This window comes from Amphiura filiformis, chromosome 15 (genome assembly GCF_039555335.1).
Source record: "Amphiura filiformis chromosome 15, Afil_fr2py, whole genome shotgun sequence".
Classification (NCBI taxonomy): domain Eukaryota; kingdom Metazoa; phylum Echinodermata; class Ophiuroidea; order Amphilepidida; family Amphiuridae; genus Amphiura; species Amphiura filiformis.
This window is the reverse complement of record NC_092642.1, coordinates 3,529,694-3,657,483: the sequence shown is the minus strand read 5'-3', so window position 1 is coordinate 3,657,483 and position 127,790 is coordinate 3,529,694. Positions and strand designations below refer to the sequence as shown.

At 36.0% G+C, this 127,790-nt stretch overlaps 3 protein-coding genes and 1 long non-coding RNA gene across 6 annotated transcripts; 1 reads left to right on the top strand and 3 right to left on the bottom strand.

The window, feature by feature from the left end:
• The first annotated feature begins 40,750 nt into the window (after positions 1–40,750).
• LOC140171156 (galactose-3-O-sulfotransferase 2-like) lies at positions 40,751–49,217 on the top strand. Of its 2 annotated transcripts, XM_072194345.1 has the most exons (5): positions 40,757–40,867; positions 41,228–41,315; positions 43,023–43,176; positions 44,395–44,627; positions 47,867–49,217. In XM_072194345.1, exons 3-5 carry the CDS (start codon positions 43,144–43,146, stop codon positions 48,867–48,869), a joined length of 1,269 nt encoding a protein of 422 aa, XP_072050446.1. In that variant the 5' UTR covers positions 40,757–40,867; positions 41,228–41,315; positions 43,023–43,143; the 3' UTR covers positions 48,870–49,217. The 2 variants fall into 2 exon arrangements, with proteins under 2 accessions (XP_072050447.1, XP_072050446.1); XM_072194346.1 differs by lacking the exon at positions 41,228–41,315 and having other exon boundaries at positions 40,751–40,867.
• A 4,604-nt stretch (positions 49,218–53,821) lies between these two features.
• On the bottom strand, positions 53,822–81,716 carry LOC140171155 (uncharacterized). Of its 2 annotated transcripts, none has more exons than XM_072194344.1 (16): positions 81,590–81,716; positions 79,673–79,812; positions 78,462–78,695; positions 75,868–76,122; positions 66,723–66,867; positions 65,893–66,098; positions 64,212–64,366; positions 63,334–63,496; positions 62,336–62,490; positions 61,820–61,946; positions 60,988–61,185; positions 59,813–60,011; positions 58,473–59,074; positions 58,063–58,209; positions 57,323–57,520; positions 53,822–56,812 (listed from the first exon to the last, which is right to left on the bottom strand). In XM_072194344.1, the coding sequence occupies exons 1-16, from the start codon at positions 81,648–81,650 to the stop codon at positions 56,417–56,419; spliced, it is 3,381 nt and encodes a 1,126-aa protein (XP_072050445.1). In that variant the 5' UTR covers positions 81,651–81,716; the 3' UTR covers positions 53,822–56,416. The 2 variants fall into 2 exon arrangements, with proteins under 2 accessions (XP_072050445.1, XP_072050444.1); XM_072194343.1 differs by having other exon boundaries at positions 60,988–61,188; positions 81,590–81,715.
• Positions 81,717–82,353: 637 nt separating this feature from the next.
• On the bottom strand, positions 82,354–107,137 carry LOC140172077 (uncharacterized). The gene is made up of 8 exons (XM_072195425.1): positions 107,131–107,137; positions 106,229–106,318; positions 99,406–99,548; positions 97,104–97,388; positions 85,984–86,232; positions 83,648–83,795; positions 83,045–83,092; positions 82,354–82,412 (listed from the first exon to the last, which is right to left on the bottom strand). Exons 1-8 carry the CDS (start codon positions 107,135–107,137, stop codon positions 82,354–82,356), a joined length of 1,029 nt encoding a protein of 342 aa, XP_072051526.1.
• Positions 107,138–107,959: 822 nt separating this feature from the next.
• On the bottom strand, positions 107,960–111,659 carry LOC140172109 (uncharacterized). The gene is made up of 3 exons (XR_011861667.1): positions 111,301–111,659; positions 108,839–108,968; positions 107,960–108,037 (listed from the first exon to the last, which is right to left on the bottom strand). It is a non-coding gene; the product is annotated as an uncharacterized lncRNA (long non-coding RNA).
• Positions 111,660–127,790: the final 16,131 nt, after the last annotated feature.

Here is a 127,790-nt window from a genome sequence, read left to right as displayed (position 1 = left end):
AAACAGTTTCTAATGTTGTAAATTATTGGGCATCAAAGTGATGGAAAATCAACATTAGTGTCGGATTTTGCAAGTGATTGGGCATCCAGGTGTTGGAAAATAAACATTACTATCTCATGTTGCAAATTATTGGACATGCAGGTGGTGGAAAATAAACAGTGCATTGTTGATACTACGTATATTGGATCGATTGCGCCCATTATTGGTTGAGCTATGAGTTTTAATATATTGGACGAGGCACGAGACGTAGTCGAGTCGCGAGACCAATAAATATTGGGCTTAAAGCATCCAATTTTATCATTATTATCTTTTGGATCCAATATTTTCACCATTTTGGAGTCATCAAAACATAATTATGTAATTATTCAGGTGATGAAAGTCAACATTGGTGTCTTATGTTGCAAATTATTGGGTATCCAGGTAATGAAAGTCAACATTAATGTCTGATGCTGCAAATGATTGGGTATCCAGGTAATGAAAGTCAACATTAGTGTCTTATGCTGCAAATGATTGGGTATCCGGGTAATGAAAGTCAACATTAATGTCTGATGCTGCAAATGATTGGGTATCCAGGTGATGAAAGTCAACATTAATGTCTGATGCTGCAAATGATTGGGCATCCAGGTAATGAAAGTCAACATTAATGTCTGATGCTGCAAATGATTGGGTATCCAGGTGATGAAAGTCAACATTAATGTCTGATGCTGCAAATGATTGGGCATCCAGGTAATGAAAGTCAACATTAGTGTCTGATGCTGCAAATGATTGGGCATCCAGGTGATGAAAGTCAACATTAATGTCTGATGCTGCAAATGATTGGGTATCCAGGTAATGAAAGTCAACATTAATGTCTGATGCTGCAAATGATTGGGTATCCAGGTAATGAAAGTCAACATTAATGTCTTATACTGCAAATGATTGGGTATCCAGGTAATGAAAGTCAACATTGGTGTCTTATGCTGCAAATGATTGGGTATCCAGGTAATGAAAGTCAGCATTAATGTCTGATGCTGCAAATGATTGGGTATCCGGGTAATGAAAGTCAACATTAGTGTCTGATGCTGCAAATGATTGGGTATCCGGGTAATGAAAGTCAACATTAGTGTCTGATGCTGCAAATGATTGGGTATCCAGGTAATGAAAGTCAACATTAATGTCTTATACTGCAAATGATTGGGCATCCAGGTGATGAAAGTCAACATTGGTGTCTTATGTTGCAAATGATTGGGTATCCAGGTAATGAAAGTCAACATTAATGTCTGATGCTGCAAATGATTGGGTATCCAGGTAATGAAAGTCAACATTAATGTCTTATACTGCAAATGATTGGGTATCCAGGTAATGAAAGTCAACATTGGTGTCTTATGCTGCAAATGATTGGGTATCCAGGTGATGAAAGTCAACATTAATGTCTGATGCTGCAAATGATTGGGTATCCAGGTAATGAAAGTCAACATTAATGTCTGATGCTGCAAATGATTGGGTATCCGGGTAATGAAAGTCAACATTAATGTCTGATGCTGCAAATGATTGGGTATCCAGGTAATGAAAGTCAACATTAGTGTCTGATGCTGCAAATGATTGGGTATCCAGGTAATGAAAGTCAACATTAATGTCTTATACTGCAAATGATTGGGTATCCAGGTGATGAAAGTCAACATTAATGTCTTATACTGCAAATGATTGGGTATCCAGGTGATGAAAGGCAACATTAATGTCTGATGCTGCAAATGATTGGGTATCCAGGTAATGAAAGTCAACATTAATGTCTTATACTGCAAATGATTGGGTATCCAGGTGATGAAAGTCAACATTGGTGTCTTATGCTGCAAATGATTGGGTATCCAGGTAATGAAAGTCAACATTAATGTCTTATGCTGCAAATGATTGGGTATCCGGGTAATGAAAGTCAACATTAATGTCTGATGCTGCAAATGATTGGGTATCCGGGTAATGAAAGTCAACATTGGTGTCTTATGCTGCAAATGATTGGGTATCCAGGTAATGAAAGTCAACATTAATGTCTTATACTGCAAATGATTGGGTATCCAGGTAATGAAAGTCAACATTGGTGTCTTATGCTGCAAATGATTGGGTATCCGGGTAATGAAAGTCAACATTAATGTCTGATGCTGCAAATGATTGGGTATCCGGGTAATGAAAGTCAACATTAATGTCTGATGCTGCAAATGATTGGGTATCCGGGTAATGAAAGTCAACATTAATGTCTGATGCTGCAAATGATTGGGTATCCGGGTAATGAAAGTCAACATTGGTGTCTTATGCTGCAAATGATTGGGTATCCAGGTAATGAAAGTCAACATTAATGTCTTATGCTGCAAATGATTGGGTATCCGGGTAATGAAAGTCAACATTAATGTCTGATGCTGCAAATGATTGGGTATCCGGGTAATGAAAGTCAACATTGGTGTCTTATGCTGCAAATGATTGGGTATCCAGGTAATGAAAGTCAACATTAATGTCTTATACTGCAAATGATTGGGTATCCAGGTAATGAAAGTCAACATTAATGTCTTATACTGCAAATGATTGGGTATCCAGGTGATGAAAGTCAACATTGGTGTCTTATGTTGCAAATGATTGGGTATCCAGGTGATGAAAGTCAACATTAATGTCTGATGCTGCAAATGATTGGGTATCCAGGTAATGAAAGTCAACATTAATGTCTTATACTGCAAATGATTGGGTATCCAGGTGATGAAAGTCAACATTGGTGTCTTATGCTGCAAATGATTGGGTATCCAGGTAATGAAAGTCAACATTAATGTCTTATGCTGCAAATGATTGGGTATCCGGGTAATGAAAGGCAACATTAATGTCTGATGCTGCAAATGATTGGGTATCCAGGTGATGAAAGTCAACATTAATGTCTTATACTGCAAATGATTGGGTATCCAGGTGATGAAAGTCAACATTGGTGTCTTATGCTGCAAATGATTGGGTATCCAGGTAATGAAAGTCAACATTAATGTCTGATGCTGCAAATGATTGGGTATCCAGGTGATGAAAGTCAACATTAATGTCTGATGCTGCAAATGATTGGGTATCCAGGTAATGAAAATCAACATTAATGTCTGATGCTGCAAATGATTGGGTATCCGGGTAATGAAAGTCAACATTAATGTCTGATGCTGCAAATGATTGGGTATCCAGGTAATGAAAGTCAAAATTAATGTCTGATGCTGCAAATGATTGGGTATCCAGGTGATGAAAGTCAACATTAATGTCTTATGCTGCAAATGATTGGGTATCCAGGTAATGAAAGTCAGCATTAATGTCTGATGCTGCAAATGATTGGGTATCCAGGTGATGAAAGTCAACATTAATGTCTGATGCTGCAAATGATTGGGTATCCAGGTGATGAAAGGCAACATTAATGTCTTATGCTGCAAATGATTGGGCATCCAGGTAATGAAAATCAACATTAATGTCTGATGCTGCAAATGATTGGGTATCCGGGTAATGAAAGTCAGCATTAATGTCTGATGCTGCAAATGATTGGGTATCCAGGTGATGAAAGTCAGCATTAATGTCTGATGCTGCAAATGATTGGGTATCCAGGTGATGAAAGTCAACATTAATGTCTGATGCTGCAAATGATTGGGTATCCAGGTGATGAAAGGCAACATTAATGTCTTATGCTGCAAATGATTGGGCATCCAGGTAATGAAAATCAACATTAATGTCTGATGCTGCAAATGATTGGGTATCCGGGTAATGAAAGTCAGCATTAATGTCTGATGCTGCAAATGATTGGGTATCCAGGTGATGAAAGTCAACATTAATGTCTGATGCTGCAAATGATTGGGTATCCAGGTGATGAAAGGCAACATTAATGTCTTATGCTGCAAATGATTGGGCATCCAGGTAATGAAAATCAACATTAATGTCTGATGCTGCAAATGATTGGGTATCCGGGTAATGAAAGTCAACATTAATGTCTGATGCTGCAAATGATTGGGTATCCGGGTAATGAAAGTCAACATTAATGTCTGATGCTGCAAATGATTGGGTATCCGGGTAATGAAAGTCAACATTAATGTCTGATGCTGCAAATGATTGGGTATCCAGGTGATGAAAGTCAACATTAATGTCTGATGCTGCAAATGATTGGGTATCCAGGTGATGAAAGTCAACATTAATGTCTTATGCTGCAAATGATTGGGTATCCAGGTAATGAAAATCAACATTAATGTCTGATGCTGCAAATGATTGGGTATCCGGGTAATGAAAGTCAACATTAATGTCTGATGCTGCAAATGATTGGGTATCCGGGTAATGAAAGTCAACATTAATGTCTGATGCTGCAAATGATTGGGTATCCAGGTGATGAAAGTCAACATTAATGTCTGATGCTGCAAATGATTGGGTATCCAGGTGATGAAAGGCAACATTAATGTCTTATGCTGCAAATGATTGGGTATCCAGGTAATGAAAATCAATATTAATGTCTGATGTTGATATAAAATTGGACGGATTGAGCGTGATACCTGAATTTATCGGTCGAGCTAGAGTTTTCAAATATCATGCGAGACGAAGTCGAGCGTGATATTTGAAAACTCTAGCGAGACTGATAAACTCAGGTATCATGTGAAATTATCCGTCCAATTTTATCATTATTATGTCTTCAGAATCTTTTTTTTGTCAAAAACATGATTTTTAGTAAAATTATGATTTTTGGTCAAAATATGATTTTGGTCAAAAATATGATTTTTGGTCAAAATGTGATTTTTGGTCATGGTTTGTCACATTAACAAAAAAAGTCACACCAAAAGAGACTTTTACACATAAAGTATATGAACTATGCACTCTATGAAGAGGCTACAGATATGAAAAACCCTGTAGCTCCAGGTGACCGATACACACATTTATCAGACAGCTGGGTTATGTACAAAGGTATAGGAGGCAAGATTCTGAAGACATAATAGTGCAAATGATTGGGTATCCGGGTAATGAAAGTCAACATTGGTGTCTGATGCTGCAAATGATTGGGTATCCAGGTAATGAAAGTCAACATTGGTGTCTTATGCTGCAAATGATTGGGTATCCAGGTGATGAAAGTCAACATTAATGTCTGATGCTGCAAATGATTGGGTATCCAGGTAATGAAAATCAACATTAATGTCTGATGCTGCAAATGATTGGGTATCCGGGTAATGAAAGTCAACATTAATGTCTGATGCTGCAAATGATTGGGTATCCAGGTAATGAAAGTCAACATTAATGTCTGATGCTGCAAATGATTGGGTATCCGGGTAATGAAAGTCAGCATTAATGTCTGATGCTGCAAATGATTGGGTATCCAGGTGATGAAAGTCAACATTAATGTCTGATGCTGCAAATGATTGGGTATCCAGGTAATGAAAGTCAACATTAATGTCTGATGCTGCAAATGATTGGGTATCCAGGTAATGAAAGTCAACATTAATGTCTGATGCTGCAAATGATTGGGTATCCGGGTAATGAAAGTCAGCATTAATGTCTGATGCTGCAAATGATTGGGTATCCAGGTGATGAAAGTCAACATTAATGTCTGATGCTGCAAATGATTGGGTATCCAGGTGATGAAAGGCAACATTAATGTCTTATGCTGCAAATGATTGGGCATCCAGGTAATGAAAATCAACATTAATGTCTGATGCTGCAAATGATTGGGTATGATGAAAGGCAACATTAATGTCTTATGCTGCAAATGATTGGGTATCCAGGTAATGAAAATCAATATTAATGTCTGATGCTGATATAAAATTGGACGGATTGAGCGTGATACCTGAATTTATCGGTCGAGCTAGAGTTTTCAAATATCATGCGAGATGAAGTCGAGCGTGATATTTGAAAACTCTAGCGAGACTGATAAATCAGGTATCATGTGAAATTATCCGTCCAATTTTATCATTATTATGTCTTCAGAATCTTTTTTGGTCAAAAACATGATTTTTAGTAAAATTATGATTTTGGTCAAAATATGATTTTGGTCAAAATATGATTTTGGTCAAAATGTGATTTTTGGTCAAAAATGTATTTTTGGTCAAAATATGATTTTTGGTCAAAATGTGTTTTTTGGTCAAAAACGTATTTTTTGGTCAAAAATATGATTTTTGGTCAAAAATATGATTTTTGGTCAAAAAAATGATTTTTGGTCAAAACTGTGTTTTTTGGGTCAAAAATGTGATTTTTGGTCATGGTTTGTCACATTAACAAAAAATGTCACACCAAAAGAGACTTTTACACATAAAGTATATGAACTATGCACTCTATGAAGAGGCTACAGATATGAAAAAACCCTGTAGCTCCAGGTGACCGATACACACATTTATCAGACAGCTGGGTTATGTACAAAGGTATAGGAGGCAAGATTCTGAAGACATAATAGTGCAAATGATTGGGTATCCGGGTAATGAAAGTCAACATTGGTGTCTGATGCTGCAAATGATTGGGTATCCAGGTAATGAAAGTCAACATTGGTGTCTTATGCTGCAAATGATTGGGTATCCAGGTAATGAAAATCAACATTAATGTCTGATGCTGCAAATGATTGGGTATCCAGGTGATGAAAGTCAACATTAATGTCTGATGCTGCAAATGATTGGGTATCCGGGTAATGAAAGTCAACATTAATGTCTGATGCTGCAAATGATTGGGTATCCGGGTAATGAAAGTCAACATTAATGTCTGATGCTGCAAATGATTGGGTATCCAGGTGATGAAAGTCAACATTAATGTCTGATGCTGCAAATGATTGGGTATCCAGGTGATGAAAGTCAACATTAATGTCTTATACTGCAAATGATTGGGTATCCGGGTGATGAAAGTCAACATTAATGTCTGATGCTGCAAATGATTGGGCATCCAGGTAATGAAAGTCAACATTAGTGTCTGATGCTGCAAATGATTGGGTATCCAGGTGATGAAAGTCAACATTAATGTCTGATGCTGCAAATGATTGGGCATCCAGGTAATGAAAGTCAACATTAGTGTCTGATGCTGCAAATGATTGGGCATCCAGGTGATGAAAGTCAACATTAATGTCTGATGCTGCAAATGATTGGGTATCCAGGTAATGAAAGTCAACATTAATGTCTGATGCTGCAAATGATTGGGTATCCAGGTAATGAAAGTCAACATTAATGTCTGATGCTGCAAATGATTGGGTATCCGGGTAATGAAAGTCAACATTAGTGTCTTATGCTGCAAATGATTGGGTATCCAGGTAATGAAAGTCAACATTGGTGTCTTATGTTGCAAATGATTGGGTATCCAGGTAATGAAAGTCAACATTAATGTCTGATGCTGCAAATGATTGGGTATCCAGGTAATGAAAGTCAACATTAATGTCTTATACTGCAAATGATTGGGTATCCAGGTAATGAAAGTCAACATTGGTGTCTTATGCTGCAAATGATTGGGTATCCAGGTGATGAAAGTCAACATTAATGTCTGATGCTGCAAATGATTGGGTATCCAGGTAATGAAAGTCAACATTAATGTCTGATGCTGCAAATGATTGGGTATCCGGGTAATGAAAGTCAACATTAATGTCTGATGCTGCAAATGATTGGGTATCCAGGTAATGAAAGTCAACATTAGTGTCTGATGCTGCAAATGATTGGGTATCCAGGTAATGAAAGTCAACATTAATGTCTTATACTGCAAATGATTGGGTATCCAGGTGATGAAAGTCAACATTAATGTCTTATACTGCAAATGATTGGGTATCCAGGTGATGAAAGGCAACATTAATGTCTGATGCTGCAAATGATTGGGTATCCAGGTAATGAAAGTCAACATTAATGTCTTATACTGCAAATGATTGGGTATCCAGGTGATGAAAGTCAACATTGGTGTCTTATGCTGCAAATGATTGGGTATCCAGGTAATGAAAGTCAACATTAATGTCTTATGCTGCAAATGATTGGGTATCCGGGTAATGAAAGTCAACATTAATGTCTGATGCTGCAAATGATTGGGTATCCGGGTAATGAAAGTCAACATTGGTGTCTTATGCTGCAAATGATTGGGTATGCAGGTGATGAAAGTCAACATTGGTGTCTTATGTTGCAAATGATTGGGTATCCAGGTGATGAAAGTCAACATTAATGTCTGATGCTGCAAATGATTGGGTATCCAGGTAATGAAAGTCAACATTAATGTCTTATACTGCAAATGATTGGGTATCCAGGTGATGAAAGTCAACATTGGTGTCTTATGCTGCAAATGATTGGGTATCCAGGTAATGAAAGTCAACATTAATGTCTTATGCTGCAAATGATTGGGTATCCGGGTAATGAAAGGCAACATTAATGTCTGATGCTGCAAATGATTGGGTATCCAGGTGATGAAAGTCAACATTAATGTCTTATACTGCAAATGATTGGGTATCCAGGTGATGAAAGTCAACATTGGTGTCTTATGCTGCAAATGATTGGGTATCCAGGTAATGAAAGTCAACATTAATGTCTTATGCTGCAAATGATTGGGTATCCGGGTAATGAAAGTCAACATTGGTGTCTTATGCTGCAAATGATTGGGTATGCAGGTGATGAAAGTCAACATTGGTGTCTTATGTTGCAAATGATTGGGTATCCAGGTGATGAAAGTCAACATTAATGTCTGATGCTGCAAATGATTGGGTATCCAGGTAATGAAAATCAACATTAATGTCTGATGCTGCAAATGATTGGGTATCCGGGTAATGAAAGTCAACATTAATGTCTGATGCTGCAAATGATTGGGTATCCAGGTAATGAAAGTCAAAATTAATGTCTGATGCTGCAAATGATTGGGTATCCAGGTGATGAAAGTCAACATTAATGTCTTATGCTGCAAATGATTGGGTATCCAGGTAATGAAAGTCAGCATTAATGTCTGATGCTGCAAATGATTGGGTATCCAGGTGATGAAAGTCAACATTAATGTCTGATGCTGCAAATGATTGGGTATCCAGGTGATGAAAGGCAACATTAATGTCTTATGCTGCAAATGATTGGGCATCCAGGTAATGAAAATCAACATTAATGTCTGATGCTGCAAATGATTGGGTATCCGGGTAATGAAAGTCAGCATTAATGTCTGATGCTGCAAATGATTGGGTATCCAGGTGATGAAAGTCAGCATTAATGTCTGATGCTGCAAATGATTGGGTATCCAGGTGATGAAAGTCAACATTAATGTCTGATGCTGCAAATGATTGGGTATCCAGGTGATGAAAGGCAACATTAATGTCTTATGCTGCAAATGATTGGGCATCCAGGTAATGAAAATCAACATTAATGTCTGATGCTGCAAATGATTGGGTATCCGGGTAATGAAAGTCAGCATTAATGTCTGATGCTGCAAATGATTGGGTATCCAGGTGATGAAAGTCAACATTAATGTCTGATGCTGCAAATGATTGGGTATCCAGGTGATGAAAGGCAACATTAATGTCTTATGCTGCAAATGATTGGGCATCCAGGTAATGAAAATCAACATTAATGTCTGATGCTGCAAATGATTGGGTATCCGGGTAATGAAAGTCAACATTAATGTCTGATGCTGCAAATGATTGGGTATCCGGGTAATGAAAGTCAACATTAATGTCTGATGCTGCAAATGATTGGGTATCCGGGTAATGAAAGTCAACATTAATGTCTGATGCTGCAAATGATTGGGTATCCAGGTGATGAAAGTCAACATTAATGTCTGATGCTGCAAATGATTGGGTATCCAGGTGATGAAAGTCAACATTAATGTCTTATGCTGCAAATGATTGGGTATCCAGGTAATGAAAATCAACATTAATGTCTGATGCTGCAAATGATTGGGTATCCGGGTAATGAAAGTCAACATTAATGTCTGATGCTGCAAATGATTGGGTATCCGGGTAATGAAAGTCAACATTAATGTCTGATGCTGCAAATGATTGGGTATCCAGGTGATGAAAGTCAACATTAATGTCTGATGCTGCAAATGATTGGGTATCCAGGTGATGAAAGGCAACATTAATGTCTTATGCTGCAAATGATTGGGTATCCAGGTAATGAAAATCAATATTAATGTCTGATGTTGATATAAAATTGGACGGATTGAGCGTGATACCTGAATTTTTCGGTCGAGCTAGAGTTTTCAAATATCATGCGAGACGAAGTCGAGCGTGATATTTGAAAACTCTAGCGAGACTGATAAACTCAGGTATCATGTGAAATTATCCGTCCAATTTTATCATTATTATGTCTTCAGAATCTTTTTTTGGTCAAAAACATGATTTTTAGTAAAAATTATGATTTTTGGTCAAAAATATGGTCAAAAATATGATTTTTGGTCAAAAATATGATTTTTGGTCAAAAATGATTTTTGGTCAAAAATGTGATTTTTGGTCATGGTTTGTCACATTAACAAAAAAATTCACACCAAAAGAGACTTTTACACATAAAGTATATGAACTATGCACTCTATGAAGAGGCTACAGATATGAAAAAACCCTGTAGCTCCAGGTGACCGATACACACATTTATCAGACAGCTGGGTTATGTACAAAGGTATAGGAGGCAAGATTCTGAAGACATAATAGTGCAAATGATTGGGTATCCGGGTAATGAAAGTCAACATTGGTGTCTGATGCTGCAAATGATTGGGTATCCAGGTAATGAAAGTCAACATTGGTGTCTTATGCTGCAAATGATTGGGTATCCAGGTGATGAAAGTCAACATTAATGTCTGATGCTGCAAATGATTGGGTATCCAGGTAATGAAAATCAACATTAATGTCTGATGCTGCAAATGATTGGGTATCCGGGTAATGAAAGTCAACATTAATGTCTGATGCTGCAAATGATTGGGTATCCAGGTAATGAAAGTCAACATTAATGTCTGATGCTGCAAATGATTGGGTATCCGGGTAATGAAAGTCAGCATTAATGTCTGATGCTGCAAATGATTGGGTATCCAGGTGATGAAAGTCAACATTAATGTCTGATGCTGCAAATGATTGGGTATCCAGGTAATGAAAGTCAACATTAATGTCTGATGCTGCAAATGATTGGGTATCCAGGTAATGAAAGTCAACATTAATGTCTGATGCTGCAAATGATTGGGTATCCGGGTAATGAAAGTCAGCATTAATGTCTGATGCTGCAAATGATTGGGTATCCAGGTGATGAAAGTCAACATTAATGTCTGATGCTGCAAATGATTGGGTATCCAGGTGATGAAAGGCAACATTAATGTCTTATGCTGCAAATGATTGGGCATCCAGGTAATGAAAATCAACATTAATGTCTGATGCTGCAAATGATTGGGTATCCGGGTAATGAAAGGCAACATTAATGTCTTATGCTGCAAATGATTGGGTATCCAGGTAATGAAAATCAATATTAATGTCTGATGCTGATATAAAATTGGACGGATTGAGCGTGATACCTGAATTTATCGGTCGAGCTAGAGTTTTCAAATATCATGCGAGACGAAGTCGAGCGTGATATTTGAAAACTCTAGCGAGACTGATAAATTCAGGTATCATGTGAAATTATCCGTCCAATTTTATCATTATTATGTCTTCAGAATCTTTTTTGGTCAAAACATGATTTTTAGTAAAAATTATGATTTTGGTCAAAAATATGATTTTGGTCAAAATATGATTTTTGGTCAAAATGTGATTTTTGGTCAAAAATGTATTTTTGGTCAAAAATATGATTTTGGTCAAAATGTGTTTTTGGTCAAAACGTATTTTTGGTCAAAATATGATTTTTGGTCAAAAATATGATTTTTGGTCAAAAAATGATTTTTGGTCAAAACTGTGTTTTTGGGTCAAAATGTGATTTTTGGTCATGGTTTGTCACATTAACAAAAAATCATCACACCAAAAGAGACTTTTACACATAAAGTATATGAACTATGCACTCTATGAAGAGGCTACAGATATGAAAAACCCTGTAGCTCCAGGTGACCGATACACACATTTATCAGACAGCTGGGTTATGTACAAAGGTATAGGAGGCAAGATTCTGAAGACATAATAGTGCAAATGATTGGGTATCCGGGTAATGAAAGTCAACATTGGTGTCTGATGCTGCAAATGATTGGGTATCCAGGTAATGAAAGTCAACATTGGTGTCTTATGCTGCAAATGATTGGGTATCCAGGTAATGAAAATCAACATTAATGTCTGATGCTGCAAATGATTGGGTATCCAGGTGATGAAAGTCAACATTAATGTCTGATGCTGCAAATGATTGGGTATCCGGGTAATGAAAGTCAACATTAATGTCTGATGCTGCAAATGATTGGGTATCCGGGTAATGAAAGTCAACATTAATGTCTGATGCTGCAAATGATTGGGTATCCAGGTGATGAAAGTCAACATTAATGTCTGATGCTGCATATGATTGGGTATCCAGGTGATGAAAGTCAACATTAATGTCTTATACTGCAAATGATTGGGTATCCGGGTGATGAAAGTCAACATTAATGTCTGATGCTGCAAATGATTGGGCATCCAGGTAATGAAAGTCAACATTAGTGTCTGATGCTGCAAATGATTGGGTATCCAGGTGATGAAAGTCAACATTAATGTCTGATGCTGCAAATGATTGGGCATCCAGGTAATGAAAGTCAACATTAGTGTCTGATGCTGCAAATGATTGGGCATCCAGGTGATGAAAGTCAACATTAATGTCTGATGCTGCAAATGATTGGGTATCCAGGTAATGAAAGTCAACATTAATGTCTGATGCTGCAAATGATTGGGTATCCAGGTAATGAAAGTCAACATTAATGTCTTATACTGCAAATGATTGGGTATCCAGGTAATGAAAGTCAACATTGGTGTCTTATGCTGCAAATGATTGGGTATCCAGGTAATGAAAGTCAACATTGGTGTCTTATGTTGCAAATGATTGGGTATCCAGGTAATGAAAGTCAACATTAATGTCTGATGCTGCAAATGATTGGGTATCCAGGTAATGAAAGTCAACATTAATGTCTTATACTGCAAATGATTGGGTATCCAGGTAATGAAAGTCAACATTGGTGTCTTATGCTGCAAATGATTGGGTATCCAGGTGATGAAAGTCAACATTAATGTCTGATGCTGCAAATGATTGGGTATCCAGGTAATGAAAGTCAACATTAATGTCTGATGCTGCAAATGATTGGGTATCCGGGTAATGAAAGTCAACATTAATGTCTGATGCTGCAAATGATTGGGTATCCAGGTAATGAAAGTCAACATTAGTGTCTGATGCTGCAAATGATTGGGTATCCAGGTAATGAAAGTCAACATTAATGTCTTATACTGCAAATGATTGGGTATCCAGGTGATGAAAGTCAACATTAATGTCTTATACTGCAAATGATTGGGTATCCAGGTGATGAAAGGCAACATTAATGTCTGATGCTGCAAATGATTGGGTATCCAGGTAATGAAAGTCAACATTAATGTCTGATGCTGCAAATGATTGGGTATCCGGGTAATGAAAGTCAACATTAATGTCTGATGCTGCAAATGATTGGGTATCCAGGTAATGAAAGTCAACATTAGTGTCTGATGCTGCAAATGATTGGGTATCCAGGTAATGAAAGTCAACATTAATGTCTTATACTGCAAATGATTGGGTATCCAGGTGATGAAAGTCAACATTAATGTCTTATACTGCAAATGATTGGGTATCCAGGTGATGAAAGGCAACATTAATGTCTGATGCTGCAAATGATTGGGTATCCAGGTAATGAAAGTCAACATTAATGTCTTATACTGCAAATGATTGGGTATCCAGGTGATGAAAGTCAACATTGGTGTCTTATGCTGCAAATGATTGGGTATCCAGGTAATGAAAGTCAACATTAATGTCTTATGCTGCAAATGATTGGGTATCCGGGTAATGAAAGTCAACATTAATGTCTGATGCTGCAAATGATTGGGTATCCGGGTAATGAAAGTCAACATTGGTGTCTTATGCTGCAAATGATTGGGTATGCAGGTGATGAAAGTCAACATTGGTGTCTTATGTTGCAAATGATTGGGTATCCAGGTGATGAAAGTCAACATTAATGTCTGATGCTGCAAATGATTGGGTATCCAGGTAATGAAAGTCAACATTAATGTCTTATACTGCAAATGATTGGGTATCCAGGTGATGAAAGTCAACATTGGTGTCTTATGCTGCAAATGATTGGGTATCCAGGTAATGAAAGTCAACATTAATGTCTTATGCTGCAAATGATTGGGTATCCGGGTAATGAAAGGCAACATTAATGTCTGATGCTGCAAATGATTGGGTATCCAGGTGATGAAAGTCAACATTAATGTCTTATACTGCAAATGATTGGGTATCCAGGTGATGAAAGTCAACATTGGTGTCTTATGCTGCAAATGATTGGGTATCCAGGTAATGAAAGTCAACATTAATGTCTTATGCTGCAAATGATTGGGTATCCGGGTAATGAAAGTCAACATTGGTGTCTTATGCTGCAAATGATTGGGTATGCAGGTGATGAAAGTCAACATTAATGTCTGATGCTGCAAATGATTGGGTATCCAGGTAATGAAAGTCAACATTAATGTCTGATGCTGCAAATGATTGGGTATCCAGGTAATGAAAGTCAACATTAATGTCTTATACTGCAAATGATTGGGTATCCAGGTAATGAAAGTCAACATTGGTGTCTTATGCTGCAAATGATTGGGTATCCAGGTAATGAAAGTCAACATTGGTGTCTTATGTTGCAAATGATTGGGTATCCAGGTAATGAAAGTCAACATTAATGTCTGATGCTGCAAATGATTGGGTATCCAGGTAATGAAAGTCAACATTAATGTCTTATACTGCAAATGATTGGGTATCCAGGTAATGAAAGTCAACATTGGTGTCTTATGCTGCAAATGATTGGGTATCCAGGTGATGAAAGTCAACATTAATGTCTGATGCTGCAAATGATTGGGTATCCAGGTAATGAAAATCAACATTAATGTCTGATGCTGCAAATGATTGGGTATCCGGGTAATGAAAGTCAACATTAATGTCTGATGCTGCAAATGATTGGGTATCCAGGTAATGAAAGTCAAAATTAATGTCTGATGCTGCAAATGATTGGGTATCCAGGTGATGAAAGTCAACATTAATGTCTTATGCTGCAAATGATTGGGTATCCAGGTAATGAAAGTCAGCATTAATGTCTGATGCTGCAAATGATTGGGTATCCAGGTGATGAAAGTCAACATTAATGTCTGATGCTGCAAATGATTGGGTATCCAGGTGATGAAAGGCAACATTAATGTCTTATGCTGCAAATGATTGGGCATCCAGGTAATGAAAATCAACATTAATGTCTGATGCTGCAAATGATTGGGTATCCGGGTAATGAAAGTCAGCATTAATGTCTGATGCTGCAAATGATTGGGTATCCAGGTGATGAAAGTCAGCATTAATGTCTGATGCTGCAAATGATTGGGTATCCAGGTGATGAAAGTCAACATTAATGTCTGATGCTGCAAATGATTGGGTATCCAGGTGATGAAAGGCAACATTAATGTCTTATGCTGCAAATGATTGGGCATCCAGGTAATGAAAATCAACATTAATGTCTGATGCTGCAAATGATTGGGTATCCGGGTAATGAAAGTCAGCATTAATGTCTGATGCTGCAAATGATTGGGTATCCAGGTGATGAAAGTCAACATTAATGTCTGATGCTGCAAATGATTGGGTATCCAGGTGATGAAAGGCAACATTAATGTCTTATGCTGCAAATGATTGGGCATCCAGGTAATGAAAATCAACATTAATGTCTGATGCTGCAAATGATTGGGTATCCGGGTAATGAAAGTCAACATTAATGTCTGATGCTGCAAATGATTGGGTATCCGGGTAATGAAAGTCAACATTAATGTCTGATGCTGCAAATGATTGGGTATCCGGGTAATGAAAGTCAACATTAATGTCTGATGCTGCAAATGATTGGGTATCCAGGTGATGAAAGTCAACATTAATGTCTGATGCTGCAAATGATTGGGTATCCAGGTGATGAAAGTCAACATTAATGTCTTATGCTGCAAATGATTGGGTATCCAGGTAATGAAAATCAACATTAATGTCTGATGCTGCAAATGATTGGGTATCCGGGTAATGAAAGTCAACATTAATGTCTGATGCTGCAAATGATTGGGTATCCGGGTAATGAAAGTCAACATTAATGTCTGATGCTGCAAATGATTGGGTATCCAGGTAATGAAAGTCAACATTGGTGTCTTATGCTGCAAATGATTGGGTATGCGGGTAATGAAAGTCAACATTGGTGTCTGATGCTGCAAATGATTGGGTATCCAGGTAATGAAAGTCAACATTAATGTCTTATACTGCAAATGATTGGGTATCCAGGTAATGAAAGTCAACATTGGTGTCTTATGCTGCAAATGATTGGGTATGCGGGTAATGAAAGTCAACATTGGTGTCTTATGCTGCAAATGATTGGGTATGCGGGTAATGAAAGTCAACATTGGTGTCTTATGCTGCAAATGATTGGGCATCCAGGTGATGAAAGGCAACATTAGTGTCTTATGCTGCAAATGATTGGGTATCCAGGTAATGAAAGTCAACATTAGTGTCTTATGCTGCAAATGATTGGGTATCCAGGTAATGAAAGTCAACATTAATGTCTGATGCTGCAAATGATTGGGTATCCGGGTAATGAAAGTCAACATTAGTGTCTTATGCTGCAAATGATTGGGTATCCAGGTAATGAAAGTCAACATTAATGTCTGATGCTGCAAATGATTGGGTATCCAGGTAATGAAAGTCAACATTAATGTCTTATGCTGCAAATGATTGGGTATCCAGGTAATGAAAGTCAACATTAGTGTCTGATGCTGCAAATGATTGGGCATCCAGGTGATGAAAGTCAACATTAATGTCTGATGCTGCAAATGATTGGGTATCCAGGTAATGAAAGTCAACATTAATGTCTGATGCTGCAAATGATTGGGTATCCAGGTAATGAAAGTCAACATTAATGTCTTATACTGCAAATGATTGGGTATCCAGGTAATGAAAGTCAACATTGGTGTCTGATGCTGCAAATGATTGGGTATGCGGGTAATGAAAGTCAACATTGGTGTCTGATGCTGCAAATGATTGGGTATGCAGGTGATGAAAGTCAACATTGGTGTCTTATGCTGCAAATGATTGGGTATCCAGGTAATGAAAGTCAACATTGGTGTCTTATGTTGCAAATGATTGGGTATCCAGGTAATGAAAGTCAACATTAGTGTCTTATGCTGCAAATGATTGGGTATCCGGGTAATGAAAGTCAACATTAATGTCTGATGCTGCAAATGATTGGGTATCCAGGTAATGAAAGTCAACATTAATGTCTGATGCTGCAAATGATTGGGTATCCAGGTAATGAAAGTCATCATTGGTGTCTTATGCTGCAAATGATTGGGTATGCAGGTGATGAAAGTCAACATTGGTGTCTTATGCTGCAAATGATTGGGTATGCAGGTGATGAAAGTCAACATTAGTGTCTTATGCTGCAAATGATTGGGTATCCGGGTAATGAAAGTCAACATTAATGTCTGATGCTGCAAATGATTGGGTATCCAGGTAATGAAAGTCAACATTAATGTCTGATGCTGCAAATGATTGGGTATCCAGGTAATGAAAGTCAACATTAATGTCTGATGCTGCAAATGATTGGGTATCCAGGTGATGAAAGTCAACATTGGTGTCTTATGCTGCAAATGATTGGGTATCCGGGTAATGAAAGTCAACATTAGTGTCTTATGTTGCAAATGATTGGGTATCCAGGTAATGAAAGGCAACATTAATGTCTGATGCTGCAAATTATTGGGTATCCAAGTAATGAAAGTCAACATTAATGTCTTATGATGCAAATGATTGGGTATCCGGGTAATGAAAGTCAACATTAGTGTCTGATGCTGCAAATGATTGGGTATCCAGGTGATGAAAGTCAACATTAATGTCTTATGCTGCAAATGATTGGGTATCCAGGTAATGAAAGTCAACATTAGTGTCTTATGTTGCAAATGATTGGGTATCCAGGTGATGAAAGTCAACATTAATGTCTGATGCTGCAAATGATTGGGTATCCAGGTAATGAAAGTCAACATTAGTGTCTTATGCTGCAAATTATTGGGTATCCAAGTAATGAAAGTCAACATTAATGTCTCATGCTGCAAATGATTGGGTATCCAGGTAATGAAAGTCAACATTAATGTCTGATGCTGCAAATGATTGGGTATCCAGGTAATGAAAGGCAACATTAGTGTCTTATGCTGCAAATGATTGGGCATCCAGGTAATGAAAGTCAACATTAATGTCTGATGCTGCAAATGATTGGGTATCCGGGTAATGAAAGTCAACATTAATGTCTTATGTTGCAAATGATTGGGTATCCGGGTAATGAAAGTCAACATTAATGTCTGATGCTGCAAATGATTGGGCATCCAGGTGATGAAAGTCATCATTGGTGTCTTATGTTGCAAATGATTGGGTATCCGGGTAATGAAAGTCAACATTAATGTCTTATACTGCAAATGATTGGGTATCCAGGTGATGAAAGGCAACATTAATGTCTTATGCTGCAAATGATTGGGTATCCAGGTGATGAAAGTCAACATTAATGTCTGATGCTGCAAATGATTGGGCATCCAGGTGATGAAAGTCATCATTGGTGTCTTATGTTGCAAATTATTGGGTATCCAGGTGATGAAAGTCAACATTAATGTCTGATGCTGCAAATGATTGGGTATCCAGGTAATGAAAGTCAACATTAGTGTCCGATGCTGCAAATGATTGGGCATCCAGGTGATGAAAGTCAACATTAATGTCTGATGCTGCAAATGATTGGGTATCCAGGTAATGAAAGTCAACATTAATGTCTTATACTGCAAATGATTGGGTATCCAGGTAATGAAAGTCAACATTGGTGTCTTATGCTGCAAATGATTGGGTATGCAGGTGATGAAAGTCAACATTAATGTCTGATGCTGCAAATGATTGGGCATCCAGGTGATGAAAGTCAACATTAGTGTCTTATGCTGCAAATGATTGGGTATCCAGGTGATGAAAGTCAACATTGGTGTCTTATGTTGCAAATGATTGGGCATCCAGGTAATGAAAGTCAACATTGGTGTCTTATGCTGCAAATGATTGGGTATCCAAGTAATGAAAGTCAACATTAATGTCTTATGATGCAAATGATTGGGTATCCGGGTAATGAAAGTCAACATTAGTGTCTGATGCTGCAAATGATTGGGTATCCAGGTGATGAAAGTCAACATTAATGTCTGATGCTGCAAATGATTGGGTATCCAGGTGATGAAAGTCAACATTGGTGTCTTATGCTGCAAATGATTGGGTATCCGGGTAATGAAAGTCAACATTAATGTCTTATACTGCAAATGATTGGGTATCCAGGTAATGAAAGTCAACATTGGTGTCTTATGCTGCAAATGATTGGGTATCCAGGTAATGAAAGTCAACATTAATGTCTTATGCTGCAAATGATTGGGTATCCAGGTAATGAAAGTCAACATTAATGTCTGATGCTGCAAATGATTGGGTATCCAGGTAATGAAAGTCAACATTAATGTCTGATGCTGCAAATGATTGGGTATCCGGGTAATGAAAGTCAACATTAATGTCTGATGCTGCAAATGATTGGGTATCCAGGTGATGAAAGTCAACATTGGTGTCTTATGCTGCAAATGATTGGGTATCCAGGTAATGAAAGTCAACATTGGTGTCTTATGCTGCAAATGATTGGGTATCCAGGTAATGAAAGTCAACATTAATGTCTTATGCTGCAAATGATTGGGTATCCAGGTAATGAAAGTCAACATTAATGTCTGATGCTGCAAATGATTGGGTATCCAGGTAATGAAAGTCAACATTAATGTCTGATGCTGCAAATGATTGGGTATCCGGGTAATGAAAGTCAACATTAATGTCTGATGCTGCAAATGATTGGGTATCCAGGTAATGAAAGTCAACATTAATGTCTGATGCTGCAAATGATTGGGTATCCGGGTAATGAAAGTCAACATTAATGTCTGATGCTGCAAATGATTGGGTATCCAGGTAATGAAAGTCAACATTAATGTCTTATGCTGCAAATGATTGGGTATCCAGGTAATGAAAGTCAACATTAATGTCTGATGCTGCAAATGATTGGGTATCCAGGTAATGAAAGTCAACATTAATGTCTGATGCTGCAAATGATTGGGTATCCGGGTAATGAAAGTCAACATTAATGTCTGATGCTGCAAATGATTGGGTATCCAGGTAATGAAAGTCAACATTAGTGTCTGATGTTGCAAATTATTGGGTATCCAGGTAATGAAAGTCAACATTGGTGTCTTATGTTGCAAATGATTGGGTATCCAGGTGATGAAAGTCAACATTAGTGTCTTATGCTGCAAATGATTGGGTATCCAGGTGATGAAAGTCAACATTGGTGTCTGATGCTGCAAATGATTGGGTATCCAGGTGATGAAAGTCAACATTAGTGTCTTATGCTGCAAATGATTGGGTATCCAGGTGATGAAAGTCAACATTAGTGTCTTATGCTGCAAATGATTGGGTATCCAGGTGATGAAAGTCAACATTGGTGTCTGATGCTGCAAATGATTGGGTATCCAGGTGATGAAAGGCAACATTAATGTCTGATGCTGCAAATGATTGGGTATCCGGGTAATGAAAGTCAACATTAATGTCTGATGCTGCAAATGATTGGGTATCCAGGTAATGAAAGTCAACATTAATGTCTTATGCTGCAAATGATTGGGTATCCAGGTAATGAAAGTCAACATTAGTGTCTTATGCTGCAAATGATTGGGTATCCAGGTAATGAAAGTCAACATTAATGTCTTATGCTGCAAATGATTGGGTATCCAGGTAATGAAAGTCAACATTAATGTCTGATGCTGCAAATGATTGGGTATCCAGGTAATGAAAATCAACATTAATGTCTGATGCTGCAAATGATTGGGTATCCAGGTGATGAAAGTCAACATTAATGTCTGATGCTGCAAATGATTGGGTATCCAGGTGATGAAAGTCAACATTAATGTCTGATGCTGCAAATGATTGGGTATCCAGGTGATGAAAGTCATCATTGGTGTCTTATGTTGCAAATTATTGGGTATCCAGGTGATGAAAGTCAACATTAATGTCTGATGCTGCAAATGATTGGGTATCCAGGTGATGAAAGTCAACATTAATGTCTGATGCTGCAAATGATTGGGCATCCAGGTAATGAAAGTCAACATTAATGTCTGATGCTGCAAATGATTGGGTATCCAGGTAATGAAAGTCAACATTGGTGTCTTATGTTGCAAATGATTGGGTATCCAGGTGATGAAAATCAACATTAATGTCTGATGCTGCAAATGATTGGGTATCCAGGTAATGAAAATCAACATTAATGTCTGATGCTGCAAATGATTGGGTATCCGGGTAATGAAAGTCAACATTAATGTCTGATGCTGCAAATGATTGGGTATCCAGGTAATGAAAGTCAACATTAATGTCTGATGCTGCAAATGATTGGGTATCCAGGTGATGAAAGTCAACATTAGTGTCTGATGCTGCAAATGATTGGGTATCCAGGTGATGAAAGTCAACATTGGTGTCTTATGTTGCAAATTATTGGGTATCCAGGTGATGAAAGGCAACATTAATGTCTGATGCTGCAAATGATTGGGTATCCAGGTGATGAAAGTCAACATTAATGTCTGATGCTGCAAATGATTGGTCATCCAGGTGATGAAAGTCAACATTAATGTCTGATGCTGCAAATGATTGGGTATCCAGGTGATGAAAGTCAACATTGGTGTCTTATGTTGCAAATGATTGGGTATCCAGGTGATGAAAGTCAACATTAATGTCTGATGCTGCAAATGATTGGGTATCCAGGTGATGAAAGGCAACATTAATGTCTTATGCTGCAAATGATTGGGCATCCAGGTAATGAAAATCAACATTAATGTCTGATGCTGCAAATGATTGGGTATCCGGGTAATGAAAGTCAACATTAATGTCTGATGCTGCAAATGATTGGGTATCCGGGTAATGAAAGTCAACATTAATGTCTGATGCTGCAAATGATTGGGTATCCGGGTAATGAAAGTCAACATTAATGTCTGATGCTGCAAATGATTGGGTATCCAGGTGATGAAAGTCAACATTAATGTCTGATGCTGCAAATGATTGGGTATCCAGGTGATGAAAGTCAACATTGGTGTCTTATGTTGCAAATTATTGGGTATCCAGGTGATGAAAGGCAACATTAATGTCTGATGCTGCAAATGATTGGGTATCCAGGTAATGAAAGTCAACATTAATGTCTTATACTGCAAATGATTGGGTATCCAGGTAATGAAAGTCAACATTAATGTCTTATACTGCAAATGATTGGGTATCCAGGTAATGAAAGTCAACATTGGTGTCTTATGCTGCAAATGATTGGGTATCCAGGTAATGAAAGTCAACATTAATGTCTGATGCTGCAAATGATTGGGTATCCAGGTGATGAAAGTCAACATTGGTGTCTTATGTTGCAAATTATTGGGTATCCAGGTAATGAAAGTCAACATTAATGTCTGATGCTGCAAATGATTGGGCATCCAGGTAATGAAAGTCAACATTAGTGTCTGATGCTGCAAATGATTGGGTATCCAGGTGATGAAAGTCAACATTGGTGTCTTATGTTGCAAATGATTGGGTATCCAGGTGATGAAAGTCAACATTAATGTCTGATGCTGCAAATGATTGGGTATCCAGGTGATGAAAGGCAACATTAATGTCTTATGCTGCAAATGATTGGGCATCCAGGTAATGAAAATCAACATTAATGTCTGATGCTGCAAATGATTGGGTATCCGGGTAATGAAAGTCAACATTAATGTCTGATGCTGCAAATGATTGGGTATCCGGGTAATGAAAGTCAACATTAATGTCTGATGCTGCAAATGATTGGGTATCCGGGTAATGAAAGTCAACATTAATGTCTGATGCTGCAAATGATTGGGTATCCAGGTGATGAAAGTCAACATTAATGTCTGATGCTGCAAATGATTGGGTATCCAGGTAATGAAAGTCAACATTAGTGTCTGATGCTGCAAATGATTGGGTATCCAGGTGATGAAAGTCAACATTAATGTCTTATGCTGCAAATGATTGGGTATCCAGGTAATGAAAATCAACATTAATGTCTGATGCTGCAAATGATTGGGTATCCAGGTAATGAAAGTCAACATTAATGTCTTATGCTGCAAATGATTGGGTATCCAGGTGATGAAAGTCAACATTGGTGTCTTATGCTGCAAATGATTGGGTATCCAGGTAATGAAAGTCAACATTGGTGTCTTATGTTGCAAATGATTGGGTATCCAGGTGATGAAAGTCAACATTAATGTCTTATGCTGCAAATGATTGGGTATCCAGGTAATGAAAATCAACATTAATGTCTGATGCTGCAAATGATTGGGTATCCAGGTAATGAAAGTCAACATTGGTGTCTTATGTTGCAAATTATTGGGTATCCAGGTGATGAAAGGCAACATTAATGTCTGATGCTGCAAATGATTGGGTATCCAGGTAATGAAAGTCAACATTAGTGTCTGATGCTGCAAATGATTGGGTATCCAGGTGATGAAAGTCAACATTGGTGTCTTATGTTGCAAATGATTGGGTATCCAGGTGATGAAAGTCAACATTAATGTCTTATGCTGCAAATGATTGGGTATCCAGGTAATGAAAGTCAACATTGGTGTCTTATGCTGCAAATGATTGGGTATCCAGGTGATGAAAGTCAACATTAATGTCTGATGCTGCAAATGATTGGGCATCCAGGTAATGAAAATCAACATTAATGTCTGATGCTGCAAATGATTGGGTATCCAGGTAATGAAAGTCAACATTGGTGTCTTATGTTGCAAATGATTGGGTATCCAGGTGATGAAAGGCAACATTAATGTCTTATGCTGCAAATGATTGGGTATCCAGGTGATGAAAGTCAACATTAATGTCTTATGCTGCAAATGATTGGGTATCCAGGTGATGAAAGTCAACATTAATGTCTGATGCTGCAAATGATTGGGCATCCAGGTGATGAAAGTCAACATTAATGTCTTATGCTGCAAATGATTGGGTATCCAGGTAATGAAAGTCAACATTGGTGTCTTATGCTGCAAATGATTGGGCATCCAGGTGATGAAAGGCAACATTAATGTCTTATGCTGCAAATGATTGGGTATCCAGGTAATGAAAGTCAACATTAGTGTCTGATGCTGCAAATGATTGGGTATCCAGGTGATGAAAGTCAACATTAATGTCTTATGTTGCAAATGATTGGGTATCCAGGTAATGAAAGTCAACATTAGTGTCTGATGCTGCAAATTATTGGGTATCCAGGTAATGAAAGTCAACATTAGTGTCTTATGCTGCAAATGATTGGGTATCCAGGTAATGAAAGTCAACATTAATGTCTGATGCTGCAAATGATTGGGTATCCAGGTAATGAAAGTCAACATTAATGTCTGATGCTGCAAATGATTGGGTATCCGGGTAATGAAAGTCAACATTGGTGTCTTATGTTGCAAATGATTGGGTATCCAGGTAATGAAAGTCAACATTAATGTCTGATGCTGCAAATGATTGGGTATCCGGGTAATGAAAGTCAACATTAATGTCTGATGCTGCAAATGATTGGGTATCCAGGTAATGAAAGTCAACATTAATGTCTGATGCTGCAAATGATTGGGTATCCAGGTGATGAAAGTCAACATTAATGTCTGATGCTGCAAATGATTGGGTATCCAGGTGATGAAAGTCAACATTAATGTCTTATGCTGCAAATGATTGGGTATCCAGGTAATGAAAGTCAACATTGGTGTCTTATGTTGCAAATGATTGGGTATCCAGGTAATGAAAGTCAACATTAATGTCTGATGCTGCAAATGATTGGGTATCCAGGTGATGAAAGTCAACATTAATGTCTTATGCTGCAAATGATTGGGTATCCAGGTGATGAAAGTCAACATTAGTGTCTGATGCTGCAAATGATTGGGTATCCAGGTAATGAAAGTCAACATTAATGTCTTATGCTGCAAATGATTGGGTATCCAGGTGATGAAAGTCAACATTGGTGTCTTATGCTGCAAATGATTGGGTATCCAGGTGATGAAAGTCAACATTAATGTCTTATGCTGCAAATGATTGGGTATCCAGGTAATGAAAGTCAACATTGGTGTCTTATGTTGCAAATGATTGGGTATCCAGGTAATGAAAGTCAACATTAATGTCTGATGCTGCAAATGATTGGGTATCCAGGTGATGAAAGTCAACATTAATGTCTGATGCTGCAAATGATTGGGTATCCAGGTGATGAAAGTCAACATTAATGTCTTATGCTGCAAATGATTGGGTATCCAGGTAATGAAAGTCAACATTGGTGTCTTATGTTGCAAATGATTGGGTATCCAGGTAATGAAAGTCAACATTAATGTCTGATGCTGCAAATGATTGGGTATCCGGGTAATGAAAGGCAACATTAATGTCTGATGCTGCAAATGATTGGGTATCCAGGTAATGAAAGTCAACATTAATGTCTGATGCTGCAAATGATTGGGTATCCAGGTAATGAAAGTCAACATTAATGTCTGATGCTGCAAATGATTGGGTATCCAGGTAATGAAAGTCAACATTGGTGTCTTATGTTGCAAATGATTGGGTATCCAGGTGATGAAAGTCAACATTAATGTCTTATGCTGCAAATGATTGGGTATCCAGGTAATGAAAATCAACATTAATGTCTGATGCTGCAAATGATTGGGTATCCGGGTAATGAAAGTCAACATTAATGTCTGATGCTGCAAATGATTGGGTATCCGGGTAATGAAAGTCAACATTAATGTCTGATGCTGCAAATGATTGGGTATCCAGGTGATGAAAGTCAACATTAATGTCTGATGCTGCAAATGATTGGGTATCCAGGTGATGAAAGGCAACATTAATGTCTGATGCTGCAAATGATTGGGTATCCAGGTAATGAAAATCAATATTAATGTCTGATGCTGATATAAAATTGGACGGATTGAGCGTGATACCTGAATTTATCGGTCGAGCTAGAGTTTTCAAATATCATGCGAGACGAAGTCGAGCGTGATATTTGAAAACTCTAGCGAGACTGATAAATTCAGGTATCATGTGAAATTATCCGTCCAATTTTATCATTATTATGTCTTCAGAATCTTTTTTTGGTCAAAACATGATTTTTAGTAAAAATTATGATTTTTGGTCAAAAATATATCATTTTTGGTCAAAAATATGATTTTTGGTCAAAAATATGATTTTTGGTCAAAAAAAATTTTTGGTCAAAAATGATTTTTGGTCAAAAATGTCAATTTTTGGTCAAAAATATGATTTTTGGTCAAAAATATGATTTTTGGTCAAAAAAATGATTTTTGGTCAAAACTGTGTTTTTTGGGTCAAAAATGTGATTTTTGGTCATGGTTTGTCACATTAACAAAAAAAATCACACCAAAAGAGACTTTTACACATAAAGTATATGAACTATGCACTCTATGAAGAGGCTACAGATATGAAAAAACCCTGTAGCTCCAGGTGACCGATACACACATTTATCAGACAGCTGGGTTATGTACAAAGGTATAGGAGGCAAGATTCTGAAGACATAATAGTGATATAAAATTGGACGGATTGAGTGTGATACCTGAATTTATCGGTCGAGCTAGAGTTTTCAAATATCATGCGAGACGAAGTCGAGCGTGATATTTGAAAACTCTAGCGAGACTGATAAATTCAGGTATCATGCGAAATTATCCGTCCAATTTTATCATTATTATGTCTTCAGAATCTTTTTTGGTCAAAACATGATTTTTGGTCAAAATGCGATTATTGGTCAAAAATGATTTTGACGTGATTTTTGGTTAAAATGTGTTTTTCGGTCAAAATGTATTTTTTGTATGATTTTTGGTCAAAAATGTGATTTTTGGTCAAAAATGTGATTTTTTGGTCAATTTTTGGTCAAAATGTGATTTTTGGTCAAAAATGTGATTTTTGGTCAAAAATGTGTTTTTTGTCAAAAATTGTGATTTTTGGTCATGGCTTGTCACATAAACAACAACAAAATCACATCAACAGAGACTTTTACATATAAAGTATATGAACTATGCACTCTATGAAGAGGCTACAGATATGAAAAAACCCTGTAGCTCCAAGTGACCGATACACAAATTTATCAGACAGCCAGGTTATGTACAAAGTATAGGAGCCAAGATTCTGAAGACATAATAATGATAAAATTGGACGGATGAGTGTGATACCTGAATTTATCGGTCGAGCTAGAGTTTTCAAATATCATGCGAGACGAAGTCGAGCGTGATATTTGAAAACTCTAGCGAGACTGATAAATTCAGGTATCATGCGAAATTATCCGTCCAATTTTATCATTATTATGTCTTCAGAATCTTTTTTTGGTCAAAAACATGATTTTGGTCAAAATGCGACCTCTTGGTCAAAAATGATTTTTGACGTGATTTTTGGTCAAAAATGTGTTTTTTGGTCAAAAATGTATTTTTTGGTCAAAATGTGATTTTTGGTCAAAAATGTGATTTTTGGTCAAAAATATGATTTTTGTCAAAAATGTATTTTTAGTCAAAATGTGTTTTTTGGTCAAAATGTGATTTTTGGTCATGGCTTGTCACATAAACAACAAAAAATCACACCAACAGAGACTTTAACATATAAAGTATATGAACTATGCACTCTATGAAGAGGCTACAGATATGAAAAAACCCTGTAGCTCCAAGTGACCGATACACAAATTAATCAGACAGCCAGGTTATGTACAAAGTATAGGAGCCCAGATTCTGAAGACATAATAATGCAAATGATTGGGTATCCAGGTGATGAAAGTCAACATTAATGTCTGATGCTGCAAATGATTGGGTATCCGGGTAATGAAAGTCAACATTAATGTCTGATGCTGCAAATGATTGGGTATCCGGGTAATGAAAGTCAACATTAATGTCTGATGCTGCAAATGATTGGGTATCCAGGTGATGAAAGTCAACATTAATGTCTGATGCTGCAAATGATTGGGTATCCAGGTAATGAAAGTCAACATTAATGTCTTATACTGCAAATGATTGGGTATCCGGGTGATGAAAGTCAACATTAATGTCTGATGCTGCAAATGATTGGGCATCCAGGTAATGAAAGTCAACATTAGTGTCTGATGCTGCAAATGATTGGGTATCCAGGTGATGAAAGTCAACATTAATGTCTGATGCTGCAAATGATTGGGTATCCGGGTAATGAAAGTCAACATTGGTGTCTGATGCTGCAAATGATTGGGTATCCAGGTAATGAAAGTCAACATTGGTGTCTTATGCTGCAAATGATTGGGTATGCAGGTGATGAAAGTCAACATTAGTGTCTGATGCTGCAAATGATTGGGTATGCAGGTAATGAAAGTCAACATTAATGTCTGATGCTGCAAATAATTGGGTATCCAGGTAATGAAAGTCAACATTGGTGTCTTATGCTGCAAATGATTGGGTATGCAGGTGATGAAAGTCAACATTGGTGTCTGATGCTGCAAATGATTGGGTATCCAGGTAATGAAAGTCAACATTAATGTCTGATGCTGCAAATGATTGGGCATCCAGGTAATGAAAGTCAACATTAATGTCTGATGCTGCAAATGATTGGGTATCCAGGTAATGAAAGTCAACATTAATGTCTTATGCTGCAAATGATTGGGCATCCAGGTAATGAAAATCAACATTAATGTCTGATGCTGCAAATGATTGGGTATCCAGGTATTGAAAGTCAACATTAATGTCTGATGCTGCAAATGATTGGGTATCCAGGTAATGAAAGTCAACATTAATGTCTTATGCTGCAAATGATTGGGTATCCAGGTAATGAAAGTCAACATTAATGTCTGATGCTGCAAATGATTGGGTATCCAGGTGATGAAAGTCAACATTAATGTCTGATGCTGCAAATGATTGGGTATCCAGGTAATGAAAGTCAACATTAATGTCTTATGCTGCAAATGATTGGGTATCCAGGTAATGAAAGTCAACATTAGTGTCTTATGTTGCAAATTATTGGGTATCCGGGTAATGAAAGGCAACATTAATGTCTGATGCTGCAAATGATTGGGCATCCAGGTGATGAAAGTCAACATTAATGTCTGATGCTGCAAATGATTGGGTATCCAGGTAATGAAAGTCAACATTAGTGTCTGATGCTGCAAATTATTGGGTATCCAGGTGATGAAAGTCAACATTAATGTCTGATGCTGCAAATGATTGGGTATCCAGGTAATGAAAGTCAACATTAGTGTCCGATGCTGCAAATGATTGGGTATCCAGGTAATGAAAGTCAACATTAGTGTATTATGCTGCAAATGATTGGGTATCCAGGTAATGAAAGTCAACATTAATGTCTGATGCTGCAAATGATTGGGCATCCAGGTGATGAAAGTCAACATTAGTGTCTGATGCTGCAAATGATTGGGTATCCAGGTGATGAAAGTCAACATTAATGTCTGATGCTGCAAATGATTGGGTATCCAGGTAATGAAAGTCAACATTAGTGTCTTATGTTGCAAATTATTGGGTATCCGGGTAATGAAAGGCAACATTAATGTCTGATGCTGCAAATGATTGGATATCCAGGTAATGAAAGTCAACATTAGTGTCTGATGCTGCAAATTATTGGGTATCCAGGTGATGAAAGTCAACATTAATGTCTGATGCTGCAAATGATTGGGTATCCAGGTAATGAAAGTCAACATTAGTGTCTGATGCTGCAAATGATTGGGTATCCAGGTGATGAAAGTCAACATTAGTGTCTTATGCTGCAAATGATTGGGTATCCAGGTAATGAAAGTCAACATTAATGTCTGATGCTGCAAATGATTGGGCATCCAGGTAATGAAAGTCAACATTAGTGTCCTTAAATATTAAACTTTATTCTACATGGTGACCGCAGGCCATTTATTGTTTTATAGGGGCACTGTACATGGTGAAAAGTAATGGGCCAGGTGATGAAAGTCAACATTAATGTCTGATGCTGCAAATGATTGGGTATCCAGGTAATGAAAGTCAACATTAATGTCTGATGCTGCAAATGATTGGGTATCCATGATGGAAAATATCTACATTAAAATGTCTCATGTTGCAATTTTGCAATTTCGTGAGCATAGACTAATTAAGTAAAACAATGGGTACACCTTGACATTGGAACACAAATGTTTTTTTCTTGCCAGTCAGTGTTCATTAATTCATCTTTATTTCATTCAAATATAAAATATAACAGCACAACAATTAAACACATACATTGAATGAGGAGGTTCTCGGAAGGCCTGTTGGCCTGTATTAAGAACCCCCTGTCCTAACAAAAAAGTTTCAAAATAACAACAACAACAAAATATACCGCAAAATGTCAAAAACTCCCTCCCCCCTCATTTACCCTAACAAAAACCAAAAGAGCCTGTTTTGTGATCAAGAATATGCAAGAAATTACAGAGATAAATTCAATACTACATTAACCATATTACAGATAATACGATACAAAATTAAATTACTTTAAGCCGTACAAGAAAATTAGATAAAATACTAAATGTAATTAAGAATAATAAAAATTATCCCAAATCACCCAACTGAAAGACATATTTTCAATAAAAGAAACCACGTGAATAGAGTGCCCTCTCACGGATGTCTACTCTCTGTATAACCTCATTTAAATAAGGGACTTCTCCCGGGGGACTTCTATAATACATATACATCTACCGAAATGACGCATTTCGCCTCATCGAATCGCGCAATAACCAGGTTTTACCAGTTCTAAGTGAAAGTGAGCATAGGCGTAGATCCCGGGGATGGGGGGGGGCAAATCCCAATATTTTGCTAGAGGTGGTCCATACAACCACCCATCCCATGTTGACGCCTGCATGTGGGTTTGTAACCAAATTGACCTCAGATTTGGTCATTTTAGCCCCAAAGTGCTGATTTTTGCACGCTTCATGCGAATCTATTCCACTCTCAGATTCCACTTTTGCATCACAATTCACATTTCATCAGTTTAGTTTCAATATGGCAAATTATACCATAATCTCTGTCGCCGAAAGGTGCTTTGTTCACTTATACTTCCAAGATTTTTTTTTGTCAAAAAAAATCTACGCCACTGAAAGTGAGTGTCAAGTACCGTCTATATTCTCAATTATTATTCTATATACATTTTTATGAAAACAAAATACCCAACAACATTGAAATAGGTAATTAGATTGCTAGTTTGGCTAACCTGTTCCTGGGTAATAACCTTTACTATTGTCATTTTGCTTTGATATTTGTACAAATATTGACACAGCCTTCATGAGCCACAAAAGCCACAAATATTTGACACAAAATCAGTGAACTATGTCCAATATGTGAGAATTAATTCACATAACAACTGACTTGACTATGGCGCGTGTCTAGAGAATTTTATGAGCCATATAGTACAGGAGCAGCAACCTCAAAAAATGACTTCGTTCATCCCCCACTACATACAAGGTTTGACACCATAGGTAGTTAGTATGGACCCTCTAGATCACTGCTAGGTAGGTAGTGGACTCAAATTGTGGTATCACTTTTTTTTTACAGGTCATTTTATGTATGGACGTATAATCGCATAAAATCACAAAAAATAGGACAAAATTAAGGGGTAGGGGAGATATAAACTCCAAGAACTCAACTTTTACGCATTATTTTGAATTCATTTTGGTATCAATATGTAGCTAAATGATTTTCCTAACTTTCTAGTATTATTTTTAAACAAAAACAGGTTTCATTTGAGCATATTTGGAAGTATATAGTCCATAAATGAGTGGTAATCTGATTTTTTAAAACCATATGTGTAAAGTTTGACATTGGCCTCAAATCTCACAACTATAGCACTTTATATTTTCAAAATTGATTCAGTTTCCATTTTTATTTTTTATTTAAATTTTAATGTTTTATTTTGTTTTTAATGTTAAGCATATCAAGGGAAACATTATTGTAACAGTTCCAATCATTATAATATGTATGAGTTCGTTGGGGTGTCTGTGGGACGAGGTGTGTGTGGGGTGCTGGGTGTACATAGGGTATGTTTGGGGGGAGGGGGTGAATGTGTGTGTACATGTCTTAATATGCCACTACACTGCACCAACTTCCATTTACAAAATCCGTTAAGTTTCCATTGATGTAATATTTTGAATATTTATGTGTAGGACGTGAGTAACCACTAGGAAAAAGACAAAAAAATGTTTAAAAAAAACCCAAAAACCCAACAAAAACTGATGTTGATTTCCCTCGTATATCAGCATAACATAGAAAAATATTAAGGGGTAGGGGAAAATAAATCATCAGAACTCAATATTTTACTCATGATATTGACTTCATCTTGGTATTAATTCTATTTAATTCAATTCAATATGTATATCTAATTGATTGTTCTAACTTTTTAGTATTATTTTAAAGCAAAGCGACCATTAGTTGTCAGGTAGATACACAGAAACTGTGAGAAAAGGGTACGTTTTCTATGTCTAACAGCGTAAATATGACAATATTAAGGGGTAGGGGAAATATAAACTGCCATAACTCAACTTTTACTCATGAAAATGAATTCATCTTGGTATCAAAATGTATCTAAGTGATTGTTCTAACTTTCTAGTATCATTTTAAAGCAAAGCAACCATTAGTTGTCAGACAGATATACATAAACTGTGAGGAAAAGGTAACTTTTCTATGTCTAACAGCGTGAAGATGACAATATTACGGGGTAGGGAAATGTAAACTGTCATAACTCAACTTTTACTCATGAAATTGAATTCATCTTGGTATCAAAATATATCCAAGTTATTGGTCTAGCTTTCTAGTATTATTTTAAAGCAAAGCGACCATTATTTGTCAGGCAGATATACAGAAACTGTGAGGAAAAGGTACATTTCCTATGTCTAACAGCGTAAAATGACAACATTAAGGGGTAGGGGAAATATAAACTGCCATAACTCAACTTTTACTCATGAAAATGAATTCATCTTGGTATCAAAATGTATCTAAGTGATTGTTCTAACTTTCTAGTATTATTTTAAAGCAAAGCGACCATTATTTGTCAGGTAGATACACAGTATTTGTGAGGAAAAGGTAACTATTCTATGTCTAACAGCATAAATAAATATGACAATATTAAGGGGTAGGGAAATATAAACTGCCACAACTCAACTTTTACTCATGAAAATGAATTCATCTTGGTATCAAAATGTATTTAGGTGATTGTTCTAACTTTCTAGTATTATTTCAAAGCAAAGCGATCATTAGTTGTCAGGTAGATACACAGTAACTGTGAGGAAAAGGTAAATATTCTATGTCTAACAGCTTAAATGTGACAATATTAAGGGTAGAGGACATATAAACTGCCATAACTCAACATTTACTCATGAGAATGAATTCATCTTGGTATCAAAATGTATCTAATTGGTTGTTCTAACTTTCTAGTATTATTATAAAGCAAAGCGACCATTATTTGTCAGGCAGATATACAGAAACTGTGAGGAAAAGGTCAATTTTCTATGTCTAACAGCGTAAAATGACTATATTAAGGGGTAGGGGAAATTTATAACTGCCATAACTCAACTTTTACTCATGAAAATGAATTCATCTTGGTATCAGAATGTATCTGATTGGCTGTTCTAACTTTCTATAAACAAAGCGATCATTAGTTGTCAGGCAGATATACAGAAACTGTGAGGAAAAGGTAAATTTTCTATGTCTAACAGCGTAAAATGACAATATTAAGGGGTAGGGGAAATTTATAACTGCCATAACTCAACTTTTACTCATGAAAATGAATTCATCTTGGTATCAGAATGTATCTGATTGGCTGTTCTAACTTTAATAATAAATGAGTGGTAATCTGATTTTTTAAAACCATATGTGTAAAGTTTGACATTGGCCTCAAATCTCACAACTATAGCACTTTATATTTTCAAAATTGATTCAGTTTCCATTTTTTATTTTTTATTTAAATTTTAATGTTTTATTTTGTTTTTAATGTTAAGCATATCAAGGGAAACATTATTGTAACAGTTCCAATCATTATAATATGTATGAGTTCGTTGGGGTGTCTGTGGGACGAGGTGTGTGTGGGGTGCTGGGTGTACATAGGGTATGTGTGGGGGAGGGGGTGAATGTGTGTGTACATGTCTTAATATGCCACTACACTGCACCAACTTCCATTTACAAAATCCGTTAAGTTTCCATTGATGTAATATTTTGAATATTTATGTGTAGGACGTGAGTAACCACTAGGAAAAAGACAAAAAATGTTTAAAAAAAACCCAAAAACCCAACAAAAACTGATGTTGATTTCCCTCGTATATCAGCATAACATAGAAAAATATTAAGGGTAGGGGAAAATAAATCATCAGAACTCAATATTTTACTCATGATATTGACTTCATCTTGGTATTAATTCTATTTAATTCAATTCAATATGTATATCTAATTGATTGTTCTAACTTTTAGTATTATTTTAAAGCAAAGCGACCATTAGTTGTCAGGTAGATACACAGAAACTGTGAGAAAAGGTACGTTTTCTATGTCTAACAGCGTAAATATGACAATATTAAGGGGTAGGGGAAATATAAACTGCCATAACTCAACTTTTACTCATGAAAATGAATTCATCTTGGTATCAAAATGTATCTAAGTGATTGTTTCTAACTTTCTAGTATCATTTTAAAGCAAAGCAACCATTAGTTGTCAGACAGATATACATAAACTGTGAGGAAAAGGTAACTTTTCTATGTCTAACAGCGTGAAGATGACAATATTACGGGGTAGGGGAAATGTAAACTGTCATAACTCAACTTTTACTCATGAAATTGAATTCATCTTGGTATCAAAATATATCCAAGTTATTGGTCTAGCTTTCTAGTATTATTTTAAAGCAAAGCGACCATTATTTGTCAGGCAGATATACAGAAACTGTGAGGAAAAGGTACATTTCCTATGTCTAACAGCGTAAAATGACAACATTAAGGGGTAGGGGAAATATAAACTGCCATAACTCAACTTTTACTCATGAAAATGAATTCATCTTGGTATCAAAATGTATCTAAGTGATTGTTCTAACTTTCTAGTATTATTTTAAAGCAAAGCGACCATTATTTGTCAGGTAGATACACAGTATTTGTGAGGAAAAGGTAACTATTCTATGTCTAACAGCATAAATAAATATGACAATATTAAGGGTAGGGGAAATATAAACTGCCACAACTCAACTTTACTCATGAAAATGAATTCATCTTGGTATCAAAATGTATTTAGGTGATTGTTCTAACTTTCTAGTATTATTTCAAAGCAAAGCGATCATTAGTTGTCAGGTAGATACACAGTAACTGTGAGGAAAAGGTAAATATTCTATGTCTAACAGCTTAAATGTGACAATATTAAGGGGTAGAGGACATATAAACTGCCATAACTCAACATTTACTCATGAGAATGAATTCATCTTGGTATCAAAATGTATCTAATTGGTTGTTCTAACTTTCTAGTATTATTATAAAGCAAAGCGACCATTATTTGTCAGGCAGATATACAGAAACTGTGAGGAAAAGGTCAATTTTCTATGTCTAACAGCGTAAAATGACTATATTAAGGGGTAGGGGAAATTTATAACTGCCATAACTCAACTTTTACTCATGAAAATGAATTCATCTTGGTATCAGAATGTATCTGATTGGCTGTTCTAACTTTCTATAAACAAAGCGATCATTAGTTGTCAGGCAGATATACAGAAACTGTGAGGAAAAGGTAAATTTTTTATGTCTAACAGCGTAAAATGACAATATTAAGGGGTAGGGGAAATTTATAACTGCCATAACTCAACTTTTACTCATGAAAATGAATTCATCTTGGTATCAGAATGTATCTGATTGGCTGTTCTAACTTTAATAATAAATGAGTGGTAATCTGATTTTTAAAACCATATGTGTAAAGTTTGACATTGGCCTCAAATCTCACAACTATAGCACTTTATATTTTCAAAATTGATTCAGTTTCTATTTTTTATTTTTTTTATTTAAATTTTAATGTTTTATTTTGTTTTTAATGTTAAGCATATCAAGGGAAACATTATTGTAACAGTTCCAATCATTATAATATGTATGAGTTCGTTGGGGTGTCTGTGGGACGAGGTGTGTGTGGGGTGCTGGGTGTACATAGGGTATGTGTGGGGGGAGGGGGTGAATGTGTGTGTACATGTCTTAATATGCCACTACACTGCACCAACTTCCATTTACAAAATCCGTTAAGTTTCCATTGATGTAATATTTTGAATATTTATGTGTAGGACGTGAGTAACCACTAGGAAAAAGACAAAAAAATGTTTAAAAAAAACCCAAAAACCCAACAAAAACTGATGTTGATTTCCCTCGTATATCAGCATAACATAGAAAAATATTAAGGGGTAGGGAAAATAAATCATCAGAACTCAATATTTTACTCATGATATTGACTTCATCTTGGTATTAATTCTATTTAATTCAATTCAATATGTATATCTAATTGATTGTTCTAACTTTTTAGTATTATTTTAAAGCAAAGCGACCATTAGTTGTCAGGTAGATACACAGAAACTGTGAGAAAAGGGTACGTTTTCTATGTCTAACAGCGTAAATATGACAATATTAAGGGGTAGGGGAAATATAAACTGCCATAACTCAACTTTTTACTCATGAAAATGAATTCATCATCTTGGTATCAAAATGTATCTAAGTGATTGTTCTAACTTTCTAGTATCATTTTAAAGCAAAGCAACCATTAGTTGTCAGACAGATATACATAAACTGTGAGGAAAAGGTAACTTTTCTATGTCTAACAGCGTGAAGATGACAATATTACGGGGTAGGGGAAATGTAAACTGTCATAACTCAACTTTTACTCATGAAATTGAATTCATCTTGGTATCAGAATGTATCTGATTGGCTGTTCTAACTTTCTATAAACAAAGCGATCATTAGTTGTCAGGTAGATACACAGAAACTGTCAGAAGGGACCGTTCACAAACACTTGTAAGGGGAGGGGCCTGATGCAAAAAAATTTCATCGCAAAAATTTTTCGGGGGCCCCCTTTACAGACCTCAAAAATTTTAGGGCCCCCCCTTTTTTGACATGAAAATTATGGGTCAACCCCATAGAAAATCATATAAACTCAATTTTTCCAGGAAAATTGTTGGTCATTTTTTTCAGCCCCCCCCCCTTGGGAGGACCAAGATTTTTCAGGCCCCCCTTTTTGCATCGGTCCCCCCTTACAACGGTCCCTAAATATGACAATATCAAGGGGTAGGGGAAATATAAACTCCCATAACTCAAATTTTACTCGTGATAATGAATTCATCTAACGTTCTAGTATCATTAGTTGTTATGTAGATACAAAGGAAATGTGAGAAAAAATTTCCATGTGTAACAGTGTCAAATATGGTAATATTAAGGGTAGGGGAAATATTACCATAACTCAACTTTGGCTGCATTAACTGTGAAGGGGAACACGGGAATACAAATCGTTGCACCAAAATTTGAATGTAGTATACGATTGAGGTTTCTTACGTTAATTGGTGCAATTGGACCATTTTTAAAATTTGACCTTTATTTATGATATTTTTGATATATTCGACGTTTTAACCCCTGAACTAAGCTTCGTAGAACTATGACAATTGTCTTCTTTTAAATTCTTAGCGATGAGAGGAACAATTTGAGATTACAACATTACAACATGATAGGATCATTTTTTAGTATTGGCCCCATTATGACCTTCAACCCCTCGTGGGAAACTTAATTGCTTTTAAAATAATGCCAGAAAATGAGAACAATCAAATAGCTACATATTGATACCAAAATGGAATTCATTTTCGTCAGTGAAACTTGTGTTTTGGTGATTTGTATGTCCCCTAACCCCTTAATATTGTCATATTTTACGCTGTTAGACATTGAATATTAACATTTCCATACATTTTATGTCTATCTACCGGACAACTAATGGCTTAATTGCTTTTAAAATAATACTAGAAGGTTAGAACTATCAAATAGCTACATATTGATACCAAAATGAATTAATTTTCATCAGTAAAACTTGAGTTTTGGTGATTTGTATGTCCCCTTACCCTTAATATTGTCATATTTTACGCTGTTAGACATGGAATATCAACATTTTTCTCATATTGTATGTTTAACTACCTGACAACTAATGGTTTAATTGCTTTTAAAATAATGCCAGAAAATGAGAACAATCAAATAGCTACATATTGATACCAAAATGAATTCATTTTCATCAGTAAAACTTGAGTTTGGGTGATTTGTATGTCCCTTACCCTTAATATTGTCATATTTTACGCTGTTAGACATGGAATATCAACATTTTTCTCATATTGTATGTTTAACTACCTGACAACTAATGGTTTAATTGCTTTTAAAATAATGCCAGAAAATGAGAACAATCAAATAGCTACATATTGATACCAAAATGAATTAATTTTAATCAGTAAAACTTGAGTTTGGGTGATTTGTATGTCCCCTTACCCCTTAATATTGTCATATTTTACGCTGTTAGACATGGAATATCAACATTTTTCTCATATTGTATGTTTAACTACCTGACAACTAATGGTTTAATTGCTTTTAAAATAATGCCAGAAAATGAGAACAATCAAATAGCTACATATTGATACCAAAATGAATTCATTTTCATCAGTAAAACTTGAGTTTGGGTGGTTTGTATGTCCCCTTACCCTTAATATTGTCATATTTTACGCTGTTAGACATGGAATATCAACATTTTTCTCATATTGTATGTTTAACTACCTGACAACTAATGGTTTAATTGCTTTAAAAATAATGCCTGAAAATGAGAACAATCAAATAGCTACATATTGATATCAAAATGGAATTCATTTTCGTCAGTGAAACCTATGTTTTGGTGATTTGTATGTCCCTTACCCCTTAATATTGTCATATTTTACGCTGTTAGACATGGAATATTAACATGTTCGTACATTTTATGTCTATCTACCTCACAACTAATGGTTTAATTGCTTTTAAATAATACTAGAAAATGAGAACAATCAAATAGCTACATATTGATACCAAAATGAATTCATTTTCATCAGTAAAACTTGAGTTTTGGTGATTTGAATGTCCCCTACACCTTAATATTGTCATATTTTACGGTACTACACATGAAAAATTGACATTTTTTAAACATTTTATGTCTCTCCCGCTAACAATTAATGGTTATTTTGCTTTAAAAGATTACAACAACCAAATAGCTATATATTAATGCCAAAATGAATGAATTATAATGAATAAATGTCGAGTTACGTTGGTTTGTACGTCCCCTAACCTTTAATATTGTCAAATTTTACGCTGTTACACATTTTAAAATTAACATTTTTATCATATTTTATGTCTATCTTATGGTTTTTCTGTTAAAAATAATACTGGAAAGTTAGAGCAATCAATTAGCTACATGTTGATACCAAAATGAATTCATTATTATGAGTAAAGGTTGAGTTATGGTGGTTCTTATTTCCCCTACCCTTAATAATGCCATATTTGACATGGTTATACATAGAAAAGTAACCTTTTCTCACATTTTATGGCTATCTACCTGACAATTAATGTTTGCTTTGCTTTAAAATAATACTAACACGTTTGAACAATCAATTAGCTACATATTAATTCCAAAATGAATTCATTATCATGAGTTGAAGTTGAGTTATGATGGTTTATATTTCCCCTACCCCTTAATATTGTTATATACACACGCTGCTACATGTGGAAAAGTAACTATTTGTTTACATTTTCAGTCTATTTTCCTGACAAACAGCGGGTGATCTCACCCCACACATATAAATATTCAAAATATTACATGAATGGCAACTTACCAAACAAATTTTGTTAATAGAACTTATATAGTTCAGCCGAGTGACGTATTAAGACATGTAAAACACCCCAACCCTGAACCCTATACACACCCCGCACCCACCCCCACATACCCAACCCCACCTACCCCAAACCCACACAACACAAACCAACATGCAAGCAAACATGCACATACATAAATATTTGAACCAGAACATCAAAGTTTGCCTAGATATGCTTGATATTAAAAACAAAATTAAAAAATGGAAACTTAATTAATTTTGAAAATAGAAATTGACACAATAGTAAAATTTGAAGCCAATGTCACAAAAACACCCACCCTACGCATTGTTGTGAAAAATCTGATTTTTCACTAGTGTATGGACTGGCCACTTCAAATCATGATCAAATGAAACCTAGGTTTGCTTTCAAATAATACTAAGCAGTTAGAACAATCAATTAGCTACATATTCATACCAAAATAAATTCATTATTATGAGTAAAGGTTGAGTTCTTGGAGTTTATATTTCCCCTACCCCTTAATTTTGTCCTATTTTTGGTGATTTTATGCGATTATACGTCCATACATAAAATGACCTGTAAAAAAAAAGTGATACCACAATTTCAGTCCACTACCTACCTAGCAGTGATCTAGAGGGTCCATACTAACTACCTATGGTGTCAAACCTTGTATGTAGTGGGGGATGAACCAAGTCCTTATTTAGGCCCCCTGTGGGATCTTGCTCCTGGACTAATATACCGTACAGCCTTGAGCCAAAGTGAGTAGCTGGTGCATTTAGTAATAAAAACGAAGTACAACTTTCCTGCAACTTGTTCGACGACGCGTTGCTTGGCTTGTGTAAGACTTTATGTAAGTTATTATTCCTTTGTTCTTGTTATTTCGTTCGTTTTATGATGAATGTAACGCTTCAATAAAAAGACAGGATAATGGGATACAGAACTTGTAAAACTCCTCAACATATATTGTGATCGTAACGTATAGTGACTCCTTTCGCGATAATTAGTTGGCTCTGAGCGCCTGATCTGCCATTGGGCCAGATGGGCCCGGGCCCAGGGCCCCCAAAATTAGAAGGGAAAAGATTTTTTTTAAAGAGACGGGAAATGAACAGAACCTGCTAAAAGATCCAGGAATTGAGTGTTTTCATACATTTGTGGGGGAGTGTATTGTGTAAAAGGTAGGAATCAAATTTCCCTTATTCTGTGTTGATAGGGGCCTATACCGTATGTTATGATGTTGGGGCGTATTGCAGATTTAGTGCCGACTTTATTCCTTTGGGGAATAAAAATGAACTTTTCCGGTATGTAATTTTCTATTTTATTTTGTTTTAAAATGAATAATGTTCCCTTAGGCCTATGCGCCTATATAAAAGGGAAAAGTTCAATAACTATTTCAATTTCTGAAATGAATAAAGTTCCCATAAAAGGGAAAGGACCATTTTTGGTTTCTCGAAGTTGGACTAGACATAAAAAAAAAAAAAGGCAACTTGGGTGCTGCATGTCTTTTTTCAATATCTCAGGAACAGGACAGTTTATTTTGATATTTTCACTCATTTGGAAAAACAGCTTGCTGTCTACTAAAGAAAGCAGACGAAATATTAAGCATTCATAAATGGTTACTTCCATTTCTTGAATTAAAACTGACAAACTGGTCTTTTGGTGTATAGAGAACTGTGTGGGTGTGCACGGGGGATGTGTGATGCGTGACGTGACCAAAGAGAGTTTATTTTGGTATTTTCATACCTACTTTATTGAAAACCTCTAATAAAGAGGCTTGCTATCTATACTCAAGATAGCAAAAATGAAAATTCAAATTCTCAAATGGGGGATGATCAAGAAAGATTGTTTTAGTATTTACTTACCTTATTTTAAATTTTTTGTGGAAAAAACCTGCATGCTGTCTACTGAAGATAGTAAAAAATAAACATAATCGGTTTCCTTCAATTTCATGAATTAGTACCGAAAAAAATGGTGTGTTGGTGTGAGGGGAAATGTGTGTGTGGTGTGGTTGGGAATGCATGACCAGGAAAAGTTTATTTTGGTATTTTTCATTTTCATACCTTTTATCAAACTTTGAGAAGCTTGGTATCGACTGTAGATAGCTAAAACTAAAACTAAAATACAATATCTTTCAATTTCTCATGGGGATGATCGAGAAAATTAATTTTGGTATTTTCATACCTTCTATCAGGAAAAGCATTTGTAAGGCTGCCTATGATAAGCCTACCTTTTACTTCACCGCCACCCCCCCACCACCACCACCACCACCAAAAAAGGTATGGGAATATGCCAAAAAAAGACCCCTTGGAAAATTAACCAAGCACACATCTTTGTTCACAAAAACCGATCTTTTTTTCTAAAAAAAATGTAAAAATGCTAATTTTTGGTCAAGATACAAATGATTTCGTATTACCCCTTTTTACGGTAGCTGTGCAATAATAATTATTATCTGTTGTGGGTAGAAACAGAGGCCAAGCAATTGTGGCATTTGGCAGGAAAAGAGGGGGAAAGCAATTTGCGGCCGCAGGGGGGGGGGCAAGAGTTTTTAAGCCATTAAAACGCTCTAAAACGGCTGAAAATGCTATACGCTCGCATTATCTGAACCATATCAGGTTTGCAAATTGGATTCTCCAAAATTTGACATAATTATGCAAAGGGGGCCAAAGGGGCGAAGATATTTTTTGCAGGCCGAGGAGGTGGCAAGGATTTGGCACGCCAAGAAGGGGCAAGCGATTTTTTGGCAGGCCATTTTGAAATTTGCCCCCGTGACAGAAAATCATTGCGCAACCCCTAAACAATGTCACAGAGTTAGTCGTACCCGGTATAGGAAATATAACAATATTGCAAATACCCTTGTCAGATTGTCAAATTGCGACAATGCCCGTCACAGTAGATTGGACAGACAGCGATTGTATTTTTTATGGATTTGACCGATCATATTGTGACTGTGACTTCAAGTTCACACAGATTAGATAATCTAAGTTATGTGGGTGAATCTTTGTTTTCAGATTCCCGACCCGTCATATAAATAATGCAGTTGTATAGAAAGCAGTCACTCCGGCTTCAAATGTGTGACGAAGTGACTCCAACATTTCTTTCCCGACAAATCATCACAAAACAATAACAGATATGGCAGCTGCAACTACAAGACATTTTACGAAGGTATGTGTGTCTCAAACTTCGCTTATGTTTTAAAGGTGTGATTAGACTTATTATATTCATTACACGGCGACTTAAGATTAGGAAAAATATAGTAGGCTAAGCCGCCTACTAACATGGTCAAACTAACCCTGTAGAAAATACAAGTAAATTATGATAGCCTAAATGGTGATGTTTGGGCATACATGTTGTGTCCCTTTGTTCTTTTGTGATGGTTTTTTTAAAACAGTTTTTATAGAACTGGTAAGCAAATGTTCTCAACACAGATCCAAATAGTAAATTAGGTACTTACTAGAAATATTTCGATTCCTATCAGGAATCTTGTTCACTCTGGTGTGGTGAGTGGTAGTGTTTCTAGATGTTATCGGCAGACTTTGTGACGGATTTTGATGACGTCACATGGGTTGCTTGCCGATTGATGATCTGATCGTAGATCCGATCAAGTCTGTACGCCCCCTCGTCCTTATTCATGGTGGTGTTGCCTCTACTCCGTCATCAAAATCCGTCACAAAGTCTGCCGATAACATCTAGAAACACTACCACTCACCATACCAGAGTGAACAAGATTCCTGATAGGAATCGAACTATTTCTAGTAAGTACCTAATTTACTATTTGGATCTGTGTTGAGAACATTTGCTTACCAGTGATTTATGAACGATCTTGATGAATCTGTTCAGAGTTTTTATAGAAATTAGTATAATCAGTCATCAAGGCGAAAATAGCGAAAGAAGTGGCAGGAGTCCGAAGTTTAGGCCTACCGTTTTCTAAAAATCCATTTTCCATGTTGTAATCCGTGTTGTAAAATTTGTAAATCCATGTTTTGTGAATAAAGCTTAAAATGTTTAAATAAACAATTATTATGAATGATATTAATGTCACAATAAAGTGTTCACTATCGCGATCAATATGCTCTGATTGGAATATTCTCACGATAATAGGCCGACTGTTACGATGTTTGGATGGATGTTATTGTTCATACCTTGGTAATATACCTTTATTTTGGTATTATTAAACAGTATTTTTTATCATAAAAATTGACACGCACAACTCAAGATTGTTTTTAACATTTATTTCTCTTATCTTTTAACATTTTTTGTCACATAGGCCTATCATACAAAAATGTCATTTTCCGTGTTGTACCTCCGATTCCGTGATTTTTTTCTGTTTTCCGTAAAAGGTAAAACTTCTACAGTGATTTAATTACGTCATTCTTTCTCCAGGTACACATACTTGCATGCGTGTGCTGCATACTAGCATTAACATTATTCATCGCAGTTGACACTGGTTTTCAAGTTTCCACACAATATATCCAAGTTGCGACAGGAACTTCTCACACAACCGTATTTGGATACAGAATCGGGACTCCTGTACAGAATGATGTCGACTCAATTCAGCTTGACACTCCACTGATTCAAAATAAAAACGACATATATTCAGAAGCCCAGAACAAAAGGTATGAAATGCAACAATAGGTCACGGTAATAAATCCTGTCAATCAGGACAATTCAGTAAGTTCAATACCGAACCTTCCATTAGAGGACAAATTACAAGGTTGATAGAATTTCTAAAGAATTTTATTTGATTGATCATGGGGATTTCCAAACAAATCGGCAGTTCCAAAATGACAATATTCATGGTGTTTTATGTAAGGTAATTTCGAGTGTGGTTCTTTTTATCTCTAATACTTGAATGACTAATGTAAATATGTGTGTGCGATGTGGCATTGCTAAAAATATGTTATTGAAAAAAACAATTGCTGGCAATATTAGTTGCTAGCAATATAGCAGTTTTTGTTTTTGTTGCTTTTACAGAATGGTCTGCTGTTTTTATTTTTTGCTGTTGTTTTTGCAGAACTTAGGCCTAAATGTTTCTCAACATAATGTTCTGGGTTTTTACAGAACTTTTAATATTTCCCCCGGGGAGCTCACTTCAATATAAAAGGGCTGACATTTTGACAGAAAGTGACATTCGATGAGATCAAAATATAAACAAAATATTGGATCATTGAGTGAGAGCAAGACTTTTGGCATTGGGTGAGAATAAAATGAACAAAATATTGGGTCATTGAGTGAGAGATTGGCCGTTCGGTTTAGACCTAAATTAGGGTGAATAGGCAAAAGAAGCCTCGAAAATTTAATTTCTAGTTGTAAATGGTTTCAAATGGCTTTTGCTGTATCAAAGTAAGGAACAAAATCAGTCAAAGTTGCTGTTACAATTGTAAAAATAAGGGTCTTTGGGTTACTACAGTTAGAATGGAAAAGTAAGGGGACTTTGGGGTGGCAGAACATATGTCCGAAATGGGGTCTTTTGGTGACAGCTAATGCTAAAAAATGGGTATTAACAGCCCTACGCGTTACCTCTAAAGTGGTAGTGCCCCACCCCGGGATTTTGTCATATAATTTTCTGTTTTGAACCAGAAAAGTAACAGTTAAAAAAAAAACACTGGACATCTGTAAATAACAAAAACGGGAATTTTTTTCTGATTTATTTTTAGCATAAGGCAAAAAACAAAGCAAAAAAACAAAAACAAAAAACAAACAAACAAACAACAAGAAGATTGTTTCCAGTAGCAGATCTAAAAAGTGCAATGCAATTCTTGTCCCCAACATTAAATAGCGCGGTGTAAAGGTTTTCGTATGTGTTGGTGTGTGCCGTGGTGTGGTTGGTGTGTGACGTAAATGTACAGTGTGTGGAGTGTTTGCGTATTGTGCAGTTGAGAAATAGAATAAGTAAAATTTCAATTCTACAATTGCGAAATCTATACATGTAGGCCTATAACTATTAAGTGATAGGGATGAGTGTGTTTTGTGTAGGGACCATGTTATCCGATAGTTTCATGCAAAAGAAAGATTGCAACGCATAAGAAACATTTTGAGAGGTGTTCCAGGAAGTGGAAAGCGTACATGCATTACAAGTCTGTGTGCGGTGAATGGTGGATATGTGTGTAAGTGAACGTAATGGGAGAGTAGGATTTTGTGGGGTGTGTTCATGTAAGTGTGGGGTTTGTAGATGGGTATGTGCGTCATTATACGCGAATGAGGTAATTTCTTATGTTTCGTGTTAAGGGAGAAGTACAGCAATACACCCATTTATTGTCATATTTCATTGTCATTCCTGGTAAAAGAGCAGACTTTTTTCTTTCAAATACTTTTTATTCCACAAAAATCGTCCTTACGGTTCCCAAGAAATTGCAATTTGAAGTGAAGCAGCTTTCGTGATCAAATGTATTATTTATGTATTATTTTTTTTTTATCAAGCAGTGATATTTATTATATATATAATATTTTCCAGTCAAAAATCTGTATCTTAAAAAGCAACTAAGCTTTTATCATGTTTTCTTCACAACAAATTGTAATAAATCACGTGCCTGCTTCTTTTACATGCTGCACGTAATGAATTGCCATCTAATTTGCATAAAAGATGTTACTAGATGTTGTTAGGATTTTTCCCTTTTTTTGCATTTTTGGGCCTTCATATTCGTAAAAAATTGCCGAATTACGTTTTTGGATTAATTTTCCGTTTTGGCACCCTCTTTTGAGCCAAAAATCCCCCTTTTTGGGATTTTTTTTTAATTGTTTGTTATTTAAAAGAAATTGCCAGTGTTATGCAATTTTTCTCCCAAATTCGAAAATTTGGCTACAATCAGGCAAAACTCGGCTACTTTCCGAAAAAAATTGAAATAAATAGGAATAAATGACCTAACCATGGGAAAAATTTCAATATGGTAGAAAATGCGATGTTTGCGTCACATCCCCGTATGATTTGTACCGGGGAAATGACTCCCACCCACGTCATGTTCCTAATGAAGTCTGCACACTTTTACCCATGTGTCACTTCGGGTGTTCCAGGAATGGGAAAAGGCACATTGATAACGAATACGACTAGATTTTAAGAGTCACTATCTATATAAGTTATAATTTATATCAATACTATAAAGTCAGAACAAATAAATTGATCCAAAATTCCAAACTCATTTTGGGGGGTTTCTGCCGTTTACCTGTGTGTTGCTTTTTAGAAAAGTTATATAGCTTGTTTAGTTTGTCTTATCAGGATTTTGTCTTATCCATCACATAATTACATAGGGATTCAGTGCCAGGGACCTGAACATCAAGCTTGTCTTATCATGGTTTTTGTATTATCAGAGCTTGTTACACTGTATATACTTTAGTAGCATCAAAACACCTTATTTTAGCTTCAGAATCAGAAAAGCACGCCGCCCTATGGTAACGATCCCGGATAGTGAAGGTTTGGTACAATCAAAAATAGAGGGCGTTATGGCAAGAAATTTAGGAAACAGAAATCAGCGAAATTAATAAATAGTATGAGGGTGAGGCCTTGGGACTAACAGGTGCGGGTATGTTGTGTGGGAATAGGGTGTAGGGGTGAGTGTGTTTTGTGTAGGGACCATGTTATCCGATAGTTTCATGCAAAAGATTGCAATGCACTAAAATAACAGAAGAAACATTTTGAGAGGTGTTCCAGGAAGTGGAAAACGCACATTGATCACAAGTTTGTGTGCGGTGAATTAGTATGATGGGGACGTGTGTAATTGAACGTAAGGGCGTAGAGTATATGTATGGGATGTGTTCGTGTAAGTATGGGGTTTGTAGGTGGGGTATGTGCGTCCTTATACACGAATGAGGCAATTTCTTATGTTTCGTGTTAATCTATCCTCATTTTCTATCTTACCAGGTTAAAGACAAAAGATTTAGCGCCTCCAGAGAGTCTCGCTTTACCATCAACTGCAAAAACTCCTCTGCAAAAGACTTCCCACCACCAATGCCAATCTCCAACCACCAATGTTGCGTTTATCAAAACTCACAAGACCGGTAGTACCACTTTGGAACACATCATCAATCGCTATGGCTATGCCCGGAATCTTTCCTTCGTCCTGAACACGTATAATCCACAAAATGGCCACCTTTCATACCAACAAATCACGGAAGATTCACCAAAAACTTTATTTCTCCCACCCATTGGTGTCACTCAGCATGATTTTGAACATTTTAAGTATGATATGGTTGCTGTGCATTTACGATACAATCGAACCGCTATGGACACATTTATGAAACCAGGCACAAAATATATTACAATCATCAGGGATCCAGGTTACCAATTTGAATCTGCCTTTTCGCATTTCCAGATGGACGATGCCTACGGGGAGGAGAATAAGGTGTATAATACAACTCAAGAAAGGATAGTTCATTTTTTACAAAATCCGGAATATTATAGAGAAAAATTAAAGGATTTGATGTGGGAATATGATAAGGGCACACGATGGTATTATGCCAGGAATAACCAGATATTTGATTTAGGATTTGAACAGAATTTTGGTGATGATACTACACAAATATTAAGATATTTGGAAAGATTGGACCAAGAATTAGACTTAGTACTGATAACCGAATACTTTGACGAATCAATGTTACTTCTAAAATACAGTCTTTGTTGGAGTATGGACGATATCATTTATGTTGCTAAAAATGTAAGACCAGAACGAGAGGAAATAAGCGAAAGTTTGAGGCAAAATATGAGACGGTGGAATACAGCAGATACAATACTCTATGAACATTTTAATCAAACTCTGTGGAGGAAAATTAAGGAAATAGGACCGAGGTTTCAAAATGATTTGCTTATTTTTAAGAACAGAATGAAAGAAACTTTCGAAACCTGTGGGGGGGGGAAAGAAAAATAGAGAGAGGGACGAAATTATCAGTGGGTGGAGTATGAAGCAAGGCAGGAGTCTGGAGCGTTTTGCAAATTGGTAGTCGAAAATAAATCTACATTATTTGATAAGATATACCGAAGACAAGAACCACCGTCACCGCTTAGACATGAAAGAAGAAAGTTTTAACTTTGACGCGAAATTAAAAATTCTATCTTTGATACGACGGCGTCCTATGAGATTTTTACCAGAGTTTGCCAGAATGCCGTATATCGACACGTCTCTTCATCAGTATTACGAAGGGATTAAATTGAAGAAAGGGGGTCAGCCTGTGAGGCTGACTGCATCGGTGCTGTATGTCCGACTCAGCTGTATGCCTTTTTTTTTAACGAATTAAAAAAATATTTGAAGGCGTTCTCCTCAGCAAATGTATATAAAGTATATTTCAAACCAAGCATGTCAAGTGAGCCCAAACATATTTCTTTTTTTTTTATCTAACATTAATAATTGCCATCAGTACTGCCCTCTGGCTCTCTACCGTGTGATCATGATCTATTTGAAAATAATTCGTCCGCAACATGAATTTAACGACGGTAGATGTCTCATTAGCATCTATTTTAAACTGTTGCGATCCCGGGTTGCGATTTGGTAGTTCACAGCATCTTGTGAGCTTTGGCAAAAATTGCACTGATATCATGATGGTCCATCTTAAGGTTAGCCGAGAGTTTTTCATGCGCTTGATTTCAGAGGGGCGTAAGTTCATAACAGAAACAGCCATGCAGAAAATGAACAAGTGAACAGGCCTACTTACAATAGAATATCGATCCACGGTCAAGACATGAAAAGGCTATGAAACTTGGCTTAGCTCGTGCCCGGAGCTCGGATGCCGGGGGGGTGGCACAAGCCATTTTCGGCAATTTTCACAAGGATTTTATAAATTTTAAAATTGATTGGGGCACTTCGTCAAGCTACGCCCTGGAAAATGTGTTGATTTTGAATTTATAGCCTTGATATCTTTGATGAAATCAATGCTGCTATTCCCCTGATTACAATGTAAGGGTAGGCAACAACAACAATATCAAAAAGCAATTATTTGTAAATCGAATTTGGGATGAAAATCAATAAGACAGACTTAGCAGGCCTACAAAGTGAAAAACAATCAATCACGATTCACTGCACTCAGCGAATCAATCAAATAAAACTAAAAAGAAAGGAGCAAGAAAGAATAAAGAAATAGTGAAAAAGAGAAAGAAAAAGAGAGAAAGAAAATGAACGAAAAAAGAAAGAAAGAAAGAAATGAAAGAAATGAAAAAAAAAGAAATGATAAAAGAAAGGAGAAAGAAAAGAGGAAAGAAAGGAAGTAAAATGAGAAAAGAAAAAAGAAAAAAAATTCAGCCACACGGAGACTCGAACCCACAAAAATAGTTCATATTAGATTCCCAGTCCAACGCTCTATCCACTCGGCCACAGATCAAATTACACAAATTGACTGTACTCAAAGCGGATGATATAACTATAATTGGATGCAATTACATATGATTACAATCGCGTCCGCATTATGGCTCTTAGAATAAACACGCATGTCGGCGCTGAAATTTTGAACGAACTGATGGAGGAAAACCTCGTTTTTGCAAAACTAGCTTCAATTTGGAGTGAAAATCAAATGGAATAGCAATTGGCAGAATGTTGAGAAATAATGTAGGTATTCAGATGTCTAAATTAACGTCTCGTAATCAAGATATCGATAATTTCACAAACCAGCTTTTTCTCAAGCAAATTCTCCAAAATTTTCCCCAAAAACGGGCTTTTAAAATTTAATCGGTACTGTATTTGGTTCTTCCCCATGGCAACATTATTTCTTTGATCGATTTGTAATACAATACGAAAATGAAGAAAACAATCGCTCGGTGTGGATTTATACGGAGCGCACATTAAAAAAAAACCTCATGGAACGTGTTTTTGATCTTGTGAACATGGTGGGTAAAAATGCTTTAAACGAAGGATTTTAAAATTTATTCTAATAATTTGTATATAACACACACAAAATGTTAAGCTACATCCAATGCACCAACATTTCACTCGCTGCGATATTTGATTACTGAGAAAACTCTGTTTTAGAGAACAACTTTATACGTCTTTTATACGTTTTTTATACGTCTCTTTGTGTAACCTTAAATGAGACATTTACCAATTTAACAGGGACTAATCGATATTGGATCATTTCCTAATTTACCTCACATACTGTCTTGTTTTAAAAATTACATAATTGATATTGCCATCAAAATATATTCTTAACAGTATTTTCAACATTTTTTAGAACTGAAATGATCAAATTCAAGCGTCTCTCAGCGCTGACTTGTAAAACTCTGGTGTCGTTCGAGGGAGCATAGTCAGTATACCTGTGTGGTCATTTGTGCTATAAAGTGCCCCTGCCCTCCCCCCTCTCATGTTAATACGCCCATTTTTTACTGGAAAAGAGTATGTGTTTATAATTTTCGTTGGTAGTTGCAAAAATAAAAGCCATGGTATAATAGGCATGCATGCTTGCCTTTTTATTCCTTAGGGGAGGGGGCGCCGAATTGACCAATTCATTGATTCTGCGCCCCCTCCTAGGATGAAAGTCAACATTTTTGTGTGCATTTCAGCACAAAATCATTAAAAGATCAATTTAAGACCAATAGTCAACTTCTTTATAACCAAAATTCCGATTGCCAATTCCTGTCTTTAAAGCGGTGAAATGAAATTAATATATGTGTTGTTGCTGGAGATAAAGGGAAACATGCACGGTCCAATGATGTCAAAACATTTTCCTGTCACGAACAATACCCTTTACAATAAAACAATTAAAACCCTATGTCCAAAATTACTTTCAAACATTTTCCACTTTTCGTTTAAAAGTACTATTACTTTTATGCCATATTTTATTTGGTGTAAAATATTTCATCCTATAATCTTGAGATGTATTAATAGACTAAGTAAATAATAGTTTAGTCTGTTTTTATAGATTTAACAATTTCTCTTAGATATGGTCATTTTCACAGTAAAGGGTGTAACTTTTGATTTTTGGGTCAAAATTTCAAACCACTTAAATATGTTTCTGTTTACTGTAATCATGCATAGAAGCAACTCAAATTCCAGTAAAATAATGTTTCAAGGCTTAAACCTTTTGATTTCTGATTAAAAAATTGACATTTCCATAACATTTTGGTTAAAATCTAAGAAAAATGTATTTTACATAAGCTCAGAAAATTATGACATGAAAGCTGGAATACATGTGAAATCCCATTCCAAAGTAAGTCAACAGATATAAGTTAAATTTTATACCATGTTTTGCTATGTTTGTAATTGCAATTTTGAAAATTTTTAACATCAAGGGTCATTTGCAATGGAAATTTCCCAATCTTAAACATATTTTTTAAGTTTTAATTGGGTTCCTAAAATAATTTGAATGTCTTACTTCATGTACAAATACTACTTGATGAAAGGAACCTCCCAGCCAAGTTTCACAGAAATTGGAGTTATTTTTTAGAATTGGCAATTCAAGCGATTTGTGTTTCGGAGGCTTCAGTTAACAACACAGGTGATCATAAAAGTAAAATATTTGGCTAACTACTACAAGTTGACATGAAAAAATAGGTAAAAAATATCACAATTACCAATTTTCATGCTTTGCTTCTAAGTATTGAATTTCAGTTGTGACAAAAATTAAATTATCACAGCAAGTCATTTTTTTTTTGTTTCGAGGCTTCATGTTAACAATGGTTAAACATTGCAGAAGTATTTTTTTGAAAACAACACTGTTGGGATCATCTAAGCTGTTATTTTCTTGTGTGTATTGAATCAATGATTCTATGTGGCAGATATTGTGGATTTATAGCATGTTAACTTTTTCACCCATTTGTTAAGTATGGTGTTTTTTGCATGTGAAGCCTCCGAAACAGGCTTTTTGGGTATCAGTATATTTTTCAAACATTAACCATAACATCAACATTTTTTTAAATTAATGACATTCTGCACATATCAAGTAACAATTACAATGCAGATATCAGTATGAAACACCAATTTAGATATGCATAGATGATAATTAATCTTATTGTTGTTTCGGAGGCTTCATTTGTTTCGGAGGCTTCAATTGTTAACGGAAAGTTTGTATTGGGTCCCATTTTCAAACGGTGATATATATCTCCACAATTTAAAAAGAAGTGATTTGAAGATCTACTTTGCTACATTTTGATAAATAGATTGGATGAGCTCTTTTATTTATATTTGCCCAAGCTTGCTGAACAGTTTGTTTCGGAGGCTTCAAAAAAGTTAACGGAAAAACGGCTCTTTGAAGTCAAGATTTTATAAAAATTTTGAAAGCTTGCAAATCGACTAATTTTTGTTACTCATTTCAAGTTAAGATATCAACTGTTATGAATCAAGAAGAAGTGAAGAAATAACCAAGAATTACGAACCAAAGCTATACCCACAAAGTTTGTTAACAATTGTTAACGGAAAATGAAGCCTCGAAACGACAAATCTCAAGTCCGGTTCTCAAAAATACAGGGCTGTTCACAATTAAATCTAATGTGGCAGTGTTTACTGAACATATGACCGTACTTTCAGGATAAGAAAAATTATCCATGAACTAACTGAAGAAAACACAGGTTTTTACAAAAATGTTACTGTTTTTATAGTTTTTCAAAATGGCAATATTAGGTACATTTAAGCCTGCTAAAACTGAACGCAGTAACTCCTGAAGATGATTATGCTACCCAAGGTAGCTGCTAACTAGATGACTTATGTGGCCAAAAATTATGGAATTCTGTGGCTTTATTAGAAAACTACGGATCAAAATGTTAAAAATCCAAAGTTACACCCTTTACCGTGAAAATGACCATATATATTATGAGTTCAACTAGCTTAAAACATTTGATTTAATAATTAACTTTTTAGATATCATGATAGACAAGTTAAACAAGTTTTTATAGCAGTCTCTAATATTTTATTAAGTAGATAGAGGTTAATGACTGAAGACTGAATATGATTTTGTTGTAGTACGAGTGACACAAATTAATGGGGAACGATTGCTCGCTAAGAGGAAACTGAATATAATTAATAAGAAAGAAAGAACAATTTACCAACCCAAAGTGTTACAATTAACCATAACAAATTAATGCTCTTGCCCTTTATTTGTTTCCAGTCACAATGTGCCCCCCCCCCCCTTGGGATCTGGAAGGAAAGGGTAAGGTAAGGGCATTGATTTTTGCCACTTGCACTACACAAAATCATATTCAGTCATTAACTTAATTTTGCTCTACACTATTCTAGTCTAAATTTGAAATATCATTGTCTTACATCTGTGTCCACATACTCAAGCAAATGTAAAATGATAAGGCCAAGCAAAATATGTTCACAATCTGACATAATATATAGTTACATAGTTTAATTTTTGAAAAACACTCTACAACATTTAAAAATGTTGTCAAATCTTTATCTAAAATATTTTGGCACATATTTTTGCAAACTATTTTATCAATACTTAAATAACATCATGCCAGAATGTTTTGCACAAATTTGAAAAACAAAAATGTTTTCGAATGTTATTAAAATGTTTTAAAGCTTTATATAACCTTTGTGTAACTGGTTATTGAAACATTTTCTGTAAAATGTTTTGTGCTTGCTGGGTGAAGACCAAACAAACAACAACTCAGAAACTTCTTCATCGATTAGAGAACACACTCATATCCATTGAAGTGAATACTTTTGGCAATAATATTCTAATTTGTTTTGAATACAAATCTGCTATTTTAATAGCCCATTATTTGTGTTTATGGTCTATTTTTTATAGTTCAGAGGTGTGAGAGGCAACAGACCAAAAATGAGGAAAATCACTAAAAAAAGCTGCAAAACAGCATAAAATAAGTTTAAAATGCCAAATATAGGCGCAAAAATTCGAGTACATACATGTATTAATTTACTCACACACTAAGTTGAATATATATTTAAAAAAATCCGGTTGTCAGAGTTTTTTACGTTTTTTTACACTTGTACTCGATATCCCTTGCAAACATAATAATTATTGACAGCCTATATAATAATAATACTAATAATATTAATTTTATAACAGCATACTTAGTACTACATGTATCACACAAATTGGTTAGATCATGAGATCGACAGTCATGCTTGGTCGATTCCTAGTTTTTGTGAAATATCAATTGACATTGTTAATTGTGCAAACAGTCTTTGCACATGATGTATTTACCAATACAATTTTACCATCTGATTCATTAATTGATAATTCATTAATAACAAATATTAATAGCAAGTCGATCCCAAGATCAAACAATTTGGATCCAGTGACTAAAATTCTGTGATTATCTGTGATGCAATTTCAATTCCGTGATTAAAATCACATTTCACAAATCAAATTTAAATATAAACACATGTCTACTCTATGCTACTTACTTACTTGGTATACACATTTTCCGTGTGGAAGTGATAAACAAATCAAAAGCATTTTTTAAGCGAGCAAATACAAAAATTTAAATGTCTGGTTATATAAAGGGGATAACGTTTTAATAACATTTTTGAAAACTTGCTGCAAAGTATTGGACAAAACATTTTACAAAAATGTTTGCCAAAAAATATTTGACATATGACAATAACATTTTGGCAGTATTTTTGAAATGTTGTTTTAGTGTTTTTATTTACATAAAATGTTTTAAAAATGTTTTTGTGACCTTAATATAACCAACCCGACATTCAAATGTTATTAAAACGTTTTGATAAAAACCAAAATGCGTTTATAACATGATTCGATCATAACGTTTTAAAAACATTTGTGTGTTTGCTGAGAATTTCCTAAATCTGGAAAAAATCTAGATATTATACAATAATGTAAGACATTTTGTAACAATATAGAAAAATATAGGAAGAGTTCATTCAAAATACAGGAAATTATTATAAGGCTGCTTAAAATCCTGCATACACTTTTTTTTATCACTTATAAACCAAGTATTTGACTTACTTATTATGCACATGATTGAGAGTAAGTATTTCATTTGTTCTGATATACATTACATAGGTCGATTGTTTGTACACCTTCAACAATTGTGACATCAACAAATACATTATGAGTTTCTTTTTTTTTTTTTTTAGATCTGTTTACAAAATGTATCTTACTAGACAGCAGATTATCCATTTATCCATCCATAAAGTGTTAATGTTACACATAAATTGTGTCTTCATTGTAGAGTTAGTAACATGATATCAAAGCAAAACAAAAATCAAAGACATCCTAAAGAAGATGTGTATCAAAATTTGTTTGGCGGGGCAAACCAAATCTGTGGCATCGGGGGTCGATGCTTTGCCTCACATGCACTGCGTGTTAAAAACTGTGACCATAAAGAGCGTGGTGTGCGGCAAGTAAGAATTACGCAGCAGTTGGTGCACCAAAGAAGCATTTGCACACGCATTGCACCAAAATAATTATTCTCATACCTCCAGTTTCTGAGGTTCATTTACTTTGTACTTCTGAGTTAACGGACTATATAATATGCATGGCTTCTACAATAAAGATACAACTCTCCTCAACATATAATATTGGAGTTACACTGATATTGTTTGATATAATGAAGTGCTTCATGAAGGTGCCTTCCGACAAATAGTTCAATAAGATCCTTAACAGGATTGTTACTACCAAATTCGGCACGACTTCGTTGTAGATAACTACGAAGAGCAAAATTTGCTGGACTATCCTCTCCCGGTGCCTGTCGTAGATGTCTAATATTGCAAATTGTTGTTTCATCGCCTTCGCCCATTTCATCCATAATCCACCTCCAGTCGCCATTCAGGTCATTTTCAATATTTAGCATACCACACAGGTCTAGATAGAGATCCTTGGGCAACCCTGGCAAGTCAGTAGGAAATCGACCATACAGAGTTTCCTTCAATGTAGGCTTGGGTACTGGGTCTTGCGCTCGCTCCTGTTAACAAAAAAAAAATATTTATAGGTTGACACCAACTATATGTATTATGAGCCACATCTATTTACGTTCATCTCTGTGTGAGAGTGTTTATGAGGACAACTTAGATCTATACATGCACAGCTGCGGATGTTATTTGATGTATATGCATGTGTTGAAGGTTGCAATGTCACCAATTTGATATTTAACATACTCAATAGTTGATACAGAGATGAGACAGGAATACAAATCCAAAGATTAAAGTTAAATCAGGATGAAGAGAATGAAAATGAATCACTATCTCACCAAGGTTTATTTGGTTACACGCTTTTTAGGGGAGGTACAATCCCTGGATTTCTATACTAAACAAGTTGCAGTTCTACATGGTGCTAATGGATATGGTGCTACTGGATAGCTATGGGTCTCCTCTATTCAATGATACCAAAAATAACAGTTCTTATATGCCTCTACCACCTCTTGATACCTCTGGAGTGAAAGATATAAAGGGCTAAATAATCATCAAAATATTACCTCACTGGGTGAACTTGTTTCTGGCGATATAGACAGGTGTACCAGGTCTTCGTCAGGGGACTCCATCTGCTTGGCTTTGACACGACAATGGACCCCGTTCGATGCAGTTCCTGATGCGCTGTCCTCTGTCCTGTGCAGATCAATGGTGCATGACGGATTATTGTTTTCCCATACGTCAGAGAACTTCAAATGTTGCTCCTGAAAAACATGACGTTGATAAGGACAGTAAGTTAATATCTACAGATTTATATGACTATGAAACACTCAAGGAATCATGGTCCAAGGAAAGACTCTTTTGGCGTGTGTAGTTCACATTCTTGCATATATTGGGGTCTGGTATGTACCCCTGCTCCTTACCCCAATTGCCACTGGCTGTAGGAATTGTAATGATTTATCTTTCATTAAAATCAAATTTACATCTGCTGTTGTCTTTTTATATATTCAAGTAAAATTTGAGGCAATTTTAGCCTTTTAATGGTGTGTATTTATAATGTTTTTGAATGATGTCTTGAATAAGTGCAATATTTTATTTTCTATCAACAACAGTTGCTGTATTTTTCCTTGTTAATATTGATACTGTATTTTTTAATGTTTAATTGTTTTTATTATTGTAAACCACTTGTAATTTGGCCTGAGGGCCACGATTTGTGTGTGAATAAAATATACTATAATAATATATAAGTATTATTATGCAAGTTAAGATATCGGATAAGCCAGTTAATGTATTAATATATACTTACGCCACAGTCTTGAATACGTAGCTCCCACCCCTTGTTAAAATTACCCACTTGAACAGAAACGTCCTTGTTTGTGTTTCGAACAAGAAGTGGTCGGTCATCGTCTAGTGGTTTGGTCTTAAGGTATTCTATCTCCTTCTTGTGTATAGACTAGGAAAGTAGGTAGATCAAAAACAGAAATTGGAAAATAAAAGAATTTATACATATGTACGCAAAATTTTAAAAAACATTCTGCATAAAATAAGGAATCTCATCAAGCAAATTGAATTACATGTTATTCTAAACTTTAAGTAAATTACACAAGGTCATAGTTCATAATCAGAAATGTTAGAAGAAAAATAAAACAAAAACTTGATAAAAATAGTTACTTTTGTCAGCTTTGGGTCGGGTGGGTGGGTGTGAATAAACATTACCTGGGTAGCATCTTCAGTGTCATCCCATGTTCTCACTCTAAATTGGTAGGACGTCTTTCCATGCTTGTGATCTTTTCCAAAAGCGCCTATGCGCATGTTCTTGTGAACCGGTGCTTCTGGTGTTTTTGGTTCACCAATTGATGTGAACTTTGTGAAATGTGGGGTCTTGATGATTACACGGCCATTCTTGAACAAGCTTTCGACTCCTTCATCTACGCTTTTCCAGTTGGTGATATTAGCTGCATTGCCTTCACATATCAACGTAGAGAACTTCCACTCGGATTCATTGGCAGCACAGTGGGGATAGGAGAGAATGACCTTCTTGTTGAAACTGGTACCGGGCGGACCAACTTCTACAACAGGAGACAGCTTTCCCTTGACGTCATGACTGACAGGATCAAGGTAGATGTAAATCAGCTGCTGTGGTTCTTTCACTGCTCCTGGTGGGATATACAGCCGGACGTTTGCTTTCTCTATCTCCATATACCCTCCTTTGTCATCAAAGTATCTGGCGGTGAAATTTTGCTTTTGATACACTTTGGTGAGGCATTCAATATCGCTCATTTCTTTCAACTGATCATGGAAGTCTTCTAAGCTGGTTTCTGTCAATGAAATTAAAATACTGTTAACATTTGCAGGTTTCTCGTTCTCTTCATTATTTGACCAACTGGCCAAAAAGCCTAAAATCTAAAATATCACAGCAGAGAACTGATCACAGCAACCAGCATCCCACGGAGTAGGGGGATGTTCCACAGGAGCTGGTCATGCCACTGTTCATTGGTGAAGCATGCATTCACACTTGACTGAAGGTTAGCAAATATTTTATTGTTGCGATTTGGTAGTTCACAGCATCTTGCGAATGGTAGTAAGCTTTTGCAAAAGTTGCATTGATCATTTCCTAGCAAGTGTGTAGAAGAATTCAAATATCACAGACATACTTTTGTAGGTCCTGTGGTTCTGGAGTTATGTTGTAATTTGTAACAAGGGCTGAAACAACAACACTTTTGTAAAACGTACATAACTCATTAAGGCATGAAATCAAAACGCTGGTTCCGTCCGGTTGGAGCGGGTTTCTACTGTTCTAAACAGTGGTACACAGTTCAACCGGCGGTCAAGTTTTGACTTTATCCCTAACAACAATAATTCAAACAAGTTTTCAAAGTATATGATTTGTAGAATGAACATTTGCAAAACATCAAAGTCTTATTTTTCAATAATATATTAATTTAGAGAATGAAAATCGATTTTTTTTAACTGGTTCGACTAACAATACCTAGTCTACCCTTAATGAAGATTTGATGAGGTAATAAACATTTAGATGAACTAACTCAAAAACTTACCAATTGTGTTTCGAGCTTCAACTTCCGTCAGAATTTCAGCCTTGATTACCTCATCTGTAATATGATCAAGAGGTGTTTTACCACTTGTGTCCATCACATCAACTTTTGCTCCGTTCAAAACAAGAAGTCGTCCAAAGTAAAGCCATTCCTTCTTTCCTGGTGAGCCACCAATGTCAAGAGGTGCAGCAAGCATATAAAACTGATGAAGAGGGAGAAACTGTATTCATAATCTATGTAATGGAAAATATCCAGCTCGCACATGCTACCAGAAAAGTTCAGCACTTGCCCATGCAGACACCCTACATGTATTTATCATTTAAACAGAATTATGTCAGGGCAGGATTACACCATGCTACAAAGCTTGGTTTATAGCCAAAAAGGCAGGTGTCACAAATGTTTCACAGCTTTTTATGACATGATTCAATCAGAATACCACTTCTGGATTTACACATGTACGAGATAAAAATGCAGAACTTTGATTCTTTGATAACTCATTAACCCTAACCCTACTCGTGGTTTTTTTGCTATCGGAAGGGAAAGAAGAAACGAAAAAGGAGAGAAGGTGAAGAAAGAAGTCACTTGGTACCCCCGGGATTCGAACCCGGGACCCCTCGCATGCCACGCACACGATTACAGACATATAGCTACCGAGGTTTGGCTGCCCGGGCAGCAATTCCCTGGATATGACTAAGGCTGATTGCGTCATCAAGTCACGTGGATGCATGCACGCAGAGTGGTTTTAATAGTGAGCTTTAGTGAGACTCAGTTGGGTTAGGGTTAAAGTAAATAAAAGCTTAATCAACTTCATTGGCACAGACATGTTTGCAAGTTTACTTTATGATGCAACTGGGCATGATAGGTGCACTTTCAGTGAAATGCCTTTTTTAATTAATAAATTCTTTAAAATTCATGTAGCAGCATAAGAAGCAGTTTTATTTTAACTATGATGAGTGAAGGGGAGCAAAAGCTCTTCAAGTAGAGCTATGCAGCCCTATGATGACAGCGATTGCCATTACCAATATCTTAACTTGGGCACTGGTCAGACCCATGGAACCGTGCTGTCAAGGATCACACCCACATTACAATACAACCCCAAGAACGACAATAGAGATGCAGCTTCGAAAATTTGATTGCTTACTTTATCTTTAATGCATAAGTATTATACTATTACTTACAGGGGTTGCCTCTGACGATTCATACACTGCCTTTTTCAGTTTGATGAAGACATGGTGTAGACATGTCTCACCATCTTCATTCGCAATGTTTGGATCAGCATTCGCTTCCAATAGTAACTCAACAACCTCTTTGTAACATCCTTTGATGGCAAGGAAAAGAGCTGTTTCTTCGTCTTCGTTGACTATATTTTTATCACACTGCTGCAATAAATAAAAAGATTCAAAGCATAAAGAAAGATTGTGGATGTTAATTCTGAAAAAATACTGACCCAAGTTATCAGCCAAACATTTAACATTACTCTAATTTAAAATACTCTACAGATGAGCGCCTACTTATGATCCTCCAACCAAAAACTGAGTTACCCCACACACCCTGGTGGGTATAGGTATTGGGTACAAATAGATTATGGCAGAGAAAAGCAAATTACTTCACTAACTCTTGAAGTAAAATATTTTGTATTGAAAACTCTGATTAACACTCAATGGTTCTGATTGATCATAAGGGAGGAAGGCTTTATTTCATTTCAAAATAAAATCACATGCTCGGTCTGGCCTAAAAAATTAATACCCATCAACAGTAGTTGCTTAAAAAAAAAAGTCAAAATAAGGAAGTATCCAAACAATAGGGCAAACCAATCAAAATCTAATCCATAAATACCATGCAAACTGTGAATGAAAAATGAATACCTAACAAGTTTCATAGGTGCTTCTGTGCTGTGTAGACACTTTTTTGTGCTTCAAATCAGCTTTGTTTAGTATCGTTCAGGATTTGAAAAGGTCACAAAGCGGTAAATTCTGACATTAAAATTGTATAAATTTCTTATAAACTTACATGTTGTAACAGTATTTTCACCACATCAATGTTATTATTGAATGCGGCCAAGTGCAGTGGTGTCCACATGTCATTCTTCTGTTGATTGAGACCTTTAGGATGCATTTCCAAAAGTTTTTTGACAGCACTAAACAAAGAATGGAAAAAAATGTTATTAACCATTGCGATTAAAATCATGTAAATAGAATGAAGATTCACCTTTGTTGCTATACATCGATTTTTTTTTATATTAACCTGTGATCTCACAAACTTAGAAATGCTTCAAATTTTTGGTCTCCCCTCATCAGAAGACTGGCAACCCAGGTTGACCCCCAAATTAGGTTATACACTCAATAACATAATTTTGATAGAAAATTAGAGGTTAATTGTCAGTTTGTGTCAAGAATACAGGTAAAAATAACAAAATATGTATGGGTAAGTTATAGGCCTGTTTTTATATTCTAGTCAATTTCAACTTCAGTTCGGGCAGAGGTAACATACATGTATACGATGCATTTCCATGTTTAAAATACTTACAACTCATTTCCATATACAGCTGCGTGGTGTATAGCTGAAAATCCATTTTCATCTTGAAACAATGCATCAAATTTGGTCGACTCAAATATGGCTGTACACACACGTTCATTTTTCATCCTGATTGCAAGTTCTACAGCAGTCATTCCATCGTCAGCCTGGAAAATATAAAAGCGAGGTCAGGGGACGTAAATTAATCATTCCATTAAAACAAAAATCTTTCATGGTGTCCTGGGTTAAATTTCCTTGGTGTTGCAAAATTATTACAAATAAGTCTTACTCTCGTGACCCGGTGCCTAAAAATGACTTTAACTTGACAAGTATGTAAAACCCCATAAAAATTTATTCCACAAAGTTAACAAATAATTTATGTGAATTTGCAGCATTATATGAAATGTAAAATACACTAGGTTTGGTTGATTTCATCACAGTTTATTTCGCCATTCATCCTCTAGTCGCCATAATTTATTATTGCTGTTACTTCGATCACTAGTGCATCCATTTAATTATGGTTTTGTTAAGATTTTATTCTGGAACAGACAAAATATTAACTAACCCTAACTAATTATAAATCTTTCCTAAGGTACATCATCTGTGACTGCAGAAGGTCAATAACAAAATCGGAAACAAGATTTTTATCCTCATGCATGTGATTCACACTATTCACCCTGATTATGGTTTAAATAATCCAAATCATGTATATGACATGAAAGGCCACCTCAATGTAACATATATCTGAATGTCACTGACAGTTCACTGGTACAATAATATTTGTGTGTGTTTGTTCACTTAATATGTGTCTTTGATTTATAACAGAATGAAGAATTACACTAAAAAATGTGTAAGAAAAGATAGAAACATTTTATACTTGACCTTTCTATTCCCATAGCAAGAGTATGACAAAAATAGTTGAGATTTGTTGAGGGTTAGTACATGGATCTACTAGTAAAATAATGTTATACATTTGTATGTGTACAAAATTTGGTATACTAGCTATATACCTGAAGCTTCAAATCATCTGGGCTACAGCGTTCAAGCAACACCTTAGTACAATCTTCAGATTCACCTAGAACAGCTGCATGTAAGGCGTTTTGTCCATCAGCATTTTTGATATCTGACTTGCTTCCTTTATCCAGGAGATACTTGAGGATTTCTTTCTTGCCCCTACACAAAAAAACAAAGGGATGATATGAAAAAGTTATTATTATTAGGCTTATTTTGTTTTCTGAAACCTAGCATCACTGCATGCTATAATAATGAAAGCACTGATTGCTCGTATTATGGACAGGGCCGGATTTACCATTGGCCAGATGGGTCCGGGCCCAGGGCCTCCAAAATTTGGGGCCCCAATTTGGCCATTCGCATGTTTCTTTTTAGCCCCAAAACACCATATTTTGGACAAAAATATGCTAACATTGCAAAATTTTGCGCGTGATGGCAAAATTCATCTTCATTTTGGGCTAAAATTGTCTGAAATTCAATTTTTTTTGTGCGCTTCGCGCGCAAATGTCTTATTAAATCCGATCTTATAGTAGACCCCCTATTTGTAAACCAAAACTTGAGTGCACATGCACTCCTCACAGTGAGTTTGGGGGCCTCCGAATTTTGGCCTGGCCTAGGGCCCCAAAAAGGTAAAGCCGGCCCTGGTTATGGAGTGAGAGAAAAATGAAAATATGATTTTTACACAATAAAATTCATGTAGCAAAGTCTATATATTTTCATTTGGTCTGAAAGCTTATTGCACTTTCTACCCAGTTTTTTCGCTTTGTGGCCAAACTGTTGATGTTTTTTCTTAATTTTTGACCACTAAAAAACAAGAAAAAAAAGGCGATCATATATGCGATAAATTCAATTTCACATACTATAGGTGTATACTTACATCCATGCAGCAACATGAGTCGCTGTGTTGCCTTCAAAGTTATCCATGTCCAGTTCAGCACCAGCTTCAATCAAAATTTTCACAGTATCGATGCTTCCAGATGCGCATGCATTCATCAAAGCGGTGTGTTGTCCATTTTCTGATATAACATTGGCCTTTAACAGTGACACAGAATATAAGAGTAACACTAAGAGGTAATTTTTGAGTAAGGTTATAAAGGTTAAAAAATATGGTGGCTCCCACAACATAGGTTTGTAAATAACAAAAGTTTTAAATACAAAGAACATGGAAATACGGTCATTAATAACTGAAACCACATCAAACGTGTAACCAAACAGCAAAAAGATCAGTATTAAAAATGCATTTTCACTTCAAAAAAAAGTATACCAGTATCCAATTTTTACTGTTATGTCTGTCTGATGGTCTTTCAGAGCATGAGAATCTGCTCGGCGACAATCTTTATGAAATGACTATTAGAGCTATTAGAGCTAAATTTTACGGTCGTAAATTTGCGATAAATTGTACGACTTCAATTGACTTGCGTTGGGTGTATAGGTACTTCAGCCTAGGCGGGAGTGGCTCGTGAAAATAGCCCAGCATAGAAATATACATTAATCACTAGTAATCAGTGTTGCCAAGAATTACGTATACTTGTTCGTGCAATCGCGCAAAAATCGGTCATATGATTATGTAGAGACGAAATGGGGAATTATTTTCGTCCCAAATACACCTTAAACCTTGGTAATATGCAACACCTGAGAAGTGCGTTGAAGTGAAACTAATAGGATTTCTTTCATTGGAATTGGTAATCTGATAATTGATTCAGGCAAAATTGCCAGACTCAAATCTATTTTAAATGTATATTATTTGTCATTCATTGACCAGGCTGTTATGATCGGGTGGAGGAGAGGATCAGAGAGGAGAGGATCAGAGAGGATCAGAGAGGAGAGGATCAGAGAGGAGAGGATCAGAGAGGATCAGAGAGGAGAGGAGAGGAGAGGAGAGGAGAGGAGAGGAGAGGAAGAGAAGCGAGGAGGGCAAGTAGAGCAAAGGGGAGTTTATTCCGTTTATTTTAATGTTTTAATTTTTCCACGTTGATCATAGGCCTGCTGCTAAAACAGTGAGAGGGGGAGAAGGGTAAAGGAAATACAACATCCAATATAATCCAGATATCCACATAGGTCTAATTCAAAAGATGACACAGGTGAGAGTTGGGGAGGGGGAGAGACAGACACACTAGAAAGAGAACAAAGCGAGAGGAGAAGAGGCAGGGTTCCTATTTTTTAATGTCACATTAATATGGACCAGAATGACATCAAATTTGCGTTCGGATCTGATGTAGGCCTATCCTGCCTAGTTAAATGAGAGACATGGGTAAGATTGCCCACTTGAAGCACCAGTGTTGCATATAATTGACTTATCCCACCTTTATTGACAGACATAAGTGTGATTGACAGCACCTATTATTACCTCTTGAAATGAGAAGCATGATGCCCCAAACGTAACAATGAAGTCAACTTACACACCATCTCACTTAATCCCTTGCGTTTTCGTTTCTGAACAATAGAGCTCCCGAAACAGAAAAGATAAAACGACAGTATGTATTTTGAAATGTATAATCAGAATTCCTTTATTGACTCATTATTGTAAATCACCAAGTAACTAACACTACAAAACCTACCCATTTTGGGTGTCCTTTCAGGATAGTCATTGTGGCTTGAACATGTCCACCAGCTGTTGCAGCTAGAAGATCTCTGGGAGTGTGGAATGCATACACGGCTATTTGAATACGATCAAAGCTTCGTCGGATTTCCACCTTCCTACGACTGCCAGTGCTAAATGGCTCAGACATGTCAGAGAGCTGTGCATGAAGTGCTTGATCCATATCTATAAAACAAACACAAATAATCTTTGTTAATTAGGTAAATCTGAAAGAGATGATAAAAAGGGACTTCATCAATTTCTTTTACAATTTGTTTCATAATCAATTACTTGTGATAGAAAAATTAAGGGGTACTATATAACATTCACTGGTGATTAAACTTGAAACACTCAGGTCAAGAAATTGCACAACATTGAAGTTATCTGCAATAATGCAAAGCTTTAAAACAGTGTGCAACTTTGCCGCACAGACATCCAACAGTGACCATTTATTCCTGGTAAAGAGACAAGCATAGCCATGGTTTGGAGCATCGGGGGTAGTTGTCGGACGACAGAAATTGTTTCCAAATAAGTTTGACAAACAGCAGTTAATTCTTCATCTTTAATTCAAAGTTTTGCTAAGTAAAAGCAGACGTGAAGAATCAAACAATCCAGAGGTAAAGGACCAGTGACTTTTTTCTGCTGCCTATTCCCAGTTTTCCTTGTTGTTCATTCTATTTCTTTCTCCTTCTGTTTACTAATAAGTTTCCTTTCATGCACTTAGTTACAGCTATAAATGTTCAATTCACATTTCGGTAAATATCCCAGCAAGTGGACCCATGAGGTACTGAAACTTGGCCTCTTACATACCTTGGTCTAAATCTTCAGATGGTTTAGCCATTTCTACCAAATCCAAGCATGGCCTACAGCATTGTATAAGTTCTCCATTGGGTAGTTCAATTGCAATTATTCGACCATGTCGAACACCAATTACTTCTCCAACCAGTTCTTTTGACTGCAATGTAAAAATTGTTAATTGTGTTGGTCAAAATAACAACAAATACAAAGACACAAAGACAGCATCACCACCAACAACTTTAAGAGCATGACCTTCAGCAAATAGCCCATGTGGATGACCTTTAAGAAAATAACATAAATTTGGTATTTATAGTGCACGATGCCAACCCACAGGAACCTGCTCCATTCACCGATTTTCGCTGACCGCTGAAGCCCAAGCTATACCTTATTAAAACTAATGGAACCCATGTTTTGTTTTGTTTTTTTGCTATCGGAATGCAAAGAAGAAACAAACAGGACCTCGGACCCCTTGCAAACCAAGCCGAGGATCACCGACCGGTATCACCGACACAGGGGTGTCACCCGGCCAGCAATTCTGTGGGTATGTATGACGTTATGGCATCACATGGAATGCATGAATACATTTCAAATTATTAATCAAAATTAATCATATGACACATGTATGCTCTCGTGTAAAAAATTGAGTTAGATTGAAAAAAGTGTATTGATAAACCAGTGTATTGTTTGAAGAGGGCAAATTTTGATCAAATGCGTCACATTATTCATAAAAGCCCATGGAATGTATGCATGTTAATGGATGATGTTAGTAACATGTGGGATTTTATTGAACATAACATTAATGTTGCTATTGATCAAACTGTTCCTAAGAAGTATGTTAAGAAGGGCAAATCTGTTCCTTGGATTTCAAGAGAAATAAGAAAGTTGTGTACCAAAAAGAAGCTTTTATATAAACGTTTTAAGAAAACTGGTTCTCATATTGCTGAACAGCAATTTAAGGATTGTAGTAAAAGTCTTAAAAGTGCAATTCGTAGAAGTCATAAAAACTATTCTCTTGGTATTTCTAAAACTGCTGGCTCTAATCCTAAGAAATTTTGGAATTATGTTAGGTCTTGTAGCAAAGAGTCTTCTCAACTTTCTTTCAAAACTGAAAGTGGAGATTTGACTAATCCTGTTGACATTGCTGATGCTTTCAATAGTCATTTTTCAAGTATCTTTGGGAAGGCATCTGTTCCAATTGATATGTCATCTTTCTCAGATGCTCCTCCCTCTCATGGCGGTGCTTGTTTTTCTTTTGAATTATTTTCTGTTGAAGAGGTTGCTGATATTCTGAATGATTTGGACTCTAGTAAATCTCCTGGTCCTGATGGAATTCTTCCAGTTTTCTTAAAATCATGTGCTTTAGAACTTGCTCCTACTTTGTGTCATCTTTTCAATGAATGTGTGTCTAGGGGTGATATCCCCTCTGCTTGGAAGTGTGCTAATGTTGTGCCTATTTATAAGGGGTCCGGTAAGTCAAAGAATAATATTTCTAGCTATCGCCCAGTTTCATTGACATCAATTCTGTGTAAAACGCTTGAGAGATTGATTTGTAGACGTATTGTTTGTTATCTTGATGATCATGATATTCTTTCTTATAATCAATTTGGGTTCCGTCATGGAAGGAGCTGTGAGCAGATGTTAGCAAAGTTTTATCATTTCCTAAGCGGAAATCTTGATAAAAGGGATTGTAACTTAGTGGATGGAATTTTCCTTGATTTCAGTTCTGCCTTTGATAGAGTAGATCAAAATATATTATTGCAAAAACTTCATAACTATGGTTTTAGAGGTAGTGTTTTGCAATGGATTCAGAGCTTTCTTCATGGTAGAAAACAAAGGGTTATTTTTAGAGGTGAATATTCTCAGTGGGTGCCAGTCACATCAGGAGTTCCTCAGGGTTCAGTGTTGGGTCCTATTTTATTCCTGTTGTTTGTTAATGACATTAACGATGGTCTCTCCTCTCCACTTTTTCAATTTGCTGATGACCATTCAATTGTACGTTGCATTAGGAATATTGATGATCAAGTTTGTCTGCAGAAAGATTTGGATAAAATATATTTGTGGACTGTTACAAACAATCTTCCTCTCAATGCTTCTAAATGTGCTGTAGTTCATTTTTCAAGGTCTAGGGTTTGTGAGAAGTCCCTTTATAAATTAGGTGACTGTATTCTTCAGGTTGTTGATGATTTCAAACTACTTGGTGTTGTTTTCAGTTCTACTCTTTCTTTTACTTCTCATATTGATGTTCTCTGCAGGAAGGTTTCTCGTCTTACAGGATTTATTATTAGAACTTCTCGAAATATGCACTTCAGTGCTCTTCTTCATCTCTTTAAAGCTCTTATTCTCCCTCAACTTACTTACTGTGCTGTTGTCTGGAATCCTTATCAGAATTGTCTTTTGGACAGATTGGAAAGGAGTCAAAGGAAGATATCAAAAGTGTTGATGTATAGGAAGATGTCTTCATCTGACTTGACCTATGAGTCAAGATTAACTGAATTTGGGTTGATAAAAGTCAGTGACTTGTTCCAGTTGTTGCGGTTAATATTCTGTTACAAACTGGTTAACCAATTGGGCCCTCCTTCCTTTCTTGAGCATTTCCATCCCTCTGTGGTAAACAAGGATAGGTATCTTCATTGGACCTCTCACACAAATGCATTTCTGAATTCTGTCTTTGTATCCTTTCCTCGTTTGTGGAACAAACTCCCTATATCTGTCCGCTCTGCAAATTCCCCTTCTTCTTTTAAGAATCTTTGTAAAGAGTATTTGAAAAATTAAGTTTTATGTTCATGTCTCAGTTTATAGTATGGTCGTTGGACATTTTGACCTGGAAAAAATTGGTAAAAAGCTGATTTTTGCACCAGACAAGCAGAATATATCATAGAACATCATATCCAAAATCCCCAGAAATCCTCCTTGGGGAATTTGTTTTATCCAAGATGGCCGCCAAACTGGCCGCCACAACATATAATTAGCAGTATCTTAGCTTCTAAAGCAGATATGATGATGATTTTAGTGTCTTTGAATAGGTTTAAGAGGTCAGAGAATTCAAATTTGTACAAATCTATGTCTTCAATCACACTGAAATCCAAGATGGCCGCCAAAATGGCCGCCACAACATATAATAACATATAATTAGCTGTATCTTAGCTTCTAAAGCAGATATGATGATGATTTTAGTGTCTTTGAATAGGTTTAAGAGGTCAGAGAATTCAAATTTGTACAAATCTAACACACTGATGTCTTCAATTACACTGAAATCCAAGATGGCCGCCAAAATGGCCACCACTACATATGATTAGATATATATCCGCTTCTGAAGCAGATATGATGATGATTTTAGTGTCCTTGAATATATTTCAGAGGGCAAAGAATTCCAATTTGTACGTATCTAAAACACTGAAGTCTTCATTCACACTGGAATCCAAGATGGCCGCCAAAATGGCCGCCGCCACCACGTTTTTAAGAGAATGTAGGTTTTAGGGGTTGCAGATTTCAATGTTGCAATTACTTAAATCACGGAAGTACGTGCTCAATAACAATAGAATCCAAAACAGCTCCCACCACATGATTTTCTATATCTCAGTTTCTGAAGCAAAAGTAGCTATCTTCGACTTCATCTGCAAGTATAATCGCCTCAGCGTTTTAGCAATTTTCTCCTCTGCAATCTCCACAAGCTGTGACACATTTAAATCCCTTTTTGCGACAGGAACATCTGTTATTTCCACAAGGACTCCTGGAGGATAGTTTACATATGTATCGTACAAACTTAATCAAGCCTTGTGGTGCTGTATCTCCATCCGTAAGGACCGGTGCTAGTACGGTGTCAGACAGTTTCCAACCCCATTGATTTGGATCAAGTTATTGTTTGTGAGCTTTTCCAAAGTATGACCTCCAAAAGAACACTCAGACTGTGAAAATACGCTGCTCTTTTTAACTAGGTGGAAGCTTTTTTGGATCAAGTGATGCTTTATTTGATGATACCATCGCCATGAATTAAGCGAACCGAGACCGCTTAAAGAATCTTCTTCTCTGCCACCACATAAGACAATAAATACTCTGATGCCATTTGTACCAATCTGTTCTAATGTCGCCTCAGGATCGCTCATCTAGGATGATATCTGCTGCAATTCTTCTTATCTTCTGCAACAAACTTGTCTTTCCATGTCCAAATGTTGCAGAAGTGGAGACACAACCACTCCATGCATGGATAAACAGGACCTGAGATGGAATGTCAATACTTCACCAACGTTGTTAGTAAGGTCTTGAACTTCCCAACCCACCGATATCAGCTATATTCTGGTCCCCAGTGGCACCTGGTCCCCAGTGGCACTGGCACCTGGTCCCCAGTGGCACCTGGTCCCCAGTGGCACTTCTCTTCCTTGTCTTGAACATTGAAGGAGTCTTGAAGGGTACATTCCAATATCAATGTGTCAGCATCTCCGGTACTATTGTGCACCATCCATCGACTCAGCAGCGACATAAACTGGCATTTGTTCTTATCATGTTCAGCTCACAGAATCTATGAAGGTTCTCACCATGACCAGCAGACCTTCCTCTCGAATGAGAAGAACAACAGTCAGTTTATTTCGCTGCTGAGTCGATACTTGGAAACCAATGGTCAGATCGTGCACAATAGTACTGGAGATGCTGACACTTTGATAGTGAAATGTACCCTTCAATTTGCAAGACAAGGAAGAGAAGTACCTGTAGTAGCAGATGACACAGATATACTTGTCCTTTTGATGTACCATTGAGACCAGACTATGGCTGATATATACTTCCATTCAGAGAAGAAAGAGTTGGTGGTTTATAAAGTTCAAGACCTTGTTAACAAAGCTGGTGAAGTAGTGACATCCCATCTCCTGTTTATCCGTGCATGGAGTGTTTGTGACTCAACTTCTGCAGCAAGAAGATAAAAGAATTGCAGCAGATATCATCCTAGATGAGCGATCCTGAGGCGACATTAGAACAGATTGGTACAGCTGGCATCAGATTATTTGTTGTCTTATATGGTGGCAGAGAAGAAGATTCTTTAAACGCTTCTACGGTTCGCTTAATCCATGGCAATGGTATCATCAAATAAAGCATCATTTGATCCACAGCTATCGACAAAAGCTTTCACCTACTGAAAGAGCAGCGTATTTTCACCGTTTTTTTTTCTGCGGGTTGTTTTACAGGTCATACTTTGGAGAAAGCTAACAAACAATGACTTCCAATTTAAAGCAATGGGGCTGGAAAAACTCTGACATCGTACTAGTACCAGTCCTTACGAATTTAGATGCAGCACCACAGCTTGTTAAGCTTGTACGATACAATTGTAAACTTTCCTCCAGGAATTAGTGTGTAAATAACGGATGAACCTGTCGCAAAAATGGACTTAAATGTGTCACAGCTTGTCAATATTACACAGGAGAACATTGCCAAAACGCTGAGGCGATTATACCTGTAGATGAGAATGAAGACAGCTACTTTTGCTTCAGAAGCTGAGATAATATTATTCACATGTGGTGGCAGCTATTTGGGATTTTATTGCGACTTGCACTTCAGTGTTATAAGCCCGGGTTTTAAGTAATTGCAACAATTCTCTGACCCTTAAAACCTACATTCTCTTAAAAACCTATTCAAAGATTAAAACCACCATTATATTGGCTTAAGAAGCTGAGATATTTAGCTAATCGTGTTTGATTTGAGCAATATTGAGGGCCATGTTGGATTGCAGTGTCAGTGAAGACATATACTTATGAAGATAAATACAAACTTGACTTCTGCGTCACCTAAAACCTATTCAAAGACACTAAAATCATTATCATATCTGCTTCATAAGCCAAAATATACCTAAACATGTGGTGGTGCCGGCCATTTTGGCGGCCATTTTGGCAACCATTTTGGATTCCAGTGTGAATGAAGACTTCAGTGTTTTAGATACGCATAAATTTGAATTCTTTGACCTCTGACAGCGCTCTGAGATATATTCAAGGACACTAAAATCACCATCATATCTGCTTCAGAAGCGGAGATATATCTAATCATATGTGGTGGTGGGATTTTGGCGGCCATCTTGAATTTCAGTGTGATTGAAGACATCAGTGTGTTAGATTTGTACAAATTTGAATTCTCTGACCTCTTAAACCTATTCAAAGACACTAAAATCATCATCATATCTGCTTTAGAAGCTAAGATACAGCTAATTATATGTTGTGGCGGCCATTTTGGCGGCCATCTTGGATTTCAGTGTGATTGAAGACATCAGTGTGTTAGATTTGTACAAATTTGAATTCTCTGACCTCTTAAACCTATTCAAAGACACTAAAATCATCATCATATCTGCTTTAGAAGCTAAGATACTGCTAATTATATGTTGTAGCGCCATTTTGGCGGCTATCTTGGATAAAACGAATTCCCAAGGAGGATTTCTGGGGATTTTGGATATGATGTTCTATGATATATTCTGCTTGTCTGGTGCAAAAATCAGCTTTTTACCAATTTTTTCCAGGTAGCCACTGTTTTTCCTCTTCAACGACCACACTATTAACAATGATGTTCATTTTGTAGGCCTAATTGTGTTTTGAGTGTCCACAGTGTGCGAACATGAGTTAAGCATGAGGGTTTGAGTGGTATGTGTGGGTCTGGAGTGTTTGTGAGTGACGGGTAGGTTCGTTTGCGCACTAGTAAAATGAATAGCATAATTAACTACATTAAAGTATATTGAACATGTTGTATAAGTTATCTCATTGTACTCAATGATAAGCAGATTTTGTTGAATCTGAGTTTGTCTCATGGAAAATTGTAAAGTTGAATTTAACTGTGTTCAGGGGAGGATATGATATTGCAGCATGATATGTTCTTGCATTTTATATATTTTTTGCAAGCTTTGGTCTTTTTGCTTTATATTGCTTGTAAGTTGTTGCTCACGTTTGATTTTGTTGAGTATCCCCTGTACACAGACTTTCAACAATTCATGCAGGTCAGTTGTCAATCTATTTAATTTTGTATTTATTTTTGTGATTTTTTATATGAATTATGTTATGTAACAGGAAAGGAAAGCACTCTGTGTTTGGACTTACAAGTCTATTTTTCTTTCCTGAATTACCATTTTCTTACTTATATGTTGTATTATTACTATTATATTGTTTGTATTTTGGTAATTCAAATAAATATTATTATTATTATAATTCCCCTGGACAAGAAACTTACTGCTAATTGTCTTGGTGTAACCTGTACGAAACTTGGGGAGCTGATCCTGGCTGTGAAGGTCTATCGTGGAATGTCTAGGGTGTGCGCTTCTTAGCTGTAAGTCCCTGTGTTGATGTTTAATGGTGTATGGAATGGGGCCGTATTGGTCAGTGAAAACCTGTCAAGTGTGCGGAGGCTTGTGGATCAACATCTAGGAATTGTGCCTATGTGTATCACTGCACCTTTTCTTTTTTTTTCCTAGTGAGATTTAGTGCAGATAGGATTAACCATTATAATAGATTCGACAATACATTGGAGCTTTGAGAAAAGGTTATAAGGCATTGGACCTCGTCTACTGTCTGAAATAAGTAACAGAATTAAGTATTATTGATCTCCTACCTACATAGTGCGGAGTCGGTGAGCACATCAATTGATAATAATACATGTACAAAAATAAAGGTTACTCCAAACAATTGTGGAACATATAAACAACATCCAGGGATGCAGCTCAATATAGGCACAGTCTGTTATTCAATTAATTTGTCAAAAATGGGCCAAAAACATGCATTTTTAGGGGCTTTTTTGGATGGCAGCAAATTGCTCTTTCTGTAGAGACACTGCTCTTTGTTGTTTTTTTGCCCTGTGCTTATATTCTGCTTGCTACTTTGCTTCAATTAGTTGGCGCTTGCTACCTAGCTTCTATCATTTGCTGTATATTATTTTTTGTCCCAGAAGGGCAGTTTATCTACTCGAAAAATTTGCAGTCTTTTGTTCAATTTGTCTAGTCCCTGTGGTTTAATTGAAAATGTAGGCATTTATATAGCACCTTAGATCCATAATTTAACAGATATCAAAGCGCTTTACATTTATTCTACTGCCACTAGGATGTATCACACCCGGGATCACACCATTTGAATGGCACATGATTACTCCCAATGTTTTTTTATTTTTGCAGTTTTTAGTTTTTTTATTTTGCAGTGTTTAGCTTGCACACTGCTTCATTTTTTATCTTTATTTTTCCTTGTCTTGCTTCAAGGGGTATAGCTACAAGTTGTGAGAGCCGGGGTAAAGATAAGAAATTGCACCGATGGGGGGCAGCTGACATGCAACATTTTGGCTTTGTATGCTTGGTGATGTGATGTATATACTTACTTGGGAATTCTTTGGCTGTAAATTCTTCTTCCCAGTGACTTGCTTCAGAAAGGAATTCACTGAGATAATTTGCATGTAAAATTTGTGATTTTACACTATTTTTGTCCATAATCAAGGAGAAATTTGGTGTTAAACAGGCCAAAAAGAAGATGCACTTTACCGGTAGTAGATCCTGACCTGCCTGGTAAAATTCACCTGGGGGACCCCTATCCCCTGTCTAATAAATTTGGCCAAAAAATAAATTGGTTGTCCTTGAGTACACTGTGCAAGTCAGGGTCGATCGGTCGGAATTAAACAAAAAAGTTCTGTTTGTGAATTCAGTGACTGTTACGTTATTGTAAGAAAAAATACAAAATAATGTTTGTTTAACCTAACTAAATATAGACGGAACTTGGAATTTTACATTTTTTATTCCTAGGTAAGTTAAGTAATCTGTTTCTAGTATTGTCTAGTCTGTACTTTACTAGTCTGTATTTTACTTGTTTCCCCACGTCAAGTTGGTTTACCTTGCTCTTTTTCTTTTAAGCCGTTTCATCTGGCAAAACATGATATTGTTTTTAATTCAAATTTTTTTTTGTATTTTTCTGACATCAGGAGTATACGTAGTACATGACTTGTTGTGATCTCAAGAACCACAAGTATAAACCATCTGCATTGTTTTATTCTTCTGTCCACATTGAAAGACGCTACTGACTTTTTAAAGCCCTTTTTTTTAAACCCTTGACCATTACTCACGCTTGACAAATCACCCCAAGCACTTCAGGAATGGCTTGTATATTATTTGCCATTCTGCAAAAATCATAACTTGTTTACAAAGCATGCCTTTCAAACTCACATTATAAATTTTATTTCTCCACGATATTCCATGTCGCAGAGAGAGCTTCTTCATATCATCTTTCTGCATGTTCTTGATCCTTACTTTGTCCCCTTCTTTAAAGCACCTAGACTGCCGTTGACGTTTATCTTTGTGTTGATCAGAATGTACCGATTCTAGCAATTCGTGATTTACTATCCATTCATATCCATCCAGCATTTCAACTCTTAAAGCATGGAGAAAGCATGCTTTTATGGTGCACTCTCTTGTTTTCATCTGTCAAAATATATCAAAAGACAAAAAAAGAAGTATAATGATTAGACATATGCTAGTTGTTTACAGGTACTGCAAGTCTTACAAAACTTTAGAGGGGGCATCAATCAATGTTAACTTAATCTAGTTGCTAATCCTGTTGATTGATGCAGTTCTCTAAATTTGCATGTGGTTTCAAACTGAAAAAAAAAACAGGAAATTTAAACTGTGTTATAAAACTAAAACTAAATATCCCAAGTTACACTAAATCTGATATTCAACATATTTTCGTCTTTCATTTGTTTGAAATGTTCAAAACTTCAATGGTAGATATACTTCTGATGTAAGAATCCACAAAATGAGAACATGACTATGTTTTGATCTGTGGCGATTGAAATTATATACATCTATAAATTGATAAAGCAAGCAGCATTAGCTATTACAAATCACATTTTGTTCATTTTTTAATTTTTGGCATCCCAAGTTCAGGAAGTACGAGGGGTGGTCAATAAGTTCATAGAACAAGGTATTTTACTTTGTCATACATGATGAATTTAGCCTCATTTGAAAACTTGTTCCTTCACAACATTAATTACTGCAAAAATAATAGACCTTTAGGTCACTGTAAAACGGCAGGACGCCCTACATAGTAAGACTACCTCCATGTGAATTCACAGGTACTATAGAAGTAGTCATCATGGAATTTGTTCCAGATGAAAGTGAAAAATCAAATGAAATTAATCAATGTACAGTTGATGACGTCATGTTCAACAGCAGGAAATTGGTCCTTCGAGTTCAAGGATGGAATGAAGATCACCCAAGGTCCAAAAAGACTTGCTGACTTCACCACTAATGAGATGCATGCTGCAGGTACAAAGGCACTGATAATGAAGACCCAAACAAGAAAGACGAGATAGCCACAAAATATGACATCTCGAAATTGTATTCAACATAAATCCATTAACATTTGGGTATTCCAGTGTGTCTTCTAAATGGGGTTCCAAGAATCTTGATGCATCCACACCTCTTATACACTTAGAATGAGACATGTTTCATCCATATTGGCTGAAGGTGTACATGTAAGTATTAAGTTAATTGCTGGAATGAAGAGTCCATTCAGTGGAAGCACCTGGATTTCCCACCCCTAAGATCATCACTCGGTCACCATCATGTATGGCAATGCACTCCTGTTTGGATGCAACGTTAAAGATCTTGCTCGTCTACAGCGCCTACAAAATCGGGCGGCCCGCATAGTTTACCAAGTTCCTCGTCAGTCATTCAACATCTCCTTTGTTAAACTCCCTTCACTGGTTACCGGTTGAAAAACGAATCCGATTTAAAATTATTCTTCAGGTATTCAAAGTGGACTATCACCGATCTTAATATCGGATTCATATTATTTCTCACTGACTACATCGCTACCTATACATTCCACCTAGGAAAGGCCTTCGCTCTGAGCTTGATATTACTCGCCTTGTCATCCCCGGAGTCATAGAAAAATTGGTGATGGTTCATTTAGTGTGTCTGGTCCAACCCTCTGGAACCAGTTACCGGCTACCCTTCGCACTACTCTCACAGTTGAATCTTTTAAAAAGGGTCTTAAAACATATATTTTCTAATGTATTTTGCTGTTGTTATTTTTGTATATTTGTAAAGCGCAATGTTCATATTTTTGGTATTGCGCTATATCAAGCGCCGTTGTTATGTTATGTTATGTAGTGGTGGGAGATCCAGGTGCTTCCACTGAATGGACTCTATCGATGTTGTCTGAGATTCAAGAAGTCTTGATAGCTGATCACTTGCCAAACGAAAATACAATCATGTAAGCATATATTATACAATATTGATGGCAAAATTGAGGCAAGCCATCAAGTGGTTGTTGGCAAGAGTAGGAGTATTCTCAGATTAGGCCATGTACATTCTTTCATTTCGTCAAGCTGCCATTCACGACAGAGGCATCATACAACTCAAGCAGCCATATTGAGGTCCAGGCATGGCCTCCAGTGAATCCAATTTTCGATTTTGATCATCAGGTTTGCTAATGATCAATGCAGCACTGCACGCCACAAAAAATAAAGAAAATAAAAAGAAAGTTGCTGCCAATTGCCAACTTCTTGGTTTCGCTCCATTTTGACAGGCCATATTTTGGTAACCGAATGTCCGATTAAAATAAAAAAGTATTGTAATCAGGAGATCATGAACTTTCACATGTGCATGCTACATTATAACTGCAGGTTTTGTATTGGGAAACATTTCTAAAACCTGTAAATTCCAGTGGTATCTACCACACCGCTACAATATTATATTTGCTTATAAATACACAGTCTTCAGCAATTCGTATAATTATTGCAATTAATACCTACATCTTCCAACAATGGTATCCATCCACCTCGATTTTCCTGTAGCTTTTCCATCTCTTCAGTAGGGATGTTTCTAAATTGTACTCTATCGCCCACCTTGTAACTGTGGGTTTTTGCCTTTTCAATGAGTTGAACACACTCTGGATTGAAGACCCATTGTATTCCTGTGTCAGCCATGAAAATCTTTAAATCCCCACTTGGGGAGCGTTTGAATACAAAGCCTTGTTTTCCTAGTGCCTGTAGTAATGACACAGACAGCAAAGAAGAACATATTAATAACTACACTTAGGTGATAGAAAAAACAAAGCTGTTCTACGGGAGCGGATTCAGTTAAGCTTTTTTGCAAATGACCTTAAAATAAAACATTACAAATTCGTACAAAATTTGCTTCTTTTTTTTTCAAGTCAATCGATGTTTGTGGGGAAATTAGCTGGTTTTACATGCATACAGCAACAACAATATTTTTAATCCCCCAAATGCAAAGTCTTTTTTTCTTTCTTTCTGTAAGTCTTTCTTTCTTTCTGTAAGTCTTTATCTCTTTCTGTAAGTCTTTCTCTCTGTAAGTCTTTGTGTAAGTCACTGAATAGATTCATCAGGTTTGTATGTGAACAGACTGTATACATATCTTTTGCATAAAGACAGAATTTTACTCATGATTGACATGGTTGATAGACAACTGCAGAATGACGATCACTTCCGGTTTGTCAGATCCCGACTGTAGAGGATGTATTTCCAGTCAGGAGGGGATGGTATACTTGTGATGCAAACTCTAGAAAGGTCATATGGATCAGGAGACGATAGGACTCAACATCATGAATAGGGACAAGGAGGCCACTTATGTTAAGTTATGCATATGATCCCCTCCCTAGTCCTGACTGGAAATAAACCTTCCACAATAGGGAGGCAGCAAACCCAAGTGAGGATCAACCATCATCATCATGAAGATGTCTATCGACCATGTCTATCGACCATGATAGACAAATCCGTCAATTGCGAGTAAAATTCTGGTTTTGTTCAAAAGAAATTTATTCATTCTATATAAGCTTATAGCTTAATTCCTTTAAGTCTTTCTTTCTTTCTTCAGTCTTTCTAGTAAATCATTCTCTCAGTCTGTGCAAGTCTTTGAAGCCTTTCGGTCTCTGTCTGATCTTCCTTAGCATATTTTGCCAAATAAGTCTGTTAAAAACTTTTTGAACATTCCCGCTAAAACTTACCGTTACCATCTCAGGATGTGTTCCTCCATGCTCTTCTTGCTTCATCAAAAGTTGGACCAAATTCATGTTTTTGACCAGCACCCTGTCTCCAGGTTGGTAATCAACCTTTGGTTCATCCTGTTTCTGATATCCTTCAGATGCTTTATAAAAGATTTTTAAGAAGTATGTGAGTTATATAGGAAGTGGCAAATTTTACAAGTTACAACATAGTTAATATACTGAAACCTTTAAGTGCCTGCACTTGAGATATTCAGTTAAAGTAGGCCTACACGCCACCTGAATTTGAAAAGTTGCTTTAAAATCACTGAAAAACACCACAATAGGTATGGTATGATGGTGACTGATACTTTGAAATGGTATATTTCAATTTTGTTGAAACCATCGGTTGTTTGTGCTCCCCTCACAAGCATGTGACAAGTGTAATTCCAAATTTCCAGGACACTGCCATATTAGGGCATTTACGGTTCACTGCATTAAATCAAGAAGACTCTCAGATCAACTACCGAAACACTGGGATAAAATTAGTCAAAATTACTATACTAAAGCCAATACTATTTTCACCTTCCTTTAGCCACGTTTCGGTGCATGGTGTCAGATATTTATGAATTAAGACTAGTGCTAAGACTCCATAGAGGAATTAAGCAACATACAGAATAATGCTGTATATTATCTTTCAATAGAAGATTCTGCGCTAAGCTTATTTTGTTCATGTTTCAAACCAAAATAACCTAGTCTTTGGCCAAATGAAACATATTCGCACACTTCAAGTGCCCTGTCCTGGTAATATCACTGTGGGAGTTACTCAGAAAGACAATTTTGTCACTGCGCATCACACAATCCCCCAGCTCCTCGGTGGACATTTTACCCGCTATACACCAAGGTTGACTTCTTTGTCTAGTTCATCTGATATTGTTGGCTTTTCACCGTGAAAGTTCTGAATAATATATGTGATACATTCTGATTCCATAAGAACAAAGTCAGCAATAATGAAATTGAGACCAAATTTTTTATTCCTAGATCAATTCATTCAAATTCAATTTTTGTGCTTGGTTTTTGTCTTTATATATTACCCCTAATATGTTGTGTACATTGTGTGTCCATAGTCATACAGGAAAGTGGTTCTGTTGAGGTTGGGTCCATACACTCTGAGGTAAAACGGATTCCAACAGGGTTCTAAAGTATCCTTCTGGGAAAACTGTGACCCTCAAAACAGTTCCAGAAAAATCAATGAACCATTACAGGTTCCACCATTGCACCCTCCTTTATAGAGAACTTAATTTTAAAAAGTACATCACACAGTGATCAAAAGGTTCAAATAAAAGAACCCTTTTGGAAATTTTCTTCTATGAGTGTATGGACCCTCCCCCCCACAAACAAAGTAAAAGGTACCTTGGCCGCTTAATGGTCAGATTTTTTTGTATTTTTTTGTACCTCGCATTGAGGCCTGTACCAAAATAATCCAACTCAAGTTTTGAGCTAAATTGCACTCTAGCCGTTTAGTAAACATCTAAACGTAATATAATTTAGGCCTAACATTTCACTGGGATTATGAGAAAAATAATTTTTATGAGCTTTCTTCTGATGCCAAAATCTCCACTTTGTAGCATGGGGGGATGAGGCTGTCGATCAGGTCACCAATCTTTAAGTGTTAACCTATACATTCCTAGTCACACAAGCAGGACCTTTTTTCTTAGTTACCAGACTATACTCAGCTCAGACTATGATCACTATCTCACATGGCGCAAGAAAGACGAATGGCAAAAGTCCAGTTACCACGCTGAGTGCACTTTCACGGTCAATCCTGCTTGCTCGATCAGAGACCGGATATAGTTGGTAACTAAGTAAAAAACAGGTCCTACTCATCTGACTATATGCCTACATTCCATAAAAACAAGAGTATAATGTACATACAAATACCTTGTTTCTGAAGAATTTCTTTCAGCATGGCTTCCTTGAATAAGTTGAATTCTGTCAGCATTTTCACTTGTGCATCTTTCACATCTAATAGGATATAATTCAAACAAAGTGTTAGTATGTAACTTTGCCACTATTGCACTGTGCATGACGTGCTATCTTATAGTCTGTCTACATGTAGGGATCACTCACTTACTTTTCAAATCTGAACATGGAGGCTTATAGTTGAGTTAGTTCCTCTGCACATGCATTTTAGTACACAGTAACCATGGTAAGCTATCCCTTGTAAATCTCACACCTTAAGTGACTAAGTATAGTATGTGCACACTAAAGGTCAGCAACATTAAGCGTTTTAGCTTTTGCGGCTTTAAAATCATAAATTTTGGTCATGCATTTAACAATAGTATCCACTTATTTCAAACCTAACAAGAGCACCAATTGGTACATTGGCCTAATTTGAATTGAACATTCACAGAAATGCATTATTTGCTCTGAACAAGTTCAGGTGAGACAAAAAAGTAGCCTTCGTCTTCTTACTGTGTTAAGTGTAATTATTTGCATGTGTAATTTTTCACGTTTTGCCGATTTTTAACTACTTCGTTTTCGCTTGTTTTAAAATTAGCAATTTTTATATTTTTTTTACCTAGACCTGTGCAAAAAGAATTGTGTTTTTATTTTTGCGATAGCTGTGAGCGCATAAAGCTCACGGTTCCTTCCTTTCCAGGTACATTCTGTTTATACATGCATAGCAACCCTATTCCAAGTTACTAACATTGCGGAGTATCAGTATCAGATGGTAAAATCAATTCTGGGAACTCTTCGGCATCTTAAAAGATTGAAAAGTCATAAAATTATCACTTTCATATATGCTCTATATATTGAATCACATTATTCCTATTAAAACAGTCTAAAGATGTGACAAATGATCTTTGGATTTTCACTTGTAAAAGAAAAGTTACCCTTCTTTTGTGATATGATAAAGATTACAGTACTTAAAAGAATATATCAAATAAATTTTAAAGTTGTTTGCTGAAAATGCTGATACCCAATACATATACTCAACAGTGGCAGTGTATCTTGCTTGCCAATTAAAAAGAGTCAAGTCCAAAATGAAAGTCCCATCATCTTTAAGGCAGTGGTTGTGAAAAGTTAGCTAATATATGTAAAATCTAAATTCTCACAAGCTGTTATAATCTTCACTCTTACTGATCTTAATTTTAGCAGTACCATAATGGGGTCAAAAAGACATCTTCAGAAAACAACTTTTGATTTCTTTATCAAATCTTTTGATGTCATGCATCTGCTTACACTCAAAAACACCAGGCAAAATACTTTTGCCACTGGCATCGTTTCAGAAAACATCATGTGATTTACTGAGGATGTGACAGACATCATTGAATTTACCAACTCACAATAAATTTGCTAAAAATTCCATTCAAGTTATGATGTTATTCTTACTTGATTGCAGAAGACTATGTATAATTACTTCTTGCTTCAGCTCCCGTGCTGCATTTAAAAAAACCACAAAAACAAAGAGAATGTATGTTAGTAGATGACAAGATGTTTTGTTTTATGGCAGTGTGAATAAGCAATTGTCATCACATTCTGAAATAAATTTGATGCATTAAAATTTGTATATCATACGCACAATGTGACAACATAATTAACTTTCAAATAATATTATAGTTTCAGGTAATTCTTGCTGTACTCAATATATATTTGTCACACAATCAGGGTCAAACTGTTTGTTTGATCACTGACATTGACAATTTTTAATATGTCATGTACATGTAAAGATGTCCAAAAGAATGGGACCAGTTTAGTTGTTCGAAGGAGCTCCCCATGAAACCAATTTGTAGGATGTGAATAAAACAAAATACAAAATAAAATTTAATGAAATTAACTATACATCTAATATAATATAATGTTGTGAAACTCACGAGTATTCAGTTGCCTTTCCAGAGGTCTATACTTCGACAATGAATCTTTGGATAGCTTGCACTTGGTAAATGTGGTCTTTTTAATTATAGCAACATAACATAGTTGTGAATTTAAACATACCTTCATCTCTAGGTTCAGAGGCAGCTGTTGTCTCCTTTACTAGATGCAGAATCTCTGGACAGCAAGTGAGAATTGTTCCACTTTTCATGTAAACGTGAATTATTCGTCCAAAATTCACATTGATTATCTCCCCTTCATTCCTTCTTTCCTGGAATAAAGTATTAACAAGCTGCCTCTTCTCAAAACTGACTGCAAGCTATATACATTTTTTGTACATGTACAGGTATAGGTTTCCTGTACAAGGGACCTACAGCTTAACGTCCCCTCCAAAGGAGGCAATTCTGTCATGGTTCATTTACCCAACTCTAAATACACCATGGGAGAGGGAAGTCTGAATTTAATATACAGATGTTGCTAATTAAATTGAGATGTTATTTTTTCCCAAGCCAATACCACAGCAACTTTTCCACCACTAGGAATCCAACCCCGGCCCCTCAGTTTGCACAAGAAGCAAAAATTCTGACCACTGAGAAATTTTTGGCGAGCCGAAAGGGGAGGGCAAGCAATTTTTGGCAAGCGGGGGAGCAAAGCTTAGGAAAACAATACTGAAACGCTTACATAATACAAATTTCTCTGCTCGCTGCGCTTGCAACATGTATCTAGACCATTTAAGATTTGCAGGGGGGCTCAGCTCATAATTATTGCACAGCCCCTGAGCCATGCTCGCTTCAATATCGGCACTATCACAATTATAATATTACTATCATCAACAACTAGATCCACTGCTCGTTGCTGGAAAGGGGAAAAATGAACTTAATTTATCGCGTTTATTTTGTATTTGACCCCATTTGACCTTTGACCCATGATCCACATCTGCCTACTTGATTTACATCAATGCTGCGAAGATGGACTACCATACTCGTTTATTAGATCAAGAGATATCGCATACCAATTTCATCCTATTTGACTTTTGACCCATTACATGACCCACTTCCAAACTCAACCACTGCCAACTTGAGATACTTCTATGCTGCGAAGATGGACACTCGTACTGGCTTTCACGGGATATCGCATTGACATGTTTTATAGCAATTTAACCTATTTGACCCCATATAACTTTTGACCCATGACCCACCTCCTAACTCAACCAACACCTAAATCTGTGCTGTGAAGATGGACATGCACCCATACTACAGGTAAAATAAGCATTTTTGGCCAAGCTTGAACATGCACGTTGCGTCCATGTAACGTACTAAGCGTGCACGCAATATAAGGCACGTGTATACTATACAAATATATACTGCCATGAGAGGTTCTGGTTAAAACTATGGGCCCGAGGTGAGATCAATAGTACTATTTTCCTGAGGCGCAGCCCGAAAAGTAAAATAGTATTAATTGATCTCAACGAGGGACCATAGTTTTAACCAGAACTTCGATTAAAGGCAGTATATATTTGTTTTATATACTTCATTAATATATTCTTTGTTCATTGATTGGTTAAAAGTAAATTATTTGACGTTTGGACTATCCAGCTTCTATCCTGAGTAAACAGCACAACCAATTTAAGCAATATTTTGCCCTTCAAAAAATCGAATAGGCTAAAATCGGGCTAACCAATTACAGCAACGCGAAATCACGCTATGGCAGTTTCGCGTGCGTGAACTGTTCCGTCAAGATAGAAAACGCGCAGACGCGAAGGCATGGTCAAAAGTACTATTTACGGCTTGGAGTTACTATTTACGGCTCATCCGGGACATTGAAAATACAATTTACAATGTACGGCTTAGAGGTACTATTTACGGATAGTAGTACTGATGGTAGAACTATTTTTAGTCATGTGATCCACTTTTAACCAATCAATGAACAAGAATATATTAATGAAGTATATACTTTCTTCTGTACCATGCTATCTACGCGTGTGTTTATCGTGGAGCCACTAGCGTTCATAATGTTCTAGTTTGGCCAAGAATTACTTAATATACCTGTAGCTTAGGCAATGGAAACAAATTAGTTTGATCTTTCGATCGAACATCAATGCTTGGTCGATCCATATTATGTATGAAATCAGTTAATTAACCATTGTTAATTGTTATAACTAAACAATGTTTGCCTGTATTGATATTAACCACTATAAATTGAGCATTCATTTTGGTTAATTAGTGGTTAGTTCATTAATAATAAACATCAAAGCAGCATCGATGGTTGATCCAAAGATCGAACAAATTTGTTTCTGGTGCCTTAAATCAAGAAATAATGTGTTGACAAGGTAGGGGTGTCTACATGACAGATGCATCCCCACACATACGGACGCCTAGCATTCCTATATATAGCCTCCTTTGCCAATTCTTGGCGGGGGATTAATTATACTAATCATAAATACACATGCTAGTACATACATTTAAAACGTTGTCATCAAAAACTATCCCGTATGTTTTGTAATGAGTTTTCAACTCCTCTAGACCCATGTGCTTGATCTTCACAATATCTCCTCTTTGGTAACATCTTTCTGGTTCTAATGATACACTTCGATCAACTTTCTCCAGCAGATTTGGGTTGACGTAGAACATGTATCCACTTGACATCTTTACGAGTAACGTCTTCTTGTTGTCCATTTTTCCTAAGACAGTACAAAGCTGTCCTTGAAGCTGTAATAACAATAAAAAAAAAATGAGGCTTCAGTTTATGGACCAACATAAAAAAAGTTGGATCTTTGACATACTGTTTTGACAAAAAGCAATCATCGCATCATGATGACTATGCATGGAGACGTGCGTTTTTGCCTTTTTGGTGTGATGTATATGTTTGTGGAACATGTAGGGAAGGATGACTTGGCTACCAGAATGGAAAAATTTGCAAAAGTACCAGTACGTCTAGCGGGTAACAAGTTGTGACAAGTGCCTTCAAGTAAAATGAAATAAAGTACTTAAAGGAGTTTTTCCTGATCCTAGCATCCTCTTTTTATGACATTTTTTAGTAAATATCCACGAAAAAAAACCTTATTTTCAAAATTTAAGTTGATTCTGAATTTGCGTTTGCAAGTTATGCATGATTATGTGTATTACACTGCTCCATATACCAGAACGAAATTCAAATTTTTCGTATCTTTGCTAAAGGAATTAATCTGCAAGAAATTGTTTGTACACAAACATTATGTCAAGTCAGCCTACGTCACCAAGTCAAGTCAACCACGCACAATCACCACCAAACACAGAAAATGTGAGCTATTCGGACTCTGACTCGGACTTTGCTAAAATTCCAAAAACTAGAAACACTAAAACAGCAAGAGGACAGAGAAAAATAGAGCCTAGGGGAAGGAGGAATAAGAGAAAGTAGCTTACTCATAACTACCACATAATGAATTGTATTGTATATTTAAGATTTGTATTATAAATTGTTGATATGTCTAGTAATTCTATTGATTTTTGTTTATCTTGCTCAAAGAAGGGCCATGCTAATCAGAACATAACTAAATGTACGAAATGTAAAGATACTGTTAACAAAGGTATTGGTGCCAATTGTACAACTGATCTAAACCTATCAAGATTTGATAAGATGATATTTGACCCTCTTAAATATCAAAACGATGTTATTGATGATTCAGATGGGGATGAATTTAAATGTAGAACGTGTACTTATATGATGCCTGATCAATTTAGCACAAGTACCCTAGCATCTAAAGATAATAACTTCTCTATATTAAACGTCAATACTAGAAGTCTAAGTAAAAATTTTGAAAAGCTAAAAGAGTGTATTAAATCAACTAAACACGATTTCACGATAATTGGATTATCAGAAACCCATTTTAAAAACAAACCACATGATTATTATAAGTTAACTGGTTACAATACAGAATATGTTAACAGAATAGATCGTGAAAAAGGTGGTGTTTGTTTATACGTATCTGAAAATGTAAAATATAAGCTGCGAAAAGATCTGTCAAATGCAACTTCCAACTATGAAGCTTGCTTCATAGAAATTGATCAAGAAAATGACAAAAATATTATTGTTGGAGTTTTGTACAGAGCATATACGTCAATCGACAGTTTTATTCAAGACATAAATCCAACTTTTGAGAAAATTGCAAATGAGAATAAAACATGCTATGTGATGGGAGCTTTTAATATAGATTTATTGAAAGAAGACACTTGTAGGCCTACACGTGATTATATCAATATGGTGTTTTCCTATTCATTCATCCCCACAATTTTTAAGCCAACCAGAATAACAAATCTTAACTAACAATCAAGATGCGGTCAATTCAGCTATTCTTATAACGGACATAAGTGACCATTTTCCCACTGTTTTAGTTTGAAATTCAATCAAAAACTAATCACAAGAAACAGTCAAGTACAACTTATAAGAGAATATTCAGTGACGGAAATATTAGATTGTTTAAACATAAACTGTCTCAAGTGAAATGGCATGAAGAATTTGACGGTATTGATGTAAATGATGATTATGACAAATGTATTAATATTTTTAAAAACTTATATGAGGAGTGTCTTCCTCTTACGAAATACACTCCAATAGGAGGAAGGATCCATTGTCCCCATGGATAACAAAAGGATTATTAAAGAGTATAAATGTTAAAAACAAACTGTATAAAGAATACAAGAGGTGTCCAAATAAGAGAAAGTTCACCAAATTTAAAGAATACAGAAATAAATTGCATACCTTGATAAGGAAATCTAAGAGAAATTATTATGATGATAAGTTTCTGAAGGCGAAAGACAATATTAAAAAAACTTGGACAACTATTAATAGTATACTACAACCATGGCCAAAATGTGTTGGGACACTTATGGAAAACGTACACTATAGTATGACCTTATTTCCGTTATTATTAACGTGATAAAGTGGAGGTTTCTTTGGTGTCAAGCCTAAACACTTTCCTAACACCCCAGCCCTCCCCTTTCCCCACCAATCAATGTTGGGTGCCACAAGGCTCGTGTGACCAAAAAAGTCGAATTCAACATTGATCGGGGAGTGGGGGCTTATTTACATTACCCTATCAAACCGTCCCAACACTTATGGCCAGCATTGTCTCTAAGGTACAAAAAATCAAATTTTAAAATGTGTGTTTTGGCCCATATCTCCTCAACCATAGCTTGGATTTTCATCAAATTTTACATGAAAACGGAGAAACTATTTATCTTTTCACTTATATAAAAATTATTGCATTTTCCTCATGTGATTTAGGGATACGGTCGCGTTTTATACGCAATATCATGTATTTTACAGTGCGTTCTGAACATTATTAGCCTATGCCAACTACGTATTTTGCGTAAAATGACGTTTTATTTTGAAAGAGTAGTGATTTAATCGCCAGAAATACATGATATTTGTTGACAGGAATTGATTGAAGTCTTTTAAAAGAGTGATTTTGGGAAAAAAAATTTTTAGACAAAAAACAAACAAACTTTAATCATTTTCATCGTTTGCATCAAAAACGTATGTGGTATTTTTAGTATATCGTGTAAATATAATCATAGTCGGCAGGAGTAGGCTTAAATTACATTTTATGACTGAAATTTATTAAAGCGCTTTCAAAGAAACTTATAGTAAGTAAAGAAAGTAAAATATAGGTAGACAAACAGAAAAAAAGAAGGACGGACATTGGCAAAAATTAATAGAGCAGCGAATATAATATGATGAAGGATATTGTAAAATAATAACAAAAAGAAAAGAAAAAGAAATCTAAATAAATTCAGGGGCTCGAACCCGTGTCCACTGCGCCTGTGGCAGATGCCGTATCCATTGCTCCACAGAGCTGTGTAACTTCAACAGGCTTAAACTATAATATAATGCTATTCAACATGCATGTATATAAATATCGCTCTACACGATATACAGTCCAAAAAAATACATTTTTCGGCATTTGTTTCATTAACTGAATATTTATCATATAGCAGGTGTTGGCTGACATTGTGCTCCACATTTAGTTCAGTTTTTGTCCGGGATAAATGACTACGGGACAAAATCGGACGGTATACACGTCTTTAAAGAGTAAAGAATTTAAATATAATATTACTTTCTTTTTTTTCTTTTTACAAGCGTGTATATCGTTCGTTTTTGTCCCAAAATCATTTTACCCCGGCCCAAAACTGAAATATATGTGGAGCACAAATGTCAGCCGACACCTGCTATATGATAAATATTCAGTTAATGAAACAAATGCCGTAAAAGTGTGATTTGTTTGACTGTTTATCGTCCGTAGAGCGTATATTTATATACATGCATCTTGAATAGCATTATATTACAGTTTAAGCCTGTTAAAGTAATACAGCTCTGTGGTGCAATGGATATGCATCTGCCACAGGCACAGTGGACACGGGTTCGAGCCCTGAATTTATTTATATATCTTTTTCTTTTCTTTTTGTTATTATTTTACAATATCCTTCATCATATTATATTCGCTGCTCTATTAATATAAAAAATAACATAGCACATAAAAAAGTAATTATCATAATATTACACATAATTTCTAAATTAGAATTTCATCATCTTCAGAAGATAGCAAACATCATTGACTATTCACCTTCATATCCTATTAGACTAGTCGAGTTTCTGCTGAGTAATAGAAGTCTTAGGTGCGTTGTTTTAAAGTTAAAAACAGTCTCTATGTTTTTAAAGTCAATTGGCATGATTGGGGTAGGCTGAATCAACAAACGTGGATACCATCAACAATTGTAATGTTTGACATTATAATTTGCATAAAAACAAAATAACCGCCAAAATCATCAAATTAATATTTAAAACTCTGATAACTTTGGTAGTCATTTTGTTTGATGCAAATTAGCAGGTCAAAGCATATAAATTATTTTTGGTATCCGTGATTCATGAACTCAGCATACCCAAACTGACTTTTCATAGATACCACTTTAAACAAAAATGCACCTTGATGGCTTATGCCCTTTCCAAGAAATTCGACTAGTCTATTACAGGCATAGGCACACCTTTTGGATCCAATGATGATGATTATGATGATGATGATAATGATGATGATGATGATGATGATGATCACCACCATCATCATCATCAGCAGCAGCATCATAAAGACCTAATAATTGTATTTATTTCCTTATTAAACATATTTATAACTCGCATTATACCATTATGCATAAAGCTGAAACCCTAATGCACGGCGATAGGTCATTTAGATAATACAATGCCTCAGTGAACCGCTCAATAATTCGATTCTTCATTGACATTTGTACACGGAAGGTGATTTCGGTCACGGTATGCCGGCTATAATAAAAGAGAATCACTACTATCTCTTTATTTAGATTACGATTGCATACCGTGGGTTCCAGACTTTCTTACACTTTTAGAATATATTTTCTTCAAAAAGGCCTGGAATACCGTTCTTCTATAGCCAATAAGACAATTTTCATGTCCTAAAAGCAGCGGGTTAGTTTAAACACTTTTATTAACTTCGCAATAGCTTTTATGCCCCAAAATACTTCGTAATGTTACTTGATGAACCTATTAGCTCACTTGATAAGGCGTCTGTCTTATGCTCAAAAAGAATGAGTTCGATTCCTAACGATTTAAAAATTTTATTTTTTTGGGGTTTTTTTTTTTTTTTTTTTGCTTTCTTATTAAAATTACCAATTTCTCACTTTTCTGTTGAAATGAAAATATGTAGGATTCTTATTTTCATAAATAACATCACAAATAAAAGCAGAGTGTCAACTGAGCTAACACACAGTACTTTTTCATCCATTATTGTATGTAATCGAAATTAATGCTAACAAGTTGATTTACTCCGTTGCTTCATTTGTTGCTTCATTTGTGGTAGACTGCTGTAAATTGGGAAAACAAGTGTGCATGGGTTCGATTCCTTTATTTGTTTTTTGATCACGAGATGTTGTGATAACTTTTATTTTCTTCTATAGCTGTAATGTAACATTTTAATTGGTGGAAACAATAATTTTCCATTTTAAAACCCAAGTTTTTGACAGTTAAAGTGACGAATAGTGAACTTAGACAGGGCCAAAATATCGTTTTAAGACATTTTAAGTGACCAGTCCCTAAATTTCAAATGTAGCCATCCAAATTTTTTTTGTTAAAGCCACATGATAAGATCTCTAACTGCTCAAAATTTGGTGTCAATATCATATTTACTTTTTGAGTTATAAGCAAAAAACTGAAATTAGATGATTTTTTTTTCAACTTTTCAAATACAACCATGGCCAAAATGTGTTGGGACACTTATGGAAAACGTACACTATAGTATGACCTTATTTCCGTTATTATTAACGTGATAAAGTGGAGGTTTCTTTGGTGTCAAGCCTAAACACTTTCCTAACACCCCAGCCCTCCCCCTTCCCCACCAATCAATGTTGGGTGCCACAAGGCTCGTGTGACCAAAAAAAGTCGAATTCAACATTGATCGGGGGAGTGGGGGGCTTATTTACATTACCCTATCAAACCGTCCCAACACTTATGGCCAGCATTGTAGGTCGAAAAAAGGTCTCTAAAGTTCAGTCATGCTTCAAAAACTGCTCAAACGATATAACGACTGACCCCAAAACCATAGCTAATAAATTTAATGATTTTTTGTTAATATTGGACCAGAACTTGCGCCTGATATAAAACATGATGGTAAACATTTCTATGAATATCTAGAGAATCCAGAACAAAACAGCGATACTTACCTCCTGTACTACAGGAAGAAATTATCAAAATCATCAACCAATTTGATCAATCAAAAAGTCCTGGCTATGATGACATTGGAAATTTTATTATAAAGAAGGTTGCAAAGGAAGTTAGTACACCTCTTGCTATGATTATGAACTTATCAATAACCACTGGTATAGTCCCTGATCATTTAAAGATTGCAAAGGTAATACCCATTTATAAAAAAGAAGACCCAGAATTATATTCAAATTATCGACCTGTGTCAATTCTTCCGTGTTTTTCCAAAATTTTGGAAAGCGTTATTTTTGATAGATGTGTCAATTATATGGATAAAAACAATATACTAAATGACAAACAATTTGGTTTTAGAAAAAACCATTCAACTGGTATGGCTATTACTGAACTTGTTGACAAAATAAACAGTGCAGTAGAAAGCTCCAAAACTACAGTTGGTATTTATCTAGATTTGTCAAAAGCATTTGACACGATAGACCATCATATATTACTTTATAAGCTGGAACATTATGGCTTCAGAGGAATTGTACTTGATTGGTTTAGAAGCTATTTGTCAAATAGGAAACAATTTGTCAATGACAACGCTCATAGCCCAGAACTCAAACAAATAAGGTGCGGTGTTCCTCAAGGGTCAATATTGGGGCCATTGTTATTTATCTTGTACATCAATGATATTATTTATACTTCATCAATTTTGGATTTCGTACTTTTGCGGATGACACTACTATTCTTTTTTCACATAAAAATATTAACTCCAAAGTAAATCTGATCAATTCGAATTAAGGAAGTTACAAATTGGTTTCGAGCTAATAAGCTCTCGCTGAATGCGAGCAAAACAAACTATATGGTACTTGGAACTCAACACCAAACAAATAGACCATTTGAAGCACTAAATATTGAACTGGATGGAACAAGCTTAACAAGAGTAAATAAAACCAAATTTCTTGGAGTTCAAATTGATGAAAACTTAACATGGAAGGACCAAATAGGGAGTTTCAATGACAATATCCAGAAATATTGGAATTATTAATAAACTGAAACATTTTGTACCAAGACATGTATTGTATACCCTTTATTGTACACTTGTTCTACCATATGTAAACTATGGCATTATAGCGTGGGGAAACGCATGTAAAACACATTTGGATCGAATTTTTAAACTTCAAAAACGTGCTGTTAGGAATATATGTAAAACTAGTTTTAGGCACCATAGCAGACCATTATTCATTGATCTAAATATATTGAATGTATATGAATCTTATAAATTGGAACTTGGTGTACTTATGTACAAACATATTAATGATGACTTGCCAAACATATTCAAGGAATACTTTTGTAAAAGACATGAAATTCATAGCCACAAAACTAGGAAAAACGATGATTATGATATCCAGAAAAGAAAAACAAACTTTGCGAGCAAAGGTGTCAGGACATCAGGGCCTTCCCTTTGGAATGACCTTCCTCTCGAAAAAAAAAAATGCTATGAATGTTAAAACTTTCAGAAATCAATTTAAGAAATATTTATTGCATCAAACTTGGTTGTAATTTCATGTACATGCTTCTTTAGAGTGATTAATGTCTTAATTTATCTACAAATTGTGTATGCTAATTCTATATTTATACATTAATGCTTATGTCATTTCAATGATGTTATATTCATTGTGGTGACATAAACATTATTTAAATCATGTTTGTTTATATTATGTATTAGGGGATGATCACTTCTGGCCTTCATGGCCTTTTGATCATCTCCTCCATGTCATTTTACTCGTCTTTTTTTTTTTTTTTTTTTTTTTATATATTCTTGCTTGTTGTTTAATGTTGTTGTTAATGTAGATGATGTGGAAAATAAAGACTTATTGAATAGCCAGAGGTTTCCAGTGATATAAAAATCTCAACTTTTTTTGAGAAAAGTGGGAGGATGATGCTGTGGATCACGACATGCCCTTTTAAAGTAACATTTGTTACTTTAAAACTGGGTATGAATATAGTAGGATGATCCAAGTGTAATAATGACTTGTCACTTTACCTCAGGCCCAGGGATAAGGCGGACCCATTACTCTTCGTAAAAGAAATAGCAGACGTCGAAGGTGGGAGGGGCATTGTGAAAACAATACTCCCTGACGTAGATATCGAAATTTTGATTTGGACGAATCGCGACTGAGTGCAATTAATGAATTCGACCAAAAGACGAATCGTATACTTAACTGTACAAATCAGGTTGATGTGTAGTATTGTATAGCTGAAAACCCCGAATTTTCTATATTAAGTGTCCTATACTATTATATTTGATACCAATGGATAGCTATAGGTGTCTTATCTATCCAGTCATGCCAATATAAGTACAAACATTCTCCACGTGATATCGCTATGGCTTAATAATGTGAGTGCGCCCTCGTAAAATCCCAAAAATGGTATGCAAAATATAGGCGAATATTGTTATTTCTGCTTTAAAATTTTCGGGTTTTGCTAAATATTACAGGGACGACTATTTTATAACTTATATATCAAATGTAAAGTCTACAGCTTTTAACAATCAGTAATTTCTACATGAAAGCCCCAATTCAAGAATGCGTGCTATGGTTTACACGTAGTTGAATGCGTATTCGACCTTGTATACAACTATTTGCGCAGCGGTAGAGACATTTTGGATTCAGCATAGAGCCGAATAGCTGTAAATTCCCGTTTTGAGGGATGATATCGATTGTTTCAGAACATCTAATTATTGCAAATAATTCGTGCACATTCACTGCTATAATATACATTTCAAATGAGTGCTCAAGAATGTTCTCAATTTTTGGAAGGACCAATGGAATGGTACCAATATTTTCAAACGCCGTTTACTCAGAACAGCAATTTTGCGTATTCGGCACTCTGCCGTGTTCATAACGATATGAAGTCCTTTAATACGTTGCCATTTGTTTTGTTCCAGTTGTGGTATCATTGGCTAGAGAATATAATCACACCAGCTTTAACAGTATATATGGTCATGTTTTTTGAGGTGGGCACCCAAAAAAGGTGGAGCTGTCACATTTTCCAAAATATTTTCTCTTCTTATTCTTATATTTTTGCTAAAATCCATCATGAAGAAATGGTTTTGGTCTTATTTTGAAGATAAATTATTAATTAAATGAAATAATAACAAATACAGTTGAACAAATCAATTAATTAATTTCAACAGCTTAATTAAGTTAATTAGTCAGGGGTGGAGCCGGAAGCGGAGGAGCCGGAAGCGGAGGAGCTCTGTGTAATTCCAATGGGAAGTTGGTGTTCATTTTAAAATCTATGCACTTTGTTGCCTCAGTAGGAGTAAAAATGCATTTGCATGATGTTAATTTTATTATTTAACTTTCTATAACTATAATTAGCTAGTTAATCTTAATAAATTTAGTAATTAAGGATTTAACAAGCTTTTAATTAATGCAGTGGAATGTGTGTCATGCAATATAATGGGCTTTAAATTTTGCATGCATTTCATCTGTCATAAATAGATCTTTTAAATTGTTTTATCTTTGAAATATCTATAAAATAAATCTTCTCAAAGGAGATTATTACAGTCAAGGATTTAATCTGATGACATATTGATCTCTGGCTATTGTTAAATAGTTTATTGATGTAGGCTAATTGTGCATGTATATGCCTATTGTACATGTACCATTGTTACAAATTATTCACTGTATATTGATTTTTGGAACACCCTATATGGGAATTGGATATTTATGTGATATTATAGCAATTCTTTAAACTATTTTGAATATATTTTCCAAATTAATGGCACTTGGTGAAATTTTTCATTAAATTAAAAATTAAAAATTAAACTTTTTTCACACCCTGTATTACACAATGGGCTTAACAAATATAGTGCAAACTTTATATTTAATGAAAACACTAATTGTGTTCATTCCAAATATCAAGTTTATTTTCAAATTTAATATACCATGTAGAAATATTGGAGTGGTAAAGAAATGTAATTTTTTATGTATTTTTCAGTGGAATCACCCTGTATATTTTTTTGGCACACCCTGTATATCCACTCAAACTTTACAGATTTGCAATCCTGACAATATATGCTTTCTAAAAATGTATAATTTTACATAGTTTGGGTGAAAACTTTTTGAAATATAATCAGAAATACAAAAAAGGAGTTGATTTTTGGCAAATTGCAAGATGTGACGCAATTGGGTCCCACCTCAAAAAACATGACCATATACAAGAAATGAAACAATTGAATACATGAATCCAAAACCCACCCAAGTCCATGGGAAGTGATTTTGAGAAAAAAACAGTGTATCATTTTAATTCCTTCAGTTTGATTTACCTACTCAATATGGTAAGTTGTACGTGCAAATAAGTGAGTTAAACTGTATTAGGTATGACGATTAGCATTTCAGGGACTTCGTGGGGTTCATTTTAAATTCTGGACTTGGGTGGTTTTTTGAATCATATACTAAGACAATAATGTTGGAATGAGATTACCACTAGTAAGATAATACAAAATAAAGGACACAGTTATGTATAATGTTGATAAGCATTCTGCCATGTAATATAAACCACACACTTTCCTTTATTAAACCCATTTTTTTCCAAAAGTCACTCTCTAGCAATGAATGTGTTACAAGTGGACTTTTGTACATACTGGATTTCAATCAATGTGTTACAAGACTCAAATCATGGAATTGGGTGGTTCTTTCATACATGCTATTTTTCACATGCTCAATAGACACAGAGGATGATTTTGAGTTGTTCTTTCATACATATGACAGGCCTATGTATAGCAACAATTTCCCATGCTTAACTCAATTTAGCCAACGTATGGACTTGGGTGGGTTTTGTATTCATATATTCAATTGCAACTTACCCTTTCCATATATGGTATCCACTCAGCAAGTTTTTCTTGCTCCTGTTTCATTTCAGAAGCTGGCATTCTCCTGAACCTTGCATTTTCACTAGCATTGAAATTAGTTGCAGATTTCTCAACAAGAGTGACACATTTGGGATTCAAAATACATTTGGCCATGCCCATGGCTGTCATCTCAACTTGCATGACTTCGTCTTTTAAAATAGGCTCACGCAGGAAGTTTATCTCAACGTGTAAGTCTCCATCAGGTAAAATATGCAGGATTGTCCCGTCTTTGTCCATGAGCTACAAATGTAAGCGGATTTAAAAGCATTTGACTATCAGTACTTGAATTGCACAAAATAATAATAAACATTCATACTTTCACTAAGCGTTTGATAGTTTTGACCATCCCAACGATGCACATTAAATAGTCCCATTTTGTTTGTTGTGGAGTTACATAGGTTCCCAATCCTCAGTCCCAATCAGTGAGGATGACAAATAATGCAATTATTCAAGTACTTCTCTACCAAATTCAACTTATAGAGACAATGTTTACTGTGCACAAAAAGTATCCGAACACTTAAAATAGTGATAGGCTGTATAATATTGATGTTTCAGACAGGTTAGGGTACCAGCTTATATGATGCAGCTTGTTGTTCCGAGTAATTTGACACCAATTTTATTGAAATCGGCTAAAAATTACGACATACAAGGGGGGGCAGATTTTACCTATATTTTTAGTTTTAAGGGCATTTTGTCACATTAAGGATTATGTAATGCATTTTTGGTATCTACTTGCAAGTGTCAACGAACTTTGTATCACATATGTGACCCCTCGGCACAACTGAGCCCGGATGTCGCCAGTGCCACTATTGAGATATGCTCCATCGAACTTAACAATAAACAATAGGAAACAAAGGATTTATTGACTGTTTTATTGATTTTCACTACTTAAATGTCAAGTACTATAGACATGATATACATCATTTTAAAGCTAATTTCAAGCAGAATATTTTGGTTGAATATCTCAAAAATGATGATTGGCGACATCAGGGCTCAGTTGTGCCGAGGGGTCACATATAATTCAATGGAAGCGTCTCTACACATTTTCAATGGGTACTACGCACAAGTGAAAAAAGCTTGAGAGTTCAAATTTGGACAGATGCTGTTATTTATCAGTAACTTTGATTTGATAATAAGAAATTATGAAATTTCAGTAGGGGGATGCGTAACAGCTATTAGGCTGAACAGGGCCATTTTTCAATCAATTTTTTTAAGGTGTCAAAATGTCAGGAGGATCAGATGCTTCAATTCAGCTGGTACCCTAAGCTTTTTGAAACATCACCCTTATTTTTGAGCTGTACAGCCTATCACTACTTAAAACAGAAAACATATCTTAAAGACACTCAAACTAAATTGCAAAATAAAGTAAACTAGCCTCAAAAAGAAACTTATAATTTTTCACAAGGTCATATCTTAAAATCATGTCCATAAAAATGAACAAAAATTGCACACAGGATTACCTCAATACTCTACTCTAAACACATGTCTGTAACCAAGCAGTTGTCCAACTGACACAACAGTAAAATGCACTGACACGGAACAGCTTCCGGGACCACATTCACAGGCGAATAATTGGAACCCAGCAAAAGAAATCTGTTGGGCTGTGAATGTGGTCCAGGAAGGTGTTCCATGTCAGTGCATTTTGCTGTTGTGTCAGTTGGACAACTGCTTGGTTACTGACATGTGTTTAGAGTAGAGTATTGAAGTAATCATGTGTGTAATTTTTGTTCATTTTTATAGACAGGATTTTAAGATATGACCTTGTGATTGAAAAATTATAAGTTTCTTTTTGAGGCCAGTTTAGTTGATAGATAGAGAATTTTATTCTGTGTACTTTGATACCTCATTCAACACAATGCGACTTTATTCCACTACGCTATACGCATTTGAATGATTAAGGTAGAGTTTCAAATGTGACAAATTTGGATATTTTGTCCTTCATGGCGATTTCTGCTGCCTTTGTTACAGCCTCGTTGCACGCAGCCTGAGAGATCAACATTCACTCCAATGTTCAATATCTGCATGCTTTGTGGGAAAAGTCAATGTAAATATTTGTCACTTTTTTCAAATTGAAATAAAGTCGTATCATGCCGAATGAGGTGTCAACTGCTTTATTTTGTAATTTAGTTTTTTTTAAGTGTGTTGATGAGGTATTAAAAAAGAAAGGTTATCATTTAATGAAGCATCATCAGTGATATATAATTCTGTTAAACAGGATTTTAAATACTTGGGACATTTATCTCCTCACTGTACATACCGCTTCCATCCTTGGATCCCATCCACCATGGTTTTTCTGTAGCCGTTTCATTTGTTTAACATCTAAATTCTTCACGACAACTCTATCACCAACTTGAAAGTTTGTTCCTTCTTCTTTGGACTCTTCACTCTTTTTTGGTAGTGCTGCAAGTAAGAAGTATATTTTGGTAAATAGAGGGAGTATTCTCTATGTTCCAAAGAGGTTGAACCAAAGAGTACCAACTCAGCCACATTTGCATGTTGCTCATGGATGTAAACTTCATGTACCTCCGGATTATGCATTCATGTACCTCCGTATTATTTTGCATTTATCATGTAACACATCATGCCGAAAATGTATGGTAGCCTATTATAAGCACAGCATACACAAATGCTTGTGTTTTAAGACAAAGATGCAAATTATTTTCCGATATTGGCTCTTGCCAACAATTGCTGGAAGCACCCCTCTACAAACCAAAAGGGCGGATTTACCATCGCGTTACATATGGTGCAATTTTGAGTCGGTAATCTTCGAATATGGCCATGTGTTATGAGTTGGGGGTCTCATAGGCTGGAGCCCGGACATTTGCGCAGAATTGTTTGCATAAATGTTGAATAATTTAATTACTTTAGATACCTACATAGGTAAATTATATACCAAATTAAAGCTCTTAGTGAGTGCTTCAAATTGGTACCTTAACTTTTAGTATAGCATGTATGCTTCAAAAGTTATAGCAGCTGAACGAAAAAAATGTCAGGGTGGAGTCGGCCCATGATATGCTGGCCCATGATATGCACTTTTGTGTTAATGTTTGCTCCAGCTTATTTACATGTTGTTTCTTATTTGCTTTTTTGTCCATACATGTAATTAGTAAAATTGCCTAAATATGACAAGCTTGAATACTATTATATTCTGAATGCATAATCTCCCAAGTTTTAGGGTTTTAATTTTAGCCAGGCTGGAGCCGGCTTACAATATGGCTATTCGGGAAATGCCGGCTCAGGATATGTTCTTTTCCGATGAAGCTTGCGAAAACTTATCAGGATTGTATTTCTGATTTGATATACTCTGTCAGATTTAAATATTTAACTTGCAAACATCCTTCTTAATTTACATACATGGTCTTACAATGTAGTAAAAATCCTTTTTGGGGGGGTCTACTCCAGGTATTTTACATGTTCAGTGGCGCATCATGGTTTTCAAGTTTTCTGAAGGGCCAAAGACAAACAAAATTCCTTTTTAGCCAACATTTTGACCCTATGTTACTGTGATTACCCGGTGTGATTATTGTGCAAAACAATGGCAATTGTACACTACATTTAAGACCAAAATTAAGGTGAAAATTTGTGTTTACCGGGCCAATTTTGAATTTTCAGTTTCACACTATGGGGGGGGTGAAATTTTCTTTGGGAAGGGGTTGGTTTTAGGGGTGTTTGAAATTTTCTTTTGTGTGGGGGGGAGTTGAGTTAGCTAACCAACTCATGGCTCAATGGCTCAACCCCCTAACCCCCCTTGGTCTTCAAAATTTCAAAAGACTATGTACATGTATGTAGTTACAGTTACATAAAGTCACTTCAATGTAGGCCTACATCAGTTGAGCATGTGTATTTTTAAAATTAGCACTGACTTGATCTCAGTTTTTGCGATTCTTTGTACCGGTATTGTACCTGTATCTTTCTAACATAAAGTAATTTTGTACAAGACTTTCCCAGGAGATAGTCATTCCAAAAGAAACTGTTTTGCACATTGGGATTGACTTGCAAAACATAGATCTGAAATAATGCAAATCAGCAAAACTTATTATTTTAAATCCTGTTGATGACTGTGATATCGTATGCAAGTGCAACTTACTACATGTAAGTTGTAACTACAAACTTCATATTTTGGACAACAAATTTCAAAATACTGTGAATAACTTGTTGTAATGTTTATAACTTGAATTTGTATACATGTACATATCATTCTTGTACTTTTAATTACTTAATTTGTCTAGACAGCACATGATTTGTTAATTTCATCCAATCAGCACCGTTTTTGAATGGCGCGTTTTAACCCTTGCGCAATTCGAGCACCGTAACATGTGACAAAGTAAAACTATATATTTTCTGAAAGCTTTTGATGTGGGGAATGCGAAAATGAAGTCTATTTTGATGTAGGGTAAGGCATTTTAAAAATAGGACTACTTGATCTTTGGTAATTTTTAAAAAAATTTTCAATTTATAACTTCATATATTTTTCTTAGCACTGCCCCTACATCATAAATAACTGCATTTTTGGATTCCTCATGAAATTTCCTTTCAGAATATGTATACTTTGCCTATAGTAGCATGTCCAGATACTGAAATAATTAATTCTAAACAAAAACTGGCGCGATTTCCCAAAAATATGCAATGTCCGGCAAAAATCCCCCAACTCGAAACGCATGGCCATATATTTTTACTAGGCCCTCAAACTTCTGGGCATTATGTTAAAAATGTATTTCCTTTAACTTTGTCGGGTGAAAGACCTTTGGGCTCACATTACTGAAATGGACATTGAAAGTTCAGCAGATGTCTATTGCCATGGAAACATCACTTTTCAGGTATTGTGAGCAGGATGCTGAATTGGCTGTTAAAGCCTCTTTGTAACATTTGCGGAGGATAACGCCCTCAATATTTTTTAAAATTCTGTTTTTTTACACTATCGTAATTGACTTAATTAAACTAACATACCCTGCAAAAATCAAGACTTCTGGTGCTGTAGTTTTGTGAGATTTGAATAAAGCGCAGGAACCCTCATTTAATTATTACACTGGAAATATTAGTCAAACATGTACATGTTCATAACACAGTACGTACATAGCGTGCAAGATGGTCATACACTACACACATCCAGAGGATGATTTAAGGAAGCCCCGTCATGCACTGTAAAAGTGTTATCACACGAGTTTCAACTGCCACTTTACTTCTCAAATCCCATTGAATTCTGTGCAAAAGATGTTGTTTTAGAATTGTGTGTGTGTCATTATTACTTGGTCGATTTCAGATCAAAAGTGATGTATGCACGAAGGATAATTCACACCTTCTGTAGATAACATAAAATGTGAAATCAACCGACATTTTGAATGTGTTTTTATTGTAAATATATCAGTCCAAATTCAAATTTAACCATGCACGTGTATGCAGTGGTGTCATGTTCACTCACACAGCTGTGCTAACCGCAAGTTGACCCCAGTGGAGTGCTGGGAAGTGCTTAAATCATCCTCTGACACACATCAAAGGACTTTGCCGTACGACCAACGGAGTGACACGCATTGGCGACATCGGCGCTGGTAGTAAATTCCAATTTTCTTTGCTTTACCCAGTGGTGGCGCTACTGGGGAAGCAAGGGGGCACCCCCCCCCACTTTAGAGGCAAACCCCCCCAAAAACGTAAATTTCCATTTTTTGCGGCAATTTTGAGCTAAATTTGTTGATTTAGCCCCTCTGAAATTCACTTTGCCCCAATGCCCCGAAAAAGATCCTGGTGCCGCCACTGGCTTTACCTCAAGTTGTTACTGTATGTTAGGCTCAAAATTAAATGGGGATATCTGACAGTAAAACATTTTATGGAAAAGAAATAAACTATTTTGGGGGAAATTTTACAACATGGCTTTTTAATTGACACTTTAAAAAGTGGTTCAAACAATGTTTTGGTATCAACCAGTACATTTTTTGACCATGGGCTATTCCAGTTGACAATCATACACTGCACAGTGTCGACGCCCTATACGATAAATATAAATTTAATACTCCGTTGGTGAGCGACGGGCGAGTGGTAGTGAGCGACAGGCGAGTGGTATTTCACTGAACGCAAGAAACTGAAGGAGTTCTATCTGATTGGCTAGCAATCGATCGCTTAGGTCGCTCAGTAGTCAACTACAAACTCAAAATGGAGCAAGGTATTCAATTCGATTGAAATCGATTATTCTATTATTGACGTAGATAAAGAGAGTGATAGTGTGTCAATAATGTACATTGTATTGCACCTGGTTTTACATGCATTCCTTTATATAAATATTTTCTCAAAGAGTTGAATATTATCACATTTTTTACAGCGGATTTCAAATGTTTTACATCAAAATTGCAGTTAAACATATCCACAGCAAAATACCGCCCCTCACTAATTAGTTAATTTAATTTCCAGGTAGTTAATTTAAACGAAACCTGTGATTTACGTGACAACAAATAAAATTTTCTTGCAATAGAAATATCATATGGGATACTGATATGGTAGGCCGCAACCGCCACAACGTGGAGCTGCTACGCGTAGCTGACTTTTTGCTCCGTGGAGCCAAATTGACCAATCATGATCATGTTAGAGTTTTTCATTACTCGGAGGTAAAACTGACCAATCAAGTACGACTTACTCATTACGTGAAGCGAATTTATTCATTAAGAATTTGCCAGACGAGCGTCACGTAGTTGCAAGATATCCTCAGTCACGAAAGTTATGATTCAAAAAGTAGTTTATGAAAAGTACGAACCGACTTATTATTGAGATGGACATGCACTCATAAGAAACTCATACCGGGACTCATACAGTATTGTACATAACTATATAGCTAGGCAGTGGTGGTAAACCATGCACAGTTCTGCGATCTGCAGTGTATCGCCGGGAGCCAATTTGTATAACTTGCGCGGTGTGGCCTGCGGGATTCGACCTTCAGCAAACTGCAAACCAGTTCGGATTTACTTTATATACTAGTAGTAGGCCATACATACTGTAGTTACTGTCCGTTTTCCTATACACAATACTCAGTGCGCTCACCATTGACGCGTGACCTCTACAAATAGTGTATGTTAGAAGTATAGGCCATTGCCTAGTTGACGTCACTGTGTAAAAAATAACCGGCCAATATTTAAAGTATTCTCTGAAATTCTAGAAAATATAGTTTTGTAACATGTCCTAAATATTTAGCTAATTTAGGTGTTTGAAAATATTGGTACTTTTGTACCAAAAAATATGAAGAAATTATTTCTAAATCGTGTTAAGTCATTAAGCTTCTCATTTTCAAGAACGCTGGTTAACAATAAGCAGACTATTGTCTCATTTCGTAAACAAAAGCCCACAGTATTGTTACCTTGAGTTCGCTTTATAATCGTTCACCCAACTGAAACTATAATACCAGCTCATTGCTCATTGCACAGGTAAAACAGACAAGTGCAGTGTGTATTTAACCAGAGAAGATATGATGTAACATAGTTGAGCTGTTTTCATTGAGTGTTATCTTGGTTTAATAGCTTTTAATAGGGTTTAAGTCCTTCAAAGGTCGTGGTGAGTTCTACTGTAGACATGACTGCATCATGATTATTTTAAAGTCAACAACATTCAACAATATGATCACCGTGATAGTATGAGAGTATCAGTACCGTGGGTGTCAGTGATCCTGGCCTGACACAATAGACAAACAAACAAACAAACACGCCACAGACATGACACATGCATGCAAGGTAACATTGACTATACACTAATCAAACAATGGTATTGATCCTGTACAACTGGTCGTGGTTTATTTACAATCGATTCATTTAAAATCCCCATAGTAAACATTAATTTTGGCAAGAGTTTTCTCTCTCTGGAACGAGGATGCATCCACTGGCTCCAGCGTAATGAAAAGATCTAACATGATTGGTCAATTTAGCTCCATGAAGGTTAAAAGTAAGCTACGCGTAACAGCTCCACGTTGTGGCGGTTACGGCCAGCCATATATTGATCATGCGAAAATCGTAAAACATAGAATAGAAACAGTGTGGCAGGCTCTCAAAATCTCAAATTGTATGCTTAGCCTGAGTCGCACGGCCTATCTCGAACAAAATCACCATGCGTAGTTGTTGAAAAACGTGAGGATTCATCGTACTATCACAGCAATTTTTAACATGAAGATACATGTATAGGGACGATGACGGTGTGCACTGCCTATGGAAGACAATTCAAGACATGACCTGCATCTCCCACACAGGGGAGTGTAAATTTTAAATGGTGTTACCTGGTCAAGGTCCGCATGCGTGACTGTCACTCTCAGTGCTGCATGATACTAAACGTACACCACGTAGGCCTACGCGCTACGGTAAGGGGGTAAATGATGTTACTCCATGAATGATCTACACCCCCTGTGTGGGATATTAAGGTCATATATCCATATGAAATTTCTACAGTTAAATTTTCAGTGTTCATTTATATCGGAAATGAACACTGAAAATTTAACACAGGAGCACTGAATATCAACCGATATCACACTGCAATGAGCTGGCCTGTTTTTTATGTTATGGAAATTAGTGCCCTGGACGATAACCCATTGCTCATTTATAGCAGAATAGCCACTTGATATCATACCACTGAAAAATACACTGAATTACCACTGAAAACAATTTCAGGGTTTGATTTCTTTTGTTCTGATGATTTTCAGTGTACCCTGTTATTTTCAGTGTGATTTTCAGTATAAAAAATTTCATATTAACTAGGGGTGTATGGATTTTAACTTGAAAAGCCCAATCACATCTTGCGTAGCTAGTTTTGAGACACTACTCTAGTAGAATATTACATAAAATCGTGTCTGCATGAAGACATAACACTCAAAATCATGTCTCTATTCAATTCTTAACATTTTGTAAAGCATGTCATTTGAGGCATATTTGACAGAGACTATTATACCTGAGTATATAAGTCTCAGGTATTTGAGCTGCATCCTGATTTTATGTTTTCAAATGACATATGGAAAGATAATACGTCTAAAGTGAGCATGTGTCCTATATCTCTTCAGGCAAGACACATGGTTTGTTACAAGTTTCTGAAGAAAGCATGAAACATAGTTATGTTTTCCGTACCTGATTCAGATTGTGCTTGACCTAGTAAGGTAGGCATGCTTTCAATGTCTTCGGATGACATAGAGTCTCTTGCCAACTCTTGCGAAGAGGCTGAAAGGAAAATAAATATATAATTATACATAGAATATAGTTGAAACAGGAAAACCAGCAAAAGGAGCATGTCTAAAAATAAGGTTGGATCTCAAAGGAAATGCTAGGCTACATCAGTCTAGCAAAAAAAAATCACCTAAGTCAGAGCTTTTGAATACCTTAGGCTTATTTCAAAAGACAGTATGATGGGAAAATTCCAGGAACGTTATGTGAGGTCACACTCTGCCCTTTATTTTGATATGACATTCCTATTACTATAGGCCATTAGCATCCTGCTACGCATCTAAATACATGTCACATGTGTATTCAATAAAAACAAAACAATTTTGTATTTATTGTATATTATTTTGATGATTTTGTTCAATTTTGACCGAAAAAAAAAGTTAATTTTACATGGTAAAAAATTGAATTTTTAAAAGAATTTAAAATGTTTGAAATAAAAAGTATACCAATGCATTGATATGACTGTGCACATCAAAAGTCATCTTAAAAAATATATTTAAAAAAAAAAAAGCGCAGTGATTTATAGTGCACAGGCTACGCACATGTATGCAAGCACAACGCCTAAACGTTGATCCACAAGCCTCAGCACAATTTTTAAATTTTTTTCCATGCTTTACCATGTAAAATTCACCATTTTTAGTCAAAATTAAACAAAATCACTGAAATAGTGCATTTTCTCTCAAATTTTTGGTCAAAATATACAGATTCAAATTTTTTGTTTAACAAATATTATATACATGTGACATGTATTCTCCACAGCAAATATGTGACCCACTCTGACAAAACTAGGAACAAGTAGCATTTTTTACATTCCATGATTTAAATAAAAATGTACACACTAGACAATAAGCTTTAAAATGATAACAAAATAATATAAATAGCATCAATACTTTTCAAGATATGGATAATTTTGTAAATGGTACCTTGATATGTTTGCCAAATTGCTATTCTGAGTACTAATGGGCCAATTAGTTTCATGTCTTACACAAGATTGAATAGGGACTATAACAGTTCATTGAGTTCAACTGTTATTTATTGTAATAAATAATCTCTTAAAATATAATCTCTTAAAATAAACTTACTTTCAAGGATTTGAAAGTCCACTTAGTCCCACAGTCAAATACCATAAAATTAAGAATTCTGAAATTTCATTTTTTTGGGGGGGAATGTCATCTTAAAAAGCCTATATACCTCAGAAACATGTCTGGCAACTAGTTTTGTTGCGGGTTTTGTTGGAGCTGGTCACACTTTGCGCTATATTTATTTAGTCCAAATTTGGAGAACAAACTAAAAAGACAATTACAGGCATGAGAATGATCTTTCATGAAAAAACCTGAAAAGTTTGAAAAAGCCTGAAAAAGCATGGTATATGAGGCTAAAAAGGCCAAAAATGGGCTGAAATTAAAAGAAAGTGCGGAAATTTGGACAACAAAAAACCAGGAAATCCTGCATAAGCAGGAAAATTCTCATGCCTTCAAAAAAACAAAAACAAAACAATAAAAACATAAAACAACAATTATTTGAGGCTGAACAATAGTTACCAATCATACTGTAATTACATATTACCTGCAAAAGTATTTGAAAGACAGCAGTCTATAAAAATGATACAGGAGTGCCCATTATAGATTAGATACTTGCCTTTCTCTGTCTTCCTGGTATTGCTGAAGTTTTCATTATTTTGCATTCGTGCCTTCAATTGTGAAGGATCTACAATGACTATCAATGAGAAAAACATTATTGGATTAAATTGTTATCAGAGCTGTAACTACAGACTATAGGTAAATTAACCCAATTTTTTGGTGACTTGTTTTTTTTTAACCAACATTGTACTTTTCTACTCTTGGACTTTGGCACATCTGGTATCCATCCTTGTATTAACCGGGGTGTACTTCAATATGAAATGGATATAGGTGTAGGGCTGGCACTTTAGCACTAAGGGGCATTCATTGAGATCAAAATGTCAAAAATATGGGGTCATTGGGTGAGAGCATGATTTGTGGCATTTGGTGAGAGCAAAATGTAAAAATATGGGGTCATTGGGTGAGAACACTTTTTATAAAATGGAATCTTTGGGTGAGAGCCGAAACAGCGCCACAAAAATCTCGAAAATCAAATTTCTAGTTCTAAATGGCTTAAAATGTCTTTGTTTTTTCAAAATAAGTATCAAAATCAGTGATAAATGAAAGTTGCTGTTTAAATTGAACTTGTAAGGGTCTTTGGGTGACAGATCAAATGGAAAAATAGGGGGTCTTCGGGTGACAGAACATGTGTTCGTAAAAGAATATGGGGTCTTTGGGTGACAGCGACGCTGAAAAAGGGGGTCTTAACAGCCCTACATATGCGTCACCTCCAAAGTGGGACTGCCCCCCCCGGGCCTTGTAATAGCATCCTTGTAAGTTGTAAGTAATATGCTGTTTCAAACAAAGCATTGGTACTTCATATATTGTTTTGTTACAAGGAGTAATTTGAAATATAACTACATTTTTCATGGTTTCTGGAAAATAAAAATGGACTCACTTTCATTCTGCCTATACTCATTTACATAGAGAATGGCTGGCTTCAGCTCTCCTGTAATATAGTTTGCGTATGGAGGCATTATGTCGAAGTACTTTTTTTTCTACTGGAATATAATATGATGATGCAAAGTCTGAAAAAAAAAATAAAAGAATTGATAAGAAAGAAAAAAAAAAGCACAACAAATCAATTAACATAAGGAATTAATTACCGGTAATAACTTCTGCATTTACATGCAGGCTACAGCTAAATTTTATATGAAACAATAAGGGAAGAGGCTTACGCATCATACACTACCACTGGAACATAGAAACATTCCAAACTAGCGCACAAGATCAAATTAATGACGCTTTACAAGAGAAAGAAGAATCACGCATCGCACACTAGCAGTAGCACAATTCAACATGAAATTACTATCAAGAGGAAACATATTTAAAACAAGCACAAGTTTTAGTGGTGAACTTAGACCTGCCACTACCGTCTGCCAGCATATGCCTTCGGTCAGGAAACATACCAGACATTTACTGGTTCCGTATCAGATATATGCCATGTTTTTAAAAATAAAGATCTACCAAGTTATAGTTTATACTGGAACTAGGATTTATGTGAACTACTAGTAGGGGAGAGCGGGGAGTGTTGTTCGCCCTAGGGGCAGGTTCGCCCACCCCTTGTTTCTCAGCACTACACGGCTATCGAGGAATTTGGTGATGGCAAAATTAGGTGACATAGGTCATGATAAACTTCTCGTATTAGCTACGCGACATATAGGGACGTGTTCATCGAACTGCAGCCAAAACAAAAAAATTACACCAAAACGTAATTTTTTCTTGCATTAATAATGTTGTTTTATCATTGATACATAAATACAGATAGTTTTAATGGAAATCTGTATTTGGAACATATGGGATTTGTTAAAGATTTAATGTAGTTATAAACTCCTTATTCGATTTGTTTTTTGCATACCCTGAAGAAAATACAAAAATGTGCACAAGGGCACATTCGCCCTTTTGAGGATGGGGCGTGTTCGCCCTATATCTTACCCGGGCGGACTTGCCCCAAACCGGAGGGCGGACTTGCCCCATCAGCCTATTATGCAAAATATTGATAATTATACCATTAAACAAGGTAAAACTACTGAAAAGCATATTTTTTAAAGTTATGTGGTATCAGTATTACACACACCACCGTTTATGTCCTAATCCATAATCCCCCCGAAGTTGTAAACATACGTTTAAGCTCACTTTGGACCCCTACATTTTGCCTTGACCTGATCCCTGCAACAAATTTTGTGATTCCCCAGAAGAGAATGAATGCCTCTTGCTAAATGTTTGCATTGAATATGTTATTGTTACGCAATGTTTAAACCTTTTTTGTGATTAGGGTGAACTTACCCCACCATATGGGCGAACCTGCCCCAATATGGGGCAAGTTTGCCACTTTGCAAAACTTTTTTGTTTGCTCTATCCTGTTGCTATTGTAAGGCCTATAGTTCTGAGATTGTGGTCATATATAGCTAAGACATAGGGCTTTCACATGGGCTAATCAGGTCATCCCTAACCTTAAAATTGACATCGCTAGGCTGGTCAGAAAAAAATAGGGCGAACACTCCCCAGTTTCCCGTTACATAATTTTTTCATGACTGTGTAGGTGACCATTTCATTATTCATTATTTCATACCATTTCATTATTGCATCTGTTGCATGTGTAAACCACTAACTACCCATGTATACATTTGATAAATCACAGTTTGTAGTTTACAGATGTAGTTTACAACCACATGAAGGTGATTGTACAACTATTATCAAAAGTTTCACAATATTTTTTACGGGATGAGATCAGAGCAGATCAAAGATTGCGGGACAGAGAATTGAGTAGGTATTCATTATTATTTCATTATTAACCATATACCATGCTCCTACTGCAAAGAAAACCCCTGAAAATCAACAGAAAGTGATTTATGATATATTTAAAACCACAATTATTTATTTGTTAGAAATCAACATTTTATTCAAAATAATGAAATATTTGGCCAGCAAATTGTTTTGAGCGGAGTAGGGTAACGGGAAACTGGGAATCGACTTTCATTAGCCTAATATTAATTACACAGCAGCTTCTTGTACTTCTTGCCTTTCCGAGTTAAACTACTATGCTTGCAATTGTAATTTATACTCAATTTATTATTCTAATCATGTATTTTTATATATATCCAGAATAAATAAAAAATCATTTACATGATCCACATGACATCGGGGCACCCAAACTGAGATGGCACTTCTGTGCAAACTTAAATAGGGCCGCACCAATACGAACATGTCATACGGTACAGATAAATGATGTGTAAACTTGCTTTGCGAACTACTATAGCATTAGGTGAACTACTAGTACTAGTAGGCCTACTACAATTTACCCAATAGTTTAATACTATCGAATGGCCGTTACTTTAATACCGTCAAAAAGATACTTACCGTTAGTTGCATGTATGATGTAGGCAGTCTGTGATGTAGGCCCGATTTGCGTTCGTTCCTCAAATTCAAAAGAAGTGGTTCTGGTTCGTAACGTTCGTTCGTCTATTGGCCTAGTATAGCCGCCATTTTGCTAACTACCATTTTTGCTGATCACGCAACATCCGATGATATAAATAGAATAGATCACGTGTTTTTGGCTGCAATCCAAACAAGAACACTATGATCGAAATAAAACAAAATGAACTGTCCGACTGCCCGTTTTAATTACACCATTTAATTTTCCGATCATTTTTCCCCTACATTCCAGCCATTTTACCCAATACCGTTGCGTGTAGGCCTACGTGGTGTACGTTGGCCGTTGGGCACTGGGCAGCATGCAGCACTGAGAGCGGCAGGTGACAGTGTGGGTGACAGTCACACACATGCGGACCTTGACCTTTATTGAAATCAACGAAGCACCCATGGGTCTTATTTTATGCGTCCATGGTCGAACAAATAACCGGGAACCGCACGGTATATGGCAAGGATTATTAAATCAGGATTTGACACTGGCTTAATTACCATGTGTCCAATTCATATGTAAATAGCGTATTGCTATTTAAATGACCTGGCTACGGCGTTAATATATCTGACAGAAACAGAAAGGGCTCGACCCCCGGGGGGGGGTACTCACATATTAAGGCAAACGGGATATATGTGCCGCTCTAATGGGTCGCTTTTTTTACAAGAAATCCTTAAACATGGGGTAGGGTAAATTGGGGTAAATGGAACGCTTAAGCAATAAATCACTTTCTGTGGTCAGGAGGGTATCCATATATGATTTTTGTTTGTTTCAATAAGTAGATAATATGTTTTTACAACTTGTTTTAACAGATAAACTCCCATTTTATGGCTTTGTTTCTTGTATCGGTCCAAATACATGCATGTTCATGGTGTTCCAGTTACCCCAACAAATTGGGGTAAATGGAACAGTGGGTTGGGTAATTGGAACAAGGGGCATTACTTGCAAGGAGCCTAAATTCATAGCTATATTTACAATGAAAAGACATCAGAATATTTTATTTAACATATATTTTGTGACTAAACAAAAGGTTAACAAAAATAATTTTGTTTTCATGTTTTTTTATAAACATGGTCAAATACCACGTAAAAAACACTTTTTCTCGGTACATAACAGAAAAAAATGATTTTCAGATTTTTAAAAAATCAATAGGAGGCCTAATCTACCATGAATTGATTATTTGTAGTATATAATTTCATAATAATTAAACCAATTAGTAAAAAAATATTAACATGTTATATATAATTGAAGTCAGTCAACCGTGTTCCATTTACCCCAAGTGGATCTGTTGTGGGGTAAATGGAACACCAAACTAATTAATTAGCTAATTAGCATATTAATTTGCATAATTTCATCATTAAAATCTGCTATTTTATTGTTTAAAACATTTATGTTATTGTAGAAAACAAACATATTGCCAATATTGTAAGACAACTCTAAGCACAACATTCAAATATTTAGGAATCAATACCCTTAAATTAGTAATGTTCACTGAACCGTAGCACCACTGTAAGGTCAGTGACAACATTTGAGATTTTCTTCCACTCAAATACCGAGTAAACCCACGCTTGGGGTATGAAACGAAAGCAGAACGTATGGCGTTGGGGTAAATGGAACAGTCGGTATGATGTTGCCCGATTTTTTTCTTGATTGAGGGAATTGTATTCTCAGCGTTCCATTTACCCCACCGTTCCATTTACCCCAATTTACCCTATGGTTTTGAGCTGGAAAATCAAACATGCCCCGCCTTTTTTATCCTGGCGCACCTTTTTGATCCTGGCGGGATGAAAACATGTGAAAGAAAAATAAAAGCTTCGATCTCCAATATTTACGATCCGTCCAGAGGCTAAGGCATTCCTACAATGCACTATGATTGGGAAATTTGATCAATATAACCTAATTTTAAAGGCAAAGTCCCCATTGCCACACACACAAAATGGTAATTTTAAAACTGCAGCCAACAAGTTAATAGCTGAGACTTATGACTGATATTTGATTTTCTTACAGGAAACATTCATATTGTCCCACTGTGTTAATTTTATTCCTAAGTCTCGATGTTTTGAATGTTAAATAATAGGATGAAAACACCGGATATTTGCACACAATCCCAATGCAAGGTATGATCCACTGTACCACATGTGTACAAAAGCCAGACATACAAGGTCAGAAACCCCATTGGGTTGTGGGAATGTCTTTAAACATCCTCTGCGATCCGTCCGAATCTAGAGCGCTGACCAAAAGTTGGAAAATGTTGCCAATCAATATTGTACATTCAACGTCCAGTTTTCAAAATTGGGTGACTCAAGTTGTGTTTGGCAATTGGCAGGTGTGAATACATCTGACTTGGCGTATACGTAGCACAGCGTCATCATCCCTATATCTTCGTGTCAAACATTGCCGTGATAATACGGCGAATCCTCTCGTTTTTCAACAGCTACGCGTGGCGATTTTGTTCGAGATAGGCCGAGCGACTCAGGCTAAGCATACCATTTACACAATATGACTATCATATGAGATACCACTCGAGTTTCTATTCTACACATTATTACGATTTGCGCATGCTCAGTACCCCATATGATGTTGCTATTACAAGAAAATTCGATTTGTTGTCAGGTAAAACCCCGGTTTTGTTTCCAATACACTAACTTGAAATGCAATACACTAATTAGCGGCGATTGCTGTTTGCTGTGGATATATTTCACTGCATTTTATCCGTAACGATTTTTAAATCGTTCATCAAAATTGTGATATATTTAACTGTTTGAGAATTACAATTATATAAAGGAACACGTTTAGCACATTCAGCTAAGATCCAGGTGATTGTATAGAATATTAAATCACAAGTCTATAAACATGATAAATGCATAGGCCTATGTAAACTTTCTTTATCTGTGTCAATAATAGAACATTGATTTCAATAGAATTGAATACTGCATTTTGAGTTTGTACTTTACCACTGAGCGCTCTAGCGATCGATTGCTAGCCATTGCTAGTTTAATTCCATCTTAGCCTACTATTCTTGTATGAGATCGATATTGTTTCAACATTTGTTTGGGAAATGTGCAAATCTAGGCCTATAACCTCAATTGCGCAGGCCTATTTAAAAAAATAAACATCACAGTTACTCATAATATGTAATTTCTTCATTAAAATTGTGTTTCTTAGACGTTAATTTACTGGCAATAATTATTAATGCCCAGACTCGGGCCTATGCTAAACATCGTCACTTTAAAAAACCATCTGTAGGTAATTGTGATGTGAAATTTGATTAGGGGGCCCTATTTATATCTGTTTATACAACATAAAGCTATGCCATGAGAAATAATAGAAAGGGGAAGCCAAGAGTTTGTGTGTTATGACATAGCCTATGTCTTTGGGGAAACCCCTTTGGTAGTCAATCCCTGATCAGAGTTATTAATAATCTTGGAAAAATCTCCACTATTCCAGAACATTCTCTGTATTGCATCATTGGGAAAATTCCTTAGATCATGTAGATTGTAAAATGGATATGATGACATCATTTTGGAAATCCCCCAGAAAGTGAATGACAGAATGGTCTAGTCATGTCCATTAATAGATTGTGAGAGTGGAAAGCTTTGGTTTGCTCTTGGCAGAATATAAACTTTCTACGTGTTGGTCATTGTGCTTCAAAAAGAGGTACATTTGAACCAATTTACATAGCCAATAATGTGCTATTTTAATGCAGAAACGAAGGAGATTTTGAGTGTAGGCCTATGAAAGACTTGCTGGACATTACTGGTCGATCACGATAAGATTTCGGTTAAGGTTCTAAAGAACTTAGAAACTTTTCTAGCTTTTTCTGACAGTAGAAAAGTACATGAATAGAAAGATAAGGGGAAAAAGATTTTTTTTAAAGAGTGACGGAGTGATAGGCCTATGAAAAAATAAGGATATACAGAGAAAGGAAAAAAAGGAATGATAAATAAATGTAACAATAATTATATACAAAACAGTGTTTAGAAATTAAACACTTTTCTAAACACAATTTTGCCTTCACTTTGTAAACACGTTTAGCAGTTAAACATCATGTGTCAAATATCTGAACATTGGTCAGTGATGGTGTTCAATTTTTAAACATCTGACATCCAAATTTAAAACACATTCTTGCCATCACTTTATAAACACTGTTTTGCAGTGAGTATAGAGACTATAAGCACATAACAGCACTAGGCAGCCATTTGATGATATCAATGCCTTAATATGCGTTACGTAATTCACACCTGCCAAACACAAGTCACATAATTTTGAAAACTGGACGTTGAATGTACACTTTGCATGAATATCGGTTGGCAACATTTTCCAATATGTCAGCGCTCAAATCGGACACAATAGACAACAAACCCTGTAGTGCGTTGATGGTAATAACAATGAAAATTATAACTTCAACACTACATGTTTATTTCGCTTACCGAGAGCGCTTTGGAGGAACTTTCTTTTCATCGGCCGATGTTGTTAGCTCTGACGTTTTCTTGGAAACGGCTAGAAACCAACCTGATCAGGTGACATCACACTTGATGACGTCACCGAAGTCGGAAGTTTCCTGCCCCTGGTGCCGCTGGGTTTGATCAGGTTGTCCCACACAGGATCTAATTCCAATCCTGTGTCTCGTTTCAATGAAGGTCCCTGCTTCTAGATCTGGATAGCTTCCAGGACCCTCCTGGGAAATTATTTGTTTCTTTCTCCAGTACTTTTACGTTGTCTATTTGGTGCGTGTTTTTGCTCGCTTTTTACATGTTCTTGTACATCCGATTTGGAGCCAGCCGCTTTCGACTTGTTTTCCGCAAGTCGCTTTTCCAGCTTCCTGCCCGACTCTCCGATGTACGAGCCAATCTGTACATGCAATTTTGTAGCCTGTTCCCGCTTTCACTGAACTTGTCTACCTTGTCTTTCGGGGAGACCAAGGTCTGACGTAAATATCTGTTGTGGTTTAAATGCAGTTGGCACACCTGCTGTGTTGAACGCTCTATGCAGTATAGTTCAGAGGTGCCTTCAATGTAAGGCAAGGTGACAGTGAAGGCCCTTTTCGCGGATTCGGACACAGTTTCCTGTGAGTTGGATCTATCTTTCTTTTCACGGGCGCCTAAGAAGGTCCAATCTCTGTATCCACAACTACGGAGCGCTGTGCAATACCTCTTCCTTATCCGACGGATCCGTCACTATTTCACTTCTATGAATCAGCGTTCTGACCACACTTAATTTGTTTTCAGAACGTGGTGCGACTCCAAACTCAAGTATTGGTCAGTGTGTGTAGGTTTTCTGAAGATTTTAATCTTCACACTGCCGTCGCTAACCCGCCCGATTAGTATCGAGGAAAGGAAGTTGCCCGTCGGCCGTCTTCCTCTTCCTCACTGGTAAATTGAATGTTCTTATCCTACCTATTGATGTGACTGGTGAATTCTTCCACGTGTGCGGTCTTTAGCACACGGAATGTATCGTCAATATATCGAAGAAACAACCGCGGTGGGTGAGGAGCTGATGACAAAGCTTTCCTTTCGAAGAATTCCATGTACGCGTGGCCACCACCCGGTGGGTTCAGTTTGTATTTAAAGGTAGGACATATGACCGTTCCAGGATTTGAAAATGACCCCTATTTTACGGGGAATCGAGGACATTTGCAGCAATTTTACCCCCTATTTTGCGCGAAATCAAGGAAAATTTGCCCCCAAATACCTCCCCTATTTTTATCATTTTGAGGACACATTTTTATTTCACCCCCTTATCACGAGGAATCGAGGACATTTTCCCGAAATAAATACCCCTATTTTTACCACTTCAAGGACGCTTTTGAATTTTTCCCCTATTTCACGGGGAAATGAGGACAATTTTTTTGGAAAAAATACCCTATCAATTTTTGTGTGGAACTACTAAAAAACGGACAGAAAAAATACAAAAAACGAAAACTGTAGCGGTAAAACGCGGACGAAAGTCCTAGAAATACACCCTATTTTTCATTTCAAGGACAATTTTGCTCCAAAACACCCCTAATTTGGACAATCGCGAACAATTTTGTCCTCGGAAATTCCGCAGACATTTCTTGAAAAGTACCCCTAATTGGAACCATCATGTGTACACATCGTCAGTGAAGACTGAACCCACCGGGGGCCACCAACAGGCTACAGGGGCTTCCCATCGCGCATCCATCTTTCTGCTGATAAAACTTCCCTCTGAATACAAAGTAGGTGGTGTTCAGGCAAAATTCAAGTAGTTGGATAAAACCGTCCACATCTAAATTTTCTGCTGTCCCTTTCTTTTTAGGTGTCGTCACTTTCCAATATTCGCGAACCACAGTAGGGTCTCGTTCACCCGCCGGTATAGAGATGAATCAGGGGTGTCACATCCCTGGATGAATAGAGCTAGTCTAGAGCTGACACATCAAAAGACACAACAGACTCACCAGGCTCAATTTTGAGATCTTTGATTCTTTCAACAATGCCTGAGTATTGATGTGATGTTCCGTATTACCTATAAGCATGATAAACGGGGAGAGGATGTCTGCGACAAACCGAGCAAGATTGTAAGTTACTGCACCAATGCTCGAGACAATTGGCCTGATGTGTGCACCGGCTGTATGGATCTTCAGGGCTCGACTTTTTACACACGCCCGCACGCCAATGGCGTGTACCTTTGCTGTCGGGCGTGTAACTTTTTAAAAGTACACGCCCTACTGGCGTGTGGCATTTTGACCCTCACAGGTCACTCAATTTTAGCCTAAAAAGTACAAACTTTTGAGCTCTCCGCGCGAATTTGATCTATACTGTTGCACCATACGGCCCCTTTGCTTCAATATGGCAAACATATTATACCATAAACTTATTCTGTTGCTAAAAGGTGCTGGATTCACTGACTTTGAGTACTGTTAAATTTCAAAAAATCAATTTTTAATCAAAACAAGTTTTAGACCATAAAAGGGGGGATAAAAAATCCACACTTTTTAGGGGGATCAAACATTTTTTTGACGCTCGAGGTTCCAACTTTTCCAACCCACCCCAATTATTTATGAACACTCCCTTACGACTCGTAAATGCAATTCTTATGTGGCGATATTAGAATTTTGCGAAAAATTTATGCAAAATTCGCGAAATGGTTTCAATTCAATCTAGCATAGGCAATACTTTTGAATGCCATGTCACATTTCATTAAAGCAGGCAATATCTTCAAACTGTTGATGAAGAATTTGGCCAATTTATTAACACAATTCTTTTGAAGCAATCAGTTGAGATTGAAGCAATTAGTTGGTTGAATTTAGAAACTCAGTGAAATAAGCAATAGTACAAGTCCTTTATTTATTTAAAGGCTACCCAGTATTATGGTAAAAACTTTTTAAAATAAATCAATTTTGGGGGTAATATAATTTTACCAAATGGTATTGGCTAATTATTTTACCACATTATTGGGTACTTTGTCTATTTCTTGGATTGCCTTTACCTAATGGTATTGTATAATTTCCTAATGGTGTAGGGCAATTATTTAACCACATTATTGGTTAGATTTTATCCATTAGTTGGGTAATATATATATATATTATCTTTACCCAATGATATGGCAATTTCCTAATGATATTGGGTAATAATTTTACTACATTATTGGGTACTTTTTGTCCATTTGTTGGGTAATATAATTGCCTTTATCTAATGGTATTGTGTAATTTGCTAATGGTGTTGGGTATTTATTTTACCACATTTTTGGTTGTGTCCACTGGTTGGGTGATATATTACCTTTACCCAATGATATTGGGGAATTTCCTAATGGTACACCATATTGGGTAACTATTGTCATTTATTTTACCCTATTAATAGGTAAACCGAGAGACAAAATGTTTACCCAACCACTGGGTAACGTCACTTTTACCCAACCCGTGGATATTAACCTATGTTGGGCAAAATTGACCCAACCAAATTTCAACCCTACAACTGTTTACCCCGTCCATGGACGAAGAATATAGAGCACGAAGTGCGATGGACTTGAGACTCCGTTCACCGACGTGAGGACAGTGACAAAAAATAAGTCCTCATATAAATACGCGATTTACGTAGCCTATATCGCTAGCTATCGTTGGCGGCGGCAGCATTTTTCTTTAATTATATATACATATATTCATTATGTATCAAAATGGCGGTCGAGTCCCGGTTCTCTGTCTCTAATTCTGTGGTGGCAGCAGCATTTTTCTTCAGTCACATGATAATGGCACCGGCGGATAATACACGGGGTAAGCCGACGGTGTCCACACCTTTTTGTATTGCGCTGGTACATGAGTTGCAACGGCATGCCCCGTCTTCTAACAATGTAGAACTAACTAAAAGATTACAATTTAGATATATGTTTCGGGCGAAATAGGACAATGTTCTTTTTTAATCCCCAAAATTAGTGCTGATTTTCTGGAGTCGGGGGTAGCAATCAAATCGTTGTGATAAAATTTTGCATGAATCTGCACCATATAACCAGTTTACCGTTTTTCCAGTTTTGGCAATGGCAATATACCGTATCAGCCAACCCGCTCAACCAACCCTAAATCACGTCACTGCGTCAGCGTTTAAACATTTGGTATATTTATTGTAAAGATGAGTATAGGCCATGATGCAGTTATCATGGTTATGTCTACAGTAGAATTCACCACGACCTTTGCAGGACTTAATCCCAATTAAAAGCTATTAAACCAAGAGAACACTCATTGAAAACAGCTCAACTATGTTAAATCAGATCTTCTCTGGTTAAATCCACACTACACATGTTTCTGTTTTACCTGTGCGATATTGCAATGAGCTGGTATTATAGTTTCAGTTGGGTGAACGATTATAAAGCAAACGCAAGGTAACAATACTGTGTTGGCCTTTGTTCCCCAAATGAGACAATAGTCTGCATATTGTTAACCAGCATTCTTGAAAATGAGAAACATAATGGTTGTAGACTTAACACAGTTTGGAAATAATTTCTTATTTTTTTTTCTTGTGTTATCTGTCATTCACATATCAGGGAGGTACGACCATTTGCAGATGCCCAACCTACTCAGTTTTTAGCCTACATGTAATGTATTCATTATTCTTGATTGACATCCAAGTTAAAAAAATATCCGTCAAGTGGTTTAGCTTTAATGCCCTTCGCAAGAGAGCGGTACACAAGTGAGTGATAGTCAGTAAAAGATGCATTCGATTTACACAGAAAATTTTGCAGGCCGTGCCGTGCCCTTCCTTCCTAAAACACCAAAGTGCGAATATTTCCAAACTCCTAAATTAGCTAAAAATTTAGGACATGTTACAAAACTATATTTGCTAGAATTTCAGAGAGTACTTTAAATATTGGGCGATTATTTTTCACATAGTGACGTTAACTAGGCAATGCCTTATACCTATAACATACACTGTTTGTAGAGGTCACGCGTCAATGGTGAGAGTACTGTGTATTGTGTATAGGAAAATGAACAGTAACTGCAGTATGCCTATTTTGATCAACATATCTACGTCATCAACTGTCATTTATACATATAGTCATGTGGTGATTATTTTACTTTGCATTTTAATACTTCATAATTGCATGTTTGAGCATTTGTCAATACACGAAACATTTATTTAAACAAATATATATCTACATTATTCAAATACATGTAGTCATCGTATCTTGATTACTCAGGTTTTACATGCCCTCAAATTGGATGGTATAGTGTGTTTAGACTGTTTAGATAATCTCTGTGTAAATAGTTGATTTAAACAATGCTTCAACATCTACAGATTATTTTGATATTCTCACCACACCAAACAGAGAATCGAAGAGGGGCTTTTTTTTCCAAAAAACAAAACAAAAACAAAAACGAAACGAAACAAAGCGCGAAAAAACCTTTTCTAGGTCATTTTTGCTTATTTTTTTATATTTTTTTCTCAGAAATGCGTTATCCGCTTTACCTCCGAATTCCGCGATTTTCGCGGAATTTTCCGCAACGCGGAGAATTATTGGCTTTAATTTTACTGCCCGTGAAACCGTTACTATACAGTTTAGCCTAACATTCTGCTCTAAATGCTTGTTAAGAATATTATAATATAGTCTCGAAAGTGAACATAGTCAATATATTTATTTAATCAAACCCAATATTAGTGAAAACTTGGCCACAAATATTGCTTTAAATTTGCCTTCATTTAACCCATTTTCAGATTTGTCAAACTAAAATTGTACACAATAATAGTGCCAAAATGGTCTTCAGTTTGCAAAACTTTCTCATTTCTGAGGGGGAATATCATCTTCAGACATCTCTCCCCTCTTTTTTGGTTTTTCTAATTCTGCTTTGGACACCCAACACTATGTGTATAAGCATTAATTTACACAAAAATAGTGAAAACATGTGAATGGATTTAAATTGGGTTCATTTCACCAACTTTCGGTTTTTTCAAACTAAAATTGCACACAAAATAGTACCAAAATGCTCAACAAAATGCTTCATTTGGGCCTTCTTATAACATGTCCTAAGGCAGTCTTTGACAGATAAAAAAAGGGGAAATTTAGCTTATAAAATTCCATACACAATTTAATCTTAAATCTAGATTGTCTCTAATCTATTGAAAATCCTTTCCAATCATGCTCTCATATAAACTGTGGTTCATTAAGTTCTGGTTGTTTTACAGAACTTGCAGATGAAAATGGTGTAGTATCACCTTTCTTGCTCTTCTTAATCACAAGCAGGCCCACACAAAATATCACCGCTATGACAATGGCTGTAATGCCTCCTACAGATAAACTGGATTCAAACAAATTTTGGAAACTTTCCAAAACGGCTATATCAGAAATATTTGAAATCTATTTGCATATTGTTTCATATCAATACAAACATTGTTATTGTTATTTCCTGTCAACAATGACACCAAATTTGTGACCATAACTTATTCCATTGTTGAGTAACTCTCTTTGAAACACAAGGAGGTCTCAAACAAAATGTGCCAAATCTGCCATCATGACCATTGTCTGCGCCATTTGCATCAGTAAACATGAGTAAGGATCATCACACTGTTTCATTTAAAAACGTATTCGGAGTGTCGAAAGATTAAAAAAACGGTTTCGAAGTGCTGCCAGCCTGATGTACCGGCCTTCTGCAGCCGTTGCTTTTTTCTTGGGCGGCCACTTCTGGGTCTGTATTTGACATCTCCGGTATGACAAAACTTGACTTTTTGTTTGGAGATAATACTGTGGGAAACTCCTAAAGTTGCCGCAACTTGATTCTGAGGTATGCCAGCCTCACGCTGACCAATAGCTCGAGCCTTATCCAGATCTGATAATCGAATCATGGTTCAATTGAACATTCTTGCAAATGACCACCATGAACATGATGAAGAAGTGACCAGCAAGAGAGATTGACTTGCGTTAATCCATTTTTTAAAAATCCACCTGTAGAACTGTTAATCCCATCCTAACACTTTTCATTCAAAATGATATCCTGCAAAAAACTTTTTTTCATTGTTTTATTCATGCAATAACCCACTCATTCATTCATTCATTCATTCATTCACTCATTCATTCATTCATTCATTCATTCACTCACTCATTCATTCATTCATTCATTCATTCATTCATTCATTCATTCATTCATTCAAAGCAATGAGATGAGCGCAAACAGTTGTCAGTTTGGCACATGTTCTTTGAGACCTCTCCGTCTTTCAAAGAAAGTTACTCAGCCGTGGAATAAGTTATCGTCACGAGGTGTCATTGTTGACAGGAAATAACAATGTTTTCACTGATATAAACCAATATAGAGATAGATTTCACAAATGTCTGATATACAACCGTTTCCAAACTTTTGTGAGGAGTTGTCTTCATCCCGCCTGTATCGGTAACAAAACATCTGACTGTGTCTCCATGGTCACCACTTAGAGCATTTATCTTAAAAACCGATCCTTGTGCTGTCGTGTTGATTTCTGGTTTGCTGTATATAATGTCGCGAATCGTATGTCCATGAATATTGAAGCTTCATGCTCATAGGATCTGATGTATCACTCAGTGGCGTAGCGTGGGTCATCCGATTGGAGGGGGGCACTGGCCATGATTGGGGGCACCGGGTCTGATTGGAGGGGCACAAGCAGTTTTTTGGCAATTTTCCTATGGGATTTTCTAAATATTGCAATCGATTAAGGGGGGGGGGCACCTGACGCTAAGCCACTGGTATCACTACTGGCAATGCAGATGAATTTGTGAACTTTCCCCGCAGGTAGGGTACCGGGAGATTTAAGGGAAACTTTGGGGGTAAGAAACAACCTTAACAGGCGGTAAGGCGGTAAGGCGCATTCTGCGTCTAGGTTGAAGTAATCACTTCGTAAAGCACACTTAAAAATGGTCTCATTGTCAGCCAACGTGGCATATACTCCAGATTGGTGAACCCTCCAAATGCGCCACATGTACTTTCAATTTCATCATTGTTTTTTAACCATTTCAAGGTCACTGCAGGATAAGCTGTTTCAGAGGTACATTTCAATACAACTGCATGGTTGCTTATTTCATGCAATATCATTTTTCATTTAGTACGTATGCCCTAATGTGAAATCAGAACAATTCAATATGTTCAATGCCTAACCTTCCATCACAAATTTAAAGGCAGTAACTGTTGATATCTGTTTCATATTCCTCATACAATAACTTAATCATATAAGTTTTAGGAATATTTTCTACTCGTTTGTCAACACAATGCTAAGTGTTGCCGTGACATTACTCATCATATGCATATTCAATAATGTATCCATATCTAATAGCTTCTAATAATTATGTCTATAGGGAACAAATCAAAAGTTCGGTGATGTCCTATATAAACAAAAGTCCTTTCGTTAGGGGAGGGGTCAAAAAGTTAGAATACACGCAATGATTCTTATATTAAAGCCAGCTGTTCCCAAATCACGAAGGGTGACCCTTTTCTTTAAGCCTCGCGGGCCATTTGAAAAGAGTTCGCAATCTATATGAGCCAAACCGGTCAACCCAACACTAAATTGCGTCATCTTTTAAACATTTTTTAAATTGTAAAGATGAGTATTTGATCAACATATCATGATATAACGTCATCAACTGTCATTATGATTGTTTACTTTGCATTTGAATACTTCAACGTGGTTGAATATAAATACACGAAACATTTATTTAAACAAATAGTGATACATTATTCAATCGTATAAACAAATAGTGATACATTATTTAAATAGTAATAATCTCATGTGAATTGGTTTGACACTACACTATATTGGAAGATAGGCGCTGTGTAAATAGCTGATCTAAGGAATCGGATAGCAACGTTTGCATAGTATTTTTTGTGGGACATAAGAGCACATCAGACACACCAAACTGCATTTTGAATGCGAGGAATGTCCTTCTGATATCAAAAAAATCATTTTGAAATTCGCGATATAATCAAATTATTAAAAAATGATTTGATATTTCGCTGTCCTCGAAGTAAACTTTATCAATCTAATAATATGTATGTAGCCGGGATAAAAGGCCGACGGTCATTTGAAAATTTTGATCTTTCGTATTGAGATATAATTTTTTTTACCAAAAAGACCTACAAATCTTGGGTCTTTTGTGGTAAATTGTATGGGTAACAATTATTTGCTATCCTATTGTTGATAACATGATAAAAAAAAACTTGTTTTAAAGTGAATATAACTACCAAATTAGTTAATTGGTTGCATGCAAATAGATATTCATTGACCATGTTCCCTTTGGAGACATTTCTTATCGTGTTTCCCGGCAAACAATACAAAACGTTGTACAGAAAACATTAAAGGGGTACTACAACCCTGCCCAATTTTGTGTCTATTGTTGCATTTTTCTCAACAATTATAAAGCATTGGTGACAAGTAAGATATTTATATTATAGGGGCAAGGACTACAACTACTGCACTGGAAATTTTATTTCAGCACAGACAACAGTTGTGGAGTTACAGTCAAAAATGAGGGAAACCCAATATTTGATCAATAAATCAATAACTACTTGCCTTGAGTTGCTGAATTTTCAGTGCAGTAGTTGTAGCCCTTGCCCCTATAATATACATATCTTACTTGTCACCAATGCGCTATAATTTTGAGAAAAATGCAAAAATAGGCACAAAATTGGCCAGGTGTAGTACCCCTCTTAAAAGAGGCAATTAACAAAAATAAGACAAAATCACCCGGTTATGCTTGCAACTGAGTGATTGATTCCAGATGGATATCTCTGGTCACTGTTAAGGTGACAAAACAGTTTTGACTGAGAACGTTAAATATGATGTTTATAACATGTATATAACATGTCGCAGAGTTATAAAAGGAAAAAAAAGTGAGCTTAAATAAAAATTCCTTTAAAAGGGAAAGCCAGCCTCAATGTAGAAGAGGTCTTGTAATTAGTTTTGGTCAATGTGAAAGGCATTTTAGGATCACGCTTACATCTACATGACAGTCCACCAAACCATCAACGATGAGAACATGCAATGTATAGTTTAAGCCTACTATATTATAATAGATAGTGGCCAGCACATTTATAAAGGACTGGTTACTCACTACAATCTTCACTCTTAAACTGTGTTTTTCTGAATGTGCTGATCATGTTGATTGCTAGTCGGAAACTCCTGCGAAGCTATGGACATGGCATCTTACATACTCCATTCTATAACAGTCTGCCTAGTGCCTTGTGTGTTTTCTCTTCAATCATTTTGTTGAATGTAATTTTATGAATCAAATAGTTATGTGTCATTTTATTTATAATAAAGAAGTTATTCAATTAATAAAGTAAGACAATTTATTTATCTATAAGTGCATGTCAAATGGGGTACATTGTTCAATACTATAGGCCTACATGCATAAATTATGCCCATATTATAGCTAGGCCCTAAAAACTTTATTTTGCATCGGATTTTTCCCGTTGAAAAGACAAAACTGATGTTTATGATAGCAACCATTTCATCAATAACATTTTGAGTCATTTTTATCCATAAAACGACACAGGATATGATAGATAACTACTTTCACATCAATATGGTCCATATGATCACAGATTGTTGAGAATCTGTGATATGATCCGGGGATATGATGAAGATTTTGATTCTATAGATCTGTTATCAACATGATATCACGCTGTTCAGTGGTCAAGGAGTAAGGACCCCGGTCAAGGACACTGATATGACATCATAGGTGATGTCAGATTTTCTTCTGCTGACCATATGATGCTATATTAACTATTATTGTTACATTTAGGCCTATACCTAGAACTTTTAAAGTCATAATTAGTTCAAACATAACTTTGGTAATACTCACTCGTTTTCGTTCGTTGAAACGGCAAAACATACTTACTTTTCCTTACAAATCGAATTAAAATATTTAAAAAAAAATTCAACCATAATAGGTACCAGCCCGATGGGCTGGCGAAAACCGCTCAAATTTATCTTAAATAATTTAAGTATTGTCTAATTTATTGAAAAGCCGGAAATTCACAAGAACTTCACGACATGTTTCAAGTCATCCTGTTCAATCATGGTTTCATATAAATTGCGGTTCATTGAGCATGTTGAGTTCTGATTGTTTAACAGAAGTTGGTGAAGGTGGTATGGTGTCTCCTTTCTTGCTCTTCCTGTTCCTAATCACCAGAATATAGAATGTTGCCAACACAAGCAACCCCACACAAAATATCATCGATATGACAATGGCTGTAATGGCTCCTGCAGATAAACTGGATTCAATTTTAATAGTACCAGATACAGTTGTCTTCATTCCATCTGTATCGGTAACAAAACATCTGACCGTGTCTCCATGATCACCACTTAGAGCATTTATCTTAAAAACCGATCCTTGTGCTGTCGTGTTGATTTCTGGTTTGCTGTATGTGGAATCGTATGTCCATGAATATTGAAACTTCTTAGGATCTGACGTATCACTACTGGCAGTGCAGATGAATTTGTGAACTTTTCCCGCAGGTAGCGTACCCGGAGATTGAAGGGTTACTTTGGGATAAGAAACAACCTTAACAGGTGGTAAGGCGCATTCTGCGTCTAGGTTGAAGTAATCGCTTCGTAAAGCACACTTGAAAATGGTCTCATTGTCAGTCAAAGCGGCGTAAAATGAATAATCCAGATTGGTGAACCCTCCAAATTCACTACCTGTACTGTTGATGTCATCATCGTTTTTTAACCATTTCAAGGTCACAGCAGGATAAGCCGTTTCAGAGGTACAGTTCAATACAACTTGTTGACCAAGTACGACAGTTGTTTGATTCTCATTGTTAGTTGTTTCTAAAATAACGTCTGGTAGTATACTTGTACAAGCTGGATACTTGCTGACATCAGGTCTGTACGTCACATTTAAAGTAGCTGTTTCACTTTGAAGCTGAATTCGATAACATGTTCTGTCATTGGCTCTCGTACAGACAGCGCAAGTGAATTCTTTGCCAGAATCTACTCCTTGTGCGCTTGTGATATTTAAA

Excerpts from the sequence above, each read along its gene's own strand:
- LOC140171156 (XM_072194346.1), top strand. The coding sequence starts at position 43,144 with ATGGCAGCTGCAACTACAAGACATTTTACGAAG. Across the intron at positions 43,177-44,394 it reads CTACAAGACATTTTACGAAG|GTACACATACTTGCATGCGT; the intron begins GTATGTGTGTCT and ends TTCTTTCTCCAG. Across the intron at positions 44,628-47,866 it reads TCAGAAGCCCAGAACAAAAG|GTTAAAGACAAAAGATTTAG; the intron begins GTATGAAATGCA and ends CTATCTTACCAG.
- LOC140171155 (XM_072194343.1), bottom strand. The coding sequence starts at position 81,650 with ATGCTGACAGAATTCAACTTATTCAAGGAAGCCATGCTGAAAGAAATT. Across the intron at positions 64,367-65,892 it reads TGAAAGGACACCCAAAATGG|GCCAATGTTATATCAGAAAA; the intron begins GTAGGTTTTGTA and ends TCACTGTTAAAG. Across the intron at positions 63,497-64,211 it reads ACTCATGTTGCTGCATGGAT|GGGCAAGAAAGAAATCCTCA; the intron begins GTAAGTATACAC and ends TTTTTTGTGTAG.
- LOC140172077 (XM_072195425.1), bottom strand. Across the intron at positions 97,389-99,405 it reads GGGATCCAAGGATGGAAGCG|CTCATGGACAAAGACGGGAC; the intron begins GTATGTACAGTG and ends TTACATTTGTAG. Across the intron at positions 86,233-97,103 it reads GGATACCATATATGGAAAGG|CTTCAAGGACAGCTTTGTAC; the intron begins GTAAGTTGCAAT and ends TTGTTATTACAG.